The 121896-nt window shown below is 40.2% G+C and overlaps 4 protein-coding genes, 1 long non-coding RNA gene and 1 pseudogene across 10 annotated transcripts; 2 read left to right on the plus strand and 4 right to left on the minus strand.

The window, feature by feature from the left end:
* The first annotated feature begins 18500 nt into the window (after positions 1–18500).
* Positions 18501–47290, plus strand: LOC119480964 (annotated as a pseudogene).
* Positions 21283–24456, minus strand: LOC119480325 (DNA ligase 1-like). 6 transcript variants are annotated; one of them, XM_037756487.1, is made up of 3 exons: positions 22999–24456; positions 21853–22554; positions 21283–21768 (listed from the first exon to the last, which is right to left on the minus strand). In XM_037756487.1, exons 1-3 carry the CDS (start codon positions 23644–23646, stop codon positions 21343–21345), a joined length of 1776 nt encoding a protein of 591 aa, XP_037612415.1. In that variant the 5' UTR covers positions 23647–24456; the 3' UTR covers positions 21283–21342. The 6 variants fall into 6 exon arrangements, with proteins under 6 accessions (XP_037612415.1, XP_037612414.1, XP_037612413.1 ...); XM_037756486.1 differs by having other exon boundaries at positions 21284–21726; positions 21811–22554; positions 22999–24453; XM_037756485.1 differs by having other exon boundaries at positions 21284–21768; positions 21811–22554; positions 22999–24451.
* A 14429-nt stretch (positions 47291–61719) lies between the features above and the next one.
* LOC119480965 lies at positions 61720–64821 on the minus strand. Its single transcript, XM_037757623.1, has 3 exons — positions 64071–64821; positions 63580–63939; positions 61720–61976 (listed from the first exon to the last, which is right to left on the minus strand). The coding sequence occupies exons 1-3, from the start codon at positions 64123–64125 to the stop codon at positions 61720–61722; spliced, it is 672 nt and encodes a 223-aa protein (XP_037613551.1). The 5' UTR covers positions 64126–64821.
* Positions 64822–67881: 3060 nt separating this feature from the next.
* LOC119480358 lies at positions 67882–71086 on the plus strand. The gene is made up of 2 exons (XR_005204892.1): positions 67882–68244; positions 70080–71086. It is a non-coding gene; the product is annotated as an uncharacterized LOC119480358 (long non-coding RNA).
* A 971-nt stretch (positions 71087–72057) lies between these two features.
* On the minus strand, positions 72058–75758 carry LOC119480340. The gene is made up of 3 exons (XM_037756510.1): positions 75235–75758; positions 74744–75103; positions 72058–73028 (listed from the first exon to the last, which is right to left on the minus strand). Exons 1-3 carry the CDS (start codon positions 75314–75316, stop codon positions 72664–72666), a joined length of 807 nt encoding a protein of 268 aa, XP_037612438.1. The 5' UTR covers positions 75317–75758; the 3' UTR covers positions 72058–72663.
* Positions 75759–88023: 12265 nt separating this feature from the next.
* On the minus strand, positions 88024–113597 carry LOC119480334. Its single transcript, XM_037756501.1, has 4 exons — positions 113367–113597; positions 112876–113235; positions 102497–102856; positions 88024–88330 (listed from the first exon to the last, which is right to left on the minus strand). Exons 1-4 carry the CDS (start codon positions 113419–113421, stop codon positions 88104–88106), a joined length of 1002 nt encoding a protein of 333 aa, XP_037612429.1. The 5' UTR covers positions 113422–113597; the 3' UTR covers positions 88024–88103.
* Between the last annotated feature and the right edge of the window lie 8299 nt (positions 113598–121896).

Genomic DNA, 121896 nt, shown 5'->3' on the forward strand with positions numbered 1-121896 from the left:
ACCTGCAGGACCGCTCCAACTCTCACTTCTTTTAAAACAAAGCTTAAAACTTTCCTGTTTGCGGGTGCCTTTCATTCTGACACTGCACTATAACTTTTACTCTTTTGAGTTTTATGCAATTTTAGCTTCTATCCTAGCTTTTATTTTTAGCTTGTTTTTATTTTCTAATCTTTAATGTTTTAATGTTTTTATGTTTTTATAACTGTTTTAATTATTTCTTAATGTTCTTTTGCATTTTGTCGCAATGTTCTTGAATGTTTCTGTAAAGCACTTTGAATTGCCCTGTTGTTGAAATGTGCTATACAAATAAAGCTGCCTTGCCTTGCCTTGCCTTGCAAACACCAAGATGATTTTATTCATATCACATGAATCCTTGATAAATTCTCTGATGACAAAGCCATTTCAGTAGCTCTAAACACACAAACTACTGCTACTGTCAATAATGTGGTTTAAAAGTTTCTATTAGTCCTCTTAGATTACAGCTGTTCTGGGTGACTGACAGCTGTCACAGATGCAATGAGGAAGAATGCACAAATTAAAGCCCTCCTCCAGTGTATTTTGGTATTTCTATAATATTTTATATTGATTTGAGTCATTTCCTGACTAAGTTGATTAGCCACACTCTTCGCCAATTTTTTATTTGACAAATAACTTAATTTTGTGCTAAAAATTAAACAAACTGAGGGTTTTCATTTTATTTTCACAATGGCATTTGTGAGTGCCGAGAACAGTTGTAATCAACGTAGTGGATTAGAACAAAATCCCACCGTCGGAATTAAGACAACACACTGACTGTCTCGCTCACTTGCTCTCTTCTTTACCGTCTCCTCCTTCTGGACATAAATAACGGTTTTGGAGGTTTGCCGGCCTCTAACAGGTCCGAACGACGCGGAGAGCAACTTTCAGTCCAAGAGAAAACAAGACAAAAAGTCCCGTTAGAGAAATAAACAAATCACAGAGCAGCTTCGTGCGGTGTCGGTGCTGGAGCTGAGGAGAGAGCGGCCGGTACTGGTGGACGGTGAACCTCCAAAGCATCCCGAAACTGCATTTCAAACAGCCGTCCTCTGCAAAATGTTTACCCGTCCTCCGGTACGCTGTGGGCGGCGTGCGGCGGTGCAGCTCCTCGGTGCAGCTCCTCGGTGCAGCATATTTCTTATTTATATTTTCTTATGATTCCTGTTTTATATATTTATATTTATATTTTGAACAGGAGCAAAACATAACCAGAAACTTCACCCAGCGCACGTTACCGGAACAATCTGATCAGAAATCAGTCCAGATTCCAGGTTTTCCTGACGGTTTCTCTCAGGTAAATAATACTATTTATATCTCTGTTAGTTAGCTCAGTGTTTACATTATGCATCAACTCTGTAAACTGTAAATATACACTCTGTTTTACGTTTGTCTTTACAGGTCCATTTGTGAGAAATGACCGACAGAATCATCCCAGAGGAGAGCAGACAGCTGAGAGCAGATGGGAGCTACAGAGCTAACCCGTTAGCATGTAGCTACATGCTAACGGGTTAGCTACATGCTACCACTATGAGACGGTGTGTAACCACAGCGAACATCAGGGTGGAAAATAGAAGATGTGAAACAGTAGTCTGTTCATTATTTCTGGTAAAAGACACCTGATAAATGTATGGAAGTAATCAGAGTAATGGCATATTATTTACTGTAGGAGCTGTCTCTGTGTTACCATGACTACAGGCCACCGGAGCTCACCGGAGCTTAGCTTACCAGAGCTTGTGTTACCATGACTACAGGCCGGTTAACGTTACACTCACCGGAGCTCACCGGAGCTGAAAGACTTTATCCTGTACCATGTCAACATAACTGCAGGTGGAATGATTAAAAATGCTGTGTATAATTAATATTGTCATCTGTCTATTCAAATAAAGTTTGACTGTGAAACAGAAACGTGTTGTGTTGCTTAGTCACTACTACCTGTACTCTTCTACATGCATGACATCAAATATATATAATATATAAATATCAGCTGTTTAAACAGTGTAATTACATAAAGCCTTTGTGAAAGAACATGTTATATTTAGATGATGGGAGTACATGAACAGACTTTGCTCATATTAACGAGGTGGACTGAGAGTCAGGCTGTGGGCAGGGTCACCTCGCTGGAGGTACTGACCACGGTTCTCTACCGTTCCACCAGGAAACCCTTATATGGCTTGCAATTCGCTAATGACGTCCCAAGAGTAGGAAAAGCTTCGCAGTGCTTTTCCACACCAATTTCCGGACAAATGGAGCAGGAGAAAAAGAGAGAGGATGGTCTTTTATGATACTATGGTGACTTGTAGACACACTGGGGACAGATATTGATGTTTAAAAGACATGGAAAAGTGCATTTTGCATAATAGGTGATCTTTAAAGAAGGCGCTTCATTGAGCTGTGAGTGCGACTACAAACAGAGTTCACTCCACCAGAGTGGGAGGGTGGAGGGGCCGGATTGGAACTGGGCCGCTGAGCGTGAACCAAAAACACAGAAAGTAAAACTGGCTGGAGGGGGGTTGGGCTTTGCTTCTCTTTGTGTCGAGAAAAGTCTGTTCAACTTCAGTTAGCAAATACATTTTAGTAGAAATTTTAAAATTGAAACACAAAATCAACAGAAAGCAGTATTGGTAGAGGAAAGTGAAAATGAGCCGTATAAATGAGTTAGTAGCAGCTCTCTTACTTTGACTCTGAGGGTCCAGGTTCATTACTGAAGTGTAGAGGATCATCTTTAGACTGATCACTCTTCATAAACAGACAGCCAGAGACTAGAGACTCTGCTCTGTCCTCCTCTTCCTCCACACAATCACTCATCTTCTGATCTGAAGTCATCCTGAGAGATAAAACCAGAACACTGAGGTGAGCTCAGAACATTTAATGGAAACCAGTTTGTGCAAGAGTCACAGGCAAAACTGAGAGAACAGCAAGTAACACAAAACCTCTCTATCTCTCACACACACACACACACACACACACACACACACAAAACCTCTCTATCTCTCACACACACACACACACACAAAACCTCTCTATCTCTCACACACGCTCACACTCACACACACAGACAGTACAGTACAGTACAGTACAGTACAGTAAAACCACCCAGAACTCCTCCTGGTCACTTTTTTTTTAATCTCTGCTTGTTTTCTTGGCTTACAGCAGGTTTAATGAGTATTATTCAGCCAGTCACGACTTTGTGTTCACAGATGAATCAAACTGTTGAGTTCATTCTAACATTTCTCTCCTCTACAGTCCACAGGGAGGAAACTGACTCAGAGACTTTAACAGTGAAATAATAAAATGTTGGATTAACACTCACCCTGCTTCAGTCTTCAGCTTTCATCCTTCTGCTCCGTCGACTCGTCTGAGCTGACTGAACTGACTGAACACTTTCACTTTCAGAGTTTCTTCGCTGCTCTCATGAGCCTGGATCACATGGTCAGTGTGGCTCCTCCTCTCTCCACTTACAGGAAATCAGCTGAGTTCATCTGTGACTGTGTGTGTGTGTTCACAGCCATTTAACATGATATGTTCATAAGAATCTCTCTTGGCTTGAACAGGCTGAATTAACCCTCTGAGACCCACAATAGACCCATTTTAGTCTTCTTTAGAGGGGTACAGGGAGTATTTAGGGGGAGATAGCAGGTCAACAGTAGATGTCACATAGAAGTGGTGTACATCATCTGAAAGCTGGAAACCTGAAGATTAATTTGAGATGCAGCTCAGCACTGTGTGTCAAGTTGTTCTAGTCATACATCAGAAATAAACATGAATTCATTAATTAAAGTAAATAGTGAAAGTGTATAAGGGTTTATATAATGATAGATATATATGATGCTCATCCTTTAACTCCTCCTCCCAGCGTTCGCTCCTTTAACTCCTCCTCCCAGCCCTCGCTCCTTTAACTCCTCCTCCCATCCCTCGCTCCTTTAACTCCTCCTCCTCCTCCCATCCCTCGCTCCTTCAAATCCTCCTCCCATCCCTCGCTCCTTTAACTCCTCCTCCTCCTCCTCCCAGTCCTCACTCCTTTAACTCATCCTCCTCCCGGTCCTCGCTCCTTTAACTCCTCCTCCCATCCCTCCCTCCTTTAAATCCTCCTCCCGGCCCTCGCTCCTTTAACTCCTCCTCCCGGCCCTTGCTCCTTTACCTCCTCCTCCCAGCCCTCCCTCCTTTAACTCCTCCTCCCAGCCCTTGCTCCTTTAACTCCTCCTCCCAGCCCTCCCTCCTTTAACTCCTCCTCCCGGCCCTCGTTCCTTTAACTTTAACGAGAGAGCACGTATCACTACGAGATTGAGAGCAAAGCAGAGCGTTTCTCTATCGAGCGATCACCTGAGTTTTTCAGTGTTTGTTTCCTGCTAAACTCAAATTGAAAATTGAGCTGAGCAGGAGAGAGGAATGCAGCAGGAGCCCAACGCCACCATAACGGAGAGGATAAGCCTTTTTACTTGATCTTTTATCTGTTTATTCATTTATTTTAAGCCAACATAGGCATGGCCTTTTAACGAAATTAAGTCACATTCACTCACCTCACTCAGTAGCACTCTGCACATTCTACACTTACCTGTTCTCGTTGTGAACGAGCCAGTTCAAAGAGCCGGCTCTTTTAAGTGAACAATAAGAGCCGGCTCCCATCCGAGAGACGTTTTAAAAAAAATATTTTTTTTTATTAATTCAAGGCAGAATGATAGGACGATCTTCTCTGCGCCACGGGCACTCCATGCACTGACTGTGACTGAATGTAGTGTTAATGATGTCCGTGCGACCAATCAGGTGATGACAGAGAAGGATCATACCATCAAGCAGGGAGGGCCGGGGGTGCGCGGCGTGCTGACGGTCTACAGGTACAGAGCAAGAGAAAGGAGTGCGGTGCGCGAAGTCTTTTTTTTTTTATGTATTTATTTTTTGAAGGGACTATTTGTAACTTTCAGAAATGCTTCTTAACAGCGACACCTGTGGCCGTGAAATCAACGAAAGTCAGCGTCGGGCTCGCGCTTGCTCGCTCTCAATATACCTGAACGAGCATCACTCAAAACAGTGAGGCGACACAAGTCAGCTAAAACCACAATATCACTCTATATTTCAGCTGCTTGGCAGTAATGTTAGCTGACCAGACGAAGGTCTCTCCATGAACATGATTTAGATCTGATCCTAGTGTTGGCTTTTCCTGCCTAAGTGCAGGCTGAAGCAGCGGGGCTCTGCAGCGTGTCTCCCTGCTCTCTCCTCCCACAGCCGGAGAGAGCAGAGGAGACACCGGCACCCGGTCGGTAACGAAAGGGTAACGTTACTAGCTAAGGAGCTCCGTCACTTCACAAGACACGGGAAACCTCTGTTGGTCTGGAGGAGCTGCAGCATTTTTTTTCTGCACAAACGTCCACTGTGCATTCACTAGATATTCTCAGAGCTAAACTAACTCTTCTGCAGTGAGGAGTGAGCGCGCGTTTACGTCTAGAGGTGGAGCGAGACAGCGAGGACGCACGCGCTCTCTCTGAGCGAAGGCAAGCAGGCAGAGTTGGAGAGGCAGCGGCCACACGCGAACGCGCATATGTGAGCGCGCATGTGTGACGACCCGCTACATTTATGCGCGTACAAAGTTACAAATAGTCCCTTTAATTGCCACTATAACGCTTGTTAGTTTTATCCTCATTTTATTTTATGTATTCAGTCCAGTACTGCAGCCTAGCCAACTGTTTTAATGCTGTTTCCTTGTCCCTCTCCACAACACTGCACTCTGGCATATTAGCCCCATTTAAACACTGTCACAACCTTCTGTTCTACTTTTTATTTTATATATTTATACATTTATTTATTTAATTATTCATTTATATATTTTCGCACACACACACACTAAACACTCATACATCACCCAGTAACCATGGCAACCGGACCCCGATCCAAGGAAGAGATGCAGAACATTTGGACGTCAGCATTTGCACCAGAAAAACAAAAAAATAAACTCTCAATAGAAGGAAAAAGTCTACACCCATCACAAAAACCCCTCCATCCCCCCAAAACTGAAAAACACCAACAAAAAGACCCCAACAGGACCAAACCATCACAGGAACAAGACAACCAGCAGAAACCCAGACAGCCCCAACCTTTACCTGCAAAACCCCCCAAAGACCCACGCCTGTACCGCCGCGAGCAGCTTGCCAACAAATCCAAAACCATCCAAAACCGATCACCCTCAGTAGACAGTTTCATCAAAGAAACCCTCAAGTAACTGGATTCACTACATCCCATCACACCACCAGGGGGAGCTACTGCACCACAAACTACCAGTCACAAACCACAAGACACCAAAGCACCAAAGGAAACACCAGGGGCCTCATGTTTAAACGGTGCGCACGTACTAAAATGTTGCGTACGCTGTGTTTCACGCTCACGACGGGATGTATAAAAATCAACGTGACAGGAGAATGTGCGGACCGTGCCGCAAACTCTAGACCAGTCGAGAAAATGTGCGGGCCATCCCGCAAACTCTGTCATTTGGCAGCGTCAAACTACAAAGTACTGAAACTCGCCAAATGTGTAAAAATATTTTTCCACTCAATTTACTGAGCTTTGTTTATGAAGTGAGATTAAAAAGAACACATATTTCTTCACTAGTTTGAGCATAATGTTTAACATCAGAATGGCACAACAAAAACACATTTAAACTAATTTCCCTGAGATGACATGCCTTAACCACCATGCCAAAACCAACATCGCAAGTAAACTGGAAAGTTGTCTCTGTTTCTGTTACACAGAGATGTTAAAACACCTCAAGGACTGCAAACTTGCCGAGGCGCACAGACATCCATGACGCACGGGAAGTGAGGCGCACAGACCCATCTCCCCTGGGAAGAAGAGGAATAAGTCACGTGTGATGCGTTATGAAGTTGACAAGGTGTAGACAATTAGATGCAGCCTATAAAAGGCTGCGTAAACATGATGGCAAGTACTTGCTAAACAATGGCTGCTTTGGCACTGCTGGAGGACATTGCCAATGGCAGAGTTCGGAGGGAGCGTGTGTTTAGGGATCACACTGACCTGTTGGCCCAAGATGACGACTGGCTTATGAGCCGATTCAGATTGCCAAGAGTAATCATTTTACAGCTCTGTGCTGAACTGGGTCCAGCTTTGGAGAGGGAGACTGTGAGAAATCACGCCTTGCCATTGCCAATCCAAGTCCTCACCACACTCGGGTTCCTTGCAACAGGAGCTTTTCAAAGGGAGCTGTGTAATCAGTCGGGTATCTCCCAGTCATCGCTGAGCCGCGCCATGCCAGCCGTATGGGTCGGCCTCATCCGTATGTCGCCAAGATACATAAGATTTCCCTCCACTGTGGCTGAACAGGCAAACATTAAAGTGCAATTTGCAGTGATGAGCCGATTTCCAAATGTAATCGGAGCGATCGACTGCACTCACAATGCTATAAGGGCACAATCAGAGAATGAATTTGCTTATGTTAACGGGAAGCATTTTCACTCCCTAAACGTGCAAGTGATTTGTGATTCGCAAATGTGTCTCACAAATGTTGTGGCACGGTGGCCTGGTTTAACTCATGATTCATTCATCCTGCGGAGTAGTAGTGTTGGGAACAGACTTCAAGCAGAGGCTGTGCAGGATGGTAGGTAGGTACTAGGTAATGAATACTGTTTGTTGCTCTTAAATAGAAACTTGATTCTTAACTGATTTAAACTACTTTTTGGCCATGCGTAAAACGGCACAGGGACACCTTCAAATGTGTATATGACATGAGATTATGGCAATTCTCTCATAGAAATGGTAATCTACAAACTGAAGCTCAGGATGGATCAGTACCGGCTGTCTGGGACCCACCTTCAATCCTGGAAGCTGTAACTTTGTCATGTTTAAGTTGTTTTAGTTTCTGTTTATTTAGCAGACTGTTTGGTGACTGGTCTGTCTGTCTGCGTTACAGCTATGATGAGTGTGTGTAGATTTACTCAACAGACTCATGAGAGAAGCTCATATGAAAAACAAACAGTCCAACTGTATGAATGTGTGTAGATTTGATTACCAGAGTTAGTGAGTGGGCGAGCAAGCAGGGAGAGAGAGAGAGAGAGATGCTGTGAGCTCAGAGCAGACAGCTGTTGATCAGAGGAGAAATTAACATCTTCTCTGTAACGTTAAGTCCCGACCTCGTAGAGCGATTAAAAGACATTACTACGTGAATACTGGCAGCTTCTGGCTAAATAATACGTAAAAGTTTACTAAAGTCTAAGTTGCTAGGTCTAGCTTTTGGTCATCTGAGAGACCTGATGCTCGGCCCTGAACACACCAGACTCTCCTCAGTCTCTGTATCCATGGAGACCAGGATGACCACTGTGACCTGAGAACTCTATTAGTAGCTGACACAACTTCACTCTACAACAGGTATGGGCAAACTACGGCCCACGGGCCGTATTCGGCCCGTTGGGCTTTTTAATCCGGCCCGTCGAATATTGGTACAAAATTGTCCAAATTATAGTAAAGACCGCATTCATTTTGCCTTTTTCCTGCAATACCCGGCGTTTCAGTTGATCCCACTCCCCAGTACGAACACTCTAATAGCCCTTATTTAAAAAATTAAGATCTATTTCGACCTCACTCTGACTGTCACCACGGTCTTCACCTTGAATGAAGCCATTCTTCTTCCTATCTGCGAGACCATAATATCATTATAATATTATTCTCCTCTTGGAAGCAGTTGCATAGTTACTTCTTTCAGCTGTTTTGCAAGTTAAGTTTTCTGTTTCACCCTTCGTACACGTGCGTACACGAGTGGTGTTATTTATTTATATAGTGGTGCGCCGAAAAGGGCCCACTGTGTGTTATAGCTCACCCGGTAGAGCAGGGTTCGAATCTACCTTTCGGCACCTTTTAATTAGCCAAGGTTTTTGCTTTGTGTTTAAAAGGACGTTTTCATTTTCTTTTTTCATAAATTACTGTTTTTCCCTTAAACCTCTGTGCGCAGTAGGTGGGATTGGTTTAGAATTGCCACAACCAAACTGACACCAAACTTTGATGCACTGGCAAAAAAGGGTGACCAACAACACTGTTCCCACTGAAATTAAATGTAAGTTTTCTTTACTTTTTAGTTAATGGCTTTTACTTGTAATTTATATTAGTTCACACAAACACTCTCCATCCATCCGATACTGGCCCAGCCAGTCTGTCAAGAAACCCTTTACACTGAAGGAGGACACGATCTGCACAGTTTACATACAAGTCATGGCTTTGCTACTTTTGGAATTATGTGTGCCCAATTTATAATTCAGTGTTATTATTGTGAATAAAGATGTGTATTTTTAAGGAGGGTTTTTGTCATTTTTAAATTTACTATTAATGATCTGGTGGTGTTAGATAAGTATAACATGTTCTTTCACAAAAGCTTTATGTAATTACACTGTTTAAACAGGTGATATGAACAATTCATTTAATTAATGTCATGCAGGTACAGGTAGTAAATAGTGACTGTAAGCAACACAACACATTTCTGTTTCACAGTCAAACTTTATTTGAGTAGACAGAGGACAATATTTATTATACACAGCATTTTGAACGTGAACAATTAACCTGCAGCTTTGACAAACATTTCACAGCATAAATATGGCAATAACTGTCTGACAAGTAAAACTGTTACTCTGAAACATGGACACACTACCCTATAAGTCCTCCCAGTACCTGCTGATACTGTGGTTACTGAGCAGTTTTTACATAAGATCAGTAATTCAACCTTCAGTTATGTTGACAGAGACAGGATAAAGTCTATTTCAGCTACGGTGAGTGTAACGTTATCCGGTTTGTAGTCATGGTAACACAGAGACAGCTTCTACAGTAAATAATATATCATTACTCTGAATACTTTCATACGTTTATCAGGTGTCTTTTACCAGAAATAATGAACTGACTACTGTTTCACATCTTCTATTTTTCACAGCTAATGTTTTCTCCTCCTCTGGGATGATTCTGTCGGTCATTTCTCACAGATGGACCTGTAAAGACAAATGTAAAACAGAGTGTATGTTTACGGTTTACAGAGTTTATGCAGAATGTAAATACTGAGCTAACGTGACAGAGCTAAAAAATAGCATATTTACCGGTGTTACGGTTTATCAGGCGACCCTGTTAACTGGCGACTTTCAGCCGAATGAGTCTGTGGTTGTCGTAGTTACGGCAGCTGTTAAAAGCAGGAAGAGAAAAAAATGTCCCTTTCAAGTGGTCCACTGCCGGTTTCACGTACCTAGGTCTAAATCTAATATCGCCAGATACCCACGACTTATGGAAACTTAACTTTGCCCCTGTACTTACTACAGTGAAACAAGATCTGATTCGGTGGCATGATCTTCTGCTTTCACTTATTGGTCGTGTTAGTCTGATAAAGATGAATGTACTCCCTCGACTTCTATACCCTCTACAAATGTTGCCACTGCGCATCTCCAAAAAAGTTAACAAAGAGATCCTTTTCAAAATGGAGAGATCCTTTTCAAAATGTATCTGGCACGGTAAAAGACCGAGACAAAGGTTTAGTTCTCTGCAGTAGCCTAAAGAAAAAGGTGGTTTAGCAGTACCCAACATGCTCTTTTACAACTGGGCCTGTCACATTCGTACTCTTTGGACTTGGTTACACTCATATCTTAGGCTTGAAACTTGTTTAGACTCTTGGGCTTGCTCTCCTGAGTCCCTGTGGAGCTTGGTGACATGTAGACCTGAAGAAATTAAAATGAACATTAAGAATAACCCACTGATTATCAACTCTATTAAAGTGTGGCGGGAGATCTCTGAATACATGGATAGATGAGGTGTCAAATCCATGCTTTCTCCCATCTGTAATAATCAGGAATTTCTACCGGGCTTGAGGCTTTCTTTATTTCACTCATGGCGTGACAAAGGGATTCATGTGATAGGAGACATGTTTGAGGTTAATACCTTGATGTCCTTTCAACAGCTTCAAGACAAAATTAATCTCTCCAAAGATCACTTTTTTGCATATTTGCAATTGAGGCATTTTGTTAATTCACTTGCAAGGCCTACTGAGGACATCTCCATCTACAGTCAGGCAAAAAAGTTTATCCGTGAGCAGAAGGGTTTAAATCACGGATTATCCGTTTTCTATTCTGTACTTTACTCTCATGATAAATATGACACGACCAAATTGTCACGAAAATGGGAGGGTGACCTGGGTAATGAATACAATGAAGAAGACTGGCAGGAGGCAGTGCACCTGGTGCAATCAACCTTCACTTGCAACAGGCTTGCAGAGATTATATAATATACAGTAATATAAAGGCATTGTTCCAGTAGAGATGGTTCCTAGTCCTCTAAGCAGGGCTCAGTCCACAGTAGAAATACAGACTGCAGCTGTTATTCATGTACAGGTGTTTGTTAAACAGGTAACAGGCTACAGAGAGAAACACTGCTGCTCTGCCACTGATAATAACTTTAGTGTCTTTATTAGTATTAGATCAGTTCAGACATAAACAGCTGTTAAAGTCGACTGACAGCTGATCCTGCTGCTGTCATCAGAAACGGACCACGCTTCACGTGACGCTTCACGTGACGCTTCACGTGACGCTTCATAGGAAAGGACGTCTCATGTCTCTAAAAACATATTTCCTCTTTTCCTCTCTCCTCGTGTCTCTTCCTCGCCTCCTCCGCTCGCATCTCGCATCTCGGCGGGACTAAGTTGCGAGGAGAGGAGTCGAGGAGAGGAATCGAGCAGTATAAATTCAGAAATGGGAAAGGCCTTATATTTCCTTGTTTCCTCCAAGGCCTATTGAAGGAGGCTGGGTCATGCGTCATCAACGCGTCATATCTTTGAGGTACAACACATGCGTAGTAAGTTGAACCCCGTTCCAAGACCCGTGTCCCAGCCTCCTTCAATAGGCCTTGGTTTCCTCTCTCCTCGCATGGTTTCCTTGCGTCTCTCATGCTTCCCTGGTGGGAGGGACTAAGACGCAAGGAAAAGATGCAAGTGAGGGAAACGTGGATGCAATTAAGAGAATTGGGATTGATCACAGCTTTTTGTCACAAGTAAGTACACATTATGCAGAATGTCCCAATTCAGAATAATATATAATATATCACTGGATTATAATGAATGATTTAGATGCATTGATGTGTAAACATCACTAATGTTACAGCTGGTAAGGGTCGAGCTCATTTCAACTATACTGCTGGGTAGCTTAATCTATGATAATACATCATAATTATTAGTTAATTATATATTAATAATCTAAATCTGCAAAAAAAAAAGATATTTAATATTGTCAAATAAATGTAGTGAAGTTAAAAGTACAATATTGAACTTCAATTGAATACTAAATTACAGACTTGTAAAATAAAATTACCAAAGTAGTTTATTATCTAAAAATTAGGGCAATCGAATATAACATGAATTGCGATTAATTGCATGATTGTCCATGATTATCACGATTAATCGCAAATTAATCACACGTTGTATCTGTTCAGACACATTTACAACGTCAGTAAGGCACAGCATAGGCCCTATGGATAACCTTGAAATAAATCGGTAGGCCATAGACATTAGACCATATTGAAGTCCACTCTGGTCGACAACCGTAAGTCACAAGCTCTCTATCGCAGGTCTTCATCGCGACAACACATCGGTAGTTATCCCAAATAAATGATTATAAAATCTTGAAACCAAACCACAAGAGCTTGAAAAATAATTCCCTTTTTTCCCCCAAACTTCAGTGAATCACTTTCAGAGTGAAAGTCCACACAGGCTTCAACGATGGAATTTCTCATTTAAAGATAACAATAGGTAATATAAGTCTCCAAAACAGCCAGCTATTATAGACATCCATCATCACACTCCACAGTTTCTTTCTTTTGCTTCAGCTTAAGTTCAGCTTTTCAGAAAGGTATGGATCCACCTCAGGGAGAGCATCGATCAGAACTTTGCTGGCTTTAGTTCCCTTTTTTTTTACCGTGTCGATCAGTTTACGTGCTTTCTCTGCCCTGTCTTTTGTACTGATGTACTGCATTTCATCATCGTTTATAACGTGATAGTGAAGGAGTATATCCAGAAGCTTGTTCAGATTAGGATCAGACAATCCCTCTACTAACTGCTTTCGAAGCGACATCAGCATCTCCTCTGCAGGGGCGCTGTCCTTTGCTGCGACGCTGTCTTCTGGTGGGACGCTGCCCCCTGCTGGGACGCTGTCCTCTGCTGGGACGCTGTCCTCTGCTGGGACGCTGTCCTCTGCTGGGACATTCCTCTGAGGAATTTCCCTTCTTAGATCTGGGAGATAACCAAAAAAGACTTTTGTTTAAAAAACAACAATCACCTTTAAAGAGCAATTCAACTGAAATGAAACGTCATGTTTTTGTACAGCAACATGTCTGCTCTGTAAATCAGTTGTTCTGTGTTCAAAATCAGAAACCAAAAGGGAGACATTCATATTTTATATTTTTGGGTTTCATAATTCTTCTCTGTGGTGAGTGCATGATCTCCCCGTGTTGGTGTGGGTTTTCTCCGGCTTGTGTGTGTTTATGTGTGTTTGTGTGTGTGTGTGTGTGTGTGTGTTCGGTAGCACCCATTCTGCAAACAAGGATGCCCCGTGCACTCGGCTGTGTACATACAGTACACACAGCATGTGTGGATGCATGTGAGCACGCGTTTATTTGTATGAGCCTCGGCGTCGGCGTCGGAGCGGGGGGGAAATGATGCATCAGGTCTGCAGCAGAGATAAAGCAGAGAGGGGAAGAGGAGCAGGATGGATGATAGGAGGCCACAGAGGCTCTAAACAAATGGCTCCTCCTGCAGCGGGCCAGCCTCAAAACTGAATCAGGGAGGACACAGAACTCACACAAAAGACACTTCTTAGAGGCGAAGACGCTCATTTTCTGCCTGATTCCAGAGGCAGAAGCCTTTTAGTTTATCTGCAGAGAGAATCAGGCCTCTGATACCAGACTGTGTCATTTCTAATTCCCTGTTTTTATAACTTTACTTTATCATACTTCAGAAAAGAAGCTGCTTTCTTTTTCTTTAATCTGCTTCAGTTTGCTGTTGATGCAAAGTCAACCCTTCCTCCAGGTTTACCTTTTGACCTGATGAGTTCAGGATAATGAACATTAATCTGTACAACAGTACATATTATATAGCTATATTCACTATTCGCTATATTCACCACGACTAACAACGATTTTCTTTCTCCATTAAACTGCTGATTATGTTCTTGATGAATCGATTGTTAATAGTAAAAAGTAAAACACCCCAAAACCTCAGGATGTTCACTGCAGCCCCGTTTCCACCGCAGGAACTTTCCCCCCAAACTAGGAACCTTTTGAGGAACTCATTGCGTTTCGACTGCAGGGACCAGGGTCTAAATAAAGTTTCAAAGGACATTCACTCCCCCAAAAAGCCCTGGTGGGGGGGTAGTACTTTATTAAAAGTACTTTTAATGTTATCAAACAAAGAGAAATGTTCTCCTCTCGTCCTAAAATGGTTCTTGTTTATGAATGAAGCGGTACAGCGGCGCTGTGTTTGAGCAATCAGCGACGTTCATCCCTGCAAACTCCACCCCGAAAGCTCCTGTACTTGAGCCCGGTTTCCACCACAGGAACTTTCCCCCGGGAACTAGGAACCTTTTGACGGCTCTCGACTCATTTAAAAGAGCGAGAGATCATGAGGGCAAGCTGCAATGTTAGAAAACGTTTATTTTTGATCGTGTTTCTTGGGTGAAACGGGCGACACACTGAACTGCAGGCTGCAGAGTGTGTTTATCACGTCATGTTGCTTTTTCATACGTCAGAAGACTAATTAGCCTAATCTTCACAGGTCTTTAGATCGCGGTGAGAACACAGAAAACACTGGGCTGAAGGAACCTTTTAGTTCCTTGAAAAGTAGTTCCTTTTGGTGGAAACCCGGCTGAAGCATCACATATTCTCTTTACTGTGAACTTTTGCTCATCTGATCAATATTTTTGCACAGAAATGTACAGCTCTCTCGTTCTGAAACAGTTCTATTCTACAGATTTGTTTTATTATTTTTGTTTTATACCTCTTGACGGACTAGTTTTATGAAAAAACTGTCCTCCCAGCGGTGCAATACTTCTCTAAAGATGGATGTAAATGCACTCCATTAAATGTTATTCTGATGCATTTATTAGAAAGGATGCCACATACAACCTCACCTAACAGCTTGTTGTGTGACAATCCACCGTGCTGCACGCCGCGGCGTCCTACAGGATAGAGTGACCGACCAGACTCGTGATCTCTCTTAGCCTCTTTCTCTATAGGAATCTTGTTAGCCGTCTATTTTGGCTAATACCGGATGCTAATCAGGTAAAACCACAGAGAGGAGCGCCAACACACGCACACACCGTGTCTCATATACACAGCCTGTTGGCTCAATACTACTCTCCGTCCTCCTGTCTCCTGTCGTCTCCCGTCGTCTCCGTCCTCCTGACGTCTTAGTTTTGACCGCGGTGACCTGGGACGTCGCGTCACAACGTTGCAGACGTTTTATAGTCCTCATCAGGGAGATCGCCGTAACTCAGCGGCCTCCCGGCGAGCAGCGGCAGCAGCAACAGCGGCGTCTACTGTACATCTCATCTCTGTGTCTCCACACCATTGTACACACATAGCCTGTAGCCACGGAGGCAATTACCATGGCAACAGAGCGCCTCATCTCTGCAAGCAACGTGGATGCATTTTTATTCCCCACCACCACCACCCCTCCTCCTCCTCCTCCTCCTCCTCCTCCTCTTCGTCCCCAGATAGTGTCTCAGTGAGAGCAGATTTGACAACACGACACGTCGTGAGATTTTTATCTATTGTTGGTGTCACAGAGTCATTTTCAGCCGGTAATGTCTGGTGCCTTCTCCTCTAATTATGGGCTGTTAGTGTGTGTGTGTGTGTGTGTTGGGTGGGGGGGGTACAGCATCAGCTGCTGAATACAGAGCTCCAGGGATGACGCATTTTTGTAGGCCAACCAGGAAGTGATCATCTCCCTGGTTCCCTCCACTAACAGCCAATGAGATGTTCCGTTGGGTTTTAGATTATTACAGAAAATCCGCTCTGTGACGAACACACGTTTATGATACTCACATGTTTTGTTCGGTCACATGACTTCTCGTCACCACCACTAAGCTAACGGTGGACTAGTGTTTGGCGTGATGACGTTTAGTCGTCTCATTTTGTTAGCAGCCGTCTTTTGTAAGACACATAAAGGCTTCAAAACTCAGCAGTGGGATATTAACTGACATATTTCCTGTGGTTGAACTAAAGGTTAAAGTCTCTTCAGCTTGTGTTAAAACCACACACCTGATTTCAGACATCTAACTAAAGACCCCTGTTCATTTTGACAAGGATTTTCAATGTAGTTTTAGTCTCAGGGCGTATCCACACCTGCCTGGTTTTAGTTGGGTTGAATGGAACCCTGGAGCGTTCACCCTCTCGGTGCGGTCCGTTTGGGCAATCGCACTCGGGTGCAGCATCAAAACAAGCGAACCGAGACCTCCTTGAAGGGGTGGTCTCGGTTCGCTTCCAAACAAACTGTGGTACGGTTCGGTACGCTCCGTTTGTGGTGAGAACATGATGTGACCTCGTTGCGGCCCAAATGGAGAAAGCATTGCACCTTTTTGGATTAAACCGGCTCCGGTAGCGAGCTGCACTGTGCATGCACACCAGACAACATTACTACAGAAGAGCCAACGCTTGCCCTCGCTACTCACATCAGTACTAAACAGGTGTAACGTCAGGCTGTGTTGAAGACCTCGGGCATACCTGATGGATCTTTGGAAATATGTTCGGCCAATGAGCATGTAACAGTTTAGGAGGGTTAATGCACGCCTCCTCCTCCGTCCTCCGTACGTCTTGATCGGCGACTCCAGTGCATCAACACATTGTTTTCCAGTCGCAGCCGCTCCTCATTCTCAAACTGTATCGTTGCCTTGAGTGAAAACGTGTTATTCGGTAAAAAGAAAAGTTGACCAGGGCGAAGATCAAGCCATGTAGTCGTCCCTCCATTGATGTGTTCTGGAAGTCTGCTCTTCTTTGTTTACTTCCGGGAGTTTTCCAACGTGGAACTTCTGACCAATCAGAGAGCAGTTTCTTTGTGCACCAACATTTTGGTCCGCTTGTAAATGCTGCCGTGTGAACACAAACCAACCTCCAGGCAAAATGGTAACAGTTTAGTCCCTGATTCAGACCAGAGCAAACGATCTACAGGTGTACCCTAACCCTAACCAACTACAGGTGTACCCTAACCCTAACGATCTACAGGTGTGAAAACACCCTCAATAGTCTCTTACTGGAGATTATAGTTTAAAGTCACATTTTAGTCTTTTTGTTTTGTTTTAGTCGGTTTTATTTTGAGTCTAATTTGAGTCAATATATCCTGTAGATATACTCTGCCGTGGGTCTCACAGTCAACAGACTGCGCACCAGAATAACCCCACAGCATGTGGACATGTTGCTATTCCATATATTTGCTCATAAAGCCAGCAGACAGGCTGTCCGCTATTACTAAAAACAACACCATTAGTTTGTATTGGTTATGTTTGAATGGGTCACACACATTGGTCCTTTCTAAATAGCCCATTTTAATCTTGTTATCTCTGTTAATGGTTAATAATCGGTTAACAAAGGGTCGGCTATCAGACAGAGAAAAAAGATCTAGAGTAACATTCCTTGTCTGCCCGAACAGAGACGACTATTTTGTCTCGTCTTATTTTTTTAATTTACGATGTTGTTACTATTTGGTCATGAAATAAAAAAGACATCAACGAATACTTATCGTCAAATCTTTTATTGACAAAATGAACACTTCAAAACCCGTTGACTTCAGACGAGGGAGCCGGTTTATTACTGGTAACCTCATTTATTTGTATTACTTTAAGTGCCCTGGGCTGATGTCCCCCTTTACATTACATGTATAGCACTATGATTCCATTAACTCTAAGGGAGGGTTTTCCTGTCTCCTCATGCTAAAACTCAACTGTAAAAGCACATTTAAAGGGATAGTTTGGATGTTTCTCAGTGGGGTTGTATGAGGTCAGTGTTTTACCTACAGTAGATGGATAGAATATTTTGCAACGGGAACTGAAAGTGAAACAAAGACTACTTTCAAGAGAGCTACCAACAAACCTGTACTCAAGTCTAGCGTTTAAATGTAATGTTTTTATTGTTAAATTTTGAGAGAGGCGTCTCGCTGTGTTACCGGTGACGTTGTCACGTTGTCACGTTGTCACGTTGTCACGTCACTGACCTACAACTCATCGTCATGATAATGACGTCAGAGGATCACCAGAGTCTGTAGGATTCATCCTCAGGAGGCTGTAGATATCTACCAGATGTTACGGTTATCCATCCGATATGGTTGAGATATTTCAGTCTGCACCATCAGCGTCTCCTCTAAAACCAAACATAGCAGACTTGTATCAGTGGCATCAAGTTCACTGTAACCAGCAGTGAGTGTCTGTATCACTAGTGTGGCTTGTTTCTCTTCACTGAGTCTCTCTCCGTTGTGTCCTCCAGGCTTCCTGCTGTTCAAGGACTTCTGTATGAATGAGATCGACGAGGCCAGTGCCACAGCTCAAGTTCTACGAAGAAGTAAGTCGTGTGTGTGTGTGTGTGTGTGTGTGTGTGTGTGTGTGTGTGTGTGTGTGTGTGTGTGTGTGTGTGTGTGTGTGTGTGTGTGCGTGCGTGCGAGCGTGCGTGCGTGCGTGCGTGGGATTAGAGGGCATCGTGGGATGGGTGAGAGATTAGGCCTGTAATCCCGCTCATTCTGGGTTTTAGCCCTCCCAGGAAGCGTTGTTTTGTTGCGGCGTTGACGATGACCTCATGTGTCTCGTGTGTTTCAGATTAAGGACTACGAGAAGCTGGACTCGGAGGAGGAGAGGTTGAGCCGCAGCCGGCAGATTTACGACGGCTACATCATGAAGGAGCTGCTGTCCTGTTCACACGTGAGGGCGCCGTCACGGCCGCATTCACACACAGTACACAGTAACGTTATTAAGCATAGAGAGCCAGAGGAAATGAGTCAAACTGAACAACTTAATGCTACGTCCACACACTCTTGTCACAGCGTAGGAAAGCACAACGCTATCGCCAGATGAGTGACGACTTTTTTCTCAAGTTTTCTGTAAGCAGTGTGGCGTTGAGCCTGGGGAGAAGCTACCTAGCTAACTAGCCAGCCAGCTGTCTCCTGGCGCTGCGTCCGTTCTCTACCGGCGAGCTGCGACCACACACTTTATGGCCCCATTCTGTTGTCACCATGACAACAATCAGCATTTTCTTTTGTAATAGTCGAACAGTTCAACGACCCTTCTACTCCTATTTCATATTTCTATGGTTTTCCCTCTACAGTTGAGTTAGATGTTAGATGTTAGATGTTAGATGTTGGATGTTAGATGTAAATAAATGATTTGGTGTCTGAATTATTCTGTTTTTATCTCTGTTATAAGTAATAATAATATAATATAATAGTTATTACTGAAGGAAAGAAGAAAGCATCAATAGAACAGCTGATTATTAACTGTTCAACAGTAGTGTTTGTTGATTTCTCAGTTGTTGTTTTTTTTATCAAGTTGACATAATTCCTAAATGTTGTCCAGATGAAGTCACAGACTTGACCCCAGGATCAGTTGATAATATAATAAAATAACTGTACGTATGATTTACTAACTCAAAGAAAGTGGATTTATTGTTAAGTTAAACATCCGAGCACATACTGGAACCCAGAGTGATGATGGGAAGATCCTCACAGCTCCTCTACCGTCGTCCGTCGTCCATATGAGTGAGCTGCTGTCTGAAGAGAGGAAGTTATTAAACACAGATATTAGTGTTGTTGTTGGTGGTAGCGTCCTGGTCATGTTGCACTAGGGGACTGTACATCCTCACACACAGAAAACAGAAGTGAAAATACTGGTAAAGCTGCATTTTTTGTTTTGTTTTTAATGACCCTTCCTTTTTATTTGTTCTTCTTTGTCTCAGCCATTTTCTAAGAAAGCCGTGGACCACGTGCAGAGCCACCTAGCAAAGAAACAGGTTCCCCCGACTCTCTTCCAGGTAAAACTACAACCTTTCTACACATTTATCACATATTAATGTTATTGTGCAATATACGGATATTATTTTTCAAAATAATATTTGTATAACCTGAAACAGTAAAAGAATAATGGAATGAAAACAGCTGAACTCTCAGCACAACAACTGATTTGATCTCCGGTCAGTGTTGGTCGACAATGACTGACTAGAAATACTGTACACTTCACTTATTTTGGTACTTCACACCCTCAACACATGTGAGGGTATGAATTATACACACACACACACACACACACACTAACCTTTGCTGCTTTTTCTAAATGGATGTAGTAGATTTTGTTTTTAATTACGTTTTTAAGTCTAAGACTTTTTATCACCTTTTATTTTTAATGAAATACCATATACTATGATTTTTTATATTTTTTAGTGACATATTATATACTATGACTTTTTAATATTTTTTTTAATGAAATACTATATACTATGATTTTTTAAATATTTTTTTAATGACATACTATATACTATGATTTTTTAAATATTTTTTTTAATGACATACTATATACTATAATTTTTTAAATATTTTTTTAATGACATACTATATACTATGATTTTTTAAATATTCTTTTTAATGACATACTATATACAATGACTTTTTAATATTTTTTTTAATGACATACTATATACTATGATTTTTTAAATATTTTTTTTAATGACATACTATATACTATGACTTTTTAATATATTTTTTTAATGACATACTATATACTATGACTTTTTAATATTTTTTTGAATGACATACTATATACTATAACTTTTTAATATTTTTTTGAATGACATACTATATACTATGACTTTTTAATATTTTTTTTAATGATATACTATATACTATGATTTATGGGAGGAAACCGGATCACCCGGATTCAACCCAGCAGACAAGGGCCGAATCACTCAGCCACCATGTCGCTGTGGGGAGGAGGGAGAGAGTATGGAGGGGTGATGGTAGGAGGCGACCACGTCACTGTGGGGAGGAGGGAGAGAGTATGGAGGGGTGATGGTAGGAGGCGACCACGTCACTGTGGGGAGGAGGGTGAAATCACTTCATATAGAGCAGGTAGGGTGTAGGGGGTGTAGGGGTTGTAGGGTGTAGGGGGTGTAGGGGGTGAAATCACTTCACATAGAGCAGGTAGGGTGTAGGTGTAGGGAGTAGGGGTTGTAGGGTGTAGGGGGTGTGGGTGTAGGGTGTAGAGGGTGTAGGTGTAGGTGTAGGGGGTGTAGGGGGTGAAGGGGCAGGATGGTCAGAAGGGGGATGGGGGAAGAATGTGGAGAGAAAGAATGCTACTTCTCTCTCCTCTCTTTCTCCTTCCTCTCCTTCTTCTCCCTTTTCAAGTCCTCCTTCTCTTTTTTCTCCAGAGCCTCCTTTTCCTTCTTCACACTTTTCAACTCCTCCTTCTCTCTTTCCTCACTCTCCTTCTTCTCTCTCTTCTCTCTTTCCTCCCTCTCTTTCTTCTGTCTCTTCTCCTCCTTCTCCTTCTCCACAATCAGCTTCTTTAACTCCTTCTTCTTGGCATTCATCTCCTCCGCGGTCATCTGCAGTGCTCCCAGGTCAAGTTTCTGGTGGAGCTCCTGGAGGCGGAGGAGTTGTGCCTGGAGGTCTGTGGTGGTGTCGGTCTGGAGCCGGATCTGATCTTCCAGAGGGGCGAGCTTCGTTGACCACTTGGCCTCGCTCTGGAGGAGCTGCATCTCCTTCTCCTTCAGCTGGACCTCGCTCTGGAGGAGCTGCATCTCCTTCTCCTTCAGCCGGACCTCGCTCTGGAGGAGCTGCATCTCCTTCTCCTTCAGCCGGACCTCGTTCTTTAGAGTCTGATCTTCCAGAGCGGCGAGTTTCGTTGTCCACTCGGCCTCCAGAGCCATCTTGGCTGTCGTCATTCGGGTGATCAGATCATCCTTTTCCAGGACGACCTGGCTCACCTTCCTGTCCGACTCGTCCTGCAGAGATTTGACCATCAGATTCTTTTGATCAAGTGCAGATTGGAGCTCTCTCTCACAGGTCTCTCTGATCTCCCTGTTCTCCTCCTTCCAAGCTTCACAGGCCTTTATACACTTTTCAGTCCAGAGCTGTTTGATCATCACAATCTCATTCTGCTTTTCAAGCAGACTTTGACTGAGAGAGTCGGTCACCTCCTGTTTCTCCTGCTCCTTGGTCTGCAGGTCGTTCTGAACCTGTATCAGGATCTTGTTCTTCTCCAGCTCCCAACCGGACTCTTTGGCGGCCATCTGCTCCCTCAGGGCAGCGTTTTCGGCGGCCAGCTCAGTGACCTGTTGAGAGTCCTTCAGCTGGTTGCTGATAGTCTGTTTGACTATCATGATCTCATTCTGCTTTTCAAACAGACTTTGGCTGAGAGAGTCGGTCACCTCCTGTTTCTGAGCCTGTATCTTGATGGCTCTCTGAGCCATCCGGATCTTGTTCTTCTCCAGCTCCCAGCGGGACTCCTTGGCGGCCATCTGCTGCTTCAGGGCAGCGATTTCGGCGGCCAGCTCAGTGTTGTGCTGATGAGAGTCCTTCAGCTGGTTGCTGGGAGTCTGGAGGAGTTGAACCTGGAGGTCAGGGTTTTGCTTGTCCTGTCCTTTGAGGTCCTTCTGGGCATCTTTCCTGATGAGTCTCTCTGACCTGAGAGCCTTCAGGATCCTCATCTTCTCGTCTTTCCAGCTGGACTCATTGGCGGCCATCTGCTCCCTCAGGGCAGCGTTTTCAGCGGCCAGCTCGGTGACCTGTTGAGAGTTCTTCAGCTGGTTGCTTGGAGTCTGGAGGAGTTGAACCTGGAGGTCAGGGTTTTGCTTGTCCTGTCCTTTGAGGTCCTTCTGGGCTTCTTTTCTGATGAGTCTCTCTGACCTGAGAGCCCTCAGGATCCTCATCTTCTCATCTTCCCAGCTGGACTCATTGGCGGCCATCTGCTCCCTCAGGGCAGCGTTTTCAGCGGCCAGTTCGGTGACCTGGTGGGAGTCCTTCAGCTGGTTGCTGGGAGTCTGTTTGACCATCATCGTTCCACTCAGCTTTTCAAGAAGACTTTGCCTGAGAGAGTTGATCACCTTCTGATTCTCCTGCTCCTTGTTCTGCAGGTAGATCTGAACCTGTGTCAGCATCTTGTTCTTCTCCAGCTCCCAGCGGGACTCCTTGGCGGCCATCTGCTGCTTCAGGGCAGCGATTTTGGCGGCCAGCTCAGTGTTGTGCTGGTGAGAGTCCTTCAGCTGATTGCTGGGAGTCTGGAGGAGTTGAACCTGGAGGTCAGGGTTGTGCTCATCCTGTCCTTTGAGGCCCTTCTGGGCTTCTTCCCTGATGAGTCTCTCTAACTTGAGAGCCTTCAGGATCCTCATCTTCTCCTCTTCCCAGCTGGACTCCTTGGCGGCCATCTGCTCCCTCAGGGCAGCGGTTTCAGCGGCGTGCTCAAAGTTCTGTTTCTGGACGTCCATCAGGGCTCTCCTGAGATACTGCATCTCCTTGCTGGGAGCCTGCTGGGTAGCGGCTTCAACCAGCTCTTGGTTAAGTGACTGAAAGACACAAATGTAAAGGTTGAGAAAACAGTCCCGTCCTAACGTTGGATCACACAAAGAGACAGTTGAAAGTACTGAAGCCAACTCCATCTGCTTCTAAAGAGCACTGTGAAGCTACTTTTTCTGAAACACACTGATTCAGTTGGTCACAAGAGTCTAGCCAAGTTCAGCCTCACACCACAGAATCACATCTTTCTACTGTTTCCTTTATACTATACACACAGAACACCATTTATACTGTCAATAACTTCAGTTTCAGATCAGTTTTTTGGAGATCAGGTTGATCTAAAATCTTTTGGTGAAGCTTAGAATATGTTTTCAGTTCTGTTTTTTGTTAATTTAACTGTAAAAAACAGCCCTGTTTTAGTCCACATACGTATCTTATACTGCTCATGCATTTGTCAAAAGTTTAGACAAAAGATTAAAAAGCAGATGAAGATGTGGGCTGGCCTAGATCAGTGTAACGCTGAACAAAGTGTGTTTAAAGGCCTAGATCAGTGTAACGCTGAACAAAGTGTGTTTAAAGGCCTAGATCAGTGTAACGCTGAACAAAGTGTGTTTAAAGGCCTAGATCAGTGTAACGCTGAACAAAGTGTGTTTAAAGGTGTCTGGCTGAGAAGATCTCACCTCGTTTCTTGAACGGACGATCTTCTCCATCGTAGCACAACGGAGGTGTTAGTTGTGGTAACGGAGTATAATACAGTAGTAACGCTGTACGGAGTATAATACAGCAGTATTATACGAGGACAATACAGTAGTAACGCTGTATTGAAGTAGCTATAGCAGGTATGTAGTAGATTGACTAACTGTCGCTCTGGTCACACGCTCTGTTATCACTGAGAGATGCTTCTCTGGTGAAGGTTCGACTATAACTGAGTTGTTAGACTGCAGGAGCTTCTACTGGTGCACACACAACATTCTAGTGACTTTATGATGTCACTAAGCCACATTCTGTTTAATGTGATGTCACTAAGCCACATTCTGATGTGATGTCACGTTTCAGAATGTGATGTCATGTTTCAGAATGTGATGTGATGTCACGTTTCAGGATGTGATGTCACATTTCAGAATGTGATGTGATGTCACTTTTCAAAATGTGATGTCACATTGCACTGTGGTCACATGACTTCTCCAGACGGAAAAACTGAAAAATGGAGGTTCAAAGTTTTTTTTTTCATTTATCTATATATAAAAATGTAATACAATAGGTTCATAAACATGTTCAGATTTTGTATATTACAAAAGATTCTACAAATGTATTTTACAGTATAAAAATAGTGAGCCATGCTCACATTTGCTTTATTTATACTTTGTATTAATTCCCTTATTTATTTACTGTTCTGTTTAATTTTCCCTTTTATTTATTTATGTTTTTATTTTTGTTAATGTTTTGCATTTTTTATTCTATACTTATTTTAAAATTAATGTATTTATTTTGCTCAATTATCCCTTTGCATTTCACCCCGTATTTATTACCCCAAACTTATATATTTCTGTATTATTTTCTTTATACATTTCTAATAAATAAATAAATGCAAAAAAAAATAATCAATTCATTTTAAAAAATCATAAAAATAAATAAATAAATAAATAAAAGGGAAAATTAAACAGAAGAGTAAATAAATAAAATAATTAATTCAAATATAAATAAATGAAGAAACAAATTAAAACAGAAATATAAATTTATGTCACATAACTGTATTATCACTATAAAAAATTTTTTTTAATCACAATAAAAAAAAATGTATTTTGGCTTTTTTATAGTAAATTAATTTAGTCGTATCATATTATGGTAAATAAGTAAAAGATCATATTATGTAACTGCATTAGGTTGGCAAATCTGTCATCATCACTTTATTTATGTTGACGAAACTGACGAGTTCTATTCATTAAAGAAAGTTGATTCAATAAAACAAATAGCTCATTTAATACACTGAATTCATTTATTCAAACTGAAGATTTTGTTCGAGGTTTTAGGAAAATAGTTTGTGAACCACCGGCCTGATGTTAACCGAACTTGAACGCAGCGTAACTCGTTTAATTGACATCATTTTGTGTCGGAAGGAGGCGGGATGTCTGTGAATTTGATTGGATAGAAATTCAAACAGGTTCACAAAAAGACTTTGTGTTGCTAAATGTATATCCATACGGTCAGCGGGTAGCGAGCTACTTGTCGGAGACCCCTGCTCTACACTATATAGCCTACCTGTTAAAACACACCCGATATGCCTGCTTGGTTGGAAACGTGTTTCCGAGACGGTGCTTTTCCTCCCGAGGTGTCGATTCAAGCGTGAACTTGTGTTTTACAGTTCAGAGAATTCAGTCAGACACAATAATATTCCTCCATTCTTGCCCTCCGTGCCTGGCTGGCTGCCCCGTTTCTATTCGCCACGCGGGGATTCGTCACAGCTGAACTTTGGGTGCGAGCTCGGGGAGTCAACATTGTTTTCAGATTCTCCCGATTCGTGCCGTTGGTAATTATACATTTATAGAGAGGAGCATAAATTGCCATAAAGGCCACCCAGGAAAATCAACTTTAAAAACAAGGGTTGTTTTCTTTCAGCTCAGTAAATCTAATCAACTATTTCTTCCGTCTGAAGACAACATGGCTCTTCTTCTGGAGCTCCTCGCTGACTACATGTCAGTGTTTCCTGTGTGTTTCTATGAGCCCCTCAGTGTCGCTCAAATGTAGTAAGGTGGAAACAAAGAGGCGTCTTCTGTGACGTTTCTGTGAAGTGAATTAACTTCAACACTGCATGAGGATGTATTCACACTCACAGTAACTGAGAGAAACCTGTCTGTCCCCCTGCAGCCATACATAGTGGAGATCTGCGACAGCTTGAGAGGAAAGATCTTCCAGAAGTTCATTGAGAGGTGAGGCTGGTGAGAGAGGTGAAGGATGGAATAGTTTCATCATGTCTTCACCTAATACAGTAAATTCACATTATATTCTGTGTTTTTTTTTTTTCTTCCCTCAGTGACAAGTTTACTCGTTTTTGCCAGTGGAAGAACGTGGAGCTCAACATCCATGTGAGTACACGCTTTAAACGTCACTTTCTCAACCTGTAGTTTGGTTCATTTGGTCCAGAGGTTCAGATGATCTGTATATGCATGGATAGAGGAGAGTGTCCAGGAATAGAAGAACAGTGTCGATGCATCGTGAGACCAAGCCGACATCAGAGAACTAGCGGTGACGAAGGCCGACTGTTGCGTCGCCTCACGTCTCCTTTGTTTTGGCCGACAAGTTGCATTTGAACACACCTCAAACACTGAAGCTGACGGCCAGTTAGCACGTACGTTCTGCGAAATAACTCTGCACACCAGCAGGCGGCGGTAATCTGTATCCATCATTCAGGAAAGGGCAACAGGAAGAGCGAGGACGGCGGATATACAAGCTGTTGTTTTTTCACACCACTCTCACTCAACACTTAGCTTAGACTTTTAAACCCATATTTGCAAATTAGCATCATTAAAGGTATGCCAAATTAACTAGTAGCAGCTCCTGTTTGCAGTGTACTCATGGATGTACAGACAACTATCACTGTGATACTGAAGAAAAGTTAAAAACGTGACTATTCTCAAGCCAGTTCTGTAATATAAGGAGCGTCTTTTTCCTCTGATTTCTAAGTGGATTTCTGGGAGTTTATTTGTGGTGGACGTCGGAAATTATGAAACCCTCGGAAAGTGTAATTCAAACTGAACCTAAAATGTGTGTTTCATGTCTGCGTGTTTTTAGATTTGACTGCGTTATGACATCTATCTTTGCCTCAGCTCTCTCGCCTCCGTATGAAAACATCTGGTCCAGACCAAAACACAGAAATAAAAGATGCACTGTTGCCTTTTAGTTCCAGTCCATTTCATGTTCACACTGACTTACTACAAATGAACCAAGAGGTGTAAACATTACATCATACGGGCTGACAGGTAGCTCATTCATTGGACTCAACATCAGAACAGTGTTTTATTCATTTATCTTTGTATTATTTCCCTTATTTCTTTATTATTCTGTTTAATTTTCCCTTTTATTTATTTATGTATTTATTTTTAAATGTATTTCTTTTTGCATTTCTTTTTTTATTTATTTATTTATTAATCAGAAATATACACAGTAAAGAGAATACAGGAATAAATAAGTTTGGGGAAATAAATAAGAGGTGAAATGCAAAGGGAAAATCATGCATTAATAAATAAATACATACATCTTAAAATAAATATTAGAAAATAAATGCTAATTAATTAATTAATTAGTTTATAAATCAATAAAAAATAAACACATAAATAAATATAAGGGAAAACTAAACAGAAGAGTAAATAAATAAGGGAATTATATTTCTGTTTTATTTGTCTTTATTTATCTTATTAATTCCCTTATATATTTACTCTTCTGTTTAATTTTCCCTTTTATTTATTTATGTATTTATCTTTATGAATTTTTAAATGTATTTATTTATTTTTGCATTTATTTTTTAGTTATTTATTAATCAGAAATGCATAAAGAGAATACAGAAATAAATAAATATGCATAGCTACATAAATACTTACATTATAAAATAAATAATTAATTAATTAATTAAAAAATGAATAAAAATATACAAATAAATGCAAATAAATAAAAAAATGATTAAAAGTAAACATAAATAAATATAAAGGGAAAACTAAACAAAAGAGTAAATAAATAAGGGAATTATTGCGAAGATAAATAAATTAAGAAGCAAATTAAAACAGAAATATCAATTTTACATTTTATCAATTAATTAATGGCTACATTTATTTTTAATATTATTTTTGCTACATTTAATGCTACATTTATTTATTTGTTTATTTATTTGTTTATTTGGCTGGTTCAGTCCTCCATATCTTCGGAAGCAGACTATTCAATTTGCAAAATAAAATGACAAAATTCGCAGAAAAAAACAGCAACCAGCGATGTACTGATCCAATCACCGATAGCCGATAAACCCGTCTAATCGGACCGTACCAGACAGCTTTCACACCTGACTTTGTTTGAACAGGTTGTTTTGGGGTTCTTGTCTGTTTAAGTCCATCCTCTCCTTCTGTCCATCCTCAGCTGACCATGAACGACTTCAGCGTGCATCGGATCATCGGCAGGGGCGGCTTCGGCGAGGTGTACGGCTGCAGGAAGGCCGACACGGGGAAGATGTAAGGACGCAGAATAAACGTCTGTAAAGGGACACGGTCAGGTCGCCGCGCCGTGACCTTTGTCAACGGTGTGTAACCTGTGGCGTTTTGTTGTCTGAATGTCAGGTACGCCATGAAGTGTCTGGACAAGAAGAGGATCAAGATGAAGCAGGGGGAGACTCTAGCACTCAACGAGAGAATCATGCTGTCGTTAGTCAGCACAGGGGTGAGTCGTACACACTCACACCTGCAGCTGCTTCACTACGTTCAGGAAACACTCAGTGTGTTAGAACTCAGAGGAGATTCATTAAAGAAGGTTGCATCACACAGTGAATTAATCAACATTCACTGACAGGTAATATACGAGCTGTTTATCTTACATTACACCACTCATGTCAGACTGGACGACCGGTTAGGTTAACACGACCGCATCATTCACACTCCTTCAAACTACATCAATAATATTACACACATCTCTCCATGTACGCACAGGTTAATGAGTCATACCTACAGTTATTTATATATATATAGTATATCCATTTCATCATTCTTTATTTATTTCTACTTCACTACATTTCAGAGTGACTTGTACTTTTTAGTTACCTTACAGAATAAGATTTTACATTAAAAAAAAACATGTTAACCTTATCACAATGAGTACTTTTACTGCTGATACTTTAAGTACATTTTACTGCACAATGAGTACTTTTACTGCTGATACTTTAAGTACATTTTACTGCACAATGAGTACTTTACTTGAGTAAAATTGTGAATGCAGGACTTGTACTGGTAATGGAGTACTTGTACGTTGTTGTATTTGTACTTTGACCTCAGTAAATGATCTGATGAAAACAGAACGAGTCAGTTTGTGATCTGGTTTAATCTCTCTGACTCTGACTCTCCGTGTCTGCAGGACTGCCCGTTCATCGTGTGCATGACGTACGCCTTCCACACCCCCGACAAGCTCTGCTTCATCCTGGACCTCATGAACGGTAGGATGACCTTTGACCCCGTCCTTGCCCCAGATTAAACTCCAGGCTGAGACACACAGATTGGATTACTCAGCCATCGTCTCCTACTTCCTCTTAAGGGTTTTTACCGGCGAGCGGCTGTTTTTCTGAGCTTCATGAGAGGTTAAACTCCCGATCAAAGCCCTGAGTCACCTTTTTAAAGCCAACACAGTCATCATGATACAGTATGAGGCTATAAATACAGCTCGTCGATGCACGTGAAGACGGAGACAGTCGGGGTGGAGGGTCACAGAAGGCCTCCCATCGATTCTCCTTCTCTCCCCTCTGAGAGGATTACCACAGCGTATTGATGGGTATTGATTCAGGTATCATGAGGTCATACTGACCTACTCTGTGTTGTGTATGTCTCTCTGTGTGTGTGTGTGTGTGTGTGTGTTCAGGTGGCGACCTGCACTACCACCTGTCTCAGCACGGCGTGTTCAGCGAGAAAGAGATGCGTTTCTACGCCGCTGAGATCATCCTGGGTCTGGAGCACATGCACAACCGCTTCGTCGTCTACAGAGACCTCAAGGTAGACGCACACTGGAGTTTACTCTGGCTCAGTCCCACTAATACACCGTTCTGCTGGGCCGGTTCTAGCCTGCTGTATTAGGTCGGGCTGGGGGTGCAGCTTGGGCGGTAGGTAGCCCGAAGGTTGCCGGTTTGAATCTCTGGCCAGATGGCACAAAACATCTCTGGCAGAATAACAGCTGGCAACCAGAAGTCAGGATCAGATGCTTAAGAAGCTCCTGCTATTGAGCCCTCAGGCCTCTCTCCCCCTTTTGGTGTGTTTGTGTACGGAGTGTTTGGACGGGTTAAATGCAGAAGATTAATAAAGTAGACAGGTACAGGTACGTCTACAGGTATACAGATGTTCTTCGTCCAAACGCACACTGAGCTTTGTGTCACAAAAACGGATTCTTTGCCTTCTAAGGTGCAGATTTGTAAAAGCTCTGGTTCCTTTGTGTCTGTGTGGGTGTGTAAAACAGAGACGTCCTCTCTCCGCATTTCATGCCTATCGGTGCTTTGTGTAATGAGCGTGCACCAGATAATAACAAAGATGGCGCACTACCGGCTGGTTTATGTTTTGTTAGCGCTGCTCGGACTAATTACTACTTTACATTTAAACTTAATATTACTGCACCAACTTCACAGACGAACGGAGGCGTCTGCTGCACCTAGTGTTATTTGGTCCACCTCAGCACCCACGAGTTGAAGCAGCGGCGTTGTGTGTGTGTGTTTTGACCAATCAACGATGGTCATCCCTGCAAACTCCACCCTGAAAGTTCCTGTACTTGAGCTTCGTTTTTACAGGAACTTCCACCCCGAAACTAGGAACCTTTTGAGGAGCTCATTGCATTTCGACTGCAGGGACCACGGTGTCTAAATTAAGTTCTTGGGACATTTTACCCCCAAAAAAGCCCTGATCGGGGGGTCGTACTTTCTGAAAGTACAGGGACTTCCGGGGTGGAGTTTGCAGCGATGACCGTCGCTGATTGGTCAAACAAACACACAGAACATTAAAGTACTTTTAAGAAAGTCCAACCCCGGACCAGGGCCCCTTTTAGGTGGTAAAATGTCCCCCAGAAGACCACAAATCTATCTTCTTATCTCGTTGGCTTCTTAATCTGTCAATATGAAGACACAATAAGGTCGATATTATTCATTATTACAATAAATTAGTTCTGTGTTTATATGAAAAATAAAGATATCCCTACATGCATTTTTGGCTACGGCCCCCTGAACCAACGCAAACTGCACCTGTTGTTACGTTCTGCACAAAACGTAACGTAATGATGTCATCAGGATCGTGCAACGTGATGAAGCTAAAAACAGAAGCCGTAGCTTTCTGCTGCAGAAAGAATGAACCAAACAGGATGATGATGTACGATCTCCCGCTGGAAGTGAACCGGTTATAAAGGGTTAATATTCAGATTATTTATTAGATCATTCTAGTAAACAGGGCGTGTGACACAGATCGAAACCCTGGACGTTTTAGTTGTGCGCTCCGCGACTCACCGAGCCGCCATCACACCTCCACAGAGTCCCGTCAGCCATGTTTTCAGCTGTCCTCTGTGTTTCCTCTGATTCTCCTGTTTGGACCGGTTGCCATAATAACAGACATATTTTTGCTGGAAGTCAGGGGACAGTTTTAGGGCTTCAATAAACAGTGCAGAACAATGCAGATAATGCTCTGAGAGTCGGAGGGGGAAGAGAGAGAGAGAGAGAGAGGGAGTGAGTCAACGGGTTTTTGCCAAACAGCGAGAGGATAACCAGGACAGGAGGTTTTCTTTCACTGCTGAATCTTCTCCTGGTCAGCGGAAATTGGGACTTAAGTTGTGAATTAGTGAGGTCTCCAACATTGTTTCCTATGCTTATGATCTTATCTCTCGTATTCTACATCAGTACCACCCTCTCTCTCTCTCTCTCTCTCCCTTCAGCCAGCTAATATCCTGCTGGATGAACACGGTCATGTTCGTATCTCCGACCTCGGCCTCGCCTGCGACTTCTCCAAGAAGAAACCTCATGCCAGTGTGTAAGTATCTCTGTTAAACCCCGTTATCACAGGACTCACTTCTCCAGGGGGAGCTGGGCTGACTTACATATCACCTTTTGAATCCGTCCAGAGCGCTAATATCTGACGTCTATCAGTCTGTAATCAGCCGTTATATTGATGCTTCTTCTTCTTTCCTTCAGTAATAACTATCAGAGATCAAATCAGAGATAAAAACACCCAACTTAATATTTATTATTTGATTTGTCCCCAAAAGAAGAAGAATGAGCTGATTCAAACTTCCGTTTAGGCTACATCCACACTAATACGATTTAGTTTTAAAACACATAACTTGCTGCGTTTATGCCTCGCGTCCACACTACTGCGGTGTGGTGCAGTTAAATTCTGCATTTTATAATGGAGGAGGGAACCTGCCAAAATCAAAAATCAATCAATCAATAAATAAATAAATGATTCGATAAATACATTTGTCATTAAATGTAGCAAAAATAATATCAAAAATAAGTGTAGCCATTAATTAATTGTTATTGTTATTGTTGATACCTAACTCGAGGGAATGAGATCCCTAACTCGAGGGAACGAGATCCCTAACTCGAGGGAACGAGACACTTAACTCGAGGGAACGAGACACCTAACTCGAGGGAACGACATACCTAACTCGAGGGAACGAGATACCCGACTCGAGGGAACGAGATACCCGACTCGGGGGAACGAGATACCCGACTCGAGGGAACAAGATGCCTAACTCGAGATTTTTGCTTCTCACAACTAAATGAACAAGATCGACGGCGATACTGACGTTTAAAATGCTCTGCTCATAGAAAACATATCAAATCAAGCTCTTCCTAAACTAACAGCCAGCCAGCAGCCGGCGATCCAGATGTTTTGGCTTCAGTTTTTGGGCTGCTGTCATGCTGCAGCCTGTTAAAGAGTGATATATACTCAACGAATAATAACAAAAGAAATGTCACTGAATTGAGGTGAAGAAGAACCTTATATTAGGTCATTATTTTTTATTTGAATGAAACCTCTGGGTGACGTCACGGAGACGACGTCCATGTTTTATACAGCTGTTATCAACCAACACATCCCATTCATTTCTCAGCAGGCAGCCAAAACAACATCGCTCCATATTTAGAAACAAACAGGACCTTAAAAAGGAGAAGATCGATGACATTATTGTGCGTCTCTCAGAGTGGATTTTAGAAGTGAATGCATTAATAATGAAGCACAACAAACATCTCTCATCTCTCAGGATGTTTTTCTATCTGTTTGCGGTTTATCCTTCCAAAGAAACATTTGAGAAACACTCTGAATTGATTTATATGAATAATTTAATAAGTTAATGCAACTATATAAACGTTTCCTCCGGAGTGTGGATTAGGTTGCTCTACATGAAAACGGGCACGACAGTTTTTTCCTCTTCAAAATGTTAGTGTAAGTTTGGAGTCTTATTTAACCTCTTTCTTGACAAGCTAGTCTGACCTGGTTGGTACCGATGGATTCATCAGGTTTTATAGTTTACTATGATACCAGTATCTTCACTCTAGCTTTAAAACTGAGCCGCTTCAACCTCCGATATATCGATTACATTAAATAAATTAGTGACGTTAAAACAAATCTGTGTTATCATGTTTTTATCGCGTTAACTTTGACGGCCCTGAAAACAATATAACAAAAATGACTTTATTGATTTATTGCAGTTGTTGAATTTGAATAAAAATATTAATTTTGAAGTGGAAAAACGGTTACTGGTAAGATTACTAGAGATATTTTTAAGTGTTAATCCCAACAAACATCTTTGTAAAGGAGGTTTAACATGTTTTAAAAAGCTGTTTAAACCCAAATAAAAGGCTATTTTAAATGAGGTATGACAGGTTTCATTATGTTATACTGGTCTGCAAATTGGTCGGTACCGATGGATTCCTTTAGGCTTTATGGTTTCATATGATACTAGTAACTTCCCGTTATTTAACCTCCTTCATGACAACATGGTTGGTACCGATGGATTTATTAGTTGTTGGTTTTTTTCGGTCATTTTTTGGACATTTTTCTGACTTTTCTTCTGCCTATTTTTCAGATATTTTAGTCATTTTTAGGACATTTTTTCAGTAATTTTTGGACCTTTTTGACATTTTTAGGACTTTTCTTTTGCCTTTTTTTCAGACATTCTTCGGATATTTTACAGTCATTTTTCGGACACTTTTCTTCTGTATTTTTTCGGTCAGTTTCCAAATATTTTTCCGTCATTTTCATATGATACCAGTATCTCGCCAACATTTAGCGTAAGTTTGGAGCGTCATTTAACCTCCTTCATGACAAGCTAGTATGACACCAGTATCTTCACTCTAGCTTCACTCTGAGCTCACTACAACCTCTGAACTATCGATTGCGTTAATGCATTAAAGAAATTAGTGACATTAAAATGAATTTGCGTTAACGCGTTATTATCAAGTTAACTTTGACAGCCCTAAAAAAAATACATACACAACCGTAATAAACTAACAGCTAAATAAAAATCCTTGATCTTATTAATAATACCAGTAAGCCTCCTGCAGCATCGCGGCGTACCACAGCAGCAGCTCCTGCAATTTACCAGAAGCTTTAAACGCCGTCCGGAATAACAATAACTGTTGTTACGAGAGACGAGGGGAAATGTTTCATTAGTCATCTTCTCCTCTGATATGAATCCTGTCTGAACGCCGTTGACTGTTCATGCTGGAGCTGTTAAAAACTAATGAGAGTGTTGTTGGTTGCAGGGGGACTCATGGCTACATGGCTCCGGAGGTTCTCCAGAAGGGGACGGCGTACAACAGCAGCGCCGACTGGTTCTCTTTAGGCTGCATGCTCTTCAAACTCCTGCGAGGGTAAACCACTCCAGCTAATCTCATCATCTTCTTCTTCTTCTTCTTCTACTTCCTGTCTGCTCTCAGACCCTCTCAGAGTTAAAACCTCTTTGAATCTGCTCTCCACCGTCTCCGCTGCTCGGTGTGTGTTTGATGTGGTTTGTGTGCGAGCCTGTGTGTGTGTGTTTGTTTGATCTGGAGTGTGTAAATGCCAGAGGTCTGGGCCCAGTAGGTCAGAAAGTGTGTGTGTGTGTGTGTGTGTGTGTGTGTGTGTGTGTGTGTGTGTGTGTGTGTGTGAGTGTGTGTGAGTGTGTGTGTGTGTGTGTGTGTGTGATGGTTTGGAGGTCTGAGCGAGCAGAAATAGAGAGAGGAGAGTGTGTGACGCGTCTCTCCATTGATGTTTGGATCAGTGTGTTTGAACACTTTAAAGAGAGAGAGTGAAAGGTTGGCGGCTGCAGAGCTGACGGGAATGTTTCAACGCTCGGCTCCAAAATCCTGAATAATACAACTAGTTTTAGTCCCATGAATCCTGTTGGGAACAATATCACATCAGTTTTCCTCCATGAAGATCAGGTTTGAGCTCACACTCTGTAAACATTTAGCAGAAAAGGAGAATCAGGGTGATTACAGCTAGTGCTGCTTATTCTAATATTCAGCCATATCTTCAATGAGATGAGTCTTTTTGCCTACAGCGGCGTATTACAGCCATTGTAGGTAAAAAAAAATAAAAAAATTACTGAGCCCAGAAAAAACTTAAATTTACGAGAAAAACATAAATTTGTAAGAAAAATGTAGAAATTCTCTGAGATTAAAGTCATCAATTTACTAGAAAAAAATCCAGATATTCTCTGAGGTTCAAATTGTAAATTCATGTGAAAAAAACTCAGAAATTATCTGACATTTAATTAAAAAGATTATAAGAATTATAAGAAAAACATTGGATATTCTCAGAGGTTATAAAATCATAAATTTATGAGAGAAAAAAACTCAGGAATTCTCTGAGATATAAGTCACAAATTTGCAAGAAGTGGTAAATGTACGATAAAAGAAATGGAATATCTTCTGAAATTATAAAGTCATAAATTTACAAGAAAAAAACAGATATTCTATGAGATGAAAAAGGTATTTATGAGAAAAAAAATCTGAATTTTCGTTGAAATAAAAACTTGAATATTCTCTGATATTATGAAGTCATAAATTTGCGTGAAAAAATTCCAAAATGTTCTGAAATTAATTTCACAAATTTACAGGAAAAACTCAGATATTCACTGAGATTAAACTTGTAGATTCATGAGAGAAAAATCTGAAATTTGTGAGAAGAAAAACTTGCATATCCTCAGAGATTATAAAGTCATAAATTTACAAGAAAAAACTCAGAAATTCCCTAAGATAAAAGTGGTAAATTTATGAGAAAAAATTATATATATTATCAAACAAATATGTATAAAAAGAAAAACACAATAAAATTGAGAAGTTAAATTATGAGGATAAATTATAACATGTATAAAATAAAATATATTTGGGGTGCACAATTGCAAAATGAATAAACTGTAATGTAAACAGGAATGGTAGTGACTGTATATGTATAATGAGAAGTAATAAATACATATACAGAGATGTAAAACAGTAAGTAAAAGTATATAAAGATAAAGGTACTTGGTTGCGTGTTGGAACTATTTCTTGACAGTGTATCCATACGCCAAGACTTCGGGAAGCTGCACTGCAACAAGAAATAGTTCCTCCACAAAATGTTTCTGTTTACACAAACGATGCACTCTCATATTTTAAGACTGATCATATTGTCCTCCACTAAATTCAAGTTGCCGTCTGGTGGAGCCTCAGTGCAGCTGTAGAGTTACAAAATGAACCTCTATCCATCCAAACAACTCAACATGCCCCTGCAGAATAGATTCAGGCTTCAAAACAACCCCTTCCTGTCCTGAAAGAAGCTCGCATCCATGAAGTTCAGACTTGGATTTATTGATCGACATGGTTTCCGGCCCTCAGCGGTGGATTTTGATGTCGTTTGGCTCCGGCTAAACAATTAGACTCATTGAAGATGTAGTTTGGAAGCTGCTACTCTCCCATTAAGCCTGCCAGTTGTCATTTGATCCCTCTCGCTAAGTGAAGTACGGTGCTCTTTGCATCTTGGCTGGAGATGCTGTTCTGTTCTGTCTCGTAAATATGTTTGCTTGATATGTTGGCCTCAGACGCAGCGCTCACTGGAGAGGAGCTGCCGGCTCTTCTGCTGGATCAAAATGTGTTTGTCTTGTAAAAATCTCCTTAGAAAATGTCACAGTTTAGCTGCTCAGCTGCTTCTTCAGCATTCAGAGGAACAAAGTGGCTCCAGACTGCTTCACTTTAAAGGGATGGATGAGGTACTGCTTCACAGTCAGTGTATTACCTGCAGTAGATGGAGTAGCAGCACGGGAGCAAAACAAAGCCACCAGACTCCATTGAAAAAACATGCAATTTGACCTCTCAGAACAGGAGAGCTGCCGGTCTACCGCTGCCTCCTTCGGTTAGTTTGTTTGTGTTATTGTGTGACTTTGGTGAATCCGAACTAACCCTTTAAAACACCAAAGTCACACAATAACACAAACAAACTAACGAAGGAGGCAGCGGTAGACCAGCAACTCTCCTGTGTTCTCAGAGGGAAAATTACAGTTTCTTTCAATGGAGTCTGGTTGCTTTGGCGAAAGCATAGATAACGGCTTCAGTTCCCCGTCGGAAACACAGACTGTAAGCTCTCTGACAGCAAGATAAATATTCTAAATATAGCGTACATTTGACTTTCCCTTTAGCTACAAATTGTACTTATCTCAAAGGTAAATATTGTACTTTGTACTTCACTATATTTGTCTGGCAGCTTTAGTTACTTTACAAATTAAATGTTTGTACACAAACACGTGAGGAGTTTATTAAATATGATGTTTAGTTATATATTAAACTACTACTAACTAAGTTTTATACATACTTTTACTGTAGTAAAGGATCTGAATCAGCATCTCTCTCTCTCTCTCTCTCTCCTCTCCTGTGCAGGCACAGTCCTTTCAGACAGCATAAGACCAAAGACAAACATGAGATTGACCGCATGACGCTCACCATGGTAAGACACATCTTCATGTTTCCTAGAAGTCGGCTACAAAAGGTGCACATGATGGCGGATGCACATATTACAAGGAGTCTTTATGTAAACACGCGGTAAAGCACATATGAGTCTTTACTTAACCCTGATCACACGGGTTTGGCCTGTGTTTACATTACAGTAATACCAAATGCACACAGATCCTGATATACCTGTGTGAACAGATACCTGGGAGGAGCTAGATCTACTGTACTGTAGAGGACGCAACCTGTACAAAAATACAAAAATAAATGAATAAATGACTTGATAAATAAATAAACGTCATTAAATGTTGCAAAAATAATATTAAAAATAAATGTAGCCATTAATTAATTGATAAAATGTGACATATTTGGATGTTTCTGTTTTAATTTGCTTCTTTATTAATTTATCTGTTTATTAATTCCTTTATTTATTTACTCTTCTATTTAATTTTCCCTTTTATTTATTTATGTATTTATTTTTATGATTTTTTAAATGTACTTGTTTATTTTTTTATTTTTTTATTTTTTTAATTTATTTTATATTTATTGTTAAATTTATTTATTTATTTATTTATGTATGATTTTCCCTTTGCATTTCACCACTTATTTATTTCCCTTAACTTATTTATTTCTTTATTCGTTTCTTTATGCATTGCTGCCTCATTATGCAAATAATACAAAAATAAATAAGTACATACATTTAAAAAATACATAAAATAATTAATTAATAAAAGTATAATTCATTTAATTTATTTAAAGAATCGTGCAGAAATAAATGAATAAATAAATGCAAAAATACATTTAAAAAATATTGAAAATATATACATTTATAAATAAAAGGAAAATTAAACAGAAGTATAAATAAATAAGGGAATTAATACAAAGATAAATAAAAAAGCAAATTAAAACTGAAATATCAATTTATGTCACATTTTATCAGTTCATTTATGGCTACATTTATTTTTAATAATATTTTTGCTACATTTAATTACATATTTATTTATTTATTTATTGAGTCATTTATTTTTGATTTTGGCAGGTTACATCTTCCGTACTGTACAGTAGTTTCTAAATGTGTCGACCTGACAGAGATAGATGTCTTTGTTTTGGGGGTCATCCTTTAGTCGGCCTGCTACCATCCAACACTCGGCCGTGTGTTTACTCTGCTGTGTCATGGGAAGACACGGCAGATGAGGCGTATGACAGAAACCCGGCTTAGATAAACTGAGCTAGCAGCCAAGCTGGAAAGTTAAAGTACACCCCCGGGGTCAGATGGATTTATAGTCCCATCCAGCTCAGGTTTACTCCGAGAGTCGGGGATCTGTGCTTTTAAAGGAGAATAAAGACAGTTTCACCTGTTTTCAATCTATTCATTTTTAATTAAATTTAAAGTCCCTCTCCTCTCTAAAATGTGTTTTTGTTCTTCACTGAGCAGAATGTTTGTTTTCACATTCATCTTAAAGAGACAACAGACAACTTTTCCTCCTCTAGTGTTCCCAAGTGGTTTTATTGACAACCGGAACGCCTCGGAGGCTACCGGCGACTCATTTACCCAACGATTCAGACTAAATATATTCAAATATATTATATGTTATTCAATCCCAGTTAGAGTTGCAACGATTAATCAATTAGTTGTCAACTACTAAATTAATCGGCAATTATTTTGATAATTGATTAATTGGTTTGAGTATTGTAGTCTGAATTCTCTGATTGCAGCTTCTTAAATGTGAATATGTTCTGGTTTCTTTCCTCCTCTGTGACGGTAAACTGAATATCTTTGAGTTGTGGACAAAACGAGACATTTGAGGACGTCGTCTTGGGGCTTTGGGTAAACACTGATCAACATTTTATAGACCAAACAACTAATCGATTAATTGAGAAAATAACCGACGGTTGAATCAACGATGAGAATGAATCATTAGTTGCAGCTGCTCAGAGTAATCCCAGTCCACAGGGCCTCTCTCTCGCTGCAGCCGACACAAGCTTTATGCAAATTAATGTGTGATGATGTCATCAATATGCAAATGTGCGCATGACGTCATCTGGTGACTTTTGGAGCTTGTTCTAGCTGGTGATGGGAAGTCCGGCTCTTTTTAGTGAGCCAGATCATTTGACTCAGCTCACCAAGAAGAGTCGGCTCCCAAACGGCTCTTCGTTTTACTTCACTTCTGCCTTTTATCATTCAGACAAATTTAGCGCAGTTTTGACCTATAATGAGTATGTGTGCACATATATCACTTCAATTATTCAATATAATTATACTGAACCTTATCATTTCCAGAATATCATAATTTTACATGCTGCTTCGTGTCCAACTGTCACTCATCTTGTCTGCTATCCGCACACTCCTCTCTCTCTCTCTCTCTCCTCCTCTCCCTTGTGCTCTGTACCTGTAGACCGTCAGCGCGCCGCCCACCCCCGCCCCTCCCTGCTTGATGGTATGATCCATGTCTGTTCATCACCTGATTGGTCCCACGGACGTCATTAACACAACATTCAGTCACAGTCAGTGCATGGAGTGTCCGTGGCGCGGAGAAGATCATCCTATCATTCTGCCTTGAATTAATAAAAAACAAAAAACTCCCAAGCTCCCATCGTTCACTTAAAAGAGCGACCGACACATCACACATCACACATCACTAGTTCTAGCTACTTTCATTAGAAAAAAGTTGTCAACTGCACAGGAGCATTTTGCATATAACGTTATAAATGTGACTTTAGTCTGGACGGCGATAATCAGACGGTAACTATCTAACAGACAGTAAAATCATGCAGTTTTTTGCATGCAATATATAATTTGCCTGTTCTAAAATGATTTATTTCTGGTGTGTTCTTTATACTATGACCGTTTTCCTAAAATTAAATATATCGCCATATATTGAATCGTTACCCCCGTATCATGATACGTATCGTATCGGCAGATTCTCGCCCTACTGTCGTGTTTGAGCACAGACGAGTTTACAACAACAAACTGTGGAGTGAGTTTTCATCAGATTCACAGATGTGCTCGTCTTCACTCTTCCTCGCCAGCAGCAGCAGCAGTCGTCCATCACAGCGTCCAAATCTCTGAGTCCGTTTATTGTCGGGACATGACGCCGTAGAGAAGCTGCTCCCTCCCTCCCTCTGTACTACTGCTGTTTGGCTGAGCAGGACCTTTAAACAGAGAGAGAGTCTGATCTTTCATATCACAATAAATCCAGATTAGGATTTTAATCCAGCCACTTAATCTGGTTAATCCCTTTAATCCTCGTCTACGGGTGTGTGTGTGTGTGAGAGAGAGAGAGGGAGAGAGAGAGATAGAGAAGAGGAGAGGAGAGGCTGCGATTCAGCACCGACCGGGCTAAAAATACTGCTCTATATGTCTCTGTGTTTATTAAACATGATGAATGGTCTCATTACATAAACACCATAGAAGCAGGCGGCTGAGAACAGGAAGAGATGGATGGAGGGAGGGAGGGAGGGATGGAGGGATGGAACAGATCCCGATAGACGCCACTTCTGCTTTTCAGAAACGTCCCCACGAAGCAGAACGTAAAGCCCGTCAGAGAGAGAACGAACCGGCAGAGGCTCCTCTTAAACCCTGACTACCTGATTGCTCAACTTTGCGCCAAAATTCGCACCTCTTATCAGAGTCATAACCCGGTCTGATATAAACACACACACATCATACACATATTTATAGACTCAGTGTGACTTGCACTTCCAGAAGATATCATTATATCTGTCCATCGTGAATAAACGTGCATCAATCTGCTTAGAAATCACAGAAGACAGTCGCTCCTCAAACTGCAGAACTCGCCTAAGACTTATCACGTTTTTAACTTTTCTTCAGTATCACAGTAATCCAGTGATAGTTGTCTGTACATCCATGAGTTTGTCATCAATGTTCATAAATCTACTTAGAAATCATGGGAAAAAAGTTGTTCCTTATAACTGCAGAACTTCATTGAGAATCTTCATGTTTTTAAGTTTACTTCAGTATCACAGTAATCCAGTGATAGTTGTCTGTACATCCATGAGTACACTGCAGACAGGAACTACTAATACATAATTCGGCATACTTTTAATGGAGACAGTTTGCAAATATAGGTTTAAAAAGTCCCTGTCTGTCACTTTAAAGCAGTACTTCAACAATTTAGTATTGTAGTTCTATAAAGCTGAACAACTGAAGAGACAGATTCAACAAGATTCAAGAGTTCAAAGGTTTATTTATCATCAATAAATGTCCATAAATCCACTCACGTATGATTTCTTGGCATCTCATGCATCCGTGACTATCGATTCCTTTTATTGATGCTTTCCCACAGTTACACATGCACAATGATGAATATGCACGCTGTATCATGTTTCAGTTTTGTTTGGGAAAGCACATAAAAGCGAGGCGCTACTACTACTAAACCTGAGGGGGCGCACCCTATTTTTTTCCCTGATAATGCGACACTGTGAACAACAAACCTGTTTTGAAATCAGCAGAAGGAGAGTTAGTAAAGTTAGCTGTTATCAGCCGTTAGCAGCTCAGTCCTGACTGGTTAAATAACGGAGCTACTAACGTTAACGGAGGTGCCATCGAGTTATTATTATGAGGCGTTCACGGCCTGCTCAGCAAAATGACTATTGGGTGAAGGTAAATTATCATGATGCGTTTAAATGTAATCTTGTAAAATTAAGTTTTTGGTGAGAAACTTGAATAAATCCAGATGTTTGAAGGAGATGTTTTCACATCAATATAAAATAGATATTAGAGAGAGAAGATGTTTTTTATGTCAAATATATCGAACATTGAATGACATCAGATCCAAAATGTTATTCCTTCATGTAGCGCAGAGATTTCAAAAGTGTCAGATAAAAAAAAGGTTAATTTCAGACCGTGCCCTGTACTGCTGTAAAAGGTGTTTAAGAAGTCCATTTTCAAAACACCCCGTTCTCTCTCTCTCTCCCTCCTTGTTTCTTCCCTTCTTGTCTCCTCCCTCCTTGTTCCCTCCCTCCTTTTCTCTGGCAGAATGTGGAGCTGCCCGACTCGTTCACTGCGGAGCTCAAAGACCTGCTGGAGGGGCTGCTGCAGAGACGTATCCAAGAGGCTGGGCTGTCAGGGCCGAGGGTACGACACATCAACACACACTGAAGTCCACATTAACCCCCCCCCCCCCAAAGGCGTGCAAATGAATTCATCAGTCAGCCCGCTGGATGTGCTCATTAGGGCTGGAAACACTGGGCGGTGCGGTGTGGAGACGGATAGAGTCGGACATCCAGTGATCTGATAGAAGCTGAGTTAATAACTAATCTGATCAATGCTGTCGTCTCCGATCAGCTGCTGACTGAAGCCCAGTGATGGAGCTCTGTCTGCTCTGGGTGGTTGGTAGATGTGGCAAACACTGCCACCTAGTGTACACATATAAACCAACACAAGGTGTGTGACGAAGCTCCCCCCTTCTCTCTCTCTCCCTCTCTCCCTCTCTCCCTCTCCCTCTTTCCACCACAGAGACCCTGAGGTGAAGGAGCACCAGTTCTTCAAAGGCATCGACTGGCAGCAGATGTACCTGCAGAAGGTGAGTGAGCATCGACTCCTCCGTCAATCCTCCGTTTGTTCTTTGTGCTGCAGCTTTTTTAGAAAACATTTCTTCATTGAAACTGAGCTGAATGTTGTTTTGGTCGATAAATTCAAGACCAATGAAGCCGTTTGTTACCTTTTTATAAGATACAATAAATCTGAACGCCTCTTCTACTATGTAGTTTAACCTCTTGGGTGCTGGAAAGAGTTGTTCACCTAGACAAAATAAATCTGTAATAGCTCCACAACTAGCAGGTCTATATGCATGATCTTGGTCCCTATGGAGAGGTATTAGACAGTGAATAATAGCCATGATGCCATGCACGGAGATGCCACTGAATTCATTCAGCTACTCCTCGACTACAACTGTGCCAAAGCATATATAAAAAACACAAATCACATAGATTCTACAAAGGTTTTAGTCCGGATAGGACCAGGAGAACTCTCCATTTGGCACACATGGATACCCAAAGTGCTCGGTGCACACAATGGAGCCTTTGGCTATGACATGTACCCTGTGCACCATCACATTCTACCATTGTGTTCAGTATTAAATCAATTAAAAACAACTCAATTGTATAATTTAAATTTAAACATTCAGGCCCAAAAAGAAACACAGGAGTTGAGTGTTTCATCCAGATTTATATTGACAAAAGGTCTAGCCATTAATTAATTGATAAAATGTGACATAAATGGATATTTCTTCCTTATTTTATACTCTTCTATTTTATTTTTATTTATTTATATTTTAATTAATTTTTAAATGTATTTATTTATTCAACATTTATTTAGCATTTATGTATTTTGCCTTTATTTAGTTTGCATTTGTTTTTTTAAATGTGTTTTTATTTATATATATTTATGCATTTATTTATGTATTTATTTCTGCATGATTTCCCCTTTGCATTTCACCCCTTATTCATTTACTCTTCTCTTTAATTTTCCCTTTTATTTATTTATGTATATATTTTGATACATTTTTCAATTTATTTATTAATTTACTTTTTATTTATTTATTTTTGCATTTATTTTATATTTAATTAGTTTTGCATTTATTTTTGCATTTATTTTTATAATTTTTTAAATATATATATATTTATTTATTATTATTATTTATTTTTTTGCTTTAATTCTTTATTTATTTAGTTTTGCCTTTATTTTTTTATTTAGTTTGTATTTAGTTTTAAATGTGTGTATTAATGCATTATGTATTTATTTCTGCCCGATTTTCCCTTTGCATTCCACCTCTTATTTATTCGGAGTTGGCACATACATTTATCCGGCTATATGAGACCGGAGGTCGATGGATCGATGCGTCTCTAAGAACACAACGACATGGTTGGCTGTGATGTAAAACCACAGAGGAAGAAATCTAGATTATTGTCAACCGCGGTCTCCGTCTGCAGCAGATCAGGTCACGTCTCTCTGTTTAAAGCGACGGTCGGATGGAGCCACACTAGTCATTGGTCCAGTACAGTTACAGTTGCCATGGTTACCCCATCACTTGAGGGGAGCACTGCTGTGGGACTGTGGCCTTGTTGTTTTGCTCTCCTCCTTTTGTCACTTGTTTCTCCTCCTGCAGCACATTTCTTCTTCTTCTTCTTCTTCTTCTGTTAAGCCCTCCTCTCTCTCTCTCTCTCTCCCTCTCCCTCCGTCTGTAGTACGCTCCTCCTTTAATTCCTCCCCGGGGAGAGGTGAACGCCGCAGATGCTTTTGACATCGGCTCTTTTGATGAGGAGGACACCAAGGGCATCAAGGTACTCTTTTATTTATTCATGACCCTCCTCAAGTATCCGACGTTGTAAACAGATGTAAACAGATGTGTCCAACGCAGCTCAAACTAAACAGATGTAAACAGATGTGTCCAACGCAGCGTTTTTACTCAAACTATCCAGGATGCGCTGCAGTAAGATAAGATCATATAAGATAAGATAATATATACTTTAATGTCCCCAAAGGGAAATTTAGCACACAGCTGCAATCAACTTAAAACACTACTAAACTACTACTACTAAAATATGACATATGCCCTGTGAGATCAAATCTATAAATACATTATAGAAATGAGGAGAGAAAGAATAATAAATAATATTAAATAATAAAAAACATAAATTGATAAGAAGTGAAAGTCAAGGGTTAGTTCCGTGTCAACATCAGCGCCCAGCAGCAGAGCTACGCCTCCACCATTTTGGACTGAAAGCGACTACCGGACGCCCGTGAAACGTCCTCCTACAAAGAGACGTACAAAAGTAAAACTAGATTATTGGATGGATTATTTCCATGAAGTACCTTAGTGATTAGTGCCGTTGAAGGCCGTGGAAGGAAGCCACATGGTCTCTCTGACTCCGTGCAGAGCGGCCGTAGTTTGCATTCGATTCCAGACAGTTTATTTCCTAACATTACTTTCACTACAGGTACATCTTCAGAATGATAATCAGGGGTTTGGTTTGGATTGAAGCGATTTGAAAGTGAGTTTTCTTTTCCTTCATTAGCGTTAATGTGTCTGCAGTAGCAGTTATTCATCCTCTGAAGCTCAGTGCAGAGAAATAAAAGACAGAAGCAGGGTTTGTATACGTTTCCCCAGACGCTGGAGTAATAATACTAATGTGAGAGCTGCAGTCCCCCGACGTCCATCCAGTCAACATCAGTGCAGTCTGAACACTCACTGACGAGGCTTTATGTCTCCGGGTTGTCCGTACATCCGTCTGTACCGTTCTCGTGGACGTGATATCTCAGGAACGCCAGGAGGGAATCTCCAGGCGTTCCTGAGATATCACGTCCACTTGGACTTGACTGTGACCTCACAAAACACATTGTTGTCCACAACTCCAGAATTCATCTGCTAATTAAGACAATTTCACACAAATGTCCGACAGGATCAAATGATGAAGTGAGGATGTTTAGGACGGACATGGATGTAAACTACAGCTTGACTGGTTTGACGTAGGCGTACAATCACGAGGCAGTAATTCTAGTTTATTGCATTATACTAAGAGGTGTTTTAGTCCTCTCTAATATAAACATGGTGGACAAAATAGTGGAAACACCTCTCATTATAATCAACCGCAGCACAAACAGCATCTAAAATGATCATAGAGCTGAATCAACACCTCAAAAACAGAAACACATGAACTTTCCTTTTAGACTGTGCAATTCATTTACGATTAATCACGATTAACTATTTGAATCAATTGACAGCCCTATATATATATATATATATATATTTATATAACTAAATCAACTACAAAAACTCATTAATATTATAATATTGACTCAATATTAACTATGAAAAAAAATAACTAAATGAAACTTAAACTGCAGACAAAACTAGCGGATGTCCGATGGCCCAGAGTTCATTATCTCTCTCCGTCTGTCTGTCCTTTAGTTGCTGGACAGCGACCAGGAGCTGTACAAGAACTTCCCTCTGGTCATATCGGAGCGCTGGCAGCAGGAAGTGGCGGAGACGGTCTACGAGGCCGTCAACTCGGACACGGACAAGAACGAGGCTCGCAAGAGGGCCAAGAACAAGCAGCTGGGCAACGAGGAGGGTAATGACGACAGCTAACGACAATGATCGTACAACTAACTCTTTATTTATTATATTCTGACCATGTGTGTGTGTGTGTGTGTGTGTGTGTGTGTGTGTGTGTATGTGTTCTGAATGATCAATATCAATGATTATTACACGGCTATGTATAACAGACCGTTGCTATGTATAGCAGACCGTTGCTATGTATAATAGACCGTTGCTATGTATAACAGACCGTTGCTATGTATAGCAGAACGTTGCTATGTATAACAGACCGTTGCTATGTATAGCAGACCGTTGCTATGTATAGCAGACCGTTGCTATGTATAACAGGCCGTTGCTAAGGACGCAGCTCTGATGTCGGACTCTGGTGGAACCGTTTTTGTGTCAAAATATTAATTTCTTCAGCAAGTAGCCGTGTAATAAGTGGGATAATGTACAGCTAGCGGGTCATTGTTGTGAAAGAATCCCCTTCAGGGTGATGAGAGAGCCCTCCGCTTCGTGTTGGGGTGCAGCATCACCCTGTCGGGGATTCTTTCACAACAATGACCGGCTAGCTGTACATTATCCCTTACTTAGACATTATTTGTTGAATACGTTGAAACAAACCAGAGAAATATTTCTACTTCATGAAGTAAACTTGATCAATGTTAAACAGATATTAGTTCAGAGGATCTTCTGTATCCAGATGTGACCATTTACCAACAATGGTAAACATTCATTTACTTTAACAACTAACAGTGGACATTTTCTACACTTTCTTTAAGAAACACAAGTCTTTTGTGACTGCAGACTAGATTTAGTTAAAGAAACATGAAAATATGAAGAAAAGGACATTAACAACTTTATGGATGTAAGTTATGTTTGTACATAAATCAGGTTCAATTGTTAATTAAAGATATAAGATCTATAACAGTAACAGAGAGTCAGTGAACTGACCTCAGAGTCTCCAGTCTACAGTGTGGACTCTCCAGAAAACCACACAGGAGCTTCACTCCTGAATCCAGCAGCTCGTTGTTACTCAGCTGCAGCTCTCTCAGATGGGAGGGGTTGGACTTCAGAGCTGAGGCCAGAGAAGCACAGCTGATCTTTGACAACCTGCAGTAACTCAATCTGAATAAAGAATAAATGATGTGAGTTTAGAAGACAATGTTCCAGCTTGAAATCATTCAATGTTTAATAATGTGTTCGGAGCTGAAGAAGGTTTAGAACGTAGAAGTTTAGAAAATGTAAACTCCAAACACCTGAAGCCAACAGGATGCATGTTAAAAACTGTAAAATACAAAAAGTGAAACAGTGCTCTCATTAATATTAATGACAACGTGCTGCTATTTCAATAAAGACGTAGTGACTTCACCTCTTAAACTCTGACAGCTCCATCACTGGATCCATCGATACAAACTCATGTTGTGCAGCCAAACACAAATAAAAACCACAGAAACTGATTCAAGATTCAATTCAAGATTTAAAAGTTTACAAAGATGTCAAATATGTCAGGATGGATTTTTGGGAAATGTGAACAAAAATCATCTACAATATATATTTTAGGAACAGTGGAGTCATAAAATCAAAGCATCTTCAGTTTAAACTATTCAGTCAGTACCAGCATCATAAAGCTTCATAACATTTTTAGAAAAAACAAACAGTGAATATATTTGTTATTATCTGATAGCTGAAATAGAGATTATTTATTTTTGCTCTTTATATTTATGTATTTTTTATTATCATTTCTTTGAAAAAAACAAAACATGATGAAAGTCAAGTGTTGTGATATATTAAAGCACATGTGTCAAATTCAAGGCCCGCAGGCCGGAAGTGGCCTGCGAGAAAAATATCATATGTCTATCTTACAGTTTTTCTCAATTGATTACACACAAATACTGGTACTTGACACACAATGACCACAACATGTAACTCATGCACCAACCCCCTGAACCAATTCTGCTAAACTACAAGCACAATTCCTGCTTTACACTCAAATTGCAGTTCTAAAACACACTTTTTTCAAAACACTACACACAATTCTCTGCATTTGGCACAATTTTCATGAAGAAAATCTCGTTTTCACAAGGAACACACTGTCATTCAAAATTCTAAAGTCAATTGCCCTATTATGCACACTGACTCATCACATGGGCAAACACCTGTCACACAGTGTTACAATTAGCAATCATGGAAAGTGTATGACCGAAATCCACAAACGCGTATACCCCTTCTCCAAGCTATGGAAGACGCATGTGGAGATATAGCAGTTGATGCTTTTCATGGCTGGATTCGACATGCTAAGCGATATTTCCCCCGCTGCTTGGCCAGGGAAAACATTGCTTGTGATGTGGATGAGGTGCTGTGGCCAGACCGAAACAGAAGAGAGGATGCAGCATAGTTTTTTTTACTGTAACTGTATACAGTAAATTCTTCTGTTGTTTTGTATGTAGACCACTGTATGTGCAACTTTGTGTTGGTTGGGATGTACATTGTGTACATTGTTTTTGTGGGGAAAATAAAATATATTTGTTACCGTGTATTTGTGTGTTCTGAGTATAAAAACAATATTCTAAAATATTTTAAAACACACTTATGTATGTACTGTCTGTAGTAAGTGTAACACTGAACAAAAAAAAGGCCTAAGTCATCATGATGAATGGAGAAGAAGTGTTTTACATTCATCATAGTGTTTTACATTGAGCACATCAGTGTTCAACTGGTTCTTATAAATGTCTATTCATATGATGGTTTGTGTGTGTCATTTGAAAACAAAATACCATTTTGAGAAGACATAACATTGTTTTGAATGTAAAGTTTCATTTTGCAGGAGAATTGAGGGGTTTTGCCCAATGTGTGTGTGTTTTTTGATTTGTGTGTAGAGTTCTGAGAGTATGAGGCATGCTTTCAGAAAATGTGTGTAAACAATCGAGAAAAACTGTAATAGTTGATAACCAGCTTTGTAGTACAGTTTAGCGTGATCTCGTTTGTTAGGGTTAGTGAAGCCAGATAACGAGAAGATACCCTGGGTATGTTGAACTCGCTTCGTAGTACAGGCCTATGGTCTCAAAGAAAACTAAAACTGCGGCAACATGGCAACATTTTGGATTTGAGGTGCATTACTGCCACCAAGTAGACTGGAGTTGCTCCACTCTCATTCATGGGCTCTCTGCGGTGGCGGCAACACCTAGTGGTACAATTCGGTATACCAGTCCAGTCCGGTGTTTAGCTTAATATCAAACCGGTTTGAAATATTTTACACCAGCACAACCCAAGCTAATGCTAATGTTAAAACTTTAGATTGATGTTGTTGTGCAGCTGACATTACTGAATCAGTTCACTGACTTGATGAATATTCTCCACTTGTGCTACCAAATCACTGTTAGCGTAGCATTCAACATTACCCCATAATTGTCACTTGTGGCCACAGTGTCTGTGTTTGTGTGCAGCGCTCTGCTTTAGAGGACGCCATTTGGATTGGGATCCCGCAGGAGCAGGAAATTATAACTTTGATGTTGGTGGAGCAAGCGGTCAAAAAATAAACTGTAGTGATAACCAGAAGGATGGAGTCAACAAGTGAAGTTGAAAAGAAGATTTAAGCCAATTGTCAAGTCAAACTGAAGGTTGCAGGAAATTAAGCTTTATAAAAATTAATAAATAGCAATTAAGAAAATAATATAAATAGAAAAATAGAAAATAAATAAATCAGAAAGTAAAAATTGAAAATAAATAAATCAGAAAGTAATTTGTAAATTAATAAATCCACTAGAAAAACTGAGTGCTCAGGGAGTAAACCAGAGGGGAGTAATTAATCTAATTATGCCCGGAGTTTAGAAAAGCAACACTCTCAGTGTCACAGTAAAAAGGGTCCTGAAAAGTTAGCAGCTCGCTAATAAGCAGGGCTTTCATTCAAACAGCGCTGCGATCTGCAGTAAGACTATGTGCAGAACGGACATCTACAAAGTGTGAGAGGCAGCCGGTAAGAATACTGGATCACAGACTGGGAGACTGTTTACCTGGAGGAGATCGCTGAGGATGTTGTTTAGCGCTGTTAAGGACGGGGAACGGTAGTCCGTCTGTTTGTGCCGGTAGTTTAACTTTGTTTGTAGCAGATTGTTTGTTTAATGCTGCCGATTGTTCAAAAACATCTGTGACAAAATACGACTGACATATTTATGTAATAAACACCTGGAACACTTAAGAATAATTTTATAGTGTGTATATTTCAAGAACTAAACTAGTAATCTATACTGATCTATAAAGTTAATCACATCTGGACTTACAGAGCTTTTCTGCAGTTCCTCACAGCTGGAATCAGTCTGAGTCGTCCCTTATCTGTTGTGCTGTACTTCTTCAGGTCCAACTCATCCAGAACCTCCTCTGACATCCACAGCATGTAGGCCAGAGCTGAGCAGTGGATCACAGAGAGTTTCTTCTCTGATCTGTTCTCTGATCTGATCTCCTGATGTACCGAGTGGTCGTTCATCTCCGTCAGACAGTGGAAGATGTTGATGCTTCTTTCAGGAGAGGTATCATCTCTGTTCATCTCCTTCAGGTTGTTGATGGCTCTCTGGATGCTTCCTGAACTGCTCTTTGTCTGACCCAGCAGACCTCCTAAGAGTCTCTGGTTGGACTTCAGAGAGAGGCCATGAAGGAAGCGAACAAACAGGTCCAGGTGGCCACTTTTACTTTCAAGGGATTTCTCCATGGCTCTCTTCAGGAAGACATCCAGAGATAGGCTACGACTAGCATTGTTTCCAAAATGCTTAGAGATGTTCTTGAGAAAAGACTTTTGGTCTGACTCTCTGTGCTTGTAGTCTTCTCCCAGGAAGGTCTCCAGTACCTCTGTGTTGCTGTTTGAGTAACAGTGGAACATGTAGACTGCAGCCAGAAACTCATGAATGCTCAGGTGAACAAAGCAGTAGACTGTTTTCTGGAAGATCACACACTCTCTTTTGAAGATCTCTGTACAAACTCCTGAGTACACCGAGGCCTCTGTGACATCAAGACCACACCGCTCCGGGTCTTCTTGGTAGAACATGATGTTTCCTTTCTCCAGATGTTCAAACGCCAGCCTCCCCAGCTTCAGCAGAACTTCCCTGTCAGCCACCATCAGCTTCTGTGGACTCGTCTCATGTTCCTCACCATACTTCTGCTTCTTCCTCTTTGTCTGAACAAACAGGAAGTGTGAGTACATGTCAGTCAGGGTCTTGGGCAGCTCTCCTCTCTGGTCTGTAGTCAACATATGGTCCAGAACTGTGGCAGTGATCCAGCAGAAGACTGGGATTAGACACATGATGTGGAGGCTCCTGGATGTCTTGATGTGTGAGATGATTCTGCTGGACAGCTCTTCATCACTGACTCTCCTCCTGAAGTACTCCTCCTTCTGGGCGTCAGTGAAGCCTCGTACTTCTGTTACCCTGTCAACACATGCAGGAGGGATCTGATTGGCTGCTGCAGGTCGGGAAGTTATCCAGACAAGAGCTGAGGGAAGCAGATTCCCCTGGATGAGGTTTGTCAGCAGCACGTTGACTGATGACTTCTGGGTGACATCAGACACAACCTTCTTGTTCTTGAAATCCAGTGAAAGTCTGCTTTCATCCAGGCCGTCAAAGATGAACAGAACTTTACAGTCAGCGAGCTTCTCTGCTGTGACCCTCTGTAATGTTGGATGGAAAACATGGAGCAGCATGAGAAGACTGTACTGCTCATCTCTGATCAAGTTGAGCTCCCTGAACGAAAGCAGAACCACCAGACTGACATCTTGGTTCTCCAAGCCCTCTGCCCAGTCCAGAGTGAACTTCTGCACTGAGAAGGTTTTTCCAATGCCAACGACGCCGTTCGTCAGAACAACTCTGATGTGTCCCTGTTGGTCAGGTAAGGCTTTAAAGATGTCATGGCACTTGATTGGAGCGTCATGTAGGGTATTCTTCTTGGAAGCTGTCTCAAGCAGCCTCACCTCATGTTGGGTATTAACCTCTTCACTCTGTCCCTCTGTGATGTAGAGCTCAGTGTAGATCCTGTTGAGGAGGGTTCCACTTCCTGTTTCATCACTTCCTTCAGTCACACATTCACATCTCATCCTCAGACTGATCTTATGTTCATCTACAACCTCCTGCGAACCACTATCTGTTGAAAGAGAAGGAAAAAAGTTTGAGACAAAACAGAGAAACTTATTTTCATTGCCAATATGAAAATACTCAATATAAGAACATATAAAGAAGTAAAGGTTATAAAATCATCTTCCCTTCTTGAATTCAAAACTAATATCAACGTGATTTTTACATATATTGTTAATAGTTTTTATTTGTAAAGAGAAGCATCAGAAATGCTCCTTTTCCTCTCAGCCTCTGACTGTGTGTTGGTGTACATGTTTGATTGACAGCAGAGGAGGTGGAGCCTCAGCTGCTCGCCAGCAGCTCTTCATCTAAACAGCTCACTGTGGCTGTTCCTACCTCCCTGTAATATTTAAACCTCATCAAATAATGCAGAATATTTTCATGTATTGTTGTGTAGACTTGCATTTACTGAATAGTACCTCTAACAAAGAACCGTGAATCTCGTTGACCAATATACTGTGTTTCCTATAGCTGCTTCAAAATAAAAGCCCCTCGCTGGTGGAGGACTATTATGTGAAGCAGAAGGAAATGTTGAGTTTTCAGCTGTAAATAAATGAACCTCTGATGTGACTACAGCTCAGCTCAGTTTGTCCTGCAGTAGAAGTGCATGTATTCATGGCCTGGCACAACACAGAACAGAAAACAGCAAAAGACAAAGTAAACAAATGTACTGAAATCTGAAACTTACCAGCTGTGGGCAGACAGTGTTTTGTTAGCAGAGGAACTGAAGTGACAGGACACTGTTAAACATCTCAACTAACCAATGTTGATATTAGATATTATATCATGACACTTTTTAAGATCTTTAATGTGCTGCAACTGACGAGCTAATTATCACTCTACTGTAGCCTGAAAACTGATGTTAGCAGTGCAGCTTTCCTCAGTGGGTGTTTGTTTGGTCGCTTGTTCAACGTGTCGCTCTGCAGGACCAGACGTGTGTTTGTAAGTTAGAGAAGGACACTTTAGCAGGAAAGCTAATGTGGGCTGTTGTTCAGTCTGTGTCTCTTGTTGTGTTTCAGGCTGCTGTCTGGCTGTTAGTCAGTGTGACTGTCTGTCTGTGATAGAACAGTGATGTTGTTGCTTCACACAGAGTTTAATAGTTCTCCATCTTCATCTATATAGATGAAGAACAAACAGAATTCTGATTGTTAATGCAAAGACGGAGTGCTATCATAAAAACAAAACATAAAAATATATAATTATTTCTTTTGGGTTCAGATTTTCTCTCAAAGCAGAACACAGGACAAGTGATGCAAAGCCAATATGTATGATGGAGAAGATCTTAACGGTCCTTTTTCCAGACAAGAAGACATCAGCAGACCGATCTACAGTCTTACTTTGTACAGTGCTGGTCTGACTGGCTGTCTGAGGTCCAGGTCTTGTTCTGGTCTGACTGGCTGTCTGAGGTCCAGGTCTTGTTCTGGATCTGGACATCAGTTCCTCCGTCTTCTCTCTGTGGAGACATTACTTTATTACTAAAATGATTTGTTGATTGTTGGTGAAAAATATCAATACTTGGCCGATAACGTCTAGAAGCTCAGATGGTCACCGAGAAGAGTTAAAGTGTTGGTACTTCTCTGTTTGAATTCAGCATTCAGTCTGTGATGAAAATGTTCGTTTATTTTAACTCTCCTGCTTTAATTAACAAGAATTAGCTGCTTTTCCTGTCTGACTGTCTTATTGAACATTTAGTGATTTGGCTGAAGTTCGTTTATTAAAGAGGAACAACGGCCATTTTTAAAACATTGATATTATTTTGGAGGCTAAATAACGATATAAACTATATAACTATATAAAAATATTGCATCTTGCTCAGGTACGCACATATTCAGAGGACGCCCTGGTAAACCATAAGTTGGCAGCGTCATCACGGTAAACAGTGACTTCCTGTCAGTGGTGATATGAATGGAGTATAGAATTTCAGGAACATTTGCAATATAAACAAACATGCTGTTACTTTCAGAGGTTATTTTATGTGTTAACAATAAACACTTATAAAACAGGGAAACTGTGTCAGACCTCTCTGACTTCTTTAGTTTTCCAGTAGTTATAGTTTATGGAAGTGTTGTCCGGTGGAACGAAGAGATCATGACAGGATTTGGGCAGCAGCTAGCTTGTAGTTTCCACAGTGATGAACACACCAGTAAAGTATCTCGGACTATTCCCATCTGTGCTATACGTGGTCAACAAAAGTCTAGTAAAGTATTTATGGAATTAGTTACAGCTAACGTTATTTTACTAACTAGCTAGCTACCAATATGGTAGCTTTAATGGACAACATTTGCATAAACTATAACTACTGGAAGACGAAAGAAGTCAGAGAGGTCTGACACAGTGTCCCTGTTTTATAAGTGTTTATTGTTAACATATAAAATAATTTAGATTCAGAAAGTGACAGCATGTTTATTTATATTGAAAATGTTGTTGAAATTCTATACTCCATTCATATCACCACTGAGGTGACTGAACTGAGGTTAGAAGTGGTCTAAATATTGAGGAAGACCAGCAGTCTAAGACACACAGCATGTAACACTGGTGTCCTTGATCTTCTTCTTTTTAATGTCAATGTGTTTTCTGCCACTTCCTACTATCGACTATCCAATGAAGGCATGAATTCAAATATTCTGAAAAACAGAAGTGGTATAAATCTACATTTGACCATTTCATGCACTTTGTTTTATCAGCAGATAGTTTTACACCAGAGATGTTTGTTCTTGACCTTCAGAAACAATATGTGGTGCAGAGAATCTAAGCCCAAAGGTCCACATAATAATGATCCAAAGCTTTCAACTGAAAGCTCTGAATCATTAGTAAGTGGACCTTTGAGCAGATTTTTCCTTCACCATATTTTACATATGTAGTGAAAGAACAAACTCAAACCGTTAACACATATAATCAAGGTAAGCAAATAGTTTCTACAGATGCTTTTTCACCACATGTTGCACAATTATGATGTGCACTGATTCAAGATGACACCCAGTAGCTCATAACAGCTGATTCTAGGAGGAGTATATACATGTATATATACACTATATAATATACAGAACACTATATATATACATGTATATATACACTATATAATATACAAAACACTATATATACATGCATATATACACTATATAATATACAGAACACTATATATACATGTATATATACACTATATAATATACAGAACACTATATAGTTACTGGTCCAGTGAACTTTATCAGCCATTTCTAATCAATAATATATTCATCAAACCTCTAACAACAATATGAACAGCTGTCTTCATAAACACAATATAACCCTAATAATGATTATCACATGAATGATTATAAAAATAAAAATAATGATGATCACAATGTTAAAATAACAGTACTGAACTGGTAATAAAGTGATATTTTTCCTCGTTTAAGGTCAGATAATCTTTATTATCTGTTGATAGAGTGTTCCAGCAGCAGGAGGAGCTGTGGTATCTCTCTTTAACACACCACTGGAGAAGCAGTCTGTCACTGAATGAGATATTTAAAACGCACAAAGGAAGCATCGTCTTTTGTAGTCCATCTTCAGAACATTGTAGTTTCACCACAGCAGAATAACACCTGCTGCTGTCGCATCATTATTACAGAGCTTCTAGTGTAAGAGCAATCAGTCTGAACACCACAGTTGTCTTTTCCTGAGTCCTTCTGAATCCTCCTTCTCATCTTTCCTTGACCTCATGATGTTTTCCATCAAGGTCAAGGAGAAGTGGTTAGGAGAAGACGTTAAGACGTAATTTTTTGACTTTTCAAGGTACTTTTCCAGACGGAAGTCGAGCCATTTAGGCTTCATGCTCCACTGAGAGACTCTCTCATAGGAATGGACGGGACCACACCTCCAACGCTGGATCCAGTAGTGATGGGAACTCCGGCTCTTTTTAGTGAGCCGGTTCATTTGGCTCAGCTCACCAAGAAGATCCGGCTCTTTAGGCTCCCAAACAGCTCTTCGTTTTACTTCACTTCTGCCTTTTATAGTTCAGCCAAATTTAGCTTTAGCTGTTTTGACCTATGATTAGTATGTGTGCAGATATATCACTTAAATTATTCAATATGATTATACTAAACCTTATAATTTCCAGAATACCCAAATTGTACACACTGCTTCGTTTCCAACTGTCACTCATCTTGTCTGCTATTCGTGCACCGCACCGTAACGCACCTCAGCGCACCTCACCTCAGGCCACCGAAACGCAACGCACCGCAACTCACCTCAACGTACCGCAACGCATCTCAGCGCACCGCAACGCATCTCACTGCACCGCAACGCACCACAGCGCACCACAACTCAGCTCAGTGCACCGTAATGCACCGCAACGCACCATAACGCACGGCAACGCATCGCAGCGCACCTCAGCGCACCGCAACTCACCTCAGCGCACCGCAACGCATCTCAGCACACCGCAACGCATCTCACCGCACCGCAACGCACCACAGCGCACCACAACTCAGCTCAGTGCACCGTAACGCACCGCAACGCAACCGCAATGCACCGCAACCGCAATGCACCGCAACGTGACGCAACGCGACGTGACGCAACGCAACGCAACGCAACGCAACGCAACGCTACGCATCGCAACGCTACGCATCGCAACGCTACGCATCGCAACGCAAGGCAACGCAAGGCAACGCAACGCAACGCAACGCAACGCAACGCAACGCAACGCAACGCAACGCAACGCAACGCAACGCAACGCAACGCAACACTGACGCCCCGTAACGCGGGGGGAGCCGGCTCCAATCGTTCACTTAGAAGAGCCGGCGCCGGCTCATTCGCTACCGACACATCACTAGTATCCAGTTCTTTTAATACATCCATGGAGCAACTGCGGCGCCTGGCTCTAAAAACTGCAGCTGCCTCGATCTCGTGAGGTTATCGTTGCCCAAGTGTGCGTGACGTCAGAGCAAGTCGGCATGAAGTCGGACACAAATCTAACCGGCGTGCATTACGCGGGGATCGCCGGCGATCGATCCTGCGCATGCCTGGCTCATCTCCAACGAGCCTACCAATAGAAATAACATTGTATCCACGTGACGGCACGAGACCCGGAACATCACCTTTAATATGTAATGAGGGAGAAGAGACAGACGACGCATTCAGGGGTTTCAGCACCACGGACAGCTCATTAGGGGGCTTATGATGCATTCAAATACAGCTGGGAAATGACGACTTTTTATCATTCAAATAGGAAAAAATCCATTCAAACTGTTAAAACTTGTGTCCAAGTTGCATTCAATTGAACAGTTCTGAGTGTGTTACCATAATAATAATATGAAATAATGTGACTGCATTGTCCCACAATGTGGCAGGAAGTGTAGAGTCTACAGCCATGCATGAATGCTAATTTGCATACATGTTACGACTGACTTAATTTGAGGTAGAAAAGTTTTCCTCTCCTCACCTCTCCAGGTGAGAGTACTGTTGCTATGGCAACAATCTGTTGGATCAGCTAACTGTTTCAACTGCTTATCCATGACTTTTTCGGATTATTGTATCATATTCTAATTGAATTGTTTCTGAACATCTTCTAATGACTGTTGGATTTATACTGTTAACCTATTTTCTGTTATTTTTTCTCATTGTTGCTGTTGCATCCACCATTTTTTGCGCTAGAGGTTATCCAAGTCAGTCTTACATTAGTCACTCATAGCAAAGCTTTATGCAACATACACATTTTGTCATAGCAAGACTGACTAAAAGCTATATTTAAGACAAAGACTAAAGGTCCTTTTCTTATGCACCTGGCCCCAGGTGTAATGTTTACCATAACCAACAGTTGCAGTAAACTAAATACAGCTGAGGCTGTTGGGTATGTTGTTAGTTCTGCAGGTATTTGGTCATAAACCAAATGTTCATGGCAATACGTCCAATTGTTGTTGACATATTTCATTCTGGAGGAAAATTGTACACACCAAGAATATTGCTACATATACTATTTATTGAGACTTTGACTATCTATGACATGTAAATCTACATGCTGACACAACCAAAACACAGCTGCACAACTGGATGGTTATATCATGAACATGAATAATGTTAATCTGACATTTTCGTGGTTTCTGGAAAAGAGCCGATTGTGTGTTTCTGTCGCCGCCCGATGGCCAATTAAAGCTATTACGGAAATAAGTAATACCATATAATTTATTTATGAAACACTTTTCAAAAACAAGTTAAGTTAAAGTGACTGTTTGTAAGAATCAGAAATGCTTGTTAACAGTGACACCTGTGGCCGTTAAGTCAACGAAAGTCAGCATCCTGTTTATTCGCGCTAGCTCGCTCTACATAGACATGAAGGAGTATCACTCAAAACAGTGAGGCGACACACGTCAGCTAAAAGCACAATATCACTCTATATTTCAGCTGCTTGGCAGTAATGTTAGCTGACCAGATGAAGGTCTCTCCATGAATCAATACTGATCCTAGTGTTGGCTTTTCCTGCTCAGCCTCCCGACCGCGGTCGGAGGGAACGGGGGAGACACCGGAGTTTTGGTCGGAGACGATAACGTTTCTCTCTGCGGAGCCCCGTCACTTCACAAGACACGGGAAACCTCTGTTGGTCTGGAGGAGCTGCAGCAGTTATTTCTGCACAAATGTCCACTGTACATTCACTAGATATTCTCAGAGCTAAACTAACTCTTCTGCAGTGTGGAGTGTGCGCGCATGCACGTGAGAGGTGGAGCGAGCTGAGTGAAGGCAGGCAGAGGAGCAGAGGAGCAGAGTACAGCAGAGACTCCGGTCCTGGAGACCAAAGCTACGGTCTCCCCCGCGTCCTCCGACCGCGGCCAACACTGTTTAACAGACGGGCTTCACTAGATACAACCAAGAGGTTTTGGAGCTTCTGTGTAGTTTGTGTTGGAGTCTGAGTCTGAACAGCGTAGACACACGGGAGCGCGCATAGGACACCGACCCGCAATGATTTATACGTGTAAGAAGTTACAAACAGTCCCTTTAAAGTCTATTTGTAAAGTTTTTAACTTTTTATCTTTCCAAATAAATCTGCCAAAAGATCCATCTGTCGCCTGTCCTATCTGTTATAAAGTAACAAACCCAGTTGTAGTTCATTACATTATCGAGCAATTAGCAAACTAAATGAAATATAAACTATTTTTATTATGTTTGTGTAAATAATTGCGATGGAGGCTTTATTTAACTTTCCTGACATTTAATGAACATCGTCAGACAGCCGTTCAGTTACAAGTGAATCGTTTCCGTTACTTACGTAAACCCCCCACAGTACATGCACAAGCGCATTCGACATAGCATATGACAGTTTGGACAAGCTCTTACATTATCCAACAGTCGCCACATGTCCAACTGAAAAACTTTAGTAGCTCGACTATATGAAGCAAATCTTCAGAAGTGTCCAATCCTTTAGTAAATGTAGCCTATATTATCATATTAGATAGCACAATGTTGTCTAATATATGATACATGGGTACTGTAGATAGACAGAAGAAAAAAGGTTCATGTTGATGAATAGATACTGTAAATCTGTATGTAGTCTGTATGTTTTTGCATACATTACAGCCTCTCTGCACACCCTCGGACTCTGCGTTGTGTTTCTTAATGTGTGATGGGGTGTGGTGCAGAGAAAAGGAAACACCGGCACAGGAGTTCTGGATTGTGGTTGAGACCGGGAACACTTTAATCGCCAACAACATCGGCTGTCATCTCTACTGCTGGTCCAAAACCTTACGAAGCAGTGAAAGCAAAGTAAACCCTCCATGAGGAAGTATATTCTAGTGCAAAAGTAAACAGAGTAAAATAATAATCTAACACTGAAAATAAATTACTACACATAAAATGATATTAGGCTCTCTTAACATAAGATCTAACGTGAAAATAATATAAATGAAACAACAAGACAGATAGCAGACAATAACTGAAAAGACTAATTCTCCATCCTGCACTATTTTCTTCTCCACCGAGAGGCTGCTCTGCTCGACATTACGGACACTATTTACATACAAAACATATCTTCTCACTTTTTCCAACTCACGCCAAAGTGAAAGTCAACATCTTAATTAACACTTTAGTTGAAAAGATTTGTGAATTAATATATTTTACGATGATGCAGGCCGCCATGTTTACCTAACGAAGCACTGAAAGCAAAGTAAACAAGTAAAAATGGCGTCCAACACGTAACTGGATTTCAGAACTACGGTTTCCTGTAACGGACAAACATGGTTATTGCTCGATTCTCTTCCTTGGACCATGGTGGTCGATTTAGGCTACTGCCTTACACATACAACATAGTTAAACATTTTATAAAGCTAAAAATGCTGTGTGTTCTATATTTACACTGTATCCCAAAAACATGCATCATTCTGTGACATTTTCTGTTTTTGCTCACATTGATGATACCACTATCATCTCCTCTCTCTGTCCTCTCTCCTTCAGAGGTATAAACTCCCCTGGGTCACATGGACTCGTCTGTACGTCTGATTCGGTGAAGATATAGCAGAGTACAACACAGAGAACAAGTAGACCTATCAGTCCACAGTAGCGGAAGATGCATTCCGGACTCTCTAGTTGTAGTCTCATTGTTGGTCTCTCTGGTTGTGGTCTCCTTGTTGGTCTCGGAGGTTTGGGCTCATCAGCAGCTGCTGTAAAGGACAGAAAATAAAATGTGTCTGATTGTCTGAAGTGGAACCATTTTACTGAAACAGGAAACTAAATAAATCCAGCAGACTGACAAAAGAAAGACTAAATATGATCCTAGTCTTCATCAGCGGTAGCCATGAGGTATGTTTTACTGCCGTCTGGTAGTCGCTTTCAGTCCAAAATGGCGGAAGCGTAGCTCTGCTGCTGGGAGTTGACGTTGTAATGGAACGACCAGTTGACTTTCACTTCTTAGTAATATGTGTTCTTTGGTACAGCTCCAGCAGGGATGAAGCTGAGACTACTTTTATACTAGCTAGCTATGCTAGCTAACCCCTGCAGCATGCTAACATGCTAAACTAAGATGTGACTCTTAAGGTGCATCCCAATTCTCTTAATTGCATCCCTGTTTCCCTCACGTGCGTCTTTTCCTTGCGTCTTAGTCCCTCCCACCAGGGAAGCATGGAGAGACGCAAGGAAACCATGCGAGGAGAGAGGAAACGAAGAAATACGATTTAAGAGACATGAGACGGTCGTTTCCTCTGAAGCGTCACGTGAAGCGACGTCCGTTTCTGATGACAGCAGCAGCTGATCACATCTGGATCGAATGTCAGTCAGCTTTAACAGCTGTTAGTGTCTGAACTGTACTAATACTAATAAAGACAAGTGCAAGCTGCAGTCTGTATTTCTACTGTGGACTGAGTCCTGCTTAGAGGACCAGGACCCATCTCTACTGGCACAATAACTTTATATTATTTATTCATTATTAGCGTCTGTAGTTATTGATATTCTGATTGTGAGCTCATTATTTATAACCCAGAATATGACTACAGTGTTTTTTGAACACTGGACATTTATTAGGCTAAAGGGAAAATGTAAATGATATAACTCATATCAAACCCGACGTTCAGGAATTATCAGCCTCATGTGACTGAATCGAAATGAGGATAAATGATATAAAAGGTGTTTGTTGCTGACAGACAGACTCTCCTTCTCTCTCTGACTTTAATAGTATCATTAATAAAAGTTAACGGGGCTAATAACAGATCATGAAAGGAAAATTCTTTCTAATGAATACATTAAGTTATTTTAACTCTGTTTGTCAGGTATTATAAACCCCTCTTCACTGGCGGTGTGTGAAGCAGAGATACTGCAGGTCCTTCTGCTGCTGTTCAGAGCTTCAATTAACACAGATTATAACTAGATGGTGAATCAGAAGACAACTAAACTATAAAACGTTTAATATGTGATCTGTCTTCACTCCGGTATGAAACTCCAGTGATGTTGAGAGGTAAAGTTATCAGATCAGTCTGATCGGCAGCAGCGTCCAATCAGTAACTGATATCCAATAAGGGGGCGTGTCGGTCGGTAAAAGACTTCCGTGGAGGATACACCGGTGTACACCGGTGTATCCTCGCTCATAGCTCCTCCGGCAAGCCTCCTCGATCCTCGATCCTCGATGCACAAATAAGAGCTTTGGGACGGTCTTCAAGATGGCGCACCAGAACAACTTCCGGTTCAAGCGAGGAGCGAGGAAACGAAAATTAAGAGCTTTGGGATGCACCACTAGTCTGGTTTCACTGACTGAGTTCTACTGAATCAACTCACCTGTGACTTTGAGGCGACATATCCTAGAGCCACTACCATCACCTGTGAGCATGTCACACTGGTACCAACCAGAGTCATCAATCCTGAGTCTGGACATGTGAAGTCTGATTCGTCCGTCTCTGAGGACGTCTTTGTCCCACCTGACTCGTCCTGTAAACTGTTCATCCTGAGACTCTGGGACCTCAACACCTTCATAGAGATGAAACAGGACTGAGGTCTTGTGATCAGCAAACATCTCACAGTAAATATAAAGTGATTTGGAGGAACTTTGGGTTCTGGCTGTGAACATCCACTCCAGTGTGATGTTGTGGTTCTCCTCTGCCTGATAGGAGGTCTGTGTCACATTCACTACAAATGCTCCTGTAGAGGAGACAGAGAGGGAAAGTGAGCAGCAGACAAACTGACAACTTGAACATGTCAAACTCCATCTAGAGATGTTTGTCTGAAAGTGTATTTAGTGTTTGTGGATAATAAAGTGAAGGTCAACTAACCAGAGACACAGGAGGTCAGACTGAGGAGCAGCAGGATGCTGCAGATCATCTTCATCCTGTGAGAGGAGACAGAAACACATCAGATACAAGTTCAGTTATTACAGGTAGAACAGAGACAATCTACAGTCTGTCTTTAGTCCTCACAGTACTTCTTCCTCTGTGCTACTGATTACACATGACTGACCAGTGGACTGACACCAAGACAGGAACACTAATGTACTTCTGACACAAGATGGAGCCACTTTAGTAGATTCGATTTTTACAACTGAGGAAGAACAGGAAGTATGATCTGCTTTGAGATCGACACAGTCACACTGCCAGGGAGGGGTGATCTAGTCAAACAGAAACCCAGAACAGAAGCAGTGTGCAGATCTGTTATTTATAGGTCTATCACAATGTGGAACAAGTTGCCAACTGTGATCACTGAAGCACCAAGGCAAGTTTAAAAAAAAAAACACACAAAAAAATGACATTAAAAATAACCCTGGTGGCCGACCTGAACAACCATGAGGGATTGCTGTTTGGTTTTTTTTCTCGTGTGTTATATGTATGTTTCTGTAGTCAGAGTAGGGGGTTACAGAGAAAAACTATCTCACCAACTAGATTTCTCCTCGATGGTTAACAAAGTTTCTGGTCAGCTTTTGATTTTACGCTCAACACAGACTAGAGGAGCGACACTAAAGGACGAGGACACCACTAGAACACTATGAGGACACCACTAGGACACTGCTAGGACACCACTAGGACACTACTAGGACGCTGTCAGTTGACTTTAACAGCTGTTTATGTCTGAACTGATCTAATACTAATAAAGACGAGTGCAAGTTGTAATCTGTATTTCTACTGTGGACTGAGTCCTGCTTAGACCAGGAACCATCTCTACTGGAACAAGATCTTTATATTATTTATTCATTATTAGCGTCTGTAGTTATTGATATTCTGATTGTGAATTCATTATTTAATAACTCAGAATATGACTATGGTGTCTTTTGAACACTGGACATTATTTATTAGGCTAAAGGGAAAATGTAAATGATGTAACTCATATCAAACCAGACGTTCAGGAATTATCAACCTCAGATGTGACTGAATGGAAATGAGGATAAATGATGTAAAAGGTGTTTGTTGCTGACAGACAGACTCTCCTTCTCTCTCTGACTTTAACAAGATCAGATCAGATATTCCTTTATTAGTCCCGCAGTGGGGACATTTGCAGTTTACAGCAGCAAAGCAAAAAACAAAAAGCATCAGCTAACACAGTAAAAAAGAGCTAAACAAAGTGTAACAAAATATGACCCATTTAAATCAGTAACAGTATCATTTATAAAAGTTAACGGGGGAAATAACAGATCAGGAAAAGAAAGATCTTTCTAATAAATGCAAGAAGTTATTCTAAGTCTGTTTGTCAGGTTTTATAAAGCTCTTTCAGTGACAGACTGCTTCACTGAATGAAGAAGGAGAGATACTGCAGGTCCTTCTGCTGCTGTTCAGAGCTTCAGTTAACACAGATTATAACTAGATGGTGAATCAGAAGACAACTAAAATATAAAACCTTTAATCTGTGATCTGTCTTCACTCCGGTATAAAACTCCAGTGATGTTGAGAGGTAAAGTTATCAGATCAGTCCGGTCGGCAGCAGCGTCCAATTAGTAACTGATATCCAATAAGGGGGCGTGTCTATCAGCAGCAGCGTCCAATCAGTAACTGATATCCAATAAGAGGACGTGTCTATCAGCAGCAGCGTCCAATCAGTAACTGATATCCAATAAGAGGACGTGTCTATCAGCAGCAGCGTCCAATCAGGAACTGATGTCCAATAAGGGGGCGTGTCTATCAGCAGCAGCGTCCAATCAGTAACTGATATCCAATAAGGGGGCGTGGCTATCAGCAGCAGCGTCCAATCAGTAACTGATATCCAATAAGGGGGCGTGTCGGTCGGTAAAAGACTTCCGTGAAGGATGCTCTCATGTATCCTCGATCCTCGATCCTCGGTGCAGAAATAAGAGCTTTGGGACGGTCTTCAAGATGGCGCACCAGAACAACTTCCGGTTCAAGCGAGGATCAAGGAGCGAGGAAACTACAATTAAGAGCTTTGGGATGCACCCTGGATTTCAGAACTACGGTGTCCTGTAAGGGACAAACATGGATAATTGCTCCATTCTGGATGGGAATTGACAGCTCACCAGCGACACCTGGTGGTCGACTTAGGCTACTGCCTTACACATACAACATAGTTAAACATTTTATAAAGCTAAAAATGCTGTGTGTTCTATATTTACACTGTATCCCAAAAACATGCATCATTCTGTGACATTTTATGTTTTTGCACACATTGATGATACCACTATCATCTCCTCTCTCTGTAATCCTACAGAGGTGTAACCTCCCCCGGGACACATGGACTCGTCTGTACGTCTGTTGCCATGTTTAACTCTAATAGGCCTACGAGTAAGTTTATGAAGGAAGACAAAGCTGTATACAACACAAAGAACCACTAGAGCTGTCAGTCCACCGGAGAGGATGATCCATCCCCAACTCTCTGGTAGTCTCATTGTTTGTCTCTCTGGTTGTGGTCTCATTGTTGGTCTCGGAGGTTTGGGCTCATCAGCAGCTGCTGTAAAGGACAGAAAATAAAATGTGTCTGATTGTCTGAAGTGGAACCATTTTACTGAAACAGGAAACTAAATAAATCCAGCAGACTGACAAAAGAAAGACTAAATATGATCCTAGTCTTCATCTGCTGCTGGGAGCTGACGTTGTAATGGAACAACCAGTTGACTTTCACTTCTTAGTAATATGTGTTCTTTGGTACAGCTCCAGCAGGGATGAAGCTGAGACTACTTTTATACTAGCTAGCTATGCTAGCTAACCAGTATGACCCCTGCAGCATGCTAACATGCTAAACTAAGATGTGTTTAGCACTAGCAGGGCTGTAGACTCTTAGTCTGGTTTCACTGACTGTGTTCTACTGAATCAACTCACCTGTGACATCGAGGTGACATATCCTAAAGCCCCTACTATCACCTGTCTGCACTTCACACATGTACCAACCAGAGTCATCAATCCTGAGTCTGGACATGTGAAGTCTGATTCGTCCGTCTCTGAGGACGTCTTTGGCCCACCTGACTCGTCCTGTAAACTGTTCATCCTGAGACTCTGGGACCTCAACACCTTCAAGGAGATGAAACAGGACTGAGGCTTTGAGCTCAGCTAATAGTCGACAGAGGATAAAAAGTGAGTTGGAGGAACTTTGGGTTCTGGTTGTGAACATCCACTCCAGTGTGATGTTGTGGTTCTGCTCTGCCTGATAGGAGGTCTGTGTCACATTCACTACAAATGCTCCTGTAGAGGAGACAGAGAGGGAAAGTGAGCAGCAGACAAACTGACAACTTGAACATGTCAAACTCCATCTAGAGATGTTTGTCTGAAAGTGTATTTAGTGTTTGTGGATAATAAAGTGAAGGTCAACTAACCAGAGACACAGGAGGTCAGACTGAGGAGCAGCAGGATGCTGCAGATCATCTTCATCCTGTGAGAGGAGACAGAAACACATCAGATACAAGTTCAGTTATTACAGGTAGAACAGAGACAATCTACAGTCTGTCTTTAGTCCTCAGTACTTCTTCCTCTGTGCTACTGATTGCACATGACTGACCAGTGGACTGACACCAAGACAGGAACACTAATGTACTTCTGACACAAGATGGAGCCACTTTAGTAGATTAGATCTTTGGAGGAAGTACGAGGAAATACGATCTGCTTTGACCTGACAGCAGTGGGAGGTGACTGAAAGCTGCAGTTAAGACAAACACAGTCTCACCAAACTACTGACTCCTCATTAGATCAAATGTTCAATACAATGTGTAATAAAATGTTATCAGACCAATCTATACTCGGTCTATACTCGGTCTCCAATGATTGTTGTATTATTCCTGTTATTGTGTAACATCTTGCAGCTCTCATTCAGTGGCCTCTCGGAGGAGTTTATGGTGGCATGAACAAGAGAAGTCCTACAGTACAGAGACTCCAGGGACCAGAAGGTGTCATCGGCTGGCATCGAGGTGAGAACAGAGAGGAAATGGAGAGCAGAGAAAGCAGTGGAGGTGGTAGAGTCATGTCTAAAGCACAGGGTGCTGGTGGGAATCACAGCAGCTAATGGAAGATTACGAAATGCGTAAGTAGCCTAAAAATAACAACAACCACTAACCCACAGTGCTAGAATACGACGATACCATATATACTGTATATATATATATATAACAATGATTAATACATTACCAAGTCCTGCAGGTTTTCTTTTTGTGGTTTTGAACGTAGACTCTATTTTAAATAAATCACGTCTTTCATGGATATTTGCACCTCTGCAAATTATATTAGCTTTTTTTAGTGAATGCTGTCGGCCTACAGACATCTGACAGTTTGACAGTTCTTTAAAACACATTAATTAGCACAGCAGGAATTGTGCACGGTCTGCCTTATTATTACCATTATTAATACAGAAAGAAAGAAAGAAAGAAAGAAGGCTGGATGTAGCCTACATGTCAGTCTAGTGGAAATACTTATTTGGTCCATAATGGACCAAGGGGATTAGAAAGAGAAGTAAGTGATCATTTCAATGTCCACTGTCAGTATTCACAGTAACAGGATGGATTAATCATTGCTGTGTGTTTCTCTCCCAGCAGACCAGTGATCCAAGAAAAATAAAAGCTCAAAGCATGGTGGTGTCCTCTCCCTGTTGTTTCATGAATATACAGAACACTATATATACATGTATATATACACTATATAGTATACAGAACACTATATGTACATGTATATATACACTATATAATATACAGAACACTATATATACATGTATATATACACTATATAATATACAGAACACTATATATACATGTATATATACACTATATAGTATACAGAACACTATATATACATGTACATATACACTATATAGTATACAGAACACTATATATACATGTATATATACACTATATAGTATACAGAACACTATATGTACATGTATATATACACTATATAATATACAGAACACTATATATACATGTATATATACACTATATAATATACAGAACACTATACATATATGTATATATACACTATATAATATACAGAACACTATATATACATGTATATATACACACTATATAGTATACAGAACACTATATATACATGTATATATACACTATATAGTATACAGAACACTATATATACATGTATATATACACTATATAGTATACAGAACACTATATAGTTACTGGTCCAGTGAACTTTATCAGCCATTTCTAATCAATAATTTACTCATCAAACCTGCTTACTGCTTTGAGATCAAAGGTCAGTAATAACCTGACAGCTGGGAGGTGACTGAAAGCTACAATCAAGATCAAATCCTCAATTAAATGTGTAATAAAATGTTATTAGACCAATAACACTCGGTCTCTCAGTTATTGTTTAACCTCCATGTTGTATGTTTCTGTAGTCAGAGTAGGGGGTTAGAGAGTAAAACTATTTCACCAACTAGATTTATCCTCGATGGTTAACGAAGTTTCTGGTCAGCTTTTATGTTTTACGCTCAACACAGACTAGAGGAGCGACACTAAAGGACGAGGACACCACTAGGACACCACTAGGACACTACTAGGACACCACTAGGACACTACCAAGCTTTTTCATATTCAATAGTTAGAAAAACTAGACAGAGAAAGCCATAGATATTCACATGACAAGTTAAAATAAGAAATACTTCCAGAGTAAAGTCTGGGAAAGGAGAAAAAGACAGAGAGACAACTGTAGGACCTATAAACTAAACTCCAGAGGAACCTGGTTCTTTAGTCTCTCTATTCGTTCCTGGGCAGCAACAAATATAAAACAGTCCAAATTATTCTCACCATATTTCTTCACGAAAAAAATGAAAAAAAACATTTACAGGATTAATATAATATATCAACTATCTGTATTTCTACATTACCTTGTGTCTCTTCTGTTGTAGAGGACCAAACTACGAGACTCTGCACACCAACAACCAACTGTGGAGCGGTCACCTCCTGCTGCTGCTGCTGCTCTCTGCTGACCCTCGTCGTCGTCGATATATAATAAGAGAACTGGAGGGCGGGGACCCGTTCATTCCCATGACAAGGTGCTCTCCTCCTCTTCTGTTCAGGTTGCCTTTGTCTTTCATTTTTAGTTACACAGCAAACTGTTGGTCTGATGCAGTCTGAGGCCTGTTTCACAAAACAAAGATAACGGATTAAGCCAGGGTTTTCCAGTTAACCTGGCTCAGTTTAGCCTTGACTCAGTTTCACGAACACAGTGGCACATCAGTTACCATGGAGATTTATTGTCTGCAGCTATTCTGCTCCAGACCAGAATAACAGCCAGGCTTGATTTATCCTGGTGTCTTATCTGTTCAGTCAGCAGCCACTCAGATCATAAACCAGTGTGTTTTTACAGTTAGTCTATGATCTTATGCATGTAATTTGCCTTATTTGTATTAGCCTGTGTAGCAGTGCAGGTATTTACAGATAGCTAGGACCAGTTCCAGGTTCTGAGGAGCAGTTTATAACTAGCACTCAAGAATAACAGACCACAGACCAAGAAGTAAGTTTCAACTGCTGGCTTATTTATATAGTAAAGTTAGTAGTACACATGCACATTAATTGGTACCAATATCACACATTTCACACACCAGACAGGAATTGTGCATTTAAATCCCTGGAAACCATTGAAAATAAAACCCAAAATTCTCAGAAAACGTATTTCTCCCTATTCTGTTTCACTCTGGTTGGATCTAAACCTATTTAAGTTCAGGAGATTTTTTCAACTTAGGCGCCTTTAAGTTGTAATTTAGTTTCTTGTTTTTCTTTAAGTTGACTCAGTACTAAGTTCTCATTTTTATCTCAGTTAGCCCTTTTCATGAGCTTAGTTCTCTTTCTCTTTAGTTCACTTAACCATTAAGTGAATGAGTTACAGTAACAGAACCTCTTTGTATCACCAATTCAGCACACAATAAATGAAAATAAAATACAGTTAAACACAGAATCAAGACATGAAACCAAAATATTCCACTGATCAATTTGTATGATCAATAAACCAAATCTTCACAACTTGGTGTGTATTCAGTCCTTTTGTTAAGTCCTTTAGAAGTCCCAATGAACTCCACTGCATGTTGCAGCAAAATACTGAAGGTTTAGTCCTACCATGATCCAGGAATGTGAATCAGTGTCCTCATCTCTGAAGTGTGGGTTGACGTTGCAGAAGAATAACAGTGCAATACACAGAAAAGTAATTTAGTCTTACATAGTTTATGAAAATGAAGTACTTGAGGAGGAGTAACACCTGAACACAGGCTAGTGGTCAACACACAGGCTGTATTCGAAACCGCATACTGCATACTACTGAGGAACGCAGTAGGCAGTATACAGTACATACTGCATACTACTGAGGAACGCAGTAGGCAGTATACAGTACATACTGCATACTACTGAGGAACGCAGTACGCAGTATACAGTACATACTGCATACTACTGAGGAACGCAGTACGCAGTATACAGTACATTCTGTATAGATTGGGGACATTTGCAGTGTACAGCAGCAAAGGGGATAGTGCAAAAAACAAGAAGCAAAAAAGAGCCAAACAAAGTGTAACAAAATATGAACCATTTAAATCAGTAACAATATCATTTATAAAAGTTAACGGGGGAAATAACAGATCATGAAAATAAAAAGCATTCTAATAAATGCAGAAAGTTATTCTAAGTCTGTTTGTCAGGTTTTATAAAGCTCTTTCAGTGACAGACTGCTTCACTGAAGGAAGAAGCAGAGATACTGCAGGTCCTTCTGCTGCTGTTCAGAGCTTCAGTTAACACACATTATAACTAGATGGTGAATCAGAAGACAACTAAACTATAACACCTTTAATCTGTGATCTGTCTTCACTCCGGTATAAAACTCAGTGATGTTGAGAGGTAAAGTTATCAGATCAGTCCGGTCGGCAGCAGCGTCCAATCAGGAACTGATATCCAATAAGGGGGCGTGTCTATCAGCAGCAGCGTCCAATCAGTAACTGATATCCAATAAGGGGGCGTGTCGGTCGGTAAACGACTTCCGTGAAGGATGCTCTGGTGTGTCCTCGCTCCTCAAAGATCCCTCCTCGCTCCTCGCTCCTCCCTCCTCGCTCCTCGGTGCAGAAATAAGAGCTTTGGGACGGTCTTCAAGATGGCGCACCAGAACAACTTCCGGTTCAAGCGAGGAGCGAGGAAACGACAAATAAGAGCTTTGGGATGCACCCTGGATTTCAGAACTACGGTGTCCTGTAAGGGACAAACATGGATAATTGCTCCATTCTGGATGGGAATTGACAGCTCACCAGCGACATCTGGTGGTCGATTTAGGCTACTGCCTTACACATACAACATAGTTCAACATTTTATAAAGCTAAAATGCTGTGTGTTCTATATTTACACTGTATCCCAAACACATGCATCATTCTGTGACATTTACTGTTTTTCCTCACATTGACGATACCACTATCATCTCCTCTCTCTGTAATCCTCCAGAGGTGTAACCCCCTCCATTTCTACAACAAATTGGTATTCATTGCTCCAGGGTGATCCAGGTTGTGTGAGTCTAGACTCATAGTCGCTTCGGAAGTATCCTGGCTTCCTCTATTAGATATAAGCTTCTCCATTTCTAATACTAATCGGCCATCATTTGGTAGTTCTAGACTCGACTGTACGTCTGTTCCGTTGTTTTCTCTACGAGGACTACGAGTAGGTTTACAAAGCACGGCAAAGCAGTATCCAGCTACGAGACCCAGTACAGTTATCAGTGCAACAGAGAGGGTGATCTTTTCCCAACTCTTTGGTTGTGGTCTCATTGTGTGTCTCTCTGGTGTTGGTGGTCTCATTGTTGGTGTTGGAGGTTTGGGCTCATCAGCAGCTGCTGTAAAGGACAGAATATAAAATGTGTCTGATTGTCTGAAGTGGAACCATTTTACTGAAACAGGAAACTAAATAAATCCAGCAGACTGACAAAAGAAAGACTAAATATGATCCTAGTCTTCATCAGCAGTAGCCCAGGACGTTAGCCAGTTGACTTTCACTTCTTAGTAATATGTGTTCTTTGGTACAGCTCGAGCAGGGATGAAGCTGAGACAACTTTTTAACTAGCTAGCTATGCTAGCTAACGCTAACTGGTTATCGACTCCTTGATCACAACAGAATATAATAACTTTCATCACTGCTCATCTTAGAAAGGCCACCGCAAGAAAACGTGTTCTTTGTTTAGATTATCCACCAACCAATCTAACCAATCTAACCAATCTAACCAATCCAACCATTCTAACCATTCTAACCAATCTAACCAATCTAACCATTCTAACCAATCTAACCAATCCAACCATTCTAACCATTCTAACCATTCTAACCAATCTAACCAATCCAACCATTCTAACCATTCTAACCATTCTAACCAATCTAACCAATCTAACCAATCCAACCATTCTAACCATTCTAACCAATCTAACCAATCTAACCATTCTAATCAATCTAAACGCACATTACATAAACAAAGAACAGGTTTTCTTGCGGCGTCCTTTCTAAGATGAGCAGTGGTGAAAGTTATTATATTCTGTTATGATGAAGGAGTTGATAAGCTAGCGTGCTAGCTAGTTGAAAAGTTGTCTACTTCCACTTAAATGACTGAGATACAGCAGCAGGTACTCTATATGGGTCACATGTGCTTAAGACTTGCAGTTTGTATCTTGGTTTTCCTCATTTGAACGGTGATCTAAACACTTATGGGTTGTAAAAAAATAAAGATTTGACAGACTTAAGTAGTAGCTCTATAGAGAGGTGAAGTCCCTCCTCTTCTAGTGGACCACTGTATACCATGTCATATGAACGCTAGTCAACGGAGAGAGATACATATTGTTTTGATCCCGTTATTGCTCCATGAATCACACATATGATGTTTGTTAATTTAAAAGATAATTTTGCAAGTCCATAAAGTCGCAGTTTGTTGTAAAACAGTATCAGACTGTGAAAGTACATAATTAGAATGACGACACAACCAAAGGTCACAGTGACGTCTCTCTCTCTGAAGCTACGATGTCTGTGTGTTTCCTACTTGAATGAACTCACACCAGCAACACGTCTGAGCCTTCTTTCTCTTCCCGGCTGATAAAAAGACCTGGGGTCTCTGATAAAACACATCAGGTCAGATAACGGTTCATCTGTGTGTGGAACATAGATAACTATAGCTAGCTAGTGTTGGTGAATTATGTTGTACGAGACGAGAGATGTAGTTCACTGAGCAGTTTCACACTAAACTAAATGATACGACGACAAACTGAGACTTTCTGGATATGAAAAAATATGTTTTAAATTGACAAAAATTATTTATCTCTCTCCGTTGACTAGCGTTCATATTTATTCAGAAATCAGGTCCCATGGTGGTCCACTAGAAGAGGAGGGACTTCCCCTCTCTATGGAGTTCCCAGTGTTAGCCGCCATGTTGGAACAGTGTTTTGCCCTCCAGGCTCTGAGCCAGTTGAGACTGCAGCATGCCAACATGCTAAACTAAGATGTGTTTAGCACTAGCAGGGCTGTAGACTCTTAGTCTGGTTTTACTGACTGCGTTCTACTGAATCAACTCACCTGTGACATCAAGGTGACATATCTCAGAGCCCGTACCATCACCTGTGAGCACATTACACCGGTACACACCAGAGTCATCAATCCTGAGTCTGGACATGTGAAGTCTGAGTCGTCCATCTCTGAGGACGTCTTTGTCACACCGGACTCGTCCTGCAAACTGTTTATCCTGAGACTCTGGGTCCTCAACACCTCCAAGGAGATGAAACAAGACTAAGGGTCTGGGCTCAGCAAACAGTTCACAGTAGATAAAAAGTGATTTGGGGGAACTGTGGGTTCTGGTTGTGAACATCCACTCCAGTGTGATGTTGTGGTTCTTCTCTGCCTGATAGGAGGTCTGTTTCACATTCACTACAAATGCTCCTGTAGAGGAGACAGAGAGGGAAAGTGAGCAGCAGACAAACTGACAACTTGAACATGTCAAACTCCATCTAGAGATGTTTGTCTGAAAGTGTATTTAGTGTTTGTGGATAATAAAGTGAAGGTCAACTAACCAGAGACACAGGAGGTCAGACTGAGGAGCAGCAGGATGCTGCAGATCATCTTCACATCCTGTGAGAGGAGACAGAAACACATCAGATACAAGTTCAGTTATTACAGCAGGGGCGGCCGGCAAATAGAAGGCGCTAGGGCGCCTCTCCCCCTGAGCCAGACAGCCAAACACAAAAAAAACATTACTACTACTACTACTACTACTAATAATAATAATAATAATAATAATAATAAATTGTACAAATTGTCAATATTTTTGTATTTAAAAATATGAAATGCACCCAGTAATATGTGTAAAATATGATAGAAAATCATCTGTGCATAATAAACTTGGAAAAAAAAGTTTGGAAACTTGTGTTTGGTGGATTATTTCTCTGTTGTTACAATGCTAAAAGTCATTGTATTTAACATGGTTGGAGAGCTTGTTTATTTACCTTCACAATGATGTCCAACTTGTAAGGATCATGCATTTGTGGTATGAGCAGCACAGCTGATTATGTGGGTAGCGCCCAAGAAAAAATGTCCAAAATGCTCCGTCAATGGTAAACAGTGTATTCTCATGAGTCCTGTACTACGAAGCGAGTTCAACAGACCCAGGGTATCTTCTCGTTATCTGGCTTCACTTAACCTAACAAACGAGATCTCGCTAAACTGTACTACGAAGCTGGTTATCAACTCGGTAAGTCAACCCAGGGTTTCTCTGTCTGGATATGAGCGCGTTCACATGAACGAGGAGGTGTTTGCAGCATCTGACCAATCACAGACATGAACAAGTCTACCGACAGGCAGAGTGGCACATTTAACAAAGAAGAGTGAACTATAGTAGACAAATATGAAGAAGTTAAACACTTAATCTAGACTAAAAGTAACACAGTTGAAGCTGCCAAATGCAGGAAGGACAGCTGGTGAAAGAAAAAACTCCCGATGTGTGAATGCGTAAATTAACAGATTTATTAATTTAACGGAAAAGTCAGAAATATTCATTTAAATATAAATAGCTTCAAAGAGTGTAATGGATGAATGGATTACACCTATTTTAACCCTGTGCGTACATTAACATAGTCTATAACTATTTAAACTTCCTTTCAGCTGCTTTCCCCCTCTCTGACGGTGTGAAACGGACTCAAGAGGAAGTAAAAATAAATAAATATAAAAATATAATTCAAAGTGGTAAACACCCACAACTTAAATCCAACTGTCCTTTCTGCATTTGTCAGTTTAAACTGTGTTGTTTTTAGCCTGGATTATGACGGTAACTTCTTCATATGTGTGTAATATGTGTGTAATATGTTTTCACAGCCGTCTTATTTAGTTATTATATTTAGTTAGCCTGACAAACGGACATGATCGGACAACGGACGGTGTATTCGTTTGAAGCGCTCCTCGCCTTTCGGGACCGAGTAGCAGCGCCACCAAAGGATTTACCTGCCGAGATACGGCGACACAGACGGGGATCAAGAGCCGGTGTGATCGTGAGGGGGAGGAGGGAGAAGGAGAGGAGGAGATTTAAACCCGTCCTGCCTTCGGTGATCATGGGCAATGTGAGATCTCTGGCCAACAAGACGGACGAGCTAGCAGCCCTGGTGAAAGACCAACGGGAATACCGAGAGTCCAGTGTGTTGTGCTTTACGGAGACATGGCTGAAGGGGATTATACCAGACTGCTTAGTGGAACCGGAAGGCTTCACGGTGGTGCGAGCTGACAGAGACAAACAGAGCGGTAAACAGAAAGGCGGAGGGCTTGCTGTCTTTGTTAACTCCAGATGGTGTAATCCCAGACACATCACTGTAAAGGAGCGCATCTGTACCCCGGATATTGAGCTGCTGGCTGTGAGTTTGAGGCCATATTATCTGCCTCGAGAGTTCTCACACTGCATCATAGTTACTGTTTACATTCAACCGATTGCTGTGGCGGTGCAGGCGAGTGACGTCATCCACTCCACCGTCGCGGGATTACAGACGAGGCACCCCAGCGCATTCATCATTGTAAATGGTGATTTTAACCATGTGAAGGTCTCCAGAGCCCTGTCGAACTTCACCCAGTATGTGACCTGTAACACAAGACACAATAAGACCCTGGACCTGCTGTATGCCAACATTAAGGAGGCATACAGCGCCACTGTTCTCCCCCCCCTTGGCGGTTCAGACCACAACCTCATCAGGCTTGTGCCAACATACAAGCCTGTTGTCAGGAGGCAGCCCGCCACCACCAGGACTGTTCAACAGTGGTCAGTGGAAGTTGAGGAGGAGCTGAGGGAGTGTTACAGGTCAACAGACTGGGAGTTGTTTGACAGGGTCCACGGTGAGGACATCGATGGACTCTCCCACTGCATCACAGACTACATCAGGTTCTGTGAGGAGAGCATCGTACCCACCAAAAAGGTACGCTGCTTTTCTAACAACAGGCCCTGGATCAATGGGGACATTAAAGCCCTGTTGAACAGGAAGAAGAGGGCGTTCATGGCCGGGGACATTGAGGGGGCCAAGGTTGTCCAGAAGGAGCTGAAGAAGGAGCTGAGGGCGGCCAAGGACACCTACAAAGACAGACTGGAGGGGAGATTACAGGCCGACAGCTCCAGGGAGGTGTGGGGGGGGGGTTCAGGAAGATAACTGGCTACAAACAGCCGAGCCCTGGTGTTGAGGGGACCCAGGAACATGCAAATGAGCTAAATCTGTTTTTCAACAGGTTTGACCAACCAACCCCCATGAGCTCAGCAGGACAGCCTGGGTCCTCACTCACCAACACCAGTGCCCCCCCTCCACACCTCTCCTTCCCCTCCTCCCCCCCCTTCCACACCTCTCCTCCTCCCCCCAGCACCCATCCCCAGGAGGCAGCAGCAGCTTGCCCCCCCCATACCTACCCTGAGGATCACATCCACAGCATGTCCTTTGCACCTGGAGACATTGCAACATCCACCCTGATCATCACAAGGGGCCAGGTGAGGAAGCAGCTCTCAAAGATCAGCGTGAACAAGGCCAGGGGACCAGACAACATCAACCCCAGGGTGCTCAAGGCGTGTGCTGGGGAGCTGGCAGCAGCGTTCCAGCACCTCTTCAGCCTCTCCCTGAGGCTGAAGAAGGTTCCCCAGCTCTGGAAGACCTCCTGCATCGTCCCGGTGGCCAAGAAGGGACACCCCAGCACCCCCAATGACTACAGGCCAGTTGCTCTGACGTCACACGTCATGAAGATCTTTGAGAGACTGGTTCTGCAGCACCTCAAGCCCCTTGTGAGCGACGTCCGGGACCCCCTGCAGTTTGCATACCAGGAAAACATCGGTGTGGATGATGCCATCACCTACATGCTCCACAGAGCCTACACACACCTGGAGAGGCCGCACAGCACTGTAAGAATCATGTTCTTCGACTTCTCCAGCGCCTTCAACACCATCCTGCCACTCTGGCTAGCTGAGAAGCTCTCAGCGATGCAGGTAGATCATGGCCTGGTGGCCTGGATTACGGACTACCTCACCAGCAGACCACAGTATGTCAGACTGCAGGGCAGCCTGTCAGATGTGCTGGTGAGCAACACCGGCGCCCCCCAAGGAACTGTGCTGTCTCCCTTCCTGTTCACCACCTACACCTCCGACTTTCGCTTCCACTCGGGTACATGCCACCTACAGAAGTTCTCCGATGACTCCTCCATCGTCAGCTGCATCACAGATGACAACGAGGAGGAGTACAGAGCCCTGGTGGAGAACTTCATAGGGTGGTGTGATAACAATTACCTCCAGCTCAACATTGGAAAGACCAAGGAGCTGGTGGTGGACTTCCGGCGGAGCACGAGGCCCCCAACTCCCATCACCATCCGAGGGGAGGAGGTGGAGGTGGTGGACACCTACAAGTTCCTGGGAGTACATATGGACAGTAGACTTGACTGGACTGATAACACCGAGGCCCTCTACAGGAAGGGACAGAGTAAACTGTTCTTCCTGAGGAGGCTCAGGTCTTTTAATGTATGTAATAGGCTGCTGCAGATGTTTTACCAGTCTGTAGTAGCCAGTGTTCTCTTTTTTGCTGTGGTATGTTGGGGGGGTAACATGAACACAAGGGATGCCAACAGACTGAACAGGCTGGTGAGGAAGGCTGGCTCTGTGGTTGGATCTGAGCTGGACGGTCTGGAGGTGGTGGCAGAGGGCAGGATGAGGAGGAAGCTGGACGCTATCCTGGAAAACCCCTTCCACCCCCTCCATGATGAGCTAGTCAAGATGAGGAGCACCTTCAGCCACAGACTCATCCCTCCTCGGCACAACACAAAGCGCCTGGGTCAGTCCTTCATGCTGGTAGCCATCAGGCTCCACAACCAAGGCTGACCCCCATATGTCAACTATTAGGACTTTTAAGAAATTTAAACATGCACTATCTGGCGCACTTTACACTCACTTTACACTATACATCCTATATACCACTTTATTGCTGACTGCACATATGTACATATTACATTTATTTTTTTATTTATTTATTTATTGTACATTCTACATTTATTTATTGACGGACTGTACACACTATGTTCACCCATTCATTTTGTATCTTTTATATCTCTATTATTGTCTTTATAATTTTTGTATACCTTTACCTCTCCTGTGATTCACTCTGTTTGCTGATGTTGCTGCTTTGACACCTGAATTTCCCTCCGGGGATTAATAAAGGTTCATCTTATCTTATCTTATCTTAATATTATCATACAATCACTGCACTGAGCTCTGATTGGTCAGTAGGAGTTGCTTTCATAGGAGTTGATCTCTGATCTGGAACATAACCTGCTCCGGAGCAGGTTAGCCATTCAGCATAAGTTACCATGGTGATCTACCCCGGTAAGAAGTGAACCAGCTTCGTAGTACCGAAAACCCAGAGTTAACCCTGAAGTTACCTCGATAACCGCAAATCCTGCTTCGTAGTACAGGCCTCAGTAGGGGCATCACGTTAAGTAAACATTTCTATTACATGTTATATTGTTATATTACATTATTGTAATACATGTTATTATTAATGTATTTTAGTACATGCAGTGGTGGAAGTACTCAGATCTTGTACTTCAGTAAAAGTAGCAATACTACCATGTAGAAATACTCTGTTACAAGTAAGGGTTCAAAACCCTTCTTAAAGGGACTGTTTGTAAGAATCAGAAACTGCTTGTTAACAGCGACACCTGTGGCCATTAAGTCAACAAAAGTCAGCGTCCTGTTGCTCGTGCCTGTGCTCGCTCTACATAGTAGATCACGATACACGTCAGCTAAAAGCACAATATCACTCTATATTTCAGCTGCTTGGCAGTAATGTTAGCTGACCAGACGAAGGTCTCTCTATGAATCAATGCTGATCCTAGTGTTGGCTTTTCCTGCCTCAGCCTCCCGACCGCGGCCGGAGGGAACAGGGGAGACACCGGAGTTTTGGTCGGAGACGATAACGTTTCTCTCTGCGGAGCCCCGTCACTTCACAAGACACGGGAAACCTCTGTTGGTCTGGAGGAGCTGCAGCAGTTATTTCTGCACAAACGTCCACTGTACATTCACTAGATATTCTCAGAGCTAAACTAACTCTTCTGCAGTGTGGAGTGTGTGCACATGCACGTGAGAGTGGAGCAAAAGAGCGAGAACGAGCGTGATGTGTGAGTGAAGGCAGGCAAGGGAGCAGAGGAGCAGTGTACAGCAGAGACTCCGGTCCTGGAGACCAAAGCTACGGTCTCCCCCCGCGTCCTCCGACCGCGGCCAACACTGTTTAACAGACGGGCTTCACTAGATACAACCAAGAGGTTTTGGTGCTTCCGTGTAGTTTGTGTTGGAGTCTGAGGCTGTATTCGAAACCGCATACTGCATACTACTGAGGAGCGCAGTATGCAGTATACAGTATATACTGCATACTGCGTTCCTCAGTAGTATGCAGTATGTGACAGTTAAAGTGATGTATTTAGCAGTATGCTAGACGAGGTTAAGCCTTTAAACCAGCTCTTAAAGCACAGGACAAAAAAACAAACTTGTACCACTATTACAATATTATCAAAAAATACAACTTTGATTTTGTTGTTTATGTTGTGCTTGTTTACTTTATAAGATACTGCAGGTTTACACTATTTATTCTGACAGCTCATAAAGAAGTCCGACAAACAGGATCATCAACGAGGAGAGACGGGAAATATAAAACATTGATCCACAACATTTACTTTACTCAAACTGCTTTTTCAGTTACAGCAAAAAAAAAAAGTGGACTGATCTCCCTCCAGATATTAGAGAAATGCTAAAAAAGTGTCATGTTGTCTCATCAGGAATCTCTCTGCCCCGTCAGAAGCTGCTCTTTCTCTCGCCACTCTGCTGCTCTGCAGCCGCTCTGTGAGCGTCACTGGCCGGCTCTCCAGCGAGCTACGCCTGTGGGCGATTGTGGAGCTTTTTAACTCCAAAAAGGCAGATAAACACAGGTTCCTGTTAATTTATAATGGACATCTGTGTTGTGATATTTAAACAAACTATCCGTCAACAAGGAAATAAAAGCCTCTGGTCTACGAGACCGGAGTGAGCTCCAGCAGCTCATAGCGGTCTCTGAGCGTGACTACCCGGCTTGCTGGCAGCGACCCGGGCAGGCGCTCGCTGGCTGTCACGGTATTCTGTGGAGCTTCTAAACTCCGACAACGGTGGAACAAATGTTCGATTCGCCATCTAACTTCGTAAAACTGCCGATATTAATAATCTACACAGTTGATTTCTCGCCTCAAAAACTTTCAGAAGTGAATTTAGTGATGAAATAACTACAAAATACGTAAAAAACGAGCAGCTTTTGGCTGCTGTTTTTGTACCCGTAGCCTGTACTGTTCCAGCGCTTTGCATTGTGGGATACAGTAGGCGAGATAGACTGGTCTGATGCATGCTGGAGAATTTTTCCAAATCAGTACGTCATCCGGGTATTTTTGGCATACTGTAGATTTTGCTTTTGTTCGCATACTACATACTACATTTTGGCCAAATCAGTACGTACTACTAGTATAGTATGCGGTTTCGAATACAGCCTGAGTCTGAACAGCGTAGACACATGCAAGCGACCATGGGACACCGACCAGCAATGATTTATCCATGTAAGAAATTACAAACAGTCCCCTTAAGTAAAAGTGCAAAAATATTAGCATATGAATATACTTAAAGTACCAAACATAAAAGTACACATTATGCAGAATAATGTTTATTATTGGATTATACTTATTGATGCATTAATGTGTTCATCACTTTAATGTTGCAGTAAAGCTGATATAAATGACTTTATATACTGCTGGGTAGTTTAATCTATAATAATACATAATTTATTATTATATACTGCTGGGTAGTTTAATCCATAATAATACATAATTTATTATTATATTCTGCTGGGTAGTTTAATCTATAATAATATATCATTTATTATTATATACTGCTGGGTAGTTTAATCTATAATAATATATCATTTATTATTATATACTGCTGGGTAATTTAATCTATAATAATATATCATTTATTATTATATACTGCTGGGTAGTTTAATCTATAATAATACATAATTTATTATTATATACTGCTGGGTAGTTTAATCTATAATAATATATAATTTATTATTATATACTGCTGGGTAGTTTAATCCATAATAATACATAATTTATTATTATATACTGCTGGGTAGTTTAATCTATAATAATATATCATCTATTATTATATACTGCTGGGTAGTTTAATCTATAATAATATATCATTTATTATTATATACTGCTGGGTAGTTTAATCTATAATAATATATCATTTATTATTATATACTGCTGGGTAGTTTAATCTATAATAATATATCATTTATTATTATATACTGCTGGGTAATTTAATCTTTAATAATATATCATTTATTATTATATACTGCTGGGTAGTTTAATCTATAATAATACATAATTTATTATTATATACTGCTGGGTAGTTTAATCTATAATAATACATCATTTATTATTATATACTGCTGGGTAGTTTAATCTATAATAATACATAATTTATTCCTTGATTATATTTTGTATTAATAATCTGAAGCTGTAAAGTAACTAAAGTTATTAAATCAATGTAGTGGAGTAAAAAGTCTAATATTTCCCTCTGAGATGTAGTGGAGTAGAACATGGAAATACTCAAGTAAAGTACAAGTACTTCAAAATTGTACTTAAGTACAGTACTTGAGTAAATGTACTTAGTTACTTTCCACCACTGAGTACATGTTATACTGTTGTGTTGTTCTAAGCATTCTTTACTGCTCCTGTTGGAATAAAACAATTGTTGATTATTTAACTGTAAAGTAGTAATGTGTTTTTGATACCTTCACTCTTTTGCATTAAATCACACCGGGATGTTTGCTGAAACTGACTGGATGTGGCAACACAGCCAGACCTAGAAACATTTCCACAAGTGTGGAAGTGCTTAGCAGAGTGATGTGTCGAGTTAACAAGGAAGTTTGTCTGAAGCGCTTATCAAGGCTCCTGTTTAGACAAGTGACGTCATTATAATTAAATAGAGCTTATTATTCCTGAATAAAAACGAATAATGTCTCCCATCTATCATTTCCTTTAGTTACACAATCACATCCACTGCCCTGTGCCCGGTTAAACCACTGCCACACATCTGGAACACATCTGTCTGTTTTATACTCTTTGACAAATCGAAACTAATTTAAGCTGCTACAGAGCTGTTGCACAATCTTGATGCAAAGAAGCCATCAAAAAAAGAAGAAACGAGGAGTCGTCTCTGTATCATTCACACGACTAGTTAAAATAAATAACCCATCCAGAGTGAAGTTAGGATCAGGAGAGACAACGAGTCTATAAACTAAACTCCAGAAAAACCTGGTTGTTTGGTTGTTTATTGATTTGTTTTCTATTTATTTCACTTCATGTCTCTATTCGTTCCTGGTCAGCGACTAAATATAAAACAGTCCAAATTATTCTCAACACATTTCTTCACAAAAATAAAAACCTTTACAGGATTAATATAATATATTATATCAACTATAGTATTTCTACATTACCTTGTGTCTCTTCTGTCCTAGAGGACCAAAGTACGAGACTCTGCTGAGCAACAACCAACAGTGGAAGTCACGCCTATGAAAGATTCTTTAAATATCCTCCTCCTCCTCCTCCTCCTCCTCCTCCTCTGTTCAGGTTGACTTCGCCTTTCACTTTTCAGTTACACAGCAAACTGTTGGTCTGATGCAGCCTGGTCCCTACACCTTCCCCTCCCCACAGCTCAATGAATCACCCAAGGTCTATAAGGTGGTATGGCTGCACGATTATGGGCAAAATGCTAATCACGATTATTTGGATCAATATTGAGATCACAATTATTTATCACAATTATTCCTAGATTTTAGGGACAAAATATTTTTATTGCAAATTCACACTTGAATAAACAGAGTTCTGATTTCATTCAATGTTGTGCTGAATTCCAATTCTATTTGTTGTCCTTTTACTTTGATATTGTCATCTTTAGTGGTTATTCGCATAACAACGCACAATTCTAATGATTAGGAAATTAATTAATGTATTTTTATTGATAAAAAGAAATCTTGGCATAAGTATCTTTAATTCTATATTATGAGGTGCTCAGAGTTCATGTTAGGAAGTTAAACAGGTCATAAATCCCTCTCTATTATCTATTTTATATTGCTGTGAAAACATCCTCAGTTCACAACAGTAACAGAGTGTTTCTGCCACTACGAGCATTTCTAAGTCCCAGCAATGACATTTGGGAGTTTTGTTAATTTCTTTAGTGCAATGCTTGATAAATATACACACCTTGTTATTACCCATCTTGACATTATAAATAATGTGATTTAATAAACTTTATGGAGCATTTTATGGGTCCAAACATCACTTTTCCTTCATGTCCCACAACTGTGGTCTCAGTGTTGAAATACATAAAATGAGGTTATTCAATTATAATATGATATTATTTCAAATGGAACTGTTTCATATTCATATTACTTTACACCATATTAACATTATTTATTTGTTTACTAATCATTTATATATATTTTTTTCCACCTTAATGTGCCTGTCCCACACTTCTGAAACAATACAAATAAAACACATAAACAAATACCATATAGCAAATGTTTTATTCAAAACCAAACAAATCTAGTTTCCATGGAAACAGAAGTTAACAGGTGAGCACATGGATGACAGGTTGGGCCGCCCACAAAGGTGACCCTCAAGATCCAGAACAACAAGGCGAATATCAACTTTTATTCTTCTTCTTCTCACCGTACAGCTCAGTAACATTAAAACAATAATTGATGCATTCATGAATATTAGATGCTAAGAGTCAAAGCTAACGTAGCAGACCATGCTAACTGATATTTATCTGCAACATAAGCAAAAATGTCATTTCGACAACATGTCTGGTAAAGACATTAGATATTAGAATTAAAATATCTGTCATATTTACAATGATGCACAAGGCTTCATGAAAATGAATTTAAATGTCTTAAAAATATTATAGAATTTAAAAAGTTAAAATTAAGTTAAAATTTATAAATGAACGTTACTGTAGTGATGCAGTCAGGACATTTAGTGTAAGAATAGGTGAAGAAAAACATAAAAAAAATAAACATGTTACAGATTAAAATCTGAAAAACTCTAAAGGGCCATAGGGAACATACATTTACAATTTTGGGACATCTTGGAACATTTTTTGAAAATATTTTGACCTTTTTTTTTACTTATTTTGACATTTTTTGACATTTTTTAAAAATTATTTTTCTGACTTTTTTCTGACTTTTTTTTGGACATTAGTCGGACAGTTTTTGGATAATTTTCGGACTTTATTCAGACTTTTTCCAGACATTTTTTTTCCTAACATTTTTTAACATTTTCTGAACATTTCTTGACTTTTATTCAGATAATTTACAGACATCTTAGAACATTTTTTGAAAATATTTTGACTTTTTTTTTTTTTCGAACTTTATTTTGACATATTTCAGACATTTTTTAAAAATTATTTTTCTGACTTTTTATTTTTCTGACTTTTTTCTGACTTTTTTTTTGGACATTAGACGGACAGTTTTTGGAAATTTTTTGTCTTTATTCTGACTTTTTTCAGACATTTGTCTTTCCTGACTTTTTTTTTTTTAAAGAATTTAACATTTCTTGACTATTTTCAGACATTTTTCGGACATCTTGGAACATTTTTTGTAAATATTCTGACATTTTTCAGACATTTTAAAAAAATTATTTTACTGACTTTTCTCTTGCGACTTTTTTTTTTGACATCAGTTGGACAGTTTTTGGAAAATTTTTGGACTTTATTCAGATTTTTTCAGACATTTTTTTCATGACATTTTTTTACATTTTTTTAACATTTCTTGACAATTTCAGACATTTTTCGGACATCTTGGAACATTTTTTGAGAATATTTTGACTTTTTGTTGACATTTTTCAAACTTAATTTTGACATTGTTCTGACATTTTTCAGACATTTTAAAAAAATTATTTTACTGACTTTTTTATTTTCTGACTTTTTTTTGGAAATTAGTCTGACAGTTTTTGGAAAGTTTTTGGACTTTATTCAGACTTTTTTCAGACATTTTTTTTTCATGACATTTGAAAAAAAAAAATGAACATTTCTTGACTTTTTTCAGACATTTTTCAGACATCTTGGAACATTTTTTGAAAATATTTTGACTTTTTGTTGACCTTTTTCGAACTTGATTTTGACATTTTTCTGACATTTTTTAAAAATTATTTTTCTGACTTTTTTTATTTTATGACTTTTTTTGGACATTAGTCGGACAGTTTTTGGAACATTTTTGGACTTTATTCAGACTTTTTTCAGATATTTTTTTTCATGACATTTTTAAAAAAAATTAACATTTCTTGACTTTTTTCAGACATTTTTTGGACATCTTGGAACATTTTTTGAAAACATTTTGACTTTTTGTTGACATTTTTCGAAGATTATTTTGACATTTTTCTGACATTTTTCAGACATTTTTTAAAAATTATTTTTCTGACTTTTTTTTTCTGACTTTTTTTTTGGATATTAGTCGGACAGTTTTTGGACCATTTTTGTCTTTATTCAGACTTTTTTCAGACATTTGTCTATCCTGACTTTTTTTTTTAACATTTTTTTAACATTTCTTGACTATTTTCAGACATTTTTCAGACATCTTGGAACATTTTTTGAAAATATTTTGACTTTTTGTTGACATTTTTCGAACTTGATTTTGACATTTTTCTGACATTTTTTAAAAATTATTTTTCTGACTTTTTTTATTTTCTTACTTTATTCAGACGTTTTTCAGAAAAAAAAATTTCATGACATTTTTAAAAAAAAAATCTTGACTTTTTTCAGACATTTTTCGGACATCTTGGAACATTTTTTGAAAATATTTTGACTTTTTTCGAACTTTATTTTGACATTTTTCTGACTTTTTTTTCTGACTTTTTTTTGGACATTAGTCGGACAGTTTTTGGACAATTTTTTGACTTTATTCTGACATTTTTCAGACTTTTTTTTAACATTTTTTTTTAACATTTCTTGACTATTTTCAGACATTTTTCGGACATCTTCGAACATTTTTTGAAAATATTTTGACTTTTTGTTGACATTTTTCGAACTTTATTTTGAAATTTTTCAGACATTTTTTAAAAATTATTTTTCTGACTTTTTTTATTTTCTGACTTTTTTCTGACTTTTTTTTGGACATTAGTCGGACAGTTTTTTGACAAATGTTGGACTTTATTCAGACTTTTTTCAGACATTTGTTTTTCCTGACATTTTTGAACATTTCTTGACATTTGTCGGACATTTTCGGACTTTTTTCAGACTTTCTTTCGGACATTTTGGAACATTTTTTGAACATTTTTTGACTTTTTTGACCCTCTAGACACGACCTTATCTCAGCACTGGAGGTTGTACATGGTTAGTCATGATGGGTTGTTTCTTCAAGAAACTCATCATCTGTACAGCTCTATAGTTGTTTCCTTTTTTACCAAAGTAGAGTCCAGCACAGAGAACCAGTAGAGCTTTTAGTCCCAGTCCAACGGAGAGGACGATCCATCCCAGACTCTCTGGTTGTGGTCTCCTTGTTGGTCTCGGAGGTTTGGGCTCATCAGCAGCTGCTGTAAAGGACAGAAAATAAAATGTGTCTGATTGTCTGAAGTGGAACCATTTTACTGAAACAGGAAACTAAATAAATCCAGCAGACTGACAAAAGAAAGACTAAATATGATCCTAGTCTTCATCAGCGGTAGCCATGAGGTACGTTTTACTGCCGTCTGGTAGTCCCTTTCAGTCCAAAATGGCGGAAGCGTAGCTCTGCTGCTGGGAGCTGACGTTGTAATGGAACGACCAGTTGACTTTCACTTCTTAGTAATATGTGTTCTTTGGTACAGCTCCAGCAGGGATGAAGCTGAGACTACTTTTATACTAGCTAGCTATGCTAGCTAACCAGTATGACCCCTGCAGCATGCTAACATGCTAAACTAAGATGTGTTTAGCACTAGCAGGGCTGTAGACTCTTAGTCTGGTTTCACTGACTGAGTTCTACTGAATCAACTCACCTGTGACATCGAGGTGACATATCCTAGAGCCCCTACTATCACCTGTCTGCATGTCACACTGGTACACACCAGAGTCATCAATCCTGAGTCTGGACATGTGAAGTCTGATTCGTCCGTCTCTGAGGACGTCTTCGTCCCACCGGACTCGTCCTGTAAACTGTTGATCCTGAGACTCTGGGACCTCAACACCTTCATGGAGATGAAACAGGACTGTGGATCTGAGATCAGCTGACATCTCACAGTAGATATAAAGTGAGTTGAAGGAACTGCTGGTTCTGGTTGTGAACATCCACTCCAGTGTGATGTTGTGGTTCTTCTCTGCCTGATAGGAGGTCTGTGTCACATTCACTACAAATGCTCCTGTAGAGGAGACAGAGAGCGAAAGTGAGCAGCAGACAAACTGACAACTTGAACATGTCAAACTCCATCTAGAGATGTTTGTCTGAAAGTGTATTTAGTGTTTGTGGATAATAAAGTGAAGGTCAACTAACCAGAGACACAGGAGGTCAGACTGAGGAGCAGCAGGATGCTGCAGATCATCTTCATCCTGTGAGAGGAGACAGAAACACATCAGATACACTAGAGTGAACATGTAGGTCCTAATTCACAGTTCCTGCTGTACAGCACACACTGAACAAGACATACTGAGGGGATTAGACGGAGAAGTAAGTGATCATTTCAATGTCCACTGTCAGTATTCACAGTAACAGGATGGATTAATCATTGCTGTGTGTTTCTCTCCCAGCAGACCAGTGATCCAAGAAAAATAAAAACTCAAAGCATGGTGGTGTCCTCTCCCTGTTGTTTCATGAATATACAGAACACTATATATACATGTACATATACACTATATAGTATACAGAACACTATATATACATGTATATATACACTATATAGTATACAGAACACTATATATACATGTATATATACACTATATAATATACAGAACACTATATATACATGTATATATACACTATATAATATACAGAACACTATATATACATGTATATATACACTATATAATATACAGAACACTATATATACATGTATATATACACTATATAATATACAGAACACTATATAGTTACTGGTCCAGCGAACTTTATCAGCCATTTCTAATCAATAATATATTCATCAAACCTCTAACAACAATATGAACAGCAGTCTTCATATACACAATATAACCCTAATAATGATTATCACATGAATGATTATAAAAATAAAAATGAATGATGATCACAATGTTAAAATAACAGTACTGAACTGAATGGTGGGATGTATTCAGTACTTGTTTTTATTAAAATACCATATTTTAATGCAGGCTAATAAAAATAAGGCAAATACATGCATAAGGTCAAAGACTAACTAAAAACACACTGGTTTCTGATCGGAGTGACTGCTGACTGATAAGCACCAAGATTAATCAATACCATAAATTTAGAGCAGGCTAGCTGCACAGAATAGATCTCCATAATAACTAATGTGCTGCTTGACTAGAAACCGGGTCCAGTATAATCTAAAGGTCGCTTTATATATGGACAAGGAGAGTATCTGGAGAAGTGCAGTAATAATAGTGGAGGACACCACTAGGACACTACTAGGACACTACTAACACACCACTAGGACACTACTAGGACACTACTAACACACCACTAGGACACTACTAGGGCACTACTGGGACACCACTAGGACACTACTAGGACACCACTAACACACCACTAGGACACTACTAGGACACTACTGGGACACCACTAGGACTCTACTAGGACACTACTAGGACACCACTAACACACCATTAGGACACCACTAACACACCACTAGGACACTACTGGGACACCACTAGGACACCACTAGGACACCACTAGGACACTACGAGGACACCACTAGGACACGACTAGGACACCACTAGGACACTACTAGGACACCACTAGGACACCACTAGGACACCACTAGGACACTACGAGGACACCACTAGGACACCACGAGGACACTACGAGGACACCACTAGGACTCTACTAGGACACTACTAGGACACTACTAGGACACCACTAACACACCACTAGGACACTACTAGGACACCACTAACACACCACTAGGACACTACTAGGACACTACTGGGACACCACTAGGACTCTACTAGGACACTACTAGGACACCACTAACACACCACTAGGACACCACTAGGACACCACTAGGACACTACGAGGACACCACTAGGACACTACTAGGACACCACTAGGACACTACTAGGACACCACTAGGACACTACGAGGACACCACTAGGACACCACGAGGACACTACGAGGACACCACTAGGACTCTACTAGGACACTACTAGGACACTACTAGGACACCACTAACACACCACTAGGACACCACTAGGACACCACTAACACACCACTAGGACACTACTAGGACACCACTAGGACGCCACTAGGACACTACAAGGACACCACTAGGACACTACTAGGACACTACTAGGACACCACGAGGACACTACGAGGACACCACTAGGACACTACGAAGTTTTTTTATATTCAAAATAGTTAGAAAAACTAGACAGAGAAAGCCATAGATATTCACATGACAAGTTAATATAAGAAATAGTTCCAGAGTAAAGTCTGGGAAAGGAGAAAAAGACGGAGAGACAACTGTAGGACCTATAAACTAAACTCCAGAGGAACCTGGTTCTTTAGTTATTCTCACCACATTTCTTCACGAAAAACAAACGGAATTCTGGTGACTTTAAAACAATGAAAAAAAATAAGCTTTACGTGTGAACATCTAGCATAAATTAATATTCATCAGTTATAATTCATTTTTTTGCCCCTGCTGTCCCTTTTGTAGGATTATACATGCTGTACAGTGCCAGAAACAGGTTAACAAATAAATAAATTTCACATAAATTGGGAGAAATAAGAATTGCGACCCAGGGAGGAAACCTGGAGAGGGCAATGGAAATCAGGAGGCTTGGCGAGCATGCTGTTTAGGCCCATCTACCAGATACTGGGATATGTCTGGGAGTGATAAAACTATGAGTGATATAGTTGTTCATTTATAACTTACCGTGCATTAAGTCACAATATCAATGATGATGAATTCCTTATTAAAACATGTTGTGAACTTCAGATGGGTTAATGTTTGTTGAGTCTTATCGGACCTATGACATTCAAACAAAGGTAAGCGGTTCAGTAGGTAACACCAGGAATGTAATCCCAGAATCCCAGCCTGTGCGGTATCACTCCGCCGAAAAGACAACATAGACCCGACATCAGTGCGAAGATAACCAGAATCGCAGTCGCTCTCGCTTTGTTTTTTCCCGCCGATCGAAATCAGGAACCAATGATGGATATATCGGCGACAGGTTCGATTGCTGTTAATGATATTTCGTTGTTTTTTACGTTTTGGTGGTGACGGAAGGATAACAGCAAGAAGTTCACATCAGCCGCACCAGTCAGAGGACCAGCAGCTACACCGACAGTCTGCTCGTAGAGGAGGAGAAGATGTGACAGGAGATGACAGGAGATGACACCATGCTGCTCAGACTTTAGTTTTCCTCTCTGTGGACTTTATTCTGATATTTCTGACTTTTCCTCTTTGAGTTCCTCTACTGTGAGGAGGACAGGTGAAGGTAAGACAGATGGGTTAACATCATCTACACATCTGGCCTTTAAAGTCACAGTTTAAATAGTCATTTTGTGCTTTTCTTTTGTCGTAGTTTAGCGTTTCATGTTGTTTAAAGTGTTGCTTTGGTGTTCAGTTGTAATATAAACCAAGTCTGGTGCTAAAGCATGCGGTCGAATCTGCATTCAAAACCTCAGTGAGAAATTAGTCATTTTTTGAGATGCTTCAGTTTGTGCTTTTATTTTGTCGTAATTTAGCGTTTCATGTTGTTTAAAGTAGTGATGGCGAGATGAAGTTTCATGAAGCTCTCCAGCAAGTTGGTTCATCTGCTTCAACTTCAGGTGCTCATGAAACCACCTGTTGGTCAAAGAGTGTAATGAACAGTGGTGACTGGTGGAAAGTTTTCCATGCAGGGTTGTGTTGCCACATCCAGTCAGTTTCAGCAAACATCCCGGTATGATTTAATGCAAAGAGTGAAGGTATCAAAAACACATTACTACTTTACAGTTAAATAATCAACAATTGTTTTATTCCAACAGGAGCAGTAAAGAATGCTTAGAACAACACAACAGTATAACATGTACTCAGTGGTGGAAAGTAACTAAGTACATTTACTCAAGTACTGTACTTAAGTACAATTTTGAGGTACTTGTACTTTACTTGAGTATTTCCATGTTCTACTCCACTACATCTCAGAGGGAAATATTAGACTTTTTACTCCACTACATTGATTTAATAACTTTAGTTACTTTACAGCTTCAGATTATTAATACAAAATATAATCAACTAATAAATGATGTATTATTATAGATTAAACTACCAGCAGTATATAATAATGAATGATGTATTATTATTGATTAAACTACCCAGCAGTATATAATAATAAATTATGTATTATTATAGATTAAACTACCAGCAGTATATAATAATAAATTATGTATTATTATAGATTAAACTACCCAGCAGTATATAATAATAAATGTATTATTATAGATTAAACTACCCAGCAGTATATAATAATAAATGTATTATTATAGATTAAACTACCCAGCAGTATATAATAATAAATGTATTATTATAGATTAAACTACCAGCAGTATATAATAATAAATGTATTATTATAGATTAAACTACCCAGCAGTATATAATAATAAATGTATTATTATAGATTAAACTACCCAGCAGTATATAATAATAAATGTATTATTATAGATTAAACTACCAGCAGTATATAATAATAAATGATGATGTATTATTATAGATTAAACTACCCAGCAGTATATAATAAATGATGATGTATTATTATAGATTAATCTACCCAGCAGTATATAAAGTCATTTATATCAGCTTTACCAGCTGCAACATTAAAGTGATGAACACATTAATGCATCAATAAGTATAATCCAATAATATACATTGTTCTAATGTGTGCTTTTATGTTTGGTACTTTAAGTATATTCATATGTTTATATCTTTGCACTTTTACTTAAGAATGGTTTTTAACCCTTACCTGTAACAGAGTATTTCTACATGGTAGTATTGCTACTTTTACTGAAGTACAAGATCTGAGTACTTCCACCACTGCATGTATTATAATACATTAATAATAACATGTAATACAATACTAATGTAATATAACAATATAACATGTAATAGAAATGTTTACTTAATGTGATGCCCCTACTGATCTTGCTTTGTTTGGTAAACCAATAGTGAGGTAAAGATCAGGGGAAGTTAACAGGAAGTGTAATTAAGAAAACTGCTGTTAAGTCCTGAAGATATTCAGACACCTGAATGTACAGAAACATGGACTCTAGTGTTCTGAGGCACAGATGATTTTCTATCATATTTTACACATATTACTGGGTGCATTCCATATTTTAAACACACAAATATTGACAATTTGTATAATTTATTATTATTATTAGTTGTGATGTTTTTTTTGTGTGTGGCTGTCTGGCTCCGGGGGGGGGCTAGCACTTTCTATTGGCCGCCACTACTACCAAGTAGTGTCCTAGTGGTGTCCTAGTGGTGTCCTAGTGGTGTCCTCGTCCTTTAGTGTCGCTCCTCTAGTCTGTGTTGTGCGTAAAATCAAAAGCTGACCAGAAACTTTGTTAACCATCGAGGAGAAATCTAGTTGGTGAAATAGTTTTCCTCTGTAACCCCCTACTCTGACTACAGAAACATACAACATGGAGGTTAAACCATTAATGCATGATGATCACAGATAATACAGCCTTTAAATAGTCCACACAATAACAGGAATATAACAACAATCATTGGAGACGAGTATAGAGTAGTCTGATGACATTTTATTGAAGGTTTGATCTAATGAGGAGTCAGTTGTTTGGTGAGAGTGGGCTTCTCTGTTGATCTCAAAGCAGATCATACTTCCTGTTCTTCCTCAGTTGTAAAAATCTAATCTACTAAACTGGCTCCATCTTGTGTCAGAAGTACATTAGTGTTCCTGTCTTGGTGTCAGTCCACTGGTCAGTCATGTGTAATCAGTAGCACAGAGGAAGAAGTCCTGTGAGGACTAAAGACAGACTGTAGATTGTCTCTGTTCTACCTGTAATAACTGAACTTGTATCTGATGTGTTTCTGTCTCCTCTCACAGGATGAAGATGATCTGCAGCATCCTGCTGCTCCTCAGTCTGACCTCCTGTGTCTCTGGTTAGTTGACCTTCACTTTATTATCCACAAACACTAAATACACTTTCAGACAAACATCTCTAGATGGAGTTTGACATGTTCAAGTTGTCAGTTTGTCTGCTGCTCACTTTCCCTCTCTGTCTCCTCTACAGGAGCATTTGTAGTGAATGTGACACAGACCTCCTATCAGGCAGAGGAGAACCACAACATCACACTGGAGTGGATGTTCACAACCAGAACCGACAGTTCCTTCAACTCACTTTATATCTACTGTCGACTGTCAGCTAATCACAATACCATAGTCCTGTTTGATCTCTATAAAGGTGTTGAGGACCCAGAGTCTCAGGATGAACAGTTTACAGGACGAGTCCAGTGGGACAAAGACGTCCTCAGAGACGGACGAATCAGACTTCACATGTCCAGACTCAGGATTAATGACTCTGGACTCCGGTGTAATGTGCTCACAGGTGATGGTAGGGGCTCTAAGATATGTCACCTCGATGTCACAGGTGAGTTGATTCAGTAGAACTCAGTCAGTGAAACCAGACTAAGAGTCTACAGCCCTGCTAGTGCTAAACACATCTTAGTTTAGCATGTTAGCATGCTGCAGTCTCGACTGGCTCAGAGCCTGGAAGGCAAAACACTGTTCCAACATGGCGGCTAACACTGGGAACTCCATAGAGAGGGGAAGTCCCTCCTCTTCTAGTGGACCACCATGGGACCTGATTTCTGAATAACAGTACAGTAGTCAACGGAGAGAGATAAATAATGTTTGTCAATTTAAAACGTATTTTTCATATCCAGAAAGTCTCAGTTTGTCGTCGTATCATTTAGTTTAGTGTGAAACTGCTCAGTGAACTACATCTCTCGTCTCGTACAACATAAGTCACCAACACTAGCACGCTAGCTTATCAACTCCTTGATCATAACAGAATATAATCATTTTCATCACTGCTCATCTTAGAAAGGCCACCGCATGGAAACGTGTTCTTTGTTTATGTAATATGCGTTTAGATTGGTTTCCCGTAAGCTTCACTTTCACTCTGCAGTTCTGTCTGCCACCGGACACGATCCTGAGAGAATTAAAGCTTACTAACGTGTTAGCTACACCAGCTAACGCTGGCAGCCAGAAACAAACATCTATGATCCATTGTCTGTTTGATAATCTAAACAAAGAACATGTTTTCTTGACTGAAAGCGACTACCAGACGCAGTAAAACGTACGTCATGGCTACCGCTGATGAAGACTAGGATCATATTTAGTCTTTCTTTTGTCAGTCTGCTGGATTTATTTAGTTTCCTGTTTCAGTAAAATGGTTCCACTTCAGACAATCACACACATTTTATTTTCTGTCCTTTACAGCAGCTGCTGATGAGCCCAAACCTCTGAGACACACAACGAGCTCACAACCAGAGAGACACACAATGAGCTCACAACCAGAGAGTCGGGGAAGGATCAGCCTCTACGTTGTACTGACAGCAGCTCTACTGGTTCTCTGTGCTGGACTCTAATTTGCCTTCCTTCATAAATCTACTGGTAATAGAGGAAACACCTAAACAGCCGTACAGATCAAGATCCTCTAACATCTGTTTCTTAGAGGAACAACCCATCAGGACTAACCAAGCGGTAACCTCCGATGCTGAGATAAGGTCGTGTCTAGAAGGTAACCCCCAAGCTGCGAAAATGTGCGAAAACTCTTGCGAGACTTGCGGTCCGACGACCTATCCTACCCTCAACCATTCAAGATCACTACCTAACCTTAACTATTTGAGATCAATGCCTAACCTCAACTATTAGAGGTAAATTTCGATATAATTTCTGTATAGCAGACCGTTGCTATGTATAGCAGACCGTTGCTATGTATAACAGACCGTTGCTATGTATAGCAGACCGTTGCTATGTATAAAAGACCATTGCTATGTATAACAGACCGTTGCTATGTATAACAGACCGTTGCTATGTATAGCAGACCGTTGCTATGTATAAAAGACCATTGCTATGTATAACAGACCGTTGCTATGGGCGCAGTTCTGATGTCGGACTCTGGAGGACCGTTTTTATGTCAAATATTGATTTCTTCAGTAAGTAGCCATTTAATAATCAGGATAATGTTCAGCTAGCGGGTCATTGTTGTGGAATAATCCCCTTCAGGGTGATGAGAGACCCCTCCGCTTCGTGTTATTACAGCAGAAATAACTAATGTCAGGGTAAAGGATGCTTCCATCCTCCCAGATGTTTGATGTCAAACAGTATAAAATGTGACGGTTTTGGTAAATGACAGATAACATCACCTCAGAAGTTGTGCTGAGACAAGACGTCTAAACAGTCACGTCTGGTTGATGTGACTCCATCAAGATCCTCTAAAATCTGTAAACTGTTATATTTGTTTCACTCATCATCACTGTATGAAGAGTTCATCATTAAGATTTAGCTGTAAGTTGGTTCAGTTCTCCCTCCAGCTGTTATCAATCATGTGATTTATGTCCTCTGTTTACTGATGGATATTGTTACCTTGCACTGAATCTCCTAATGTTAACTTTATAATGTGTTCATACTGTAAATATAAATGTAGTGATTCCTTCACTATGGCCCGTTAAAATTTTTAAGATTTGAATCTGTGACATGTTTATTTTTTTTCATATTATAATTGTTCTCATAAGTTTATGTTAAGATGTTGTTGTTAATATTTATATTATTTATATTATTTATATTATAACCGGTGTTTCCGGGTTGACTCGGTGTGTGTCTGACTGTGTCATGGTAGGTGTGTTGCTCAGGACCAAAGGAAGCTCAGTGTGAAGCTGTTTGTGTGAGCGGTTCTCTAGAAACAACACAGCAACAACACAGGCCAAGCATTCAGCCCGTTCCAGGTGTATTAAAGATATTCAGATTAGAATAATGTGTGGTAGAAACTGTTTGATATCAGTGAATGAATGTGTAAAATATAATAACATTTTGTATTTTTGTACCAGAATAAATCTGTGCACCAGATGACACCAGTATTTTCCTGTGTTTCTTTCTTCACTGCTCAACAGCCTGTTTGTTTGCTGATAACCTCTGATAATGTCCATCTAATGGCCTGATAACATCTGAGGTGGGTGCAATAGTAAAAAACTTCATTAACTCTCTAAACAGTTACAAACATATGTATATATATATATATATATACAAATAGAGAATAAAAAGCTTGAGAACAATTTCACTGCTCCATCTAATCAGGTCTATAAATCAGTCCTAATATTTAGATTTTCTAAAAGTTAAAAAGTGTGATGTGTAATGTCAGATACTTTAGGAAATAAAAGTCTCACAGACAGAAAATGAATCAGGTTTTATAGTAAAATGCTCCAAAGTGAATGATATCTGCACATAAAGAGCTCTTTACCTTCTCTTTTGGTAGCAGATGAGGCAAGGGCATGAAACACACCTGAAAAACACACACAGAGGAGATAAGATCAGGATATTGATTGATATCAGCAGTGGTTTAATGTAACTAGTTACTGTATTTAAATACAAATTCAAGGTACTTTACTTGAGGATTTCCATTTTCTGCTACTTTATACTCCACTACATCTCAGAGGGAAATATTGTACTTGTTACTCCACTACATGTGAACATCTGACAGCTTTTCATGCACACTAGTGCAGCAGTAACTAATCCAGAAACATCATCTATTATAGTACAACACTGACTTTACTGCAACATCAATGCTTAAAGACGTGGTTACTCACAAGCGCTGAGATATAACACATTCATCTTCATCCTTTCTCGCTGCTGACAGACAAACAGCTGATGTCACAAACTGGCTCAGGGAATGGGACACAAAGGGAGTCCACGCAAGGTTATATATATAAAACCAAACTATTTATTAAACTGAGGTTAACATCAAATGAACAACGGAGTGTGTAGATCAGTAATGTCATCAAATGAATGGAGTGCATGGATGTGTGGGCATAATGTGCTGTGGAGGTGTTGAAGGTGCAGAACCAAACAAAGGTGATGTCAGGTGGATGTGGCTGCAGAGAGAGAGAGAGAGAGAGAGAGAGAGAGAGACAGAGAGACAGAGAGAGGGTGAGCTCAATCAAGCTGACGACCCCTCCCTCGTCAGCCCACTACCTGCTGAGGTTGGCCAGGCCAGCCTCCAAGACAGGAGGAGAGACGTCACAGCTGACTTCTACACGGTCTGCTCTCCACTTCCTCTGTGCAGCTGTGAAGAGAAACCACCTCGAGGCGTGTGATGCACGAGCTACTGTTTCTGTAAATCACTTTAAAACAACACACATGTTTGAAACTGTAGGCTATCTTCCTGGGAAACGGTCAAGCAAGGCCATATAGCAGACATCTGTATAGATCAATACTTATTTATAGTATATCTGTTGTTTTATAGCAATTAGAAATGTTCTTCAATCACTCCACAAGGAGGAGCTCTTAAGCTACCCTTAAATTCTTCTTTACTGATTTATTTGGCCACTTGGGGGCAGCAGAAACAAACCACCACCTCACTGTATGTGTATTAATCCACAGCTGAAAATAGTCCCCAACAAATGCACTACTTCCTCCTGTTTGAGTAACGTTTGTTAAAAACTACAGTGCCCAGCTGCTTTAGGAAATTACTGATCCCTTTTTAAAAATGAAAGTAAACATTCAACCCGGTCTCACGGGAAGGCGTAGAAATAGCACGACATTTACGAGGACTTTCCACGTGTCATGAGTACACATTTTAGGCTTTTTGCGCGTCATTTGTACGCCACGCAAACGTCCGCAGTTATATCTAAGAAAGAAAATCACTAACTTAGGTTTAGGCAACAGTAACAGGGTGTTTCTGCCCAGCAATGACATTTTTCATTTTTGTCAAAATTTGCAGTGCAATGCTTGATAAATATATACACCGTGTTATTACCCATCTTGACATTATAAATAATGAGATTTAATAAACTTTATGGAGCATTTTATGGGTCCAAACATCACTTTTTCTTCATGTCCCACAACTGTGGTCTCAATGTTGAGATACGTTAAATGAGGTTATTCAATTATAATATGACATTATTTCAAATGGAACTGTTTCATATTCATATTACTTTACACCATATTAACATTATTTATTTGTTTACTAATCATTTATATAATTTTTTTTCCATCTTAATGTGCCTGTCCCACACTTCTGAAATAATACAAATAAAACAAATAAACAAATACCATATAGTAAATGTTTTATTCAAAGACAAACAAATCTGGTTTCCATGGAAACAGAAGTGAACAGGTGAGCACATGGATGACAGGTTGGGCCGCCCACATAGGTGACCCTCAAGATCCAGAACAACAAGGTGAAGATCATCTTTTATTCTTCTTCTTCTCACCGTACAGCTCAGTAACATTTAAACAATAACTTAATATAACGGTTGAATTCATGAATATTAGATGCTGAGAGTCAAAGCTAACGTAGCAGACCATGCTAGCTGATATTTATCTGCAACATAAGCAGAAATATCATTTCCACAACATGTCTGGTAAAGACATTAGCTATAGAGACCAAAATCATTTTCCCACCAGGCGATAAACATATTTATTTCTGCTGTAAAGTTGTCCATTTTAACATGACGGCCCTTTTGGAGTCAGCCTCAAGTGGCCATTTGAAATGGTTAAGGTTAGGCATTGACCTTTATTTATATAACACCTTTTAAAACAAGGTTACACAGTGCTTTGCTTTACACTAAAAGCATGATAAAAGTAATTAATATCCAGACATTAAGATCTAAGTAAAATAAAATCAAACTAGAAGTGCACTCGGAGAGCGCAGACCTCCGCCAAGGCAGGTTTCATGTACGTCACAGATATAGGACGGAGCCAGACCTTTCAAGGCTTTAAAAACAGTAAAATCAATTCTAAAACTCACAGCTAACAGAGAAGGGCAGCAAGGATTAGTGTGATGTGGTCGCTTCTCTTAGTACGTGTTAAAAGCCTGGCAGCAGCGTTTTGAATCAACTGTAATCTTTGATGTTCCGCCTGCTGATAGCAGAATAAAGTACATTGCAATCAGAATCAGAATCAGAATCTCGTTTATTGGCAGATGTAAGAGGTATACACTAGGAAATGGCTTTGGTTTTGTTGGTGCAAATATGCAGTAATATAACAAAAGAATATATAAAAACATTAGAATAAAATAAGAACAAAAAAACTGAAATTCTACCAATATACAATATACAATATACGATATACAATATAAGCTATAAACAAGAAATAAACATGATATAAACAGATAGTGCAAATATTGCCAGTGTGCAAACAGTCAGATACCAGAGGGAGAGTCCATGTCTAATGTGTATATAATGATGCCTCTCATACATTTAACTTCACTTCATACTTATATCCACTTTACATTAATATTTAAAGCAGCAGGGTTATTTGTGCTAGTGAGCCATCAGCACCTTAAAGATTTAAAAGAACTCAAATCAAATTCTGCTCAATAACTCATCAGCGTTGTCTCACCATCTCTCCCCCCAATAGTGTTCACCTATCAAACTTCCGTTTTCTAATGATATCCAGGTGGGGGATATCACTGATTGTCTTGATCATTTTGGCTAGTTGTGAATTGATCAGTCTGACTGCTGTAAAAATATAAACACAGCGGTGAGACTCGGAACATGCTGCATGGTGGATATACCGGCACTGAGGACTACATGACGTGAATGAGAGAATCAGGAGGGAACGAGTGTTCAGAGACCTCCTCACCTACAAGCTCCTCCATCTCTGTCAGAAAAACTCCTTTTCTCTGTCTTCCTCTCGGTAGTCGCCGTGATTCACCGTAAAGATCCGCTGATCAACAGGCTCATTTCTAGGCAGAAACATTCATGAGGTGCTTTGCATCGAACATTTAAGGCTGAATGATGGCATGTAGAGGGCGGGATATTAGGTGGATCCACATGCGCACATTTCCAGGTGGACTGAGATTTATAAAGGGAACATCGCCTGCAGGTGTGCGTACGCACATTTTTATAAGTCCGATTTTTTTTTTTGGCGCATGCTATTTTCAGCTTTTGTGCACACATACATTTTTAGTATGGAACCTACGCACTGTTTTATAAATGAGACGTGCGTCATGAGGAGGATAGTCCTGTGATTAAAGGAGGAGAAAGTAGTGAATGTGATAAATCCTGATTGTCACAGCCTCTAATGCATGCTCGCGCCTACAGAGTGCGAGCATGTACACAAGCAACAGGATACCAACTGTAGTTCACTTAAGGGCCACCGGTGTCATTAATAACAAGGATTTTCTGAAAGTTACATTTAGTACCTTTAATGGTCCCAGTTTGGGGGTTTGAAAATATGGTCACGCTAAGTACTGTATGACCCCTGCAGCATGCTAACATGCTAAACTAAGATGTGTTTAGCACTAGCAGGGCTGTAGACTCTTAGTCTGGTTTTACTGACTGAGTTCTACTGAATCAACTCACCTGTGACATTGAGGCGACATATCCTAGAGCCACTACCATCACCTGTGAGCACGTCACACTGGTACCAACCAGAGTCATCAATCCTGAGTCTGGACATGTGAAGTCTGATTCGTCCGTCTCTGAGGACGTCTTTGTCCCACCGGACTCGTCCTGTAAACTGTTCATCCTGAGACTCTGGGACCTCAACACCTTCATGGAGATGAAACAGGACTAAGTGTCTGAGATCAGCTGACAGGTAACAGAGGATATTAAGTGATTTGGGGGAACTGCTGGTTCTGGTTGTGAACATCCACTCCAGTGTGATGTTGTGGTTCTGCTCTGCCTGATAGGAGGTCTGTGTCACATTCACTACAAATGCTCCTGTAGAGGAGACAGAGAGGGAAAGTGAGCAGCAGAAAAACTGACAACTTGAACATGTCAAACTCCATCTAGAGATGTTTGTCTGAAAGTGTATTTAGTGTTTGTGGATAATAAAGTGAAGGTCAACTAACCAGAGACACAGGAGGTCAGACTGAGGAGCAGCAGGATGCTGCAGATCATCTTCATCCTGTGAGAGGAGACAGAAACACATCAGATACACTAGAGTGAACATGTAGGTCCTAATTCACAGTTCCTGCTGTACAGCACAAACTGAACAATACATACTGAGGGGATTAGATGGAGAAGTAAGTGATCATTTCAATGTCCACTGTCAGTATTCACAGTAACAGGATGTATTAATCATTGCTGTGTTTCTCTCCCAGCAGACCAGTGATCCAAGAAAAATAAAAGCTCAAAGCATGGTGGTGTCCTCTCCCTGTTGTTTCATGAATATACAGAATACTATATATACATGTATATATACACTATATAATATAGAGAACACTATAATATACATGTATATATACACTATATAATATACAGAACACTATAATATACATGTATATACACCATATAATATACAGAAAAATCTATATACATGTATATATACACTATATAATATACAGAACACTATAATATAAATGTATATATACACTATATAATATACAGAACACTATATATACATGTACATATAAACTATATAATATACAGAACACTATAATGTAGGGACCTACCAATGTGACTGGTGGGAGGTGACCACATGAACTCAGTAACATGATCCTTGACCCATGGACTCAGCTCAGCAGCCATTGGCTACTGTCGCATTCACACATAGGTGTGAAATTCACCCAGGACAAAACCAGAGGAATCTCTTTGTTCCTCCTCTTTCTGCTCTTCATCTCCCTTCTCACCTCTCCTAACCAGTGGAGGAGAGCTGCTGCTCTCCAGACCAGAAGCTGTAGAAGCAGCTCTGCTCTGATATACGTATGGCCTGTTAGGAAACAGCCATAGGAACACAAGGAACCTTTAAGGCAAAGGACGCGAGAGCCTGCCTTTTTACCAACTAATTTCAAGCAACAACCGCAAGGAAGTTAGCACCAAGCTATCAAGCTGCTGGAAAGAAAGTATTGGAGCGATCAGCTTCCACCAATCTGCACAATTTGATTAGAGCACAGCAAAGACGACATCTTTGACTTGGAACCACAACTTCAACACATGGAATTACAAACCCTTTTCTTCCATGGATTGGTAACGTACTGGGCTTACCTTAGCAGTAGCAATTGCACATGGCTGAGCAAGACTGTTCAACTTTGATTTCTAGAATGTACTTGTATTGATTTGGTTTAATGTTATTCATTGAGTTTGACGGTTGTGATATTATTTGTAGTTATGATATTCGGGTAGCTGGCTTCGCCACATCTGATGTGTTTAGTTTATGCTTCACATAGAAAAGGTCTTACGTGCAAACGAACCATCTTTCTAACCCACTGCATATCTGACACACATTAAGATCACATACATAACCTGTGAATTAGTAAAACATAAACATACAGCTTCAGATAATCTTAACTCCCACATCACCCCCCTTTCTGTCCTTCCTGAGCACATGTGCTCCGAAGAACAAAGAGGCCATGTGGTGACATGTTGGCGGCCATCTTTGATCCCGCCATCTTTGTAGTTTTACAGTGCTCGCCCCTTTTGTCTGAGACAAGAAGCCATCTTGTCTCTCCCCCCCCCCCCCCCCCCCCTCTCTCTCTCTCTCTCTCTCACTCACACACACACACACACACACACGCATGCTTACACACTTTGTTTGGTTTGTTTAGTTTAGTTATTTAGTTAGATTAATATTGTGTTTTAAACCTTTATTATCTTGTAAATAAATGTTTGTGGAATATACCTGCTGGTCTGTTTAATGTTGTACAAGAGTGAATAATGCCAACCTCTGCTATGTCAAGAACTCCAATATCCTTCAACCTTTACTATCTATTTTGGTTATAGTTATTAATTTAATTATTAATCAACATTCCAAATTGATAGTTTAGCATATATAATGAGACTATATTAACATTTTGGTTATTGGTCCCTGATTCCAGGGTGGTGCCCCGTTTATTATTAATGTTTATTGATAATCTTTATTAATATTAATAATCATATTATTATTTATTAATTAATTTGCTAACAACCAAACCTGTTACTGCCAAATCCTTACAATAATATACATGTATATATACACTATATAATATACAGAACACTATAATATACATGTATATATGCACTATATAATATACAGAACACTATATATACGTGTACATATACACTATATAATATACAGAACACTATATAGTTACTGGTCCAGTGAACTTTATCAGCCATTTCGAGTCAGTAATATATTCATCAAACTTCTAACAACAATATGAACAGCAGTCTTCATAAACACAATATAACTATAATAATGATTATCACATGAATGATTATAAAAATTAAAAATAATGATCACAATGTTAAAATAACAGTACTGAACTGAATGATGGGATGTATTCAGTATTTATTTTTATTAAAATATGGTGTTTTAATGCAGGCTAATAAAAATGAGGCTAGATACCTCCATAAGATCAAAGACTAACTGTAACAAAACACACTGGTCTATGATCGAAGTGGCTGCTGACTCATAAGCACCAAGATGAATCAAGTCTATAAATCTGGAGCAGGCTAGCTGCACAGATTAGATCTCCATAATAAATAATGTGCTGATTGACATAAAAACGGGTCCAGTCTAATCTAAAGGTCGCTTTACCAGGTGAGCTACCTGGAGGAGGAAATATGATCTGCTTTGAGATCAAAAGTCAGTAATAAAGACATCGGGGAGGTGGTTTACAACTGCACTGAACACTAAATCACCAAGCAACTCAAGGTCAAATCTTCAATAAGATGTGTAACAAAATGTTATCAGACCCGGCCTTCAGGACGCGGTCTCCAGTTGTTGGCAGGCTAGAGGGAGTGACAATAAAGGACGAGGACACCACAAAGCGTTTTCAGATTCAAAATAGTTAGAAAAACTAGACAGAAACTAATTTAGGCTTCTTCAGAGCTGTCGCACATTCTTGGCGCACAATTCACCTGACTAGTGAGTTAAAATAAGAAATACTTCCAGAGTAAAGTCTGGGAAAGGAGAAAAAGACGGAGAGACAACTGTAGGACCTATAAACTAAACTCCAGAGGAACCTGGTTCTTTTGTTATTCTCACCACATTTCTTTACGAAAAAAAACCAAACAAACCATAAACAGGATTAATATAATATATCAACTATCTGTATTTCTACATTACCTTGTGTCTCTTCTGTTGTAGAGGACCAAACTATGAGACTCTGCACACCAATAACCAACTGTGGAGCGGTCACCTCCTGCTGCTGCTCCTCTCTGCTGCTGCTCTCTGCTGACCCTCGGTCCTAGTCTATGTATAACATCTAAGAGAACTGGAAGGCGGGGCCCCGTTCATTCCCATGACAGGTGCTCTCCTCCTCCTCCTCCTCCTCATCCTCTTATGTTCAGGTTGACTTCGTCTTTCACTTTTAGTTACACAGCAAACTGTTGGTCTGATGCAACCATAGACATATGTGACAGGGTTCGTTATTGTAAGCTAATGTAACAGTGCAGGTATTTACAGATAGCTAGGACCAGTTCTAGGTTCTGAGGAGCAGTTTATAACTAGCACTCAAGAATAACAGACTACAGACCAAGAAGTAAGTTTGAACTGCCGGCTTATTTATATAGTGAAGTTAGTAGTACACATACACATTAATTGGTACCAAAATCACACATTTCACACACCACACAGGAATTGTGCATTTAAATCCCTGGAAACCATTGAAAATAAAACACAAATTCTCAGAAAACATGTATTTCTCCCTATTCTGTTTCACTCTGGTTTGATTTAAACCTATTTAAGTTCAGGAGATTTTTTCAACTTAGGCGCCTTTAAGTTGTAATTTAGTTTCTTGTTTTTCTTTAAGTTGACTCAGTACTAAGTTCTCATTTTTATCTCAGTTAGCCCTTTTCATGAGCTTAGTTCTCTTTCTCTTTAGTTCACTTAACCATTAAGTGAATAATTTACAGTAACAGAACATATTTGTATCACCAATTCAGCACACAATAAATGAAAATAAAATACAGTTAAACACAGAATCAAGACATGAAACCAAAATATTCCACTGATCAATTTGTATGATCAATAAACCAAATCCTCACAACTTGGTGTGTAATCAGTCCTTTTGTTAAGTCCTTTATAAGTCCAGATGAACTCCACTGCATGTTGCAGCAAAATACTGAAGGTTTAGTCCAACCATGATCCAGGAGTATGAATCAGTGTCCTCATCTCTGAAGTGTAGGTTAACCTTGCAGAAGCAGACGCACATCCAACTCCATGTCTCCTACTGGTGGCTCCCCATCTTAAGGCTCCAGCTTCGGGTGTGTGAACACCAAACGATCCTCTCAACTGGAAAACCTGGCCTGTTGTATAACAGTGCAATACACAGAAAAGTAATTTAGTCTTACATAGTTTATGAAAATGAAGTACTTGAGGAAGACTAACACCTAAACACAGGCTAATGGTCAACACATAGGCTGTATTCGAAACCGCCTACTGCATAATACTGAGGAACACAGTACGCAGTATACAGTACATACTGCATACTGCGTTCCTCAGTAGTATGCAGTACACAGTATACAGTACATACTGCATACTGCGTTCCTCAGTAGTACGCAGTACACAGTATACAGTACATACTGCATACTGCGTTCCTCAGTAGTATGCAGTATGCAACGGTTAAAGTGATGTATTTTACAGTATGCTAGATGAAGCTGTAGCCTTTAAACCAGCTCTTAAAGCACTGGACAAAAAAATTAACTCGTACCATTATTACAATATTATCGAACAATACAACTTTGATTTAGTTGTTTATGTTCTGCTTGTTTACATTATAACTTTAAGAAGTTTAAACATGCACTATCTGCCTTTAAACATGCACTATCTGCAACCATCTTGGACTCTAACCACTGGCGCACTTTACACTTACTTATACTACACATCCTATATACCACTTTATAGACTGCACATATGTACATATTACATTTATTTATTGCACATACTACATTTATTTATTTAGTTATTGACGGACTGCATACACTATGTTTATTCACTCTGTGTCTTTTATATCTCTATTATTGTTTTTATTATTTTTGTATACCTTTACCTCTCCTGTGTTTCACTCTGTTTGCTGATGTTGCTGCTTTGACACCTGAATTTCCCTCCGGGGATTAATAAAGTTTCAGCTTATCTTATTTTATCTTTTAAGATACTGCAGGTTTAAACTATTTATTCTAACAGATCATAATGAAGTCAGACAAACAGGATCGTCAACGAGGGGAGACGGGAAATATAAAACATTGATCCACAACATTTACGTTACTCAAACTGCTTTTTCAGTTACAGAAACAAAACAGTGGTTCCTGAGGTCAGAGGTCTGTACTACGATGCAGGATTTGCGGTTAGCGAGGTAACTTCAGGGTTAACTCTGGGTTTTCCGTATTACGAAGGTGGATCACTTCTTACCTGGGTAGATCTCCATGGTAACTGATGCGGGGTAGATCTCCATGGTAACTGATGCTGAGCGGTTGACCTGAGGTCTGTACTATGAAGCGAGTTCAACATACCCAGGGTATCTTCTCGTTATCTGGCTTCACTAACTCTAACAAACGAGATCACACTAAACTGTACTATGAAGCTGGTTATCAACTCAGTAAATCAGCTCAGGGTTTCTCAGTCTGGCTGTGAGTGTTCACATAAATGGGGAGGTGTTTACAGTTTATGACCAATCACAGACATGGACAAGTCTACTGTCAGACAGAGAGACACATTTAACAAAGGAAGAAACTATATTAGACAAATACGAAGAAGTTAAACTCTTAATCAGACTAAAAGTAACACAGTTGAAGCTGCCAGATGCAGGAAGAACAGTTGGTGAAAGAAAAAACTCCGGATGTGTGAATGTGTAAATTAACAGAGTTATTAATTTAACGGAACACTTAACAGTCAGATATACTCGTCTAAATATAAATTGCGTTTAAGAGAGTAATAGATGAATGGATTACTCATCTTTGTACCCTGCGATACATGTAACGTCTATCATTATTTAAACCTTCTTTCAGCTGCGTCCTTCCTCTCCGGCAGTGTGAAACGACTCAAGAGGATGTTAAAACAAAAATATATAAAAATATAATTCAAAGCGGTAAACACCCTCATCATAAATCCAGCTGTCCTTCCTGCATTTGTCAGTTTAAACTGTGTTGTTTTTAGCCTGATTATGACTTAACCTATGGGGTAAAATGATGAGTAATCCATTAATCTATTACACTCGTATACGATATTTATTTTTAGACGACTATATCTGACTTTTGAGTGTTCCGTTAAATTAATAAATCTGTTAATTTACACATTCACACATCTGGAGTTCTTTCTTTGTCCAGCTGTTCTTCCTGCATTTGGCAGCTTCAACTGTGTTACTTTTAGTCTAGATTAAGAGTTTAACTTCTTCCTATTTCTCTAATATAGTTTCTTCCTTTGTTAAAAGTGTCTCTCTGTCTGTCTGTCTGTAGACTTGTCCATGTCTGTGATTGGTCATAAACTGCAAACACCTCCCCGTTCATGTGAATGCGCTCATAACGAGATTGGAAAACCCTGGGTTGATTTACTGAGTTGATAACCAGTTTCGTAGTACAGTTTAGCCTGATCTCGTTTGTTAGGGTTAGTGAAGCCAGACAACGAGAAGACACCCTGGAGATGTTGAACTCGCTTCGTAGTACAGGCCTCAGGTTAGCCGTCCAGCATCAGTTACCATGGAGATCTACCCCGCATCAGTTACCATGGAGATCTACCCCGGTAAGAAGTGAACCAGCTTCGTAGGACTGAAAACCCCGAAGCTACCTCGATAACCATAAATCCTGCTTCGTAGTACAGTCCTCAGGTGAGTTGATTGCTTCAGTGAGAGAGAGCTTTGGCTGCATTCCAAAGCTCTTAATTGCATCCACATTTCCCTCACTTGCGTTTCATCCTTGCGTCTTAGTCCCTCCCACCAGGGAAGCATGGAGAGACGCAAGGAAGCCATGCGAGGACAGAGGAAACGAGGAAATATGTTTTAAGAGACATGAGACGTCGTTTCCTCTGAAGTCTGTATTTCTACTGTGGACTGAGTCCTGCTTAGAGGACCAGGAACCATCTCTACTGGAACAAGATCTTTATATTATTTATTCATTATTAGCGTCTGTAGTTATTGATATTCTGATTGTGAGTTCATTATTTAATAACCCAGAATATGATATTATGCCCCGGTCTAGGGGAACCTAGACATAACACGACGTGCGACTCCCACTCTTCCCACTCTTCAGAAAGGTCAGCTACACAGGGTTTCAAAACACACAAGGAGCAGTTTATTTTCAACTTCAGAGTTGAGCCATGCCCAAAACAACAAACTAAATATCACTTGTTTAAATCTAACCTTCCCTAAACCAGAATAAAAAGGTTAAACAAAAGACAAGTCTCTAACCCGAGCTCCTACCATCAAAACAAGAGAAAAACAGCCACTTGGCAAACAAAAGAAAAGGGCTTCTCACTCCTACCAAACCTGCTTTAAAGTGCTCTATATTTACAGACAGAACAACGGTAATGTTCACAAACCAGTCAAAACTACATAGTTCCAAATCTCAACCCTATCAAATGATCAAATGATTTGTTAACAAACAATTTACCAATTTATATTACCAATTAACCACTCTCAAAAGAAACACACTAAGTCACAATTCATACTTATCACAGTTCTCAAATACACAGACTAGTTGCTGGCTTTGTTGGGAGTGGTAGAGGTGAAGAGGGCAGAGATGCTGGCAGCTGGAGTTTAAAAAGGCTGATGTCATCCAGCAGACCAATCTCCACACACACACACACACACACACACACTGAGGGGAGGAGAAAAACAGCTGACCCATCACCACAAAATTAGTCAGGCACAACAATACAAAGGGAAAATGTAAATGATGTAACTCATATCAAACAAGATGTTCAGGAATTATCAACCTCATGTGACTGAATGGAAATGATGATAAATGATGTAAAAGGTGTTTGTTGCTGACAGACAGACTCTCCTTCTCTCTCTGACTTTAACAAGATCAGATCAGATATTCCTTTATTAGTCCCGCAGTGGGGACATTTGCAGTTTACAGCAGCAAAGCAAAAAACAAGAAGCATCACCTAACAGTAAAAAAAGAGCTAAACAAAGTGTAACAAAATATGACCCATTTAAATCAGTAACAATATCATTTATAAAAGTTAACGGGGAAAATAACAGATCATGAAAAGAAAAAAACATTCTAATAAATGCAGAAAGTTATTTTAAGTCTGTTTGTCAGGTTTTATAAAGCTCTTTCAGTGACAGACTGCTTCACTGAATGAAGAAGGAGAGATACTGCAGGTCCTTCTGCTGCTGTTCAGAGCTTCAGTTAACACAGATTATAACTAGATGGTGAATCAGAAGACAACTAAAATATAAAACCTTTAATCTATGATCTGTCTTCACTCCGGTATAAAACTCCAGTGATGTTGAGAGGTAAAGTTATCAGATCAGTCCGGTCGGCAGCAGCGTCCAATCAGTAACTGATATCCAATAAGAGGACGTGTCTATCAGCAGCAGCGTCCAATCAGTAACTGATATCCAATAAGAGGACGTGTCTATCAGCAGCAGCGTCCAATCAGTAACTGATATCCAATAAGGGGGCGTGTCTATCAGCAGCAGCGTCCAATCAGTAACTGATATCCAATAAGAGGACGTGTCTATCAGCAGCAGCGTCCAATCAGTAACTGATATCCAATAAGGGGGCGTGTCGGTCGGTAAAAGACTTCCGTGAAGGATGCTCTGGTGTATCCTCCCTCCTCGCTCCTCGCTCCTCAGTGCAGAAATAAGAGCTTTGGGACGGTCTTCAAGATGGCGCACCAGAACAACTTCTGGTTCAAGCGAGGATCGAGGAGCGAGGAAACGACAATTAAGAGCTTTGGGATGCACCCTGGATTTCAGAACTACGGTGTCCTGTAAGGGACAAACATGGATAATTGCTCCATTCTGGATGGGAATTGACAGCGCACCATCGACACCTGGTGGTTGACTTAGGCTACTGCCTTACACATACAACATAGTTAAACATTTTATAAAGCTAAAAATGCTGTGTGTTCTATATTTACACTGTATCCCAAAAACATGCATCATTCTGTGACATTTTATGTTTTTGCACACATTGATGATACCACTATCATCTCCTCTCTCTGTAATCCTACAGAGGTGTAACCTCCCCCGGGTCATATGGACTCATCTGTACGTCTGTTACGAGTAAGTTTACGAAGGAAGGCAATGTAGAGTCCAGCACTGAGAGCCAGAGCTGCTGTCAGTCCCAGTGTAATGTGGAAGCCGGTCCTTTCCCAACACTCTGGTTGTGGTCTCATTGTTGGTGTTGGAGGTTTGGGCTCATCAGCAGCTGCTGTAAAGGACAGAAAATAAAATGTGTGTGATTGTCTGAAGTGGAACCATTTTACTGAAACAGGAAACTAAATGAATCCAGCAGACTGACAAAAGAAAGACTAAATATGATCCTAGTCTTCATCAGCGGTAGCCATGAGGTACGTTTTACTGCGTCTGGTAGTCGCTTTAAGTCCAAAATGGCGGAAGCGTAGCTCTGCTGCTGGGAGTTGACGTTGTAATGGAACGACCAGTTGACTTTCACTTCTTAGTAATATGTGTTCTTTGGTACAGCTCCAGCAGGGATGAAGCTGAGACTACTTTTATACTAGCTAGCTATGCTAGCTAACCAGTATGACCCCTGCAGCATGCTAACATGCTAAACTAAGATGTGTTTAGCACTAGCAGGGCTGTAGACTCTTAGTCTGGTTTCACTGACTGAGTTCTACTGAATCAACTCACCTGTGACATCGAGGTGACATATCTTAGAGCCCCTACTATCACCTGTCTGCACTTCACACATGTACCAACCAGAGTCATCAATCCTGAGTCTGGACATGTGAAGTCTGATTCGTCCGTCTCTGAGGACGTCTTTGTCCCACCTGACTCGTCCTGTAAACTGTTCATCCTGAGACTCTGGGACCTCAACACCTTCAAGGAGATGAAACAGGACTGAGGCTTTGAGCTCAGCTAATAGTCGACAGAGGATAAAAAGTGAGTTGGAGGAACTGCCGGTTCTGGTTGTGAACATCCACTCCAGTGTGATGTTGTGGTTCTTCTCTGCCTGATAGGAGGTCTGTGTCACATTCACTACAAATGCTCCTGTAGAGGAGACAGAGAGGGAAAGTGAGCAGCAGACAAACTGACAACTTGAACATGTCAAACTCCATCTAGAGATGTTTGTCTGAAAGTGTATTTAGTGTTTGTGGATAATAAAGTGAAGGTCAACTAACCAGAGACACAGGAGGTCAGACTGAGGAGCAGCAGGATGCTGCAGATCATCTTCATCCTGTGAGAGGAGACAGAAACACATCAGATACAAGTTCAGTTATTACAGGTAGAACAGAGACAATCTACAGTCTGTCTTTAGTCCTCACAGTACTTCTTCCTCTGTGCTACTGATTACACATGACTGACCAGTGGACTGACACCAAGACAGGAACACTAATGTACTTCTGACACAAGATGGAGCCACTTTAGTAGATTAGATCTTTGGAGGAAGTACGAGGAAATACGATCTGCTTTGACCTGACAGCAGTGGGAGGTGACTGAAAGTTGCAGTCAAGACAAACACACTCTCACCAAACAACTGACTCCTCATTAGATCAAATGTTCAATAAAATGTTATCAGACCAATCTATACTCGGTCTATACTCGGTCTCCAATGATTGTTGTATTATTCCTGTTATTGTGTAACATCTTGCAGCTCTCATTCAGTGGCCTCTCGGAGGAGTTTATGGTGGCATGAACAAGAGAAGTCCTACAGTACAGAGACTCCAGGGACCAGAAGGTGTCATCGGCTGGCATCGAGGTGAGAACAGAGAGGAAATGGAGAGCAGAGAAAGCAGTGGAGGTGGTAGAGTCATGTCTAAAGCACAGGGTGCTGGTGGGAATCACAGCAGCTAAGGGAAGATTACGAAATGCGTAAGTAGCCTAAAAATAACAACAACCACTAACCCACAGTGCTAGAATACGACGATACCATATATACTGTATATATATATATATATATATATATATAACAATGATTAATACATTACCAAGTCCTGCAGGTTTTCTTTTTGTGGTTTTGAACGTAGACTCTATTTTAAATAAATCACTTCTTTCATGGATATTTGCACCTCTGCAAATTATATTAGCTTTTTTTAGTGAATGCTGTTGGCCTACAGACATCTGACAGTTTGACAGTTCTTTAAAACACATTAATTAGCACAGCAGGAATTGTGCACGGTCTGCCTTATTACTACCATTATTAATACAGAAAGAAAGAAAGAAAGAAAGAAGGCTGGATGTAGCCTACATGTCAGTCTAGTGGAAATACGTATTTGGTCCATAATGGACCAAGGGGATTAGAAAGAGAAGTAAGTGATCATTTCAATGTCCACTGTCAGTATTCACAGTAACAGGATGGATTAATCATTGCTGTGTGTTTCTCTCCCAGCAGACCAGTGATCCAAGAAAAATAAAAGCTCAAAGCATGGTGGTGTCCTCTCCCTGTTGTTTCATGAATATACAGAACACTATATATACATGTATACATACACTATATAGTATACAGAACACTATATATACATGTACATATACACTATATAGTATACAGAACACTATATATACATGTATATATACACTATATAGTATACAGAACACTATATATACATGTATATATACACTATATAGTATACAGAACACTATATAGTTACTGGTCCAGTGAACTTTATCAGCCATTTCTAATCAATAATATATTCATCAAACCTGCTTACTGCTTTGAGATCAAAGGTCAGTAATAACCTGACAGCTGGGAGGTGACTGAAAGCTACAATCAAGATCAAATCCTCAATAAAATGTGTAATAAAATGTTATTAGACCAATAACACTCGGTCTCTCAGTTATTGTTTAACCTCCATGTTGTATGTTTCTGTAGTCAGAGTAGGGGGTTAGAGAGTAAAACTATTTCACCAACTAGATTTATCCTCGATGGTTAACGAAGTTTCTGGTCAGCTTTTATGTTTTACGCTCAACACAGACTAGAGGAGCGACACTAAAGGACGAGGACACTATGAGGACACCACTAGGACACCACTAGGACACTACTAGGACACTACTAGGACACTACTAGGACACCACTAGGACACCACTAGGACACTATGAAGTGTTTTCATATTGAAAATAGTTAGAAAAACTAGACAGAGAAAGCCATAGATATTCACATGACAAGTTAAAATAAGAAATACTTCCAGAGTAAAGTCTGGGAAAGGAGAAAAAGACAGAGAGACAACTGTAGGACCTATAAACTAAACTCCAGAGGAACCTGGTTCTTTAGTCTCTCTATTCGTTCCTGGGCAGCAACAAATATAAAACAGTCCAAATTATTCTCACCACATTTCTTCACGAAAAAAATGAAAAAAAACATTTACAGGATTAATATAATATATCAACTATCTGTATTTCTACATTACCTTGTGTCTCTTCTGTTGTAGAGAACCAAACTACGAGACTCTACACACCAACAACCAACTGTGGAGCGTTCACCTCCTGCTGCTGCTGCTGCTCTCTGCTGACCCTCGTCGTCGTCGATATATAATAAGAGAACTGGAGGGCGGGGACCCGTTCATTCACATGACAGGTGCTCTCCTCCTCTTCTGTTCAGGTTGACTTTGTCTATCATTTTTAGTTACACAGCAAACTGTTGGTCTGATGCAGTCTGAGGCCTGTTTCACAAAACAAAGATAACGGATTAAGCCGGGGTTTTCCAGTTAACCTGGCTCAGTTTAGCCTGGCTCAGTTTAGCCTTGACTCAGTTTCACGAACACAGTGGCACATCAGTTACCATGGAGATTTATTGTGTGCAGCTAGCCTGCTCCAGACCAGAATAACAGCCAGGCTTGATTTATCCTGGTGTCTTATCTGTTCCGTCAGCAGCCACTCCGATGATAAACCAGTGTGTTTTTACAGTTAGTCTATGATCTTATGAATGTAATATGCGTTATTTTTATTAGCCTGTGTAGCAGTGCAGGTATTTACAGATAGCTAGGACCAGTTCTAGGTTCTGAGGAGCCGTTTATAACTAGCACTCAAGAATAACAGACCACAGACCAAGAAGTAAGTTTGAACTGCCGGCTTATTTATATAGAAGAGTTAGTAGTACACATACACATTAATTGGTACCAATATCACACATTTCACACACCAGACAGGAATTGTGCATTCAAATCCCTGGAAACCATTGAAAATAAAACCCAAAATCTCATCAAACATGTATTCCTCCCTATTCTATTTCACTCTGGTTTGATTTAAACCTATTTAAGTTCAGGAGATTTTTTCAACTTAGGCGCCTTTAAGTTGTAATTTAGTTTATTGTTTTTTCTTTAAGTTGACTCAGTACTAAGTTCTCATTTTTATCTCAGTTAGCCCTTTTCATGAGCTTAGTTCTCTTTCTCTTTAGTTCACTTAACCATTAAGTGAATGAGTTACAGTAACAGAACCTCTTTGTATCACCAATTCAGCACACAATAAATGAAAATAAAATACAGTTAAACACAGAATCAAGACATGAAACCAAAATATTCCACTGATCAATTTGTTCGATCAATAAACCAAATCTTCACAACTTGGTGTGTAATCAGTCCTTTTGTTAAGTCCTTTATAAGTCCAGATGAACTCCACTGCATGTTGCAGCAAAATACTGAAGGTTTAGTCCTACCACGATCCAGGAGTATGAATCAGTGTCCTTATCTCTGAAGTGTAGGTTGACCTTGCAGAAGAATAACAGTGCAATACACAGAAAAGTAATTTAGTCTTACATAGTTTATGAAAATGAAGTACTTGAGGAAGACTAACACCTGAACACAGGCTAATGGTCAACACACAGGCTGTATTCGAAACCGCCTACTGCATAATACTGAGGAACACAGTACGCAGTATACAGTACATACTGCATACTACTGAGGAACACAGTACGCAGTATACAGTACATACTGCATACTACTGAGGAACGCAGTACGCAGTATACAGTACATACTGCATACTACTGAGGAACGCAGTACGCAGTATTAAGTACATACTGCATACTACTGAGGAACGCAGTACGCAGTATACAGTACATACTTCATACAGTGGGGACATTTGCAGTGCACAGCAGCAAAGGGGATAGTGCAAAAAACAAGAAGCATCAGCTAACACAGTAAAAAAAGAGCTAAACAAAGTGTAACAAAATATGAACCATTTAAATCAGTAACAATATCATTAATAAAAGTTAACGGGGGAAATAACAGATCATGTAAAGAAAAAACATTCTAATAAATGCAGAAAGTTATTCTAAGTCAGTTTGTCAGGTTTTATAAAGCTCTTTCAGTGACAGACTGCTTCAGTGAAGGAAGAAGGAGAGATACTGCAGGTTCTTCTGCTGCTGTTCAGAGCTTCAGTTGACAAAGTTTATAACTAGTTTATAAATGCTGTGTGTACTATATTAAAACTGTATCCCAAAAACATGCATCATTGTGTGACATATTATGTTTTTGCACACATTGATGATGCCACTATCATCTCCTCTCTGTAATCCTACAGAGGTGTAAACTCCCCCGGGTCATATGGACTCATCTGTACGTCTGTTACGAGTATGTTTACGAAGGAAGGCAATGTAGAGTCCAGCACTGAGAGCCAGAGCTGTTGTCAGTCCAACGTAGAAGGTGATCCTTCTCCAACTCTCTGGTTGTGGACTCATTGTTGGTCTCGGAGGTTTGGGCTCATCAGCAGCTGCTGTAAAGGACAGAAAATAAAATGTGTCTGATTGTCTGGAGTGGAACCATTTTACTGAAACAGGAAACAAAATAAATCCAGCAGACTGACAAAAGAAAGACTAAATATGATCCTAGTCTTCATCAGCGGTAGCCATGACGTACGTTTTACTGGCATCCAAAATGGGGAAGCGTAGTATGACCCCTGCAGCATGCTAACATGTTAAACTAAGATGTGTTTAGCACTAGCAGGGCTGTAGACTCTTAGTCTGGTTTCACTGACTGACTTCTACTGAATCAACTCACCTGTGACATTTGAGGACAAATATGTGAAACTGAATTACACATTTGAAGCACATTCTTCCAGATTTTTGAATAGTCGCAGATCTTTAGACCATTTCACAGTTCTAAACGTAAACATTTCAAAACTTAAAGTTAACTTCAGTAAAAACTTTAACATACAAACAAAAATCAACAGAAAACATTGGAGGAGATGCTGAAAAATTTGTCACTTACTTTGTGTCTGAGGGTCCAGGTTCATTACTGAAGTGTGGAGGTCTACCTTTGGACCGGTCACTCTTCATAGACAGACAGCTGGGTACTGGAGACTCTGCTCTCTGTCTGAACTGAACTCTGCAAACACCGAGATGATTTTATACATATCACATGAATCCTTGATAAATTCTCTTTTTTAGGTCATTAAGGTAGCTCTAAACACACAAACTACTGTCAACAATAATGAAGTTTAAAGGTTTGTAGCCGTCCTGTTAGATTACATTATATCTTTTCTAGGTGACTGACAGCTGTCACAGACACTAAGAGGAAGATGGCACAAATGATTTAGCTTTGGGTCACAAAAGGTTTACATTTTAGTTTGCAAATAAACTTCAGTAAAAACTTTAACATACAAACAAAATCACATAAAACTTTGGAGGAGATAGCTGAAACTGAGTCATGTAAATGAGTTAGTAGCAGCTCTTACTTTGTGTCTGAGGGTCCAGGTTCATTACTGAAGACTGGAGGAAGACATATGGACCGGTCACTCTTCATAGACAGACAGCTGGGTACTGGAGACTCTGCTCTATGTCTGTACTGAACTCTGCAAACACCAAGATGATGTTATTCATATTGCTTGAATACTTGATAATTTCTCTTTTTTAGGGCATTAAGGTAGCTCTAAACCGTAGAGCTAACAGTATTCGTACCGTCGTACCATAGACCTACAACAATGATAAATCAAATTAAAAATGTAAACAAAAAAACAGTTATTCATTTCCACTCATTTTTTTAATAATCCACGGGGAGCCACTGGAGAGGGGCTAAAGAGCCTCATGTGGCTCCGGAGCAGCAGGTTGCTGACCCCTGGACTTAACACAAAAACTACTGCTACTGACAACAATAATGAGATTTAAATGATTGTAACCATCATATTTGATTAGATTACATCTTTTCTAGGTGACTGACAGCTGTCACAGATACTAAGAGGAAGAGTTTATTCGACAAAGACTGTTAAATTTTAGTTAGCAAATACATTTGTGTAGAAATTTTGAATATACAAACACAACATCAACAGAAAACATGGTATTTTCAGAGGTAACTAAAAACAAGTCCTATAAATGAGTTAATAGCAGCTCTCTTACTTTGACTCTGAGGGTCCAGGTTCATTACTGAAGAGAGGAGGATCATCTGTAGACTGATCACTCTTCATATACAGACAGCCAGAGACTGGAGACTCTGCTCTGTCCTCCTCTTCCTCCACACAATCACTCATCTTCTGATCTGAAGTCAGTCTGAGAGGTAACACAGCAACACTGACTGTGAGCTCAGAACACAACAATCAAGGCAAACAAGTTTGTTCAAGAGCAAGACTGAGAGAACAAGAAGACAAACACACACGCACGCACGCACGCACGCACGCACGCACGCACTCACACACACACACACACACACACACACACACACACACACACACACACACACACACACACAGTATACAGTATAATAAAACCACCCAGCATTCACCTGGTCAGTTCTCTTTAAATCTCTGCTTGTTTTCTTGGGTTACCGCAGGTTTAATGAGGATTATTCAGCCAATCACAACGTTGTGTTCACAGATGAATCAAACTGTTGAGTTCATTCTAACATTTCTTTCCTCTACAGTCCACAGGGAGGAAACTGACTCAGAGAGTTTAACAGTGAAATAATAAAATGTTGGATTAACACTCACCCTGCTTCAGTCTTTAGTTTTCATCCTTCTGCCCCGTCAACTCAAAATGAGCTGACAGACTGAACTCTTTCAGAGTTCCCTCTCTGTTCTCATGTTCTTGGATCACATGGTCAGTGTGGCTCCTCCTCTTTCCATTTACAGGAAATCTTTGACCTCAGAGTTTATCTACCAGAGTTTGTGTGTGTTGCTCAAACAAACCAGCTTTTTAACACAACGTGTTTATGAGAATCTCTTTTGTTTTGAACAGGTTGAATTAAAATGAGTTTTGGTCAAATGTTATCTCATTTTTATGTTTAAATCATGTCCATAAATCAGTTTAGTTAAATAATAATGTGCTTTTATAGTTGTTGTTTTTTCAGAATTATATGAGTTAGATTTTTCTGAACATCTGGAAGACAAATTATTCTTTCTGTTGGACAATAAAAACATTTCTGAGTTGCAAGTCTTTTTCATGATCTAAACATAGTAGCCAGAAATGACACATCTTACTTGCTCAATCAGCACAACATGAAGCTACATTTTGAAATGTGTTATGTTATGATCTTATTAGTTATAATTGAATGTTTCTTCCACTATTTCATGTTCTCATAAAAAAATATGTCTGAATGTTCAGATATTCTATTTTTACAAAAACAGAAAGACATGAGTAATTTCCAGCAACCTGGATTTGGAAATGTAATCCCAAATCCGTAAAATGTTTAAATTACGAGTTAATTATTTCTTAAAGAGGTGTTTATTGAATTTCACATGTCCGTATTTCAGAATTAGTAAAAGCTCATCGTGAATGAGTGACTAACAAAAATACTTGTAACTCTATCAAGTTTCAGATTGACTAAAGAAACAGTCTCAGCTGATAAAGACTAGCCTGACTGAGAAGATGACCATGCACTATAAAGTTTAAATGTTTATATATCTCATTCAAAAAGTAACTATGTTAGGGACAACTGTTTTTAAATAGTAAACAGCATTTGGTAATTGTTAATTCAATTAACTATTTGAACTAGTTATTTTAACCAAGTGTAGTTAGCTGACAGGTAATGTAGCTAACAATTAACTAAACCTAGTTATATTAGTAAATGTAGTTAGCTGACAGGTAATGTAGCTAACAATTAACTAAACCTAGTTATATTAGTAAGTGTAGTTAGCTGACAGGTAATGTCAAGTCAAACTGAAGCTCCCAGGAAATGGTTTCTAAGTATGAATAAATAGCAATTAAGAAAATAATATAAATAGAAAAACAGGAAATAAATAAATCAGAAAGTAATTTGTAAATTAATAAATCCACTAGCCAAACTGAGTGCTCAGGAAGTAAAACCGGATGGAACTAATTAACCTAATTATGCCCGGAGCATTAGAAAAGCTACACTCTCAGTGTCACAGTGAAAAGGGTCTGGAGAAGTTAGCTCCACGCTAGACTTTGCTGGAAAGTGGACTCGGACTCAGCATCCAGGGAATAAAGAGGCGGAAGAGCGGCAAACTTCAAATTGTTTGTATTAGCATAAACTGATTGTTTTGATCTCTTTTTTTGGCTACGATTTTCTGGACATCGGACTTGGCGGTTGGCATAAACTGGTTTGTGACTGGATCAGGATGAGGTCGAGGATGATGATATAAGCTTAGATTTTGATGATTTGACTTCAGTTTATAGTGGGAGAGGGCGAGGAGGAGGGGGAAGAACCAGGATGGAGGAAATGCACTCGTTTGCGAATCAAAACAATAAACGAAGCTTAGATGAGAACAGTTCAGATGAAGGAAGGAAAGTTGTGCGGAAAAAGACCGTGAGAGAGGAATTTAAAATCATCG

This window comes from Sebastes umbrosus, chromosome 21 (genome assembly GCF_015220745.1).
Source record: "Sebastes umbrosus isolate fSebUmb1 chromosome 21, fSebUmb1.pri, whole genome shotgun sequence".
NCBI classification, from domain to species: domain Eukaryota; kingdom Metazoa; phylum Chordata; class Actinopteri; order Perciformes; family Sebastidae; genus Sebastes; species Sebastes umbrosus.

Bases quoted from the DNA above. Each gene is read 5' to 3' on its own strand.
- LOC119480325 (XM_037756482.1), bottom strand. From the start codon at position 23,646: ATGGAGTTGGCTTCAGTACTTTCAACTGTCTCTTTGTGTGATCCAACG. The intron at 22,555-22,998 runs GTCACCGAACTG...GACTCTCATCAG, and splicing joins AGCTGAAGGACTCCCACCAG to CACAACACTGAGCTGGCCGC.
- LOC119480965 (XM_037757623.1), bottom strand. From the start codon at position 64,125: ATGAAGATGATCTGCAGCATCCTGCTGCTCCTCAGTCTGACCTCCTGT. The intron at 63,940-64,070 runs GTTAGTTGACCT...TCTCCTCTACAG, and splicing joins TCTGACCTCCTGTGTCTCTG to GAGCATTTGTAGTGAATGTG. The intron at 61,977-63,579 runs GTGAGTTGATTC...TGTCCTTTACAG, and splicing joins ATGTCGCCTCAAAGTCACAG to CAGCTGCTGATGAGCCCAAA.
- LOC119480340 (XM_037756510.1), bottom strand. From the start codon at position 75,316: ATGTGTTTCTGTCTCCTCTCACAGGATGTGAAGATGATCTGCAGCATC. The intron at 75,104-75,234 runs GTTAGTTGACCT...TCTCCTCTACAG, and splicing joins TCTGACCTCCTGTGTCTCTG to GAGCATTTGTAGTGAATGTG. The intron at 73,029-74,743 runs GTGAGTTGATTC...TGTCCTTTACAG, and splicing joins ATGTCACCTTGATGTCACAG to CAGCTGCTGATGAGCCCAAA.
- LOC119480334 (XM_037756501.1), bottom strand. From the start codon at position 113,421: ATGAAGATGATCTGCAGCATCCTGCTGCTCCTCAGTCTGACCTCCTGT. The intron at 113,236-113,366 runs GTTAGTTGACCT...TCTCCTCTACAG, and splicing joins TCTGACCTCCTGTGTCTCTG to GAGCATTTGTAGTGAATGTG. The intron at 102,857-112,875 runs GTGAGTTGATTC...TCTCCTCTACAG, and splicing joins ATGTCACCTCGATGTCACAG to GAGCATTTGTAGTGAATGTG.